A 126803-nucleotide genomic window follows, 5' to 3' on the forward strand; every position below is an offset into this window, starting at 1 on the left:
AGCATAGCTAAATAGTCATGCCGTTTATTCCCCACAATGGCCGAATAATCCAACATAGGGTTATAAATACGGCTTATGCATGGTTTTCCCACAGAAGCCTGATATGTTGTCATGCACTTCTGGAAGAAAGGGGAGCTTTCTGCAGTGTGAGGGATTTACTTTCCCTGGGGAGAAAAAAACTCATCCAGCCTTAGTAATCACTTCAGGCAGCTCTTTATATGCTACTCTCAGTTTATAGTACAACATTCTAGCTCCTCGGAGAGGAATTATTACTATTATTTTTGTGTGCGTTTTTTCTCTTTTTTTCTTTTTTGGCTTCCCATAGAGGAAGGAGGAGTCACAATGCGAACTGAATGCGAGCCGGACCCGGAAGACAGAGCAAGAGATAGAGCAGGGCTCGTCTTCGGCTCCTCTTCTGGATCCATAAGAGATCCCCCAGACCTGAGACGGCTAGCTGCTTCGGCAGCGGCCGGCCCAGATCCGCAAGCCTATGCAACCCAACTCGCTTCAGCTTCCGAGAAGAGAGCGAGTTGCGAGCAGAGTTACCAAATGTAAGCATTACAATGTGCAGCCTCTCGAGGCTGCCATCACATGCTCCATCCTAGACACTTCACATAGAAAGTGTGCACTACTTCCCGTGCAGAAATGGGAGCAAGCCATAACGCAGTTCCTGAATTCTCTCACTCATATTTTTCTCTCTTGTTCATTCTTTTTTTTTCTTCTCTGTTTTTAAAGGGATAGAAAAGTTCTGAGATTTTGAGAAGTTCTCATGCTACGTTTCACCTACATGTATGAAATTCAGAAAACATGTGTAAGATGCCAATACGTACAAAAACTTCTCTTTAACCCATACCCTAAACTCAACAGGAAGTCAGCCATTTTGATTTTACTCTTAACTTTTTGCTCCGTTTTTTGCCATTTCCAGGCCTCGTACTTTAACGTACTCCTCCTAGAGCTTTCATCAGATCGGCATCATATTTGGTCAGTCTCATCTAAAGGCACTGACAATGCTTAACACTTAGCTTAGTGATCAAATGTGCTATTACTTCTATTAAACAGGATGTTTTCATAACTCAAACATACAATGTTCACTTTGCACCAAACTTCATACATTTTACACTAATTCTGGCCTGAAGACATCTACATGCCAAAATTCAGTTATAGTCATAGCGCCACCTGCTGGCAACAGTAAATTACATGTTTTACTTCATGATACACTCCTAACAACATATGAATGCTAAAAAGTGCTAAAAAAATTAAGAGTGCCCCTGGCAGAGCAGACCCAAAGTGCAGCCGTGCGAGGGCCCTACATCCCTCTGTGGGAGGGGGACAGACGTCTCGTTATTATTATTATTATTATTGTTATTATTTTATTTGATTAATTGTTTTCATGCATTCGTGTGATTTTAAGGGCCTAAACATAGCCGAAAACTCACAAAACTTGGCAGATACGTCAGAACCGTGGCCTGGCGCTCTCAAAGAGGGAGTTGTTATAACTCAAACACAGAATGTCCAATCTTCTCTAAACTTCGGTTTAGAGGTGTTTGATAAAGGTCCCGGCCTGAAGACATCTGCATGCCAATATTCAGTTATAGTCATAGTGCCACCTGTTGGCAATAGGAAATGATACATTTTACATCATGACACACTCCTAACAACATGTAAGTTTTATACTAATTCTGGCCTGAAGATATCCATCCATCTGCTACCGCTTACTCCTTTCAGGGTCACAGGGAACCTGCAGCCTATCCCAGGCAGTATCGGGCACAAGGCGGGGTACACCCTGGACAGGGTGCCAGTCCATTGCGGGGCTCAATCACATATACACTCACATTCATACACTATGGACACCTTTAGACATGCCAATCAGCCTACCATGCATGTCTTTGGACTGGGGGAGGAAACCGGAGTACCCGGAAGAAACCCCCACAGCACAGGGAGAACATGCAAACTCCGCACACACACGGCCCTACCAGGACTTGAACCCTGGACCCTGGAGATGTGAGGTTAACCACTTAGTGCTAACCACTAAGCCACCGTGCGGGGTGCCTTAAGACATCTACATGCCAATATGCCACCTGCTGGGAACAGGAAATTTATATTTTTTACTTCATGATACACTCCTAACAACATATAAATGCTAAAAAGTGCTTAAAAAAAGGAACAGAGTGCCCCTGGCAGAGCAGACCCAACGTGCATCCGGGTGCGAGGGCCCTTTCATCGCTGCTTGCAGCTTTTTTATTATTATTATTATTATTATTATTATTATTATTTATTTATTTATTTATTTATTTATTTATTTTTCTTTCTGAAATTAATCACATTTTAGGGGGCCTAAACATACCCGAAAACTCACGAAAGTTTGCAGACACATCAGAAACGGTGAACATTTACATCTGATAGGGGTTCCAGAATTGACTCTGGCAAAATGAATTGATAGCGCCACATACAAAATTTCAATGATGTGCGCCTCGCGCTAGGTTTCTACTACATGTACGAAATTCGGGAAACCTATGTAATCTGCCAATACATACAAAAATGTCTCTTGAATCCATGCCTTAACCTCTACAGGAAGTCAGCCATTTTGATTTTTCTCTGAAATTTTTGCCCCCTTTTCTGCCCAGTATAGGCCTCATACTTTAACAAATTCCTCCTAGAGATTTCACCAGATCGGTGTCATATTTGGTCAGTCTCATCTAAAGGCATAGACAATGCTAAATTGTGAAGCTTTTGAGTTTTTGCTGCATGGCATGGGGGTCTCACAAATTTCGATGAAAAAGTAAGTTGTTATAACTCAAACATAGAATGTCCAATCTGCTCCAAACTTCACATGTTTGATAAAAGTCCTGTCCTGAAGACATCTACATGCCAAGATTCAGTAATAGTCATAGGGCCAACTGCTGGCAACAGGAAATGATACATTTTACATCCTGATACACTCCTAACGACATGTAAGTTTAAAAAAAAAATAAAAAATGGAATGGCATTCCCCTGGTAGGGCAACCCAAACGTGCAATTGGGTTAGATGGCCTGTTCATCGCTGCTTGCAGCTTTAATTATTGTTTTTGCTATTGCTGCTGCAATTGTGATATTGTAGAGTTGTTGTAATATTGAAATTTTCAAACTGCAATACTGAACATTAAAAATAATACTAAATGCTATTTGATCTCATTTATTATTGACAGGTTTGCCTTTTATAAAAATAATGGCACCAGTAACACTACTGCCTTCACAATATGTAAGTAAACCTTATTTTTCACTGTAAAATTGTATGTTTATCCCATATCCATAGCTTATTATAAAGATGTTCACAACGGTCATTATCATCATCATTATTATTATTATTATTATTATTATTATTATTATTATTATGTACATATTTGAAAGTAACATTGCACAAATTTTGTCTATTATTCTTTGACATTAGATAAATTAATGCTCATTAGTGAACATTCAGTTTATGAATCATTTAAATTATTATGGTGTAATATTTAATTGTGGGTTATGAGGTCTATGATCTAATGTAAATGATGGCTAATATAACAGGATCATTTGTAACATATGCTGCACAATGTAATGACTGTAATAGGTGCTTAGATAATCAATAGTTTGAATTAAATGAAAAACATAAAAAATAAAAAAGGAAATTATCTATGCTTACAGTATGTCTATGGGGGCTGCTTAGTGGGAATGGAGTCCAAAGTACAACATCATTTACAACAGAAACCACAGAAAGGACAACTGAGACCAAATTACCAACAAGAGAACTGACCACTAGCACCATATCCACAACAGAGGCTGCAACAAGCACGCAGCCAACAACAGAAGAAACAACTGCATCTACAACTAAGGAACAAACAACAACAGTGGAAACAACTACAGCTACAAGTCTACCAACAACTACAACACCTATAACAGATCTGGCCAGTACTTTAGTGTCCACAACACAGGCTGCAACAACAGAACTAACCACTACCACAGAATCAACTACACAGGCTACAACAAGCACAGAACCAACAACAGTAGAAACAACTGTATCTACAACTACTCCAGCTCCAAAAACTACAACTGAGGAAGAAACAACTACAGAAGAAACAACCACAGATACAACTGTACTGACAACAGTACCAACAACAGCATCTACAACAACTGTAGCCCCAACCACTACAACTCAGGAACCCACTACTACAAGTACAACTGTACTGACAACAATACCAACTACAGAACAATCAACTACACAGGCTACAACAAGCACAGAACCAACAACAGAAGGAATAACTGCATCTACAACTACTCCAGCTCCAACTGAGGAAGCAACAACTACAGAGGAAACAACCACAGCTCCAAGTACAACATTAACTACAGCAGCAACAACAGAACTAACCACTACCACAGAATCAACTACACAGGCTACAACAAGCGTAGAACCAACAACAGTAGAAACAACTGCATCTACAACTACTCCAGCTCCAACTACTCCAACTGAGGAAGCAACAACTACAGAGGAAACTACTACAAGTACAACTGTACTGACAACAATACCAACTACAGAACTATCAACTACAAAGGTTACAAGTGCAGAACCAACAACAGTAGGAACAACTGCATCGACAACTACTCCAGCTCCAACTGAGGAAGCAACAACTACAGAGGAAACAACTACAGCTCCAAGTACAACCTTAACTACAGCAGCAACAACAGAACTAACCACTACCACAGAATCAACTACACAGGTTACAACAAGTGCAGAACCAACAACAGAAGGAACAACTGCATCTACAACTACTCCAGCTCCAACTACTCCAACTGTGGAAGCAACAACTAGAGGGGAAACAACTACAGCTCCAAGTACAACATTAACCACAGCAGCAACAACAGAACTAACCACTACCACAGAATCAACTACACAGGCTACAACAAGCACAGAACCAACAACAGTAGAAACAACAGCATATACAACTACACGAACTCTAACTACTCCAACTGTGGAAGCAACAACTACAGAGGAAACAACCACAGCTCCAAGTACAACATTAACTACAGCAGCAACAACAGAACTAACCACTACCACAGAATCAACTACACAGGCTACAACAAGCACAGAACCAACAACAGTAGAAACAACAGCATCTACAACTACTCCAACTCCAACTACTCCAACTGTGGAAGCAACAACTACAGAGGAAACAACCACAGCTCCAAGTACAACATTAACTACAGCAGCAACAACAGAACTAACCACTACCACAGAATCAACTACACAGGCTACAACAAGCACAGAAACAACTGCATCTACAACTACTCCAGCTCCAACTACTCCAACTGAGGAAGCAACAACTACAGAGGAAACAACTACAGCTCCAAGTACAACATTAACTACAGCAGCAACAACAGAACTAACCACTACCACAGAATCAACTACACAGGCTACAACAAGCACAGAACCAACAACAGTAGAAACAACTGCATCTACAACTACTCCAGCTCCAACTACTCCAACTGTGGAAGCAACAACTACAGAGGAAACAACTACAGCTCCAAGTACAACATTAACCACAGCAGCAACAACAGAACTAACCACTACCACAGAATCAACTACACAGGCTACAACAAGCACAGAACCAACAACAGTAGAAACAACAGCATATACAACTACACGAACTCTAACTACTCCAACTGTGGAAGCAACAACTACAGAGGAAACAACCACAGCTCCAAGTACAACATTAACTACAGCAGCAACAACAGAACTAACCACTACCACAGAATCAACTACACAGGCTACAACAAGCACAGAACCAACAACAGTAGAAACAACAGCATCTACAACTACTCCAACTCCAACTACTCCAACTGTGGAAGCAACAACTACAGAGGAAACAACCACAGCTCCAAGTACAACATTAACTACAGCAGCAACAACAGAACTAACCACTACCACAGAATCAACTACAAAGGCTACAACAAGCACAGAAACAACTGCATCTACAACTACTCCAGCTCCAACTACTCCAACTGTGGAAGCAACAACTACAGAGGAAACAACCACAGCTCCAAGTACAACATTAACTACAGCAGCAACAACAGAACTAACCACTACCACAGAATCAACTACACAGGCTACAACAAGCACAGAAGCAACAACAGTAGAAACAACAGCATCTACAACTACTCCAACTCCAACTACTCCAACTGTGGAAGCAACAACTACAGAGGAAACAACTACAGCTCCAAGTACAACATTAACTACAGCAGCAACAACAGAACTAACCACTACCACAGAATCAACTACACAGGCTACAACAAGCGTAGAACCAACAACAGTAGAAACAACTGCATCTACAACTACTCCAGCTCCAACTACTCCAACTGAGGAAGCAACAACTACAGAGGAAACAACTACAGCTCCAAGTACAACATTAACTACAGCAGCAACAACAGAACTAACCACTACCACAGAATCAACTACACAGGTTACAACAAGTGCAGAACCAACAACAGAAGGAACAACTGCATCTACAACTACTCCAGCTCCAACTACTCCAACTGTGGAAGCAACAACTACAGAGGAAACAACTACAGCTCCAAGTACAACATTAACCACAGCAGCAACAACAGAACTAACCACTACCACAGAATCAACTACACAGGCTACAACAAGCACAGAACCAACAACAGTAGAAACAACAGCATATACAACTACACGAACTCTAACTACTCCAACTGTGGAAGCAACAACTACAGAGGAAACAACCACAGCTCCAAGTACAACATTAACTACAGCAGCAACAACAGAACTAACCACTACCACAGAATCAACTACACAGGCTACAACAAGCACAGAACCAACAACAGTAGAAACAACAGCATCTACAACTACTCCAACTCCAACTACTCCAACTGTGGAAACAACAACTACAGAGGAAACAACCACAGCTCCAAGTACAACATTAACTACAGCAGCAACAACAGAACTAACCACTACCACAGAATCAACTACACAGGCTACAACAAGCACAGAACCAACAACAGTAGAAACAACTGCATCTACAACTACTCCAGCTCCAACTACTCCAACTGTGGAAGCAACAACTACAGAGGAAACAACTACAGCTCCAAGTACAACATTAACCACAGCAGCAACAACAGAACTAACCACTACCACAGAATCAACTACACAGGCTACAACAAGCACAGAACCAACAACAGTAGAAACAACAGCATATACAACTACACGAACTCTAACTACTCCAACTGTGGAAGCAACAACTACAGAGGAAACAACCACAGCTCCAAGTACAACATTAACTACAGCAGCAACAACAGAACTAACCACTACCACAGAATCAACTACACAGGCTACAACAAGCACAGAACCAACAACAGTAGAAACAACAGCATCTACAACTACTCCAACTCCAACTACTCCAACTGTGGAAGCAACAACTACAGAGGAAACAACCACAGCTCCAAGTACAACATTAACTACAGCAGCAACAACAGAACTAACCACTACCACAGAATCAACTACAAAGGCTACAACAAGCACAGAAACAACTGCATCTACAACTACTCCAGCTCCAACTACTCCAACTGTGGAAGCAACAACTACAGAGGAAACAACCACAGCTCCAAGTACAACATTAACTACAGCAGCAACAACAGAACTAACCACTACCACAGAATCAACTACACAGGCTACAACAAGCACAGAAGCAACAACAGTAGAAACAACAGCATCTACAACTACTCCAACTCCAACTACTCCAACTGTGGAAGCAACAACTACAGAGGAAACAACTACAGCTCCAAGTACAACATTAACTACAGCAGCAACAACAGAACTAACCACTACCACAGAATCAACTACACAGGCTACAACAAGCGTAGAACCAACAACAGTAGAAACAACTGCATCTACAACTACTCCAGCTCCAACTACTCCAACTGAGGAAGCAACAACTACAGAGGAAACAACTACAGCTCCAAGTACAACATTAACTACAGCAGCAACAACAGAACTAACCACTACCACAGAATCAACTACACAGGTTACAACAAGTGCAGAACCAACAACAGAAGGAACAACTGCATCTACAACTACTCCAGCTCCAACTACTCCAACTGTGGAAGCAACAACTACAGAGGAAACAACTACAGCTCCAAGTACAACATTAACCACAGCAGCAACAACAGAACTAACCACTACCACAGAATCAACTACACAGGCTACAACAAGCACAGAACCAACAACAGTAGAAACAACAGCATATACAACTACACGAACTCTAACTACTCCAACTGTGGAAGCAACAACTACAGAGGAAACAACCACAGCTCCAAGTACAACATTAACTACAGCAGCAACAACAGAACTAACCACTACCACAGAATCAACTACACAGGCTACAACAAGCACAGAACCAACAACAGTAGAAACAACAGCATCTACAACTACTCCAACTCCAACTACTCCAACTGTGGAAGCAACAACTACAGAGGAAACAACCACAGCTCCAAGTACAACATTAACTACAGCAGCAACAACAGAACTAACCACTACCACAGAATCAACTACAAAGGCTACAACAAGCACAGAAACAACTGCATCTACAACTACTCCAGCTCCAACTACTCCAACTGTGGAAGCAACAACTACAGAGGAAACAACCACAGCTCCAAGTACAACATTAACTACAGCAGCAACAACAGAACTAACCACTACCACAGAATCAACTACACAGGCTACAACAAGCACAGAAGCAACAACAGTAGAAACAACAGCATCTACAACTACTCCAACTCCAACTACTCCAACTGTGGAAGCAACAACTACAGAGGAAACAACTACAGCTCCAAGTACAACATTAACTACAGCAGCAACAACAGAACTAACCACTACCACAGAATCAACTACACAGGTTACAACAAGTGCAGAACCAACAACAGAAGGAACAACTGCATCTACAACTACTCCAGCTCCAACTACTCCAACTGTGGAAGCAACAACTACAGAGGAAACAACTACAGCTCCAAGTACAACATTAACCACAGCAGCAACAACAGAACTAACCACTACCACAGAATCAACTACACAGGCTACAACAAGCACAGAAACAACTGCATCTACAACTACTCCAGCTCCAACTACTCCAACTGAGGAAGCAACAACTACAGAGGAAACAACTACAGCTCCAAGTACAACATTAACTACAGCAGCAACAACAGAACTAACCACTACCACAGAATCAACTACACAGGCTACAACAAGCACAGAACCAACAACAGTAGAAACAACTGCATCTACAACTACTCCAGCTCCAACTACTCCAACTGTGGAAGCAACAACTACAGAGGAAACAACTACAGCTCCAAGTACAACATTAACCACAGCAGCAACAACAGAACTAACCACTACCACAGAATCAACTACACAGGCTACAACAAGCACAGAACCAACAACAGTAGAAACAACAGCATATACAACTACACGAACTCTAACTACTCCAACTGTGGAAGCAACAACTACAGAGGAAACAACCACAGCTCCAAGTACAACATTAACTACAGCAGCAACAACAGAACTAACCACTACCACAGAATCAACTACACAGGCTACAACAAGCACAGAACCAACAACAGTAGAAACAACAGCATCTACAACTACTCCAACTCCAACTACTCCAACTGTGGAAGCAACAACTACAGAGGAAACAACCACAGCTCCAAGTACAACATTAACTACAGCAGCAACAACAGAACTAACCACTACCACAGAATCAACTACAAAGGCTACAACAAGCACAGAAACAACTGCATCTACAACTACTCCAGCTCCAACTACTCCAACTGTGGAAGCAACAACTACAGAGGAAACAACCACAGCTCCAAGTACAACATTAACTACAGCAGCAACAACAGAACTAACCACTACCACAGAATCAACTACACAGGCTACAACAAGCACAGAAGCAACAACAGTAGAAACAACAGCATCTACAACTACTCCAACTCCAACTACTCCAACTGTGGAAGCAACAACTACAGAGGAAACAACTACAGCTCCAAGTACAACATTAACTACAGCAGCAACAACAGAACTAACCACTACCACAGAATCAACTACACAGGTTACAACAAGTGCAGAACCAACAACAGAAGGAACAACTGCATCTACAACTACTCCAGCTCCAACTACTCCAACTGTGGAAGCAACAACTACAGAGGAAACAACTACAGCTCCAAGTACAACATTAACCACAGCAGCAACAACAGAACTAACCACTACCACAGAATCAACTACACAGGCTACAACAAGCACAGAAACAACTGCATCTACAACTACTCCAGCTCCAACTACTCCAACTGAGGAAGCAACAACTACAGAGGAAACAACTACAGCTCCAAGTACAACATTAACTACAGCAGCAACAACAGAACTAACCACTACCACAGAATCAACTACACAGGCTACAACAAGCACAGAACCAACAACAGTAGAAACAACTGCATCTACAACTACTCCAGCTCCAACTACTCCAACTGTGGAAGCAACAACTACAGAGGAAACAACTACAGCTCCAAGTACAACATTAACCACAGCAGCAACAACAGAACTAACCACTACCACAGAATCAACTACACAGGCTACAACAAGCACAGAACCAACAACAGTAGAAACAACAGCATATACAACTACACGAACTCTAACTACTCCAACTGTGGAAGCAACAACTACAGAGGAAACAACCACAGCTCCAAGTACAACATTAACTACAGCAGCAACAACAGAACTAACCACTACCACAGAATCAACTACACAGGCTACAACAAGCACAGAACCAACAACAGTAGAAACAACAGCATCTACAACTACTCCAACTCCAACTACTCCAACTGTGGAAGCAACAACTACAGAGGAAACAACCACAGCTCCAAGTACAACATTAACTACAGCAGCAACAACAGAACTAACCACTACCACAGAATCAACTACAAAGGCTACAACAAGCACAGAAACAACTGCATCTACAACTACTCCAGCTCCAACTACTCCAACTGTGGAAGCAACAACTACAGAGGAAACAACCACAGCTCCAAGTACAACATTAACTACAGCAGCAACAACAGAACTAACCACTACCACAGAATCAACTACACAGGCTACAACAAGCACAGAAGCAACAACAGTAGAAACAACAGCATCTACAACTACTCCAACTACTCCAACTGTGGAAGCAACAACTACAGAGGAAACAACTACAGCTCCAAGTACAACATTAACTACAGCAGCAACAACAGAACTAACCACTACCACAGAATCAACTACACAGGCTACAACAAGCGTAGAACCAACAACAGTAGAAACAACTGCATCTACAACTACTCCAGCTCCAACTACTCCAACTGAGGAAGCAACAACTACAGAGGAAACAACTACAGCTCCAAGTACAACATTAACTACAGCAGCAACAACAGAACTAACCACTACCACAGAATCAACTACACAGGTTACAACAAGTGCAGAACCAACAACAGAAGGAACAACTGCATCTACAACTACTCCAGCTCCAACTACTCCAACTGTGGAAGCAACAACTACAGAGGAAACAACTACAGCTCCAAGTACAACATTAACCACAGCAGCAACAACAGAACTAACCACTACCACAGAATCAACTACACAGGCTACAACAAGCACAGAACCAACAACAGTAGAAACAACAGCATATACAACTACACGAACTCTAACTACTCCAACTGTGGAAGCAACAACTACAGAGGAAACAACCACAGCTCCAAGTACAACATTAACTACAGCAGCAACAACAGAACTAACCACTACCACAGAATCAACTACACAGGCTACAACAAGCACAGAACCAACAACAGTAGAAACAACAGCATCTACAACTACTCCAACTCCAACTACTCCAACTGTGGAAACAACAACTACAGAGGAAACAACCACAGCTCCAAGTACAACATTAACTACAGCAGCAACAACAGAACTAACCACTACCACAGAATCAACTACACAGGCTACAACAAGCACAGAACCAACAACAGTAGAAACAACTGCATCTACAACTACTCCAGCTCCAACTACTCCAACTGTGGAAGCAACAACTACAGAGGAAACAACTACAGCTCCAAGTACAACATTAACCACAGCAGCAACAACAGAACTAACCACTACCACAGAATCAACTACACAGGCTACAACAAGCACAGAACCAACAACAGTAGAAACAACAGCATATACAACTACACGAACTCTAACTACTCCAACTGTGGAAGCAACAACTACAGAGGAAACAACCACAGCTCCAAGTACAACATTAACTACAGCAGCAACAACAGAACTAACCACTACCACAGAATCAACTACACAGGCTACAACAAGCACAGAACCAACAACAGTAGAAACAACAGCATCTACAACTACTCCAACTCCAACTACTCCAACTGTGGAAGCAACAACTACAGAGGAAACAACCACAGCTCCAAGTACAACATTAACTACAGCAGCAACAACAGAACTAACCACTACCACAGAATCAACTACAAAGGCTACAACAAGCACAGAAACAACTGCATCTACAACTACTCCAGCTCCAACTACTCCAACTGTGGAAGCAACAACTACAGAGGAAACAACCACAGCTCCAAGTACAACATTAACTACAGCAGCAACAACAGAACTAACCACTACCACAGAATCAACTACACAGGCTACAACAAGCACAGAAGCAACAACAGTAGAAACAACAGCATCTACAACTACTCCAACTCCAACTACTCCAACTGTGGAAGCAACAACTACAGAGGAAACAACTACAGCTCCAAGTACAACATTAACTACAGCAGCAACAACAGAACTAACCACTACCACAGAATCAACTACACAGGCTACAACAAGCGTAGAACCAACAACAGTAGAAACAACTGCATCTACAACTACTCCAGCTCCAACTACTCCAACTGAGGAAGCAACAACTACAGAGGAAACAACTACAGCTCCAAGTACAACATTAACTACAGCAGCAACAACAGAACTAACCACTACCACAGAATCAACTACACAGGTTACAACAAGTGCAGAACCAACAACAGAAGGAACAACTGCATCTACAACTACTCCAGCTCCAACTACTCCAACTGTGGAAGCAACAACTACAGAGGAAACAACTACAGCTCCAAGTACAACATTAACCACAGCAGCAACAACAGAACTAACCACTACCACAGAATCAACTACACAGGCTACAACAAGCACAGAACCAACAACAGTAGAAACAACAGCATATACAACTACACGAACTCTAACTACTCCAACTGTGGAAGCAACAACTACAGAGGAAACAACCACAGCTCCAAGTACAACATTAACTACAGCAGCAACAACAGAACTAACCACTACCACAGAATCAACTACACAGGCTACAACAAGCACAGAACCAACAACAGTAGAAACAACAGCATCTACAACTACTCCAACTCCAACTACTCCAACTGTGGAAGCAACAACTACAGAGGAAACAACCACAGCTCCAAGTACAACATTAACTACAGCAGCAACAACAGAACTAACCACTACCACAGAATCAACTACAAAGGCTACAACAAGCACAGAAACAACTGCATCTACAACTACTCCAGCTCCAACTACTCCAACTGTGGAAGCAACAACTACAGAGGAAACAACCACAGCTCCAAGTACAACATTAACTACAGCAGCAACAACAGAACTAACCACTACCACAGAATCAACTACACAGGCTACAACAAGCACAGAAGCAACAACAGTAGAAACAACAGCATCTACAACTACTCCAACTCCAACTACTCCAACTGTGGAAGCAACAACTACAGAGGAAACAACTACAGCTCCAAGTACAACATTAACTACAGCAGCAACAACAGAACTAACCACTACCACAGAATCAACTACACAGGCTACAACAAGCGTAGAACCAACAACAGTAGAAACAACTGCATCTACAACTACTCCAGCTCCAACTACTCCAACTGAGGAAGCAACAACTACAGAGGAAACAACTACAGCTCCAAGTACAACATTAACTACAGCAGCAACAACAGAACTAACCACTACCACAGAATCAACTACACAGGCTACAACAAGCACAGAACCAACAACAGTAGAAACAACAGTATCTACAACTACTCCAACTCCAACTACTCCAACTGTGGAAGCAACAACTACAGAGGAAACAACTACAGCTCCAAGTACAACATTAACTACAGCAGCAACAACAGAACTAACCACTACCACAGAATCAACTACACAGGCTACAACAAGCACAGAACCAACAACAGTAGAAACAACAGCATCTACAACTACTCCAACTCCAACTACTCCAACTGTGGAAGCAAAAACTACAGAGGAAACAACTACAGCTCCAAGTACAACATTAACTACAGCAGCAACAACAGAACTAACCACTACCACAGAATCAACTACACAGGCTACAACAAGCACAGAACCAACAACAGTAGAAACAACTGCATCTACAACTACTCCAGCTCCAACTACTCCAACTGTGGAAGCAAAAACTACAGAGGAAACAACTACAGCTCCAAGTACAACATTAACTACAGCAGCAACAACAGAACTAACCACTACCACAGAATCAACTACACAGGCTACAACAAGCACAGAACCAACAACAGTAGAAACAACAGCATCTACAACTACTCCAACTCCAACTACTCCAACTGTGGAAGCAACAACTACAGAGGAAACAACTACAGCTCCAAGTACAACATTAACTACAGCAGCAACAACAGAACTAACCACTACCACAGAATCAACTACACAGGCTACAACAAGCACAGAACCAACAACAGTAGAAACAACAGCATCTACAACTACTCCAACTACTCCAACTGTGGAAGCAACAACTACAGAGGAAACAACTACAGCTCCAAGTACAACCTTAACTACAGCAGCAACAATAGAACTAACCACTACCACAGAATCAACTACACAGGTTACAACAAGTGCAGAACCAACAACAGAAGGAACAACTGCATCTACAACTACTCCAGTTCCAACTACTCCAACTGTGGAAGCAACAACTACAGAGGAAACAACTACAGCTCCAAGTACAACATTAACTACAGCAGCAACAACAGAACTAACAACTACCACAGAATCAACTACACACGTTACAACAAGTGCAGAACCAACAACAGAAGGAACAACTGCATCTACAACTACTCCAGCTCCAACTACTCCAACTGTGGAAGCAACAACTACAGAGGAAACAACCACAGCTCCAAGTACAACATTAACTACAGCAGCAACAACAGAACTAACCACTACCACAGAATCAACTACACAGGCTACAACAAGCGTAGAACCAACAACAGTAGAAACAACTGCATCTACAACTACTCCAGCTCCAACTACTCCAACTGAGGAAGCAACAACTACAGAGGAAACAACTACAGCTCCAAGTACAACATTAACTACAGCAGCAACAACAGAACTAACCACTACCACAGAATCAACTACACAGGCTACAACAAGCACAGAACCAACAACAGTAGAAACAACAGCATCTACAACTACTCCAACTACTCCAACGGTGGAAGCAACAACTACAGAGGAAACAACTACAGCTCCAAGTACAACCTTAACTACAGCAGCAACAACAGAACTAACCACTACCACAGAATCAACTACACAGGCTACAACAAGCACAGAACCAACAACAGTAGAAACAACAGCATCTACAACTACTCCAACTCCAACTACTCCAACTGTGGAAGCAACAACTACAGAGGAAACAACTACAGCTCCAAGTACAACCTTAACTACAGCAGCAACAACAGAACTAACCACTACCACAGAATCAACTACACAGGCTACAACAAGCACAGAACCAACAACAGTACCAACAACAGCATCTAGAACAACTGTAGCCCCAACCACTACAACTCAGGAACCAAGTACTACAGAGGAAACTACAAGTACAACTGTACTGACAACAATAACAACTACAGAACTATCAACTACACAGGTTACAACAAGTGGAGAACCAACAACAGAAGGAACAACCGCATCTACAACTACTCCAGGTCCAACTACTCCAACTGAGGAAGCAACAACTAGAGGGGAAACAAATACAGCTCCAAGTACATCATCTACAGCAGCAACAACAGAACTAACCACTACCACAGAATCAACTTCACAGTCTACAACAAGCACAGAACCAACAACAGTAGCAACAACTGCATCTACAACTACTCCAGCTCCAACTGAGGAAGCAACAACTACAGCTCCAAGTACAACATTAACTACAGCAGCAACAACAGAACTAACCACTACCACAGAATCAACTACACAGGCTACAACAAGCACAGAACCAACAACAGTAGAAACAACTGCATCTACAACTACTCGAGCTCCAACAACTCCAACTGAGGAAGCAACAACAACAGAGGAAACAACCACAGCTACAACTGTACTGACAACAATACCAACTACAGAACTATCAACTACAAAGGTTACAAGTGCAGAACCAACAACAGTAGGAACAACTGCATCGACAACTACTCCAGCTCCAACTGAGGAAGCAACAACTACAGAGGAAACAACTACAGCTTCAAGTACATCATCATCTACAGCAGCAACAACAGAACTAACTACTACCACAGAATCAACTACACAGGCTACAACAAGCACAGAACCAACAACAGTAGGAACAACTGCATCTACAACTACTCCAGCTCCAACTGAGGAAGCAACAACTACAGAGGAAACAACTACAGCTCCAAGTACAACATCATCTACAGCAGCAACAACAGAACTAACTACTACCACAGAATCAACTACACAGGCTACAACAAGCACAGAACCAACAACAGTAGGAACAACTGCATCTACAACTACTCCAGCTCCAACTACTCCAACTGAGGAAGCAACAACTACAGAGGAAACAACTACAGCTCCAAGTACAACATCATCTACAGCAGCAACAACAGAACTAACCACTACCACAGAATCAACTACACAGGCTACAACAAGCACAGAACCAACAACAGTACCAACAACAGCATCTACAACAACTGTAGCCCCAACCACTACAACTGAGGAAGCAACAACAACAGAGGAAACTACAAGTACAACTGTACTGACAACAATAACAACTACAGAACTATCAACTACACAGGTTACAACAAGTGGAGAACCAACAACAGAAGGAACAACCGCATCTACAACTACTCCAGGTCCAACTACTCCAACTGAGGAAGCAACAACTAGAGGGGAAACAACTACAGCTCCAAGTACAACATCATCTACAGCAGCAACAACAGAACTAACCACTACCACAGAATCAACTTCACAGTCTACAACAAGCACAGAACCAACAACAGTAGCAACAACTGCATCTACAACTACTCCAGCTCCAACTGAGGAAGCAACAACTACAGCTCCAAGTACAACATTAACTACAGCAGCAACAACAGAACTAACCACTACCACAGAATCAACTACACAGGCTACAACAAGCACAGAACCAACAACAGTAGGAACAACTGCATCTACAACTACTCCAGCTCCAACTGCTCCAACTGAGGAAGCAACAACTACAGAGGAAACAACTACAGCTCCAAGTACATCATCATCTACAGCAGCAACAACAGAACTAACCACTACCACAGAATCAACTACACAGGCTACAACAAGCACAGAACCAACAACAGTACCAACAACAGCATCTACAACAACTGTAGCCCCAACCACTACAACTCAGGAACCAAGTACTACAGAGGAAACTACAAGTACAACTGTACTGACAACAATAACAACTACAGAACTATCAACTACACAGGTTACAACAAGTGGAGAACCAACAACAGAAGGAACAACCGCATCTACAACTACTCCAGGTCCAACTACTCCAACTGAGGAAGCAACAACTAGAGGGGAAACAACTACAGCTCCAAGTACAACATCATCTACAGCAGCAACAACAGAACTAACCACTACCATAGAATCAACTTCACAGGCTACAACAAGCACAGAACCAACAACAGTACCAACAACAGCATCTACAACAACTGTAGCCCCAACCACTACAACTCAGGAACCAAGTACTCCAGAGGAAACTACTACAAGTACAACTGTACTGACAACAATACCAACTACAGAACTATCAACTACAAAGGTTACAAGTGCAGAACCAACAACAGTAGGAACAACTGCATCGACAACTACTCCAGCTCCAACTACTCCAACTGAGGAAGCAACAACTAGAGGGGAAACAACTACAGCTCCAAGTACAACATCATCTACAGCAGCAACAACAGAACTAACCACTACCACAGAATCAACTTCACAGGCTACAACAAGCACAGAACCAACAACAGTAGCAACAACTGCATCTACAACTACTCCAGCTCCAACTGAGGAAGCAACAACTACAGCTCCAAGTACAACATTAACTACAGCAGCAACAACAGAACTAACCACTACCACAGAATCAACTACACAGTCTACAACAAGCACAGAACCAACAACAGTAGAAACAACTGCATCTCCATCTACTCCAGCTCCAACAACTACAACTGAGGAAGCAACAACAACAGAGGAAACAACCACAGCTACAACTGTACTGACAACAATACCAACTACAGAACTATTAACTACAAAGGTTACAAGTGCAGAACCAACAACAGTAGGAACAACTGCATCGACAACTACTCCAGCTCCAACTGAGGAAGCAACAACTACAGAGGAAACAACTACAGCTTCAAGTACAACATCATCTACAGCAGCAACAACAGAACTAACTACTACCACAGAATCAACTACACAGGCTACAACAAGCACAGAACCAACAACAGTAGTAACAACTGCATCTACATCTACTCCAGCTCCAACTACTCCAACTGAGGAAGCAACAACTACAGAGGAAACAACTACAGCTCCAAGTACAACATTAACTACAGCAGCAACAACAGAACTAACCACTACCACAGAATCAACTACACAGGCTACAACAAGCACAGAACTAACAACAGTACCAACAACAGCATCTACAACTACTCCAGCTCCAACTACTCCAACTGAGGAAGCAACAACTACAGAGGAAACAACTACAGCTCCAAGTACAACATCATCTACAGCAGCAACAACAGAACTAACCACTACCACAGAATCAACTACACAGGCTACAACAAGCACAGAACCAACAACAGTACCAACAACTGCATCTACAACTACTCCAGCTCCAACTGAGGAAGCAACAACTACAGCTCCAAGTACAACATCATCTACAGCAGCAACAACAGAACTAACCACTACCACAGAATCAACTACACAGGCTACAACAAGCACAGAACCAACAACAGTAGCAACAACTGCATCTACAACTACTCCAGCTCCAACTGAGGAAGCAACAACTACAGCTCCAAGTACAACATTAACTACAGCAGCAACAACAGAACTAACCACTACCACAGAATCAACTACACAGGCTACAACAAGCACAGAACCAACAACAGTACCAACAACAGCATCTACAACAACTGTAGCCCCAACCACTACAACTCAGGAACCAAGTACTACAGAGGAAACTACTACAAGTACAACTGTACTGACAACAATACCAACTACAGAACTATCAACTACAAAGGTTACAAGTGCAGAACCAACAACAGTAGGAACAACTGCATCGACAACTACTCCAGCTCCAACTGAGGAAGCAACAACGACAGAGGAAACAACTACAGCTTCAAGTACAACCTTATCTACAGCAGCAACAACAGAACTAACTACTACCACAGAATCAACTACACAGGCTACAACAAGAACAGAACCAACAACAATAGAAATAACTGCATCTACAACTACTCCAGCTCCAAGTACTCCAACTGAGGAAGCAACAACTACAGAGGAAACAACTACAGCTCCAAGTACAACATTAACTACAGCAGCAACAACAGAACTAACCACTACCACAGAATCAACTACACAGGCTACAACAAGCACAGAACCAACAACAGTACCAACAACAGCATCTACAACTACTCCAGCTCCAACTACTCCAACTGAGGAAGCAACAACTACAGAGGAAACAACTACAGCTCCAAGTACAACATCATCTACAGCAGCAACAACAGAACTAACTACTACCACAGAATCAACTACACAGGCTACAACAAGAACAGAACCAACAACAATAGAAATAACTGCATCTACAACTACTCCAGCTCCAACTGAGGAAGCAACAACTACAGCTCCAAGTACAACATCATCTACAGCAGCAACAACAGAACTAACTACTACCACAGAATCAACTACACAGGCTACAACAAGAACAGAACCAACAACAATAGAAATAACTGCATCTACAACTACTCCAGCTCCAACTACTCCAACTGAGGAAGCAACAACTACAGAGGAAACAACTACAGCTCCAAGTACAACATCTACAGCAGCAACAACAGAACTAACTACTACCACAGAATCAACTAAACAGGCTACAACAAGCACAGAACCAACAACAGTAGAAACAACTGCATCTACAACTACTCCAGCTCCAACAACTACAACTGAGGAAGCAACAACAACAGAGGAAACAACCACAGCTACAACTGTACTGACAACAGTACCAACAACAGCATCTACAACAACTGTAGCCCCAACCACTACAACTCAGGAACCCAGTACTACAGAGGAAACTACTACAAGTACAACTGTACTGACAACAATACCAACTACAGAACTATCAACTACAAAGGTTACAAGTGCAGAACCAACAACAGTAGGAACAACTGCATCTACAACTACTCCAGCTCCAACTGAGGAAGCAACAACTACAGCTCCAAGTACAACATCATCTACAGCAGCAACAACAGAACTAACTACTACCACAGAATCAACTACACAGGCTACAACAAGAACAGAACCAACAACAATAGAAATAACTGCATCTACAACTACTCCAGCTCCAACTACTCCAACTGAGGAAGCAACAACTACAGAGGAAACAACTACAGCTCCAAGTACAACATCTACAGCAGCAACAACAGAACTAACTACTACCACAGAATCAACTACACAGGCTACAACAAGCACAGAACCAACAACAGTAGAAACAACTGCATCTACAACTACTCCAGCTCCAACAACTACAACTGAGGAAGCAACAACAACAGAGGAAACAACCACAGCTACAACTGTACTGACAACAGTACCAACAACACCATCTACAACAACTGTAGCCCCAACCACTACAACTCAGGAACCCAGTACTACAGAGGAAACTACTACAAGTACAACTGTACTGACAACAATACCAACTACAGAACTATCAATTACACAGGTTACAACAAGTGGAGAACCAACAACAGAAGGAACAACTGCATCTCCAACTACTCCAGGTCCAACTACTTCAACTGAGGAAGCAACAACTACAGAGGAAACAACTACAGCTCCAAGTACAACATCATCTACAGCAGCAACAACAGAACTAACCACTACCACAGAATCAACTACACAGGCTACAACAAGCACAGAACCAACAACAGTACCAACAACAGCATCTACAACAACTGTAGCCCCAACCACTACAACTCAGGAACCAAGTACTACAGAGGAAACTGCTACAAGTACAACTGTACTGACAACAATACCAACTACAGAACTATCAACTACACAATTTACAACGAGTGCAGAACCAACAACAGTAGGAACAACTGCATCTACAACTACTCCAGCTCCAACTGAGGAAGCAACAACTACAGCTTCAAGTACAACATTAACAACAGCAGCAACAACAGAAATAACCACTACCACAGAATCAACTACACAGGCTACAAGAAGCACAGAACCAACAGTAGAAACAACTGCATCTGCAACTACTCCAGCTCCAACTGAGGAAGCAACTTCTACTGATTTCACAACACAGTCTCCAACTTCTCCAGCAACACCTTCATTAATGTATGTTACTTTCTGACACATAAATGAGTAAAAAAAAAAAAAAAAAAAAAAAATATATATATATATATATATATATATATATATATATATATATATATATATATATATATATATATTATATATATATATATATAATATATATATATATATATATATATATATATATATATATATATATATATATATATATATTCATACTTAAATCTGATACTAAATTAATGTATAATGCTTTAATTTTTTAGAACTGGTTCAGCTGTGGTCGAGACCAGGATGCTCTTCAATTCCTCCTGTCCTGTTCCCAGTGAGAGTTTGGTCCTCAGAGCAATTCAGACTCTTCACAGTGCTCGACTCACAAACCTGTCTGACTCTGTAAAAGTGCTGAACTTCACCTATGAGAGTATGTTTTCTTTACTAATACATATTACTGCTACAACCCTTCGCATCATTGTCCTATCCATTTGAGAGCTAAAACATTCTTATGGACATTTGATTTGTTCCACAGAAATTTCAGACACCTCCTATGCAGTCAACTTCACATTTAGCATGAGTAACATCAGCATGTCTAAGAACCCTGACGTCAGGAACGACACCTACACCCAAGTGGAGAATATCATCAATAACACTGTGAGTGTACATCACCATGTGCTTATCTACATTCTAACAAATAGCTATAGATAGGGTTGGATTCAATTGGAGAGTTATGAATTAGTCCAAAAGTTCACAGTGAACACAGGGCTATTTGAGACACAACACTCTCATACCAGGGACTCAGGTAAAGATCCAAAACCCCAGAAGGCAGATGCAGACATAACAGCAGGGCAGAATCATGAATCAGTAATAAAATATCGGACTATAATGGGGGACTTAAAGGGTCAGGAATATCCATCCTACATATAAAACATGATGTCTAAATTTTTCAATTGAAAATCTATGAAACGGTTTTCATTTGTAAATGAAAAAATGAGTACACAAACAGTACAATGGGATGTTCTTATATCTCACAGAAAAACTGATTATTTATCTTTCCTTCTCCAGCTAAACACACTTCTAAATGACGCTGCTGCAGAACCATTCAAGCCCCAGAGCACTTTCTTCACGTAAGTTCACAGCAGTATTCTTTCCCCTCTCAAAATACCTTTTGGTAATTCTTATTGTAAAGTGAATTATGTTGTAATGTTTGTGATTTCTTCTACTGGTAACAGGAGTTCAGGAAACCAGGTTAATGGTGATATGGAGTATTACTTCCAAGATGGAGACACCAAAACACCAGCAGCCTTCCTGAATGAGCTTACACCTGTGTAAGTGTCCTGTTATTAAACTCACAAGTCTGCATTTTTAATCTGTGTTTTCACACTGTGTGATGAATGTCATGTAGTTAAAATTCATGATAGATTTTGCTATTTTGATTTTTACTCAATGTTCCTTATCCCTTATTTACTTTATTTATTTAATGAGTGGGAAACTATTCTTCTTTATCTCCTTCTTATTCTTGATTTCTTTTACTAATTATTTTGTATTTTTTCCTCCTACTTCAGATTGGGGAATGTCCTGATACGTATTCGTCTAGTTTTTAAGAACTTGACCAGTGTACCTAGTGAGGCTGATGTTCTCAATGCTGCTAATGCTCTGCTGGACTCAAAGATCAGAAGAGCACAATGTCTTATCACAGCAAACCAGCAACTCCATTTCCAGGAATGCACCGCCAACTAGAAACATGGTCGAAGATGACTACACTTCCCACGCATGCATTGTTTGGACTGTTTGCATGATCGCCAGACCTCTGTCTGTCTATGGTTGTTGACTTCTGTTTTACCATTTGGACTTGTTTTTGGATTAAACTACCGATCCTGCACTGTCTACATCTCCATTTCATGACACATGAGTTCTTGTAACACAAACACTGAGTGATCCTGTGCGCATACAGAATATCACTTATGAAAGTGAGTCTTTAAATTGTAATTAAAATTATTTTAAATATAATGTATTTTCTCTGAAGGTCTCATTTAAAGACATATATATTCCTTTTATAAATTGGCAACAACTCCTACATTATAAGCTTTGCATTTCAAATCAGCAATATGACGATCTCCAACTACCTTCAGCTGAGTCATTGATTTGTCAGTAGATATTGCAAAGATTTGTGTGTCAATATTACCTTGCTCTTAAAGAGAAATCTACTGCATGCAACACAGATCTGGAATGATGCTTTTCAAATATTCAATTAAAATCCTGCAGCTCTCTGAAACAATGCAATAGACTCTATGAACGATAGCTTCCACGTTTTGTATCGGCCAGCTCAGTTACGTCTGGTGCCGTGCCGGAAGACGTTTTCACTATTGCGATTGCTGTATGAAGATGGCGCAGGAGAGCATGACGTTACATTCGCTGTTTACAAGAGCTTCCCCAGATTACCGTGAATGGCTTTATCATATTGTTAGGTAGTCAGCTGTTACACCCAACAGTAAGAAGAAGGGCTTCAAATGATATATTTAGAGTTACATGACATCTTTCAGAGTGAGTATTCTCATGTTATATTCGACTTCCGAACCTAGGCAAGTCTCTGTTTGACAGTTCACACCCGTTTTGCGTTATTTGTATTTATTTATCTAATTAAAGTTTTTTTTACTTATATCGTTTTGCTCTTATGCCTAATGTGCTTGTTTATGTAATGTATACAAATGTTGGAATATAAAAGGTTACTGACTATGAGTAATTTCTGTTTATAGTAAGTGTAGCAAGCCACCCTCAGAAAACAGGTAAAACAACTCAAACAAAGGCACACAAATACAATTCACTTGGAACGGGCAAGAGGCATGGGTTTCCATACAGAAATACATTTTATTTGAAGTTAAAAAGACTGACCAAGAACTTAAAAACAACAACAACAAAAAAAAACAACGCAATCAGGCATTAGTCAAATAAAACAGTTACAAGAAGAAATTAACAATCATAGGAGGACTGAGGCTTCCTGTATGAAGGGCAGGCTAGTACAACAACCAGCTATACAAAAGGGAGAAGAACCCCACTAATCAGAATCGTACCCACAAATTCACAGCAAATAATACAGCAATAATACCGACCCTTAGTTAAGTAAAGCCTACGGTGTAGTAAAGGACTCCCCCCTGCCTCAGGAAGCACTCAGATCCTACAAGGAGAAAAGAAAAAACACAGGAAAACTCAACTCAATTACAAAATGCTCAAAGCAGGTAAACAAAAATAAAAACCAAAAGACAAGACTTACTGTCACAAAGACACAGATAACCCCGAGCTCAAATTGATTACAGGTAGCAAGTTTACCAAGACTGACCAAAACCACTACTACCACATAGCAGTATCAGCATCATTGATAAAGACTGTTACAACACAGTTGAATTCTAAAAAAAAAAAAAAACTGATCTTAATTCTTATTATTTTTGTTTTAATGGCGGTTGGCAAACCACTAAAGGAGCATTACCACCACCTACTGGACTTGAGTGTGGGCAGTAGATTGGCAGAAAAAATAAAATTAAATGGAAATAATACCAAAACAATACTACATAAATAAATAGAATAATAACTATATACTAGATATTCCTACTAGATTACTAAAGTCTCTCACTTATCCCAGTATTTTTTAGATAGTTTATTAGGGGTGGTGCATTTTCCCAGATGTTTTCCCCAGCAAGTTCTCTAGTGTCATTTTTTTGTTTCCCAATCTGCGTATCTAGCTCAGTTCCGTCCTCCTCATACCTTTTGCAGTCTAACAGAATGTGTTTTACCATCTCTTGTATACTGCAGTGTGTGCAGAGTGGGGTGTTTTAATGTTAGATTTAAGTCAGCATGACCTATTCTAAGACACGTAATTATCATTTCTTCCTTTGGGTTTCTGCCCTGCCTCACACTCATGCCTACTTGTTTTTGTATGGTATATAGGTGTCGTCTGATGTCAGCTGTGTCCGAGTATTCCTGCCATATTTTATGTGCGTGTCCCTTTATAATGTTTTTGATCTCTGCTCTACTTAATGGTACTTGTATATTAACTGTTTCATGTTTTATCGATCTTTTTGCCAGTACATCCACAGTTTCATTTCCTTCTACCCCTACATGTGTAGGAACCTAGAAGAAGGAAACATTTAGCCCCTTAGCATGAAGTATGAGAAGCAGATAAAGTATTTGGTAGACAACGTCTTGTCTGCATGATGTTTTCCCAGACTGTATGCTTGATAGTGCTGATAGACTGTCAGAAGATATAGCGACATCTTGGCGCTGATGATTTTTTTCCAACCACTGCAGTGCCAATAGGACTCCTAATAACTCTACTGTGTACACTGATAAATGATCCGTCGCCCTTTTTTTGAGTGCTACATCATACCGAGGAATGAAAAAGGCCTCTCAGGTTGTTTCGACCCATCTGTATATATGAATGAATGAATGAATGAATGCCTTTTATTGTCACTATACACATGTACAATGAAATTAAGAGCCACTCCTTTTTTTGTTCCGTGCCAACATGTACATAGAATAAACAAGAAGAATAAACAGATAAATAAGATAAATAAACAAGATATTTGGGCGGATGGGGGAGGTACTATGAAATGCACAGTTTTGAGACACTATATACATATGCTGTGAACTCAGTACAGTACATGTATGTGTTTAGAATGGTAATAGCTTTTGGGAAAAAACTATTCTTAAATCTATTAGTCCTTGTTTTGATGCACCTGTAATGTCTCCCTGAGGGCAACAGATTGAACAGATTAAAGCCAGGGTGATAGCTGTCCTTAATGATGGTTTTTCCTCTGCTGAGGCAACGGGAGGTGTAAATATCCATCAGGGAGGGGAGAGGGCAGCCAGTAATCTTCTGTGCTGCTCTTACTACTCTCTGAAGCCTCTCCCTGTCTGCTGCGGTGCAGCTACCGTACCACACCGTGATACAGTATGTCAGCAGGCTCTCGACGGACGAGCAGTAGAAGATCAGCAGCAGATTGGAGTCCAGATTGTACTTCCTGAGAACCCTCAGGAAGTGTAGCCGCGTTTGAGCCTTCTTGATAACCGCTGTGATGTTGTCCGTCCAGGAGATGTCTGCAGAGATAACTTTTCATTAATGAAAAGGGGGGCTAGCTCAGTGTTGTGCTTCCTGAAGTCTACAATGAGTTCCTTGTTTTTCTTGGTGTTTGGAGTCAGATTGTTCTTTGAACACCAGGCTGCCAAGTTTAGGACCTCCTCTCTGTAGGCTACCTCATCTCCTTTTGAGATGAGTCCGACCACTGTGGTGTCGTCAGCAAACTTGATGATAAGATTATTGTTGTGGACTGGACTACAGTCGTAGGTGTAGAGACAGTACAGGAGGGGGCTCAACACACAGCCCTGTGGAGAACCTGTGCTCAACGTGCGAGTGGAGGAGAGGTGGGGTCCGAGTCTCACTGTCTGAGACCGGTTGGTGAGAAAGTCCTTTATCCAGGCACATGTGAGGCGGGGGAGGCCAAGGGTGACCAATTTGGTGATGAGAATGTCCAGAATTATTGTATTAAAAGCCGAACCGTAATCCACAAAAAGCATCCGGACGTAGCTCTGTCGCTGCTCCTAGATGTCTCAACACGTAGTGGACAGCTACGGCGATAGCATCCTCTGTGGATCTGTTTGTGCAATAAGCAAACTGATAAGGATCGAAGTCTGGGGGCAGGTAGTCCTTGATGTGCTGAAGAACCAATCTCTCAAAGCACTTCATGATAACTGGAGTGAGGGCCACAGGACGATAATCATTCAGGCTAGTGGTGGGCGACTTCTTTGGCACTGGGATGATTATGGCTGATTTTAGGCAGGCAGGGATGACTGCTTGGGCCAGGGAGAGATTGAAGATTCTGGTAAAGATGTGGGCAAGCAGGTGGGCACATGATCTGAGCACCTTACCAGGTACACCGTCTGGGCCAGCAGCTTTCCTGGGGTTCACTGCCAGAAACATCCGTCTAACATCGTGTTCCCTCATAGTAAGTAGAGTGGTGCAGGAACCAGGAGGGGATGGAGGCAGGGCTGGACTGGTACGGGAGCCAGATGAGGGTGGAGGTGAGGTTGGAGCAGATGATTGCTGTTGTTGTGATGTTTCAAAGCGAGCAAAGAAGCAATTTAGCTCTTCTGCCAGCATTGCACTCAGGTCTCCCGTTGTCGCATCACGGCCTCTGTAGTTCGTGATGTTCTGTATGCCCTGCCACACCTCCCGTTTATTTTTGCTGGACAGGTGGGACTCTATGCTCCTCTTATAGACCGCCTTAGCTTCCTTAATACCACCTTTCAGGTTGGCACGAGCGGCTCTGTACAAAGCTCTATTACCAGACCTGAAGGCAGCGTCGCGGGCTTTGAGTAGTGTGCGGACCTGTTTGGTCATCCATGGTTTCTGGTTTTGGAAAACCCGAATGTTTTTGTCCACAGTCACATTTCCAATACAGAACTTGATATAGTCCAGTACCGTTCCTGTTAATGTTTCTAGCTCTTGATGTTCAAATAAATCCCAGTCTGTCTGTTCGAAGCAGTCCTGTAGTTTGCAGAATGCATCATCAGGCCAGGTGGTAACAGTCTTTATAGTGGTCTTGACACTGCGTCTGAGGGGGGTGTAGGCAGGGGAGAGCAGGAGGGAGAGATGGTCTGATTAGCCGAGGTGGGGGAGAGGTATGGCTCTATACGCATGCTAAATGTTGGAGTAAACATGATCCAGAGTGTTTGCCCCTCTAGTAAAAGACTTAACATGTTGATAGAATTTCGGGTGTACAGTCTTCAAGTTCGCCTTATTAAAGTCTCCTGCAATTATGTGAACACCGTCGGGGTAAGTCCGCTGCTGTTCGTTTATGGTGTTCAACAGGAGAGAGAGCGCCGTGTTCACATTGGCGTCAGGTGGAATATACACAGCCGTGATAATCACTACTGTTAGCTCTCTCGGTAGAAAAAAAGGCCGACATCTTACAGACATGTACTCGAGGTCAGGGGAACAATGTTTATCTATCATTGTTCTGTTATTACACCAATTCTAATGCACATACATACAGAGCCCCCCCCCCCCCCCCCCCCCCCGCTCTTACCGGAGTCCTCAGTCCTGTCCCAGCGAAGCATAGTACGACCTTCTAGCTGCATGCTAGCATCGGGTATCCTCGGATGAAGCCAGGTTTCAGTAATAATCAAAACACAGCAATCAGGAACGTAGCGATTTCCAGCTAGTTGTAATTCCAAATTGTCGATTTTATTCACTAGGGAACTGGCATTGGAGAGAAACAGGCTCGGTAAAGGTGGCTTGTGTGGTTGTTTTCTTAGCCTTAACATAACACCGGACCTGCATCCCCACTTTTGCTTCCTCTCCCTCCTCTGTCTGCGCCACCTTCTGGACCCGACAACAATCCACGGAGAGCCCGGCAATCTCGCTATGTCGTCTGGGATGTTGTGCGTGTGATGAAACATTCTCGAAATAGGTATTCGGTGTTGGTCCCCACTATCCATAAGGTTCTGACTTGTATAGCGAATGTTCGTAGAACCAATAATGCACAAGCAAGTAATAAAGAAATAATACAAAAACAACAAAAAAAAGCACTGAAAAGGAGAGGCGTGAGCCGCAGCAACTGTGTGCGCCACCATCTTGTCACGTGGCTCAAATCGAGTAATATTTGTATGTATAGCTTGAGCGATTGTCTAACCTCCTGTTGTCTCTCAGTATTGGATTCTCACAGTGTTTAATATTGTTTTTGCTTAACTAAGATGGATTACATCACTGATATGTGCTATATGTTAATGTGTTTTGATTATTCTGGGCTCCATTGTTATTTTTTTTTGAGTATGAGTATTTTTTTATATGAGTAATTTATCCTGATATTGGTCCATATAGTTTTGAATTATTATCCCTTGTGGTGCTATTTTAGAATTCTCTTTTAATATTTAGTGTAATCTTGTATCTACAGATGGATTTATGAATCTCCAGGGTGGTGCAGTTGGTATTGCCACAATGGGGCTTACTTGTAGCTGACTGAGACCTGCATTTTGTGCCTTTGCATTTCCTAAACATCCAAAGCTATTAAAGTTAGTCATATAAAACTCTGAGCATTTTTGTAAGATGGCTTTCGTGGTGTGCACCCTGCTATGCCCTTGTAGATTTACCCAATATGCCAACATCATCTTAACCCTCCTGATACACAACGGCATCTCTCTTGTCTCAACCTGTAATGCAGTCACTGGTGATGATTTAAATGCTCTAGTAGATATCTGGAGTGCTTGTGCCTGTTCCACATCGAGCTTTTTAAGATTTGATTGTGATGCCGACATATATGCTAGGCAGCCATAATCAAAGGCGGCCCTCGTAAGAGCCTGATAGAGATTTATGAGTGATAAATCTCTCATGAGTGATAAATAAAGCAGAAGCGATTATTGACCCAGGTGAACAGTAACTGGTAAGTGTTTCTTTCTGGATTTTTTAGTTGAAACTAGTTTTAGCAACGATCGTTAGATATAAGCTGTAACTGTGCTTCCTTGTTGCTACGAGCTGTACTCTTGTTGCTCGATTAAAACAAATTCCGGTATTCAGTTTCGGTTTCGGTCGGGAGTCGCTCGTTCACGCGACTACTCTTTGTTTTGCTAATTAAAGAGGCGTGCTCAGCTGAAACACATCGGTATTTATTAATTAAGAAACGCTGAGGCGGAAGCGTCAGCCCTTGTCTTGTGAAGACCGAGCTCGTGTAAAGACCTGCGAGTCTACCTGCGCGAGTCCACCGAGCAAGAACACCAACAAGACACCACATGTGCTGCTAAGTATACTTTTCTCCCTTTATTCCTCTTGCTGTTACCTGTTTCCACAAACTAACGTGTCATCAGTTCATCCCTGTTATTTGCCACAGGCGCAGACTGTGGCATTCTCCCAGAAACGTACGCAACTTGGACAACCTGCGCTCTCTGAATGCGGCCTCTGCAGGTTCCATCTCATTCTCGGTCGGACTTTGGAACTGCCAATCTGCTGTCAACAAGGCAGGTTTCATTTCTGCATTCGCAATCCACTCCAATCTCAGCGTGCTGGCTCTGACTGAGACCTGGATCCATGCTGAGAACACTGCCACACCTGCTGCCCTGGCCTCCGACTTCAACTTCTCCCATACCTCACGCCCCAACAGACGAGGGGGTGGTACAGGTTTGCTTCTCTCCAAAACATGGAAATTTACCTGCCTTTCTCCCTCTTGCTCATACACGTCCTTTGAATTTCATGCTGTTACAGTCACTGACCCTGCCAAAATGCACTTTCTTGTTGTTTACCGTCCTCCAGGTCAACTGGGGAAGTTCATCGATGAATTTGACACGCTGCTGTCCACCATCCCAGATGGTGGAACTCCTCTTCTGCTCCTTGGTGATTTCAACATTCATCTAGACAAGCCACATGCAGCTGACTTTCTTGCTCTCCTTCCCACATTCGAGCTCAAGTAGTTCATCACACCAGCAACCCACAAAGCCGGTAAACAGCTTGACCTCATCCTCACACGTAATTGCACCACACATAATCTTCTCATTACTCCTCTCCACACCTCTGACCATTTCTTTATCCAGTTCTCTATTTCTCTCCCCTCACCACCATCAATGTCTCCTCCCTCTATCTCTTTTCGTCACAAACTTCACTCCCTTTCCCCCTCACATTTCTCCTCCGTTGTCACAACCTTACTTCCCTCCGAAAGCCACCTTTCCTCACTTGACCTAAACACCGCAACCGACATGCTATGTTCCACTCTAACATCTTCTCTTGACAGCATATGCCCCCTAACCTCCAGACCTGCTCGCACATCACCCTCTAGTCCTTGGCTCTCAGAAGCTCTGCGTAGCAACCGGGCCAAACTAAGAGCATCTGAAAGGAAATGGCGCAAATCAAACAACCCAATTGACCTAACCAATTACCAGACACTTCTCTCTTCTTTTTCCAATAGCATCTCCATTGCTAAAGCCACATTCTGCCAAGAGAAGATTCTTAGTTCTCCCAACACCCGCATTCTTTTCAAAACCTTTTCCTCTCTATGTCCCCCTCCTCCCCCTTCCCCTACTTTTCTCACTGCAGATGACTTTGCGACTTTCTTTACCAACAAGGTTACATCAATCAGAAACCTGTTCTCAGCACCAGACATGCATAGACTGACTCCTCCTCCGGGTAACTCCCAACTGACTTCCTTCTCTCTCCTCTCAGAGATTGATGTCTCTAAACTCCTCTCTAGCCATCCCACAACCTGTCCTCTTGACCCTATCCCTTCTCACCTTCTTCAGTCCATCTCTCCCACACTATTACCTGCACTCACACACATCTTTAACACATCGCTCTCTACTGGCACATACCCTACCTCATTTAAGCAAGCCCGGGTTACCCCACTGCTTAAAAAACAATCACTCAACCCTGCTATAGTTGACAACTACAGACCTGTTTCCCTACTACCTTTTCTTTCGAAAACTCTTGAAAGAGCCGTTTTTAATCAACTCTCAAATTTTCTCACACAGAACAACCTCCTGGACACCAAGCAGTCTGGCTTCAAGAGCAACCACTCCACGGAGACTGCTCTGCTTTCCGTCACTGAAGCCTTACGACTAGCAAGAGCAACCTCTAGATCATCTGTCCTCATCCTACTAAACCTCTCTGCTGCTTTCAACACTGTGAAACATCAGATCCTCCTGTCATCTCTCTCCAGCCTGGGCATCACTGGAGCGGTTCTGCGCTGGGTGGAATCCTATCTCTCTGACAGATCCTTCAAGGTATCATGGAGCGGAGGTATTTCTGAAACTCAGCAACTCACAACTGGCATTCCACAGGGGTCAGTTCTGGGTCCACTCCTCTTTTCTATCTACACCACATCTCCAGGGCAGGTGATTGAGTCTCATGGCTTCTCATATCATTGCTATGCTGATGACACCCAGCTCCATTTGTCCTTCCAGCCTGACGATCCATCCGTCTCTGCACGCATCTCTGCTTGCCTTTCGGACATCTCAGTCTGGATGAAGGAAAACCATCTTAAACTTAACCTGGCAAAATCTGAGCTTCTCGTCATCCCAGACTGTCCCTCAATCAACCACAACCTCACTGTACAGCTCGGCTCACTCACACTCATGCCAACCAGGAGGGCCAGGAACCTTGGGGTGATTCTTGATGATGGCTTGACCTTTGCAGACCATATCTCAGCAACTGCAAGGTCCTGTAGGTTCATCCTTTACAACATCAAGAAAATCCGACCCTACATCACCAAACAGGCTACACAGATTCTAGTCCAGGCTCTTGTTATCTCTAAACTGGACTACTGCAACTCACTGCTTTCAGGCCTCCCAGCCAACTCCATCAAACCCCTTGAGATGATTCAGAATGCTGCAGCGCGCCTCGTCTTCAACCAGTCCAAGAGAACCCATGTCACACCCCTCTTCATCTCCCTCCACTGGCTTCCTGTAGCTGCCCGCATCAAGTTCAAGGCCTTGATGCTCACCTACAAGACCTTGTCAGGAATAGCACCCTCCTACCTCAACTCTCTCCTGAAGGCCTACGTTCCCTCTCCCAATCTGCGATCGATTAGCGACCGACGTTTAGCAGTTCCAACTCAGCGTGGCGCAAATTCCCTTTCCAAAACCTTCACACTAACTGTTCCTCAGTGGTGGAATGCACTTCCAATCTCAATCCGGACCGCAGAATCTCTCACCATCTTCAAAAAACAACTAAAGACCCACCTCTTCTATGAACACCTAACAAACTCATAAAAAATTTTTTTTTAAAAATGCACTTACACCTCTACTCTGCACTTTGCTTCTTCTGGAATTCAATTAATAGATCTCGTATGGTAGCACTTCTTGTATTGTTCTCTGCTTGATATCGCTTTGCTTGTATCGTTCTCATTTGTAAGTCGCTTTGGATAAAAGCGTCTGCTAAGTGAATAAATGTAAATGTAAATGATGCCCTACTTGCTCCCCAGTCTCACCCTGACAGACATCTCAGAACATTATTAATCTTTTTACATTTGTTCTTAATTTTATCAATATGCGGACCCCAGGTCAGCTTCTCATCAAAAAGCATTCCTAAAAATCTCACAGCCTTGACCTGTTCAAGATCTAACTCATATAATTTAAGTGGTACTGTTTTATGACGTTTATAAAACCATATACCTTGTAATTTTGAAATTGATAGTTTAAATTCCCATTCATTTGCCCACTGTTCTACTTTCCCTATTGCATGTTGCATTTTCTTTCGTAAGTATTCTATAATTCGGCCCCTAACCCGGAGTGCCCCATCATCTGCATAATGTGACTTACCTATATTTTCTCCGACCTGATCAAATATGCAATTAATCATAATATTAAACAGTATTAGGCTACATACACTGCCTTGTGGGGTACCATTTTCCACGGCATACCTATTTCAGTACTCTGTACCTACTTTAACTTCTATTGATCTTCTGTTCAAGAAGTCTAATATCCAATTATATATCTTACCATTTATTCCTAATTCTTCAAGTTTGATTAGAAGTCCATCCTTCCAAAGCATATCATATGCCTTTTCAACATCAAAAAATACAGCAATTACACTTTCTTTGTTAGTCTGAGCTTTCCTAACTTCTGACTCTAGGCATAATACAAAATCCATTGTCCCCCTTCCTTTACAAAATCCTGACTGATACGGTGAAAGAAGACCTTTACTTTCTATATAGTGATCTAATCTATCTGTTACCATCCTGTCCATAGTTTCGTCTAGCTGTGACGTTAATGCTATGGGTCTATAGCTTGCTGGACCTGACTGGTCTTTGCCAGGTTTGAGTATTGGAACTATAACTGCCTGTTTCCATGTTAGTGGGATTTTTCCTGTATTCCTGTATTTCCATGGTGCCATTTGCCGTGCATTTGCTATGGCCCTTTTTAATTCAAATAGAGTAAATGGCAAGTCCAACTCTCCACCTGATGTAGTCCTTCTTTCTACTATCCCTGGATTTTGGGTAAGTGTCTGATCTCTACACTGTTTAGCTGTTGAGGATAGGTTTTCAGTACTGTGGATCTTCACAAAAGTTTTTACCAAAAGTTCTGCTTTTTCTGCATTGCTAATCGCATTTATATTATTGCTACTTAAAACTGGTATTTCTACACTGTGCCTTATTCCGCTCATTTTTACTAATTGTTCTCTATATGTCTGATAGCTGGGATTCTCTTCCAATTTTATTGCAGAATTGTCTCCAATATATACGTTTGGCTGATCTAATCGTTTCCCTAACTACTGCTTGTGCCCTTTTATACTTAATCAAAGTTACCAGTGTATGTTGAGCTTTGAGTTGCCTAAAAGCTTTATTTCTCTTTTTAATTACTATACTACAGCTTTCATTCCACCATGGCATGCTCTTTCTTTGTTTACTTCTTGTTTTTTTAGGAATTGTTTCTTCAGCTGTTTGTATAATTGCCATAGTCACTTTTCCGTTCATTTCTTCTACATCTGTAATATCCTTATTCACTAATTCCACACATTTTATTTCAGTCAGCATTTGGAACATCTGCCAATCAGCTTTATCTAACCTCCCCCATGGTGTTCTCACTTCGCTATCCTGGTGTATCTCTATTCCAATCCTGGTTATTATTGGATAGTGATCACTACCTACTGTCGACTGGTCTAAAATCTCCCATGTGCTGATTCCTGCTATTTCAGTCATTATTGTCAGATCAATAGCACTTTCTGTGTTATGTGAACTACTATACCGTGTGCCCTTCCCATCATTAACACATACCAGGTTCTTATCATCTATAAATTCCTCTATTACTGATCCATTTATATCTGTGTTCTTACTCCCCCATATTGTGCTGTGTGCATTTAAATCCCCACGCCATACTATTTTCCCTTGTCAACCCACATACTGCATTCAGTGTATCAGTGCTCAGTCTGTTACAGGGATTATAATATAGTATAATCCAACTATAATATAGTTGACTATCATTATACTGTCTTTTCCTGTCCATATTTTGATGACCACAGATTCATGTTCTTTCCCTTTATTGATTAGGTTATATTTCACATCATTTCTTACAAAAGTTGCTACCCCTACACATGTACCCGTTTCCCTATCGTTTCTGATTGTAGTATATCCATAGATTACAAAGTCTAACTGTGGTTTTCACCATGTCTCTTGTACACATATTACATGAGGTTTATCTAACAGATCAGTCACAAACTTTTTGAATTCTTGTCCATTAGCTATAAGACTCATGGCATTCCACTGCAATAGTACTAGGATCATGAAGAGCTGCCAGCCCATGACTGAGAGTTAGAGATTCCTGCAGTTAACATTTCTTACACTCCTTCACTGCTGAGTCCTTTAATACCAAGGGAATTTTCAGCTGATTTAACTGTTATTTTGATCTTTTCATTCTTTCTCTCGGTCTGTGCTGAGCAATTTATAACCTCAACCATAAACAACACAAATTCATTCTTGCTCATAATTAGCATATCTTACTTTACTGCAGTCTTTTCACAGCCCCTGCAAGGTCTATCTCTGTTTTCTGGTTTATAGTCCTTCCTTTCACCAGACATTTTCCTTACCTCTTCCGCATACGTTATTCCTTGCAATGTCTTCACTCATTGCACCTCCACTGCCTTCTTGATGGCTTCATTGCCACGGTAAGCTGTGCTGTGCTCTCCTCCGCAATTGCAGCATTTGAGCTTTACTCCTTCTCCACACTTCCCGTACTCATGTTCGCCTGCACACCTACCACATCTCTGTTTGCCCTTACATATTGCTGCTACATAGCCATATTTTTGGCATTTAAAGCATCTCAGTGGTGGAGGAATATATGGCCTGACCTCATAGCTCATATATCCTATGTACACCTTACTTGGCAGCCTAGAGTCATCAAACTTAATCATCACAGCCAAGCTGTCGCATTTCTCCCCATTTCTACTTGATTTAAGATGTTTTTCTTCTAGTACTTTTGTCCCTGAGATATTGTCTTTTATGTGTTCCTCTGTAACACCTGTAGGTATCCCTGAGATGACTCCTCAAACCCATTTTTTATATCCAATCAACGAACAGTGAACTCTTTTATCATCTATTTTATTCAGTTGCATGGCTTTCCCTTTCTACAACTAATCAGTAGATATCCACTTCTCAATATTTTAGCACTTTTGACCTCACCCAGTAGTTTGTCTATCGATTTGGTTAGCTGAACTGGATTCCACTCACCAAACATTCTCCCTTCTTGAGATAATTTTATGATTACTTTGTGCTCCTCTTCCTGTTTTGTTGCTAAGCTAACATTTTGCTCGCTATCTGTTTCCTCTGTGACGTTTTCTTTTCCTTTTTTTCCATTCTCTCGATCGTATTATGTTCCATACACTCCTATCTCTCCCGCCATCTTCTTCAAACCCCATCATACTTCCTTCTGCCATCTCCTGCCCACCTGGTTACCAACACCAATAAAGCAAAATAACAAAACAAAGCCAAGCAAAATAAAACAGAGTAAAAACAAAGCAAAACAAGGAAACACAAAACAGCCTAAAGCAAAGCAAAATAAAACAGAACAAAACCAAGCAGCCCAAGGCAGCCCAAAGCAGAACAAGCAGAATAAAACAAAATAAAAGCAGCCCAAAGCAAGCAGAACCAAACAGCAACGTGGCTCCGCGAGTGAGGGGGAGGAGCTATACCGAAACGACCACATCTCACTCAGCCTGCCTTAAGGCATGCAAAATCAAGGACCCGTGATCCGATGATATAATACTCACGATGGCACATAAGAAAATCATATGCTGGCTTCTTTAATAGTTATGACAACAACAGCTGGCGCTCTGTCCCAGGCTAAGTTAAACTGTCCTGCTACACAGATGGGAGCCTTGATGGCACACCACCCATGCACACAGTCTCGGTAGCCCAACGTCACACTCTGTAGTCCGTAGCAATGAAAGGAAGTGGGAGGTTTTCGACCATGACGCCTTCCGTGACACAAAAAACAACAGCTTAAATACTGTGGTAGGGAGATAGCCCATTGGCCATGTAGTTAATAAGGGTGACGTTTTAATCACAGCACACACCACACTAAATAAGGATCAGGCGATGGAAGAGATCAGCGTGAGGGCAACATGTTTCAGGTCGATGAGGAAGTCAGAGAAGCCCCATAGGTGAGAGTAGGAGGACAGAAAAAAACCCAGCTGAAATCTGAATAAAATGCATGTTTTAAACAGATTTTTTTTTGTGGGTGCCACATCTGTACAAAGACAGGCATAGTCAGTAAAAGGGCTTTTAGTGATAGTTCTAATTACAGTGTATGGGTATGTTTAAATTCTTCATCCACAGGAAAAGTGTGGAAACTCAGTATAGCGTTGAACTTTGAGGAGGTCTCACATAACGGGACACAGCAATTTTCAGGTGAACTACTCTCTTCCTGCCACTGATACTTTAACTTTCTGGAAGCCATTATTAATATATATTACAAATAATACTATAATAATAATAATAATAATAATAATAATAATAATAATAATAATAATAATATGGTTTAATAGTTGTAAAATGAACTACATTGTCCTATTTTGATGAGCCACTGATATTGGACATTCTGTAGATTGCGATGAAAGTGTAAATAAATCACATAATTATATCATTAATGTTTCTCATATTTAATAGATAGCTAGACAGCTGGCTAGTCTATAGCTTGTGTGTATGTGTGTGTGTGTGTGTGTGTATATATATATATATATATATATATATATATATATATATATATATATATATATATATATATATATAGAAAGAGAGAGAGAGAGAGAGAGAGAGAGAGAGATAGATAGATAGATAGATAGATAGATAGATAGATAGATAGAGTAAATGATCAAAAATATGTGGAGACCTGACCACAGTATATGAACTTGTTGGCATCCCTTTCCAAAACCATGTACATTAATATATGGAGTCGTCCCCCGAACTTTGCAGCTATAACAGCTTCCATTCTTCTGGGAAGGGGTTTTTTTTGGCTTTGTTTGTTTTGTTTTGTTTTTTAAATAAAGATTTTGGAGTGCGTTTATAGGAATTTGTGAGATCAGGCAGTTATGTTGGATGAATTCATCCCCTAAGGTGCTCAGTTGGGTTGAGGTCATGGTTCTGTGGATTTCTTCCACACTAAACTCACCAAACCATGTCTTTTATGGCTCTCACTTTCTGCACAGGGACATAATCATACTGGAGAACAGGAAAGGGCATTCCCCAAACTGTTGTCATAAAGTTGGAAGTATACACTTGTCTAAAATGTCTTTGTATGCTGTAGTACGAACATTATACTTCATTGGAACTTAGGGGCCTGAACCCTGAAAAAACAGCTCTAAACTAGCACTTACTCGTGACCAGGGAAGATTTAGCAGGGCATCTCACAAACTGACTTGTGGCAAAGGTGGCATTCTATGACAGCGCCATGTTTAACGTCACATCTGATGAGAATTTGTACAAGAGAGCATGGTAAGAGACGAGATAGGCTGACATTTTAGTCTAAGGTGTTCCAAACTTATATGCTATTATGTTCAAGGAGTGCTTTATAGAATTCCTATTTAGTCAGTGATAATATTAAAATGATATCTATGCTCATATAAACTGAGAACATACCACTGCTTCGATTCAATTTGATTCAAAACAATTACATTTTAATTCTATTGTGCTTTTTTACAATGGTCATTGTCACACATCAGCTTTATAGATATCTGGATATAGGTGAGGATTTAGATTTATCCCTCATGAGCAGTAATATGGTGGTAAGGAGAAAATGTGGAACCAGCCTCAAAAGGGAACCCATCTTCTTTTGGGTGACAGTGAATAGTGAGAGTATTCATTATATAGAATATAGAAAGTCATTATACTGCTACAATTGTAGACTATAGTGTCAAGCAGTGCAGCATGTTCTAAAGATCGTCAGTATAAAAGCAGGGTCATTGTTGAACTCAGTAGAGTTTTAGCTTTTGGTCTATAATATGAAATTATCCAGGTGAAATTATCCACTGTGTAATAAAAGAGACTTGAGCAATGGTTGTTAACAAAAGCGATCATTAGGCTGCTCAAAAGAAAACAGCCAGAATCATCTTTAGGGTATCCATGAGGGGCGAACCTCAGCAGATGTAAGTGCTTCTTAGGTCAAGGTGGCTCCAAAATGAAGTAGAGTATAAATATTTACATTTACAGCATTTGGCAGATGCCTCTTCCAGAGTGACTTCCAATTATCTAATGTTTTTATACATCTGAGCAGTTGAGGGTGAAGCACCCAGCAGTGGTAGTTTGGAAGTGCTGAGATTTGAACTCACAACCAGTCCAATGTCTTATCCACTGATAAGGGTTAGCATTGCCCCTTGATGGTCCCAGCTGCTGCTGAGGATGGATAGATTACAGATCACCGTGGGTTTACCATGGGATGATACCAGGCAGGTACCTTAAAGGATAACATTGTGGTAGTGGGGGTGTGGTCGTGCATCAGCTGTGGATAAATAGGAGGTGGGTTGAACCAGCAGGTAATATGAAAAGGTGGGTAGTAATGGACTACATTTACTTGAGTTACTTTTGAAATAAAATGGACTTGTAAGACTAGAAATGTAGTTTTACTTCAGTACAACCGGTGGCGTTTCTCTGTTACTGTTAAATATTAATGAATATATGTAGTTCAGATAATTAGCTTATCACATATAATGGTAAATGGTCTGCACTTACATAGCGCTTTATAACCTTAGCGGTTCTTCAAAGCACTTTACACTGTTTCTCATTCACCCATTCACATGGGTGACTTACAGTTCTGCATGTAGTCTGAGATTTAAATAGTTTAAGTAATAGAAGTAGTTTTACTTGTACTTGAGTAAAATTATGACTACCCACCTCTCTTAATGTGATAATTCTCACCTGTGTCCACCTATTACCGCCAGTCTTAATATAGTTTCTTTGTGCTTTCAGTAACTGTGATAACTAGAGGGAAAGAGAGAGGTGCAGAGCTGGTAGTTCATGAAACACGTACTCATGCCCACAGAGCATGAACTAGAACCTTGAACTTGAACCAGGCAAAAGCTGGTGAAGGCGGAGCTAGATTGGTTTGCCCTTTTTAGTTGAGTTTTTTTGAAAGTGCACTGAAAAGCACATTAAAAATAAATGAGAGTAGAGCTCTTCTGAAATTCTGCCCAATTCTTCAGCTGCACCCAGAGAATAGTTCAGAGAATAGTTGACAATTTCAGTTAAAAGAGATACAAGAGAACATCCTATACAAGACACTTAAAGTTCAAACTATAATGATGATCATACTGAAGTTCCTTTTAAAATACTTAGTTAACACAAAGCTTCTTGGTGAACATGACACAGGACCTCTCCTGGACTCTCAACACCACCTGCCTGGCCAAGAAGCTCAAGCAGTGCCTCCACTTCCTGAGGGAGCTGAAGGGAACCCTCCCATCCTCACCTCCTACTACAGAGGGTTAAAAGAGAGCATCCTGACCAGCCGTCTCACCGTGTGGTACGGAAGCAGACCAGTCTCTGACCGCAAGACCCTACAGTGAATTGGGAGGACAGCTGGAAAGATCATCGGGGTCTGTCTACCCACCATCAACACTTCCTACAACAACCACTGCATTTGCAAAGCCACTAGTATTGTAGAGGAACCTTCTCACCCTTTAATTGGACTATTCACCCTCCTGCCATCTGGCAGAAGGTACAGGAGCATCCGTGCCACCACCGGCAGACTCTGCAACAGTTTCTTCACTGAGGCAGTGAGATTACTCAACACTCACCTGGACTATTCAAACACCTAACCCAGTAAGACTCAGTACCACTGTATACCTGCACTTTACACAGCTGTATCAGACGATTTTAATTTATTGACTTGATGTGTGGTACTCCTGTACAGGCGCAAGTGTGCTAATTTATTTTAGATAGCTTTGCTGTGTTGTTAATGCTTGTGAAACAGACTGCAAAGAATTTTGTGTTATATTCTAAATGCCCGGTCAGGAAAAAAAAATTAAAACTATTATATAATTATTATTAATTAGAATTGGATTACATTTATTTCCAAGACATTCATTTAAAGAATAAATTAAAATTTAAATTGAAAGTATTATTCACTAGTGCATTCAATATTTCATTCACTTCAACCTAGAAAAGTTTCATATGATATCTGCTAATGAAGACTTTAGAAATGTATTGATTTTGTGGCATAGAAATAATCAATTAAAATGGAAAGTATGAATCAGTTAAATATATAAATTATATTATTTTCTTTAAATCAAACTAGATATTTTTTTTCAGTTTTTTTTAACATCTTTTGGGAGGAACTGTCTGCTTTCAGTCTGTTTTTAAAAGAGTCCATTTCGTGTTGTGTATTGGACATTGTAGGACCGCCTTCGACTGTAACGTCTCCTTAAACCAGCACAGCAGCCACACAGCAGACACTGAGAGAAACATAAAAAAGAGAAAAAGAAAAGAAGGTGAGATGCCAACTGTCATAAATCTGATGTTTGTTACCTCTTTTAAGTGAAACTAAAAATCTTTATTTGTAAAAGTATACTAAAGATACTAAAATTTAACATTTTGTTGCCACTTACGCAGAGTAGAATCCAGCATGGTATGAGAATAATAGCTATAATGCAGGGGATAATGATGGCCAGTGCCCATCCTGGAAGCTCTTTCTCAGTGAGGGTTGATAACAAACCAAACTCAGAAGTGAGATTAGAAGTGGGAACTGTGGTGTTAGGGGATGGGGAACTCAGACCACTAACTACGAGTATCTGAGAAAGAAATCCACTTGGTTTGAAATTGATATCACCTTCCGAAAAGACATATTCTGAATCAGCCACAATCATGGTAGAGTTACTCCTAAAAGGAATGAGACAAACTTAAATAAACTGTGTTTATATTTTAAAGTTCAGTTTTTTCACATATAAATTTGTTTTAGGAGACATTCGAGTCAGTACTCACATATAGTTTGCTCTTGGGAAGGTAAATGGTGTAGAATTTGGGGCATTCAGAATTCTGTTAAGCTAAATATAAATATAAATGTAAAGATTATATATATATATATATATATATATATATATTCATAATGTTTCAAATAAATTAGAAATGTTACATTTGATTTGATTTTATTATAAGACCTAGGAGAAAACCACAAGATTGTCCATACTTACCAGATGGTTGATGGTGCTTTGGATTACATCATATGTTTCATTCCGTAGTCCCGTGTTTACAGTAAAGCTTATATTGCTAATTTCAAATCCAAAGCTAATAATGTACGAGTTGATGCCGAATTCTAGAAAGAAAATATGAGGGTTATAAACTTTATATTTATAAATATTTTTTACAGAACTGCATAATCAGGAAAGAGACTCACTCTGGTAGGTGACATTCTGTATGCTGACAGGATTATACACTCTTACTGTTTCAGTATCTCGTGCCAACCTGACACTTGAGTCTAGCAGAGCATTGGCAGCTTTGAGAACATCAGCCTCACTTGGTACATTGGTCAAGTTCTTAAACACTAGACGGATATAAATCAACACAGTCCCCAGTCTGAAACAGGAGAGGAAGTAAGATATGATTACTCCACTCTATGTGCAGATGAATGAGGAATAAATGTATACTAATAATAATTAAAAAGTCAACTAATTAGAATTTATGTCCAGATAAATTTGAATATATGGTCCATATCCATCAAACTTGCATATGGTCAGATCTGACTGTAAATCTGTGCATATGCAAATTCCACCAGCAGTCTCCTAATTCACCCATTCTTCTATCTTATCTAATCTTGTACGATTAAACTCACATCTGCTTGTAGTGTGTGTAAATTTGCACTTAAATGATCAAAATCATAGTCAATAACTATAGTTTACTAGAATAGTGTAAATAACAACAATACAACTCTAAGCATAAAAAAAACTATAGCACAAGCAGGTACCTTGTATTAATATATATATAGGTAATGGAGTATAGTATTGATGTAAAGTGTACACATGTGAACCAGAGGTGAAGACGAATCACACACCTGGAATTTTCAAAAGACATCTGAAGATCATTGCATGTTTTTTCAAATGATTATATTTATTTCACATCAGCACTCGGACATACCATATTTGATTTAGTTTTCTTTATTCAATTATGTATTCGTTTATATATTTGTGCTCAATTTATATAGTTCATTTCACCTTTAACCTTTACAAGTACAGTATCATAACACAAAGTAACATAATTTTAGAAAAAAGGCTTGGGTACTTTTTTTAGTACAATTCAAAATGGATTTGTTTGCTGGAAATCTGTGTGATGTAAATAAGTGCCTAGGGTTAGTTTCTGAAAGTGTACATCATTCAGTGTGTTAAAATCTGCACTCGTTTCTGCACAACGTTGATGAATAAGGGCCAGTACTTGCTTTAATGGAAGATACTATTAATGACACAAGGACACATTCATTAATAGCTCACAGTGAAATTATTTTATGAACGAAAGCACTTACATAGATGGAGGTGAAGTGCTCTGCACAGTGGTGGTTGGTGACAAACCTGCAAAAAACAATATCTAACTAATATATATATATATATATATATATATATATATATATATATATATATATATATATATATATATATAGCAAGTAAAATATATATATATTTACTGCAATTAAAGGTCATATGTAAGATACACAGTTAGTTCAATGATATAGTTACAATGTTGTACCGTTTAAAATATTGAGCAAGTTGATTAGTTGTGTAATGTTTTCCTTTTGGAAATTGTACAGCATTTCCCCGACAATCTGATTAAATATGTTCCTGTAAATCAGACAATATAGCATTAGATGTGTGTAATTCAGTGTAATATTAGCAACACTGAGTTTATAAAAGTTACTGGTACATACGTGAAGTTGGAGTTTTGAGGATGGAAAGTAGAATTCACTGGGCCAGCCAGGATTATGGTAAGCTAAAAAAAACCAAATGTATATGATGAAAAACATTGTGGAATTGAGTAGATTATTATTGCGCTGTTAATGGAGATGCAGACAGAATATTTATATTTGTTTGTTTGTGTTAGGTTAAACTACAACTTCAACTCCATTTACCAGCATGCAGAGCGGCCTACAAACATGGCCGCCCAGTCGCCACTTCCCACAACACACCTACACTCCACGCTCACAGTCACCGGACTTTTAACGACGCACACCCGTTTTCAATCACACATACGTCACTGTGCACCTTTATAAGCCTTTTTTTGGTTTGTTTGTTTCAGCCTCACTGTGAATTAATAGCTCAGTTTCCTGTGTGTTCTGTCAGTACCAAGTGGTTTACACTGCTCTTGTTCTGCTCTTTGCCTTTCCCCATGTTTTATATTACTGTTTAGCTTCTGATTCCCTGTTTGCTGATTGCTCGACTTTGGGCTGTTATTCATACTGATTTTGCCTTACATTTGAATTTGTCTACCATCTTAATAAACTTTGTGCTCACCTGCACTTACATCCTGTTTTGAGTCTGTGTTGTAACAGTTTGTTTTAATGATCAGTAGTTGATTATTTTGTGTGTTCAACATTTACACAACACAATTGTTGATTTGGCCACTTCTACAGTTTCAGTTATCTCTCTGATAGGTCTGGTTTGTTTTTTCAATGTAATGCTACTAAATGCAAATATAATGCTTGGTATCAACTCCAGACCATTTATCTCCTTAATTTGCCATGAAATAACAAGGAAACAGGCCACATTACCAAGGAAACTGCTTATCAGTCCAATTACTTTTGAGCCTGTGACAATGGTCTGTACTTTCTAAATGGTTAATGCAATATTTCTGTTAAACCCAATTAAAGATGAAATTCTACACTCATTCTAGATTCATTACACATAAAGTGAAATATTTTAAGCCTTTTTTTTTTGTTTGTTTTAATCTGAATGATTAAGGCTTACAGCTAATAGAAATCAAAAATCCAGAATCTCAAAACATTAGAATAAAGAATTTATGATACAGAAATGTCGACCTGAGATGACTCTAATCAGATAATTAACTCAAAACACCTGCAAAGGTTTCCTGAGCCTTTAATCTCTCAGTCTGATTCAGTACACACAACCACCTGTAAGCCATAATCATCAAGATTAAAACAAAAAAATTTGAAATGCTTGAAATGTTTCACTTAATGTGTAATGAATCTAGAATATATGAAAGTTCCACTATATATATCCAGGCTTGGGGAGTAAAGGCATAACAATCAGGGTACAAAAAAATGGTAACTAGTCATTGTAATCTGTTAAAGTTATGTCAGAAGAAAAAGTCATCAGAGTACAAGTACATTTTGTCAGGATTACAATTTTTTTTTTCATTTAAAACCAAAGAAATTAATCTTTTGACATAACACAATATGGACAGCTGCTTGATTATAGTTCTGGTTCTCTCTTGCCAGTCGTGGGTCACCTGAGCAACCTCCTGGTGCATGCACAAATAAATTTTGTGCAAAGTTAATTTGGTAGAAATTAACACAAATTTTCCTCTGAAATGCTTTTGTTAGGGTAACCATACGTCCTCTTTTTTGGACCTTAAGATAAGCGTCCAGACGAGTTTTCTAATTTTGTTAAAATGTCTGTGATTCAACTTTAGTTTTATTATGATGTGCTTATGGTCTAATACATCATAAATGCATCATGTGTGCGCATGTTTGCATTGCTTTAACCCCTCTCTGTAAGTCCCGCCTTCTCGCACACCAATTGGTTGATTATAAAAGGCTCGCAGCAACTACTGGCCAAATTCCTGCCTCTCAGTTGTTGCCTACTCTCAGCGAATGCGTGAAGGTGAAACACTGTTCTGTACAGTGTCAAACAGTTGCCTGACAATATCAGCGAATGCCAACTGTCCTGAGTCGAAATGATGCCCATGACCAAATAAGGTCATTTTTAACTTCATGTTATCACACTGCTTCGTATTACATTCGTATTACACATTCAAATGTGTAAATGAAGGTTCATAAGTGGCATCTGATATTTTATTTTATTCTTGGATATTCAGAAGAAGGTAGGAAAAAATGTAAAACGTGGGCGGAGTGAAACCAATTTATTTATATATATTTATGATGCTAATAGTGTGTCTTTTTCAGAGTATTAAAGACTGCATTCATAGTAACGTTGTTTTGAATGCTATTAAGACCCCCTCACACACACACACCTCCACCCCACCGCTCTCCAAAAAAAAGTATCCTCTTTTTGGAAAACGAATATGGGCACCCTAACTTTTGTGATGTAATGTTATGCTGAGTTTACTACACAATTTAAGGCCCGATTTTCACTTGCCGAGAGTTTTGTCTTGATCGCTGACAAAAGCCTGAAATCACAGGCAAATCAGAACTCGCTCCTGTGAGTGACAAGCATGAATTATCAAAGACGCGATCTGAGAGAATTGCCAATGAGTCGCCAATGTCAGCGAGATATCTAGCATGTTAAATATCTGGACCTGTGTAATGTGTTTTGACTGAATATAACTGCAGCATTGACCTACAGCCAATGAGAGTGCAAGAAACGGGGCACGGTCGAGGAAGTTTCAGTGGGAGGAGTCCTGATGTATCTCCAAGTCTCTCCGCAGAACAGAAAATCCTTGCTGCCTGCGTCTCCACAACCATTCTCTCCTCCATAGCCTTTTTTTCTTCTTTTTTGAGTTTTTGCTGCAAATCAGCGCACAAACTAAATGTATCGCAAGCTTTTTGCTATCCGCCATTTTCAGAACCTCGACCGGACAAGCACAAGAATTCGTGATCTTGTGTAATTCTCATATAACTTCTCGCGTGTACTCTGTTGTGAAACATAATTTGGAGTCCAGGCAGGGTCATCGGGGATTCATCAATAGTGAAATGTTTTGTAATGTGTTCAACCCTGTCACCGATTGCGGTAATTTGAAAACCCTACGACTTCCGTGACAAGACAGAGAGTTGAGTAATATGAACGGTACCACAACCCGACGTCTTTTAAAGTCATCTAGTGTGTAGTAGCCATTACCCACATCAGAGACAGTGATCTTTTATTTATTTATTTATTTATTTATTTTATACAAACAAATCCAAACATTGAACATGTTTTTAAGCTCTAAATAACAACCTCCTGGACATCAAGCAGTCTGGCTTCAAGAGCAATCACTCCACGGAGACTGCTCTGCTTTCCGTCACTGAAGCCTTACGACTAAAAAGAGCAACCTCTAGATCATCTGTCCTCATCCTACTTGACCTCTCTGCTGCTTTCGACACCATGAACCGTCAGATCCTGTCAACCCTCTCCAGCCTGGGCATCACCAGAACGGTTTTGCGCTGGATGGAATCCTATCTCTCTGTCCGATCGTTCAAGGTATCATTGAGGGGAGGTATTTCTGAAACTCAGCAACTCACAACTGGTGTTCCACAGGGGTCAGTTCTGGGTCCACTCTTCTTTTCTATCTACACTACATCTCTAGGGCAGGTGATTGAGTCTCATAGCTTCTCATATCATTGCTATGCTGATGACACCCGGCTCTATTTGTCCTTCCAGCCTGACGACCCATCCGTCTCTGCACGAATCTCTGCTTGCCTGTCGGACATCTCGGTCTGGATGAGGGAACACCATCTTAAGCTCAACCTGGCAAAATCTAAGCCTCTCGTCATCCCAGCCTGTCCCTCAATCAGCCACAACCTCACTGTACAGCTCAGCTCCAGCACACTCAAGCCAACCAGGACGGCCAGGAACCTTGGGGTGATTCTTGATAACAGCTTGACCTTTACAGACCACTGCATGGTCCTGTAAGTTCATCCTGTATAACATCAAGAAAATCCGACCCTACCTCACCGAACAGGCTACACAGATACTAGTCCAGGCTCTTGTTATCTCAAAACTGGACTACTGCAACTCACTACTTTCGGGCCTCCCAGCCAGCTCCATCAAACCCCTTCAGACGATTCAGAAGTCTTCAACCAGCCCAAGAGAACCCATGTCACACCCTTCTTCATCCCCCTCCACTGGCTTCCTGTAGCTGCCCACATCAAATTCAAGGCAATGATGCTCACCTACAAGACCTTGTCTGGAACAGCACCCTCCTACCTCAACTCTCTCCTGAAGGCTTACGTTCATTCACGCAATCTGCGATCGATTAGCGACTGACGTTTAGTAGTTCCCACTCAGCGTGGCGCAAGGTCCCTTTCCAGAACCTTCACACTAACTCTTCCTCAGTGGTGGAATGAACTTCCAACCTCAATCCAGACCGCAGAATCTCTCACCATCTTCAAAAAACAGCTAAAGACCTACCTCTTCCGTGAACACCTAACCAACTCAAATAAATAAATAAATAAATAAATAAATAAATAAATAAAAATTTGCACTTACACCTCTACTCTGTGCACTTTGCTTCTTCAGGAACTCAATTAATGGATCTTGTATGGTAGCACTACTTGTACTGTTCTCTGCTTGATATATCGCTTTGCTTGTATTTTTCTCATTTGTCAGTTGCTTTGGATAAAAGCATCTGATAAGTGAATAAATGTAATATAAATGTAAATAAAAGTACTTTAGATCATTTTGTTTTACTCTTGACTTTATTTACATATGTTTATTTACATAGAAGAGAGGTTCCATCAGATTGGGAACGCTAATAATCAATATGGATTCTGGATGTACTAAGCTGACCCTGATACAGGAGAGCAGTGTTAAAAAACAGATGATACCCCACCACCAGCCATGACAACTGGAGCCACTGAACTGAGGATGAAAATTATAGCCAGACTAAGCAAAGTCAAGCCCGGGATGCAACTGACAAAATGCCATCACAAGAGATACTTGCAGATGGAAAAAGATCAGACATGATCGTGGCTTCATTTTCTACATCAAAAACACTCCAATTTGATCAGGGGTGTGTGCAATTTCATAGCCTCTCTATATCTGTGCTTTCGCTAGGTTTATATTTTTGCCAGCTATATAGTCAGACTATATCAGTCTCTGATTCTACCCCATATCAGTCATTAATTCTGTGATAAAGATTTGTCAACATCACACTGATAGCGACTCTGTCAGTCTGTGATTATGCCCTTTAAGAAAGATCTAGAATAACTCTGACAGAAATAATTGTTTTTTTTTTATTACCAGGAGAGTCCATGTCTCACAAATTGAGGTCTGGCATAACTGCAATAAAACAGGTGTCATGAACACTCACAGCATTACTGATAATGTTCTCCACTTGGGTGTAGGTGCCATTCCTTAGGTCGGGGTTCTCTGGAATGCTCATGTTACTGATGCTGAATGTGAAGATGACTGCATAGGATGTCTCTGAAACATCTGTGGAATCAAGAAAGTTGTCCATTAGAATATTTTAGATCTCATACGGATGGAACAATAACGTGAACAGTTGTTGCTGTAATTTGTGATATTTAAAGGAAACATACTCTCGTAGGTGAAGTTCAGCACAGTTAGTGAATCACTGAGGTCTTTGAATCGAGAACTCAACAGAGATGTGATGGCACTGAGGACCAAACTCTCACTGGGAATGGGAGTGAAGGAGTTGAAGGCCAGTCTGGCCTGAACCACAGCTGAACCAGATCTGAAGACAAAAATGTTAGAACTTTTTGTTTCAAACACGATTCATAACAATGAATGGATTCTCCATTTCTTTAACACATGTCTGAAATGACCATACTTTATTATTGGAGTTGCTGCTGAAGACAACAGTGGAACTGTTGTACTTGATCGAGGAACTGATGTATAATTACCTGCAAGAAAACAAGTTTTATTCAAAGGTAACGAAATAAAACATGTATTTATATGCTCAGTCAACAAAAACAGCAAACATTAAGCAAGGTTGTGTAGCACCGCTTACCGCTTTGTTTTTGGAGCTCACTGAGAAAGCTGATTGGTATATTACTATCTCCATATTGGAGAATGTACTCTATTACACCTTCAATCTGTTTTCCTGAACTTCTATTTGGAAAAGCAGAAAAGTAGATGTTCTTCGTATCAAGAACTCTGTAGTAAGCATTACAGGATGTCTTCTCAAAACAGAAATCAATGCTGCTTTCAACTTACGTGAAGTTGGAGATTTTGGGTGCGAATGGTTCTGCGCCAGGTGCATTGAGAAGTGTGTTTAGCTGGAGAATGTAAACATTTTTAGGTTTGAATTACAAATGATGTGACAATTCAAGTTCTACATATTTAGATGTTCCAAATTTAGCGATTTTTGTACACTAAGTTTTCTGTGTTGACCAAAAGTGAAGAATTTCCCGAATTATTCCTGATGAAAATGCCTTCAAAATTTGATAAACTGACTTTAATGATGGACTCTATTTTTAGTGAGATGTCATGGGAGTGTGTTGATCCAGTCTACAAGTGTTTCGTGTATTTAGAGAAGGCCTATGAGCATGCGCATCTTTCATGTAATTGAATTTAATATAAATGTAAATTGTTTTAATGAAATGTTTCTCTGTGAAGTGCTCTTCTTCTTACAGTCTGCACTGGGAGTTGAATTAGTTGCGTCACTTATACGTCACTTTGCTCACAGCTGATTGGTCCAAGCTGGGTTTGAGTTCTCTTATCCAGAACAGAACCCGTCCCGGAGCAGGTTAGCCATGGAGCGCAAGTTACTATGGCGATGAACACCGGTAAAAGCCGAGCCACTTTCATGGTACCTAAAACCCAGGATTGGCACAAACTAAACTGAAACTTACTTACCTGGCTAGTCACTTGAACCAGCTTCATGGTACAGCCCCAACTTAATTGTCTTTTGTAAATATAAACAAAATGTAGAATTTGATGCAATCAACACACCCTTCCTTTTTTTAAATTTTTTTTTTATTATTTACACTTTTTAATCGTTTGGGAACTGAGGAAGTGGAATTTTTGCCCATTCTTGCTTGATACAAGACTTCAGCAGCTTAACACTCCTTGGTAGACGTTGTCCGATTCTCCTCTTCATGACGTGCCATAGCAGACAGATCTGGACTGCTGGCAGGCCGGTCAAGCACATGCACGCTGTGTGTCCGAAGCCTCGCTGTTGTGGCATGTGCAGAATGAGGCCTGGCATTGTCCTGCTGATATAAACATGGACTTCCTGGGAAAAGACGTTGCCTTGATGGCACGTGTCTCTCTAAAATCCTAATATACGTCTCCATGTCAATGGTACCGTCACACATATGCAAGTCACCCATGCCTTGGGCACTGATGCACCCCCGTACCATCACAGAGTCTGGCTTGATCGCCTTTCGCTTAGAACAGTCTGGTTGGTCTTTTTCATCTTTGGCACGGAGAACTCGAGGTCCGTTTTTCCCGAAAACAAGCTGAAAGGTGGACTCATCTGACCACAGGACACGTTTCCACCGCCCTTCAGTCCATCCGAGATGAGCTTGGCCCAGAGAACTCCATGGAATTTCTGCATAGAGTTGTTCTGTGGCTTCCTCTTACGTAATATAGTTTCGGATCGCATTTCTGGATGCGGCGGCGGACCGTGTTAAGTGACAACGGCTTTCTGCAGTACTCCCGAGCCCATGTGGTTATATTAACTCACAGCAGCATGAGGATTTCTCAGGCAACGCCGCCTGAGGGCTCAGTGAGATTTCTCCAGATTAGTGTTTATATAAATAAATATATAAATAAATAGTGTTACTTGAATATTCTGTAAACGTTTCAGTCTTATTCTGCCTCTGTTTCCCCTCTGTTTTTTGAGTGTGTTGAAGTCATCAAATTCTGAATTTGTTTATATTTACAAAATACAATTAAGTTGGCCAGTGAAAACATTTCATCTTTGCTTTGTACTGTTGTCAGTTCATTCAACTTTCAAGAGACTTGACAAATCACAGATTTTTCTTTTTATTGCATTTTAGAATTTTCCCCCCAACTTTTATGGAAATGGGGTTGTGTAGAGTAATATATCTAATCTGCTTATGACCAACAACATCGAGGAAAGTCCAATTTCTTCCAAACTTACATGGAATCCAACCAACGGAGAGCCGCATCCATTGGGCGGTGGATTGTACCCAGGTCGGGGAAAGGGCTTTTCTCCTTTAAAGACAAACCCCAACATGAAATTAACCACATTGCAGATTAACAGAAGAAATCTCCTGAATGATCACGTCACGGCTAAATGTAAAGAATTTCTCTCATTTCTAACTGGTGTCAATATAGCAGTTTATTTACTTTGCTGCAGTTTAGTATAATTATCTTTAGTGACTTTACTTCTAAGAGTTTTGTCAAAAAACACCACACTCAAGCACATCTATTTTTGAATCATGGATACTTTACTCCCAAAAGTGTTTTCTTTTCTTTTTTATATTAAAAAAAAAAAAAAAAAAAAGTGTGTAAACAGGTCAACCATGTTACTGGAAAAGGTTTCAAACCCCTCTGACCGTTCTGGGCCTGGGAGTCTGTGCACCTCTGCCTAATATTTGTTAAAAATTTTATTTGGAAATATTTTGGTTGCAGATAAGTGACCACCTGACAGTCACACGCTCCAAACAGGGAGGACTTCCTGCAACAACCACAGATGAAAACACTTCATGTACACTATATGGCCAAGAGTATGTGCCCCGCCCCCCCACCCCCCACCCCCGGACCATCACACTCATATGTATTTGTTGAACGTCCCACTGCAGATTTATTCCCCCTTTCGCTGTTTATAATGCGCTCCACTCTTTTGGGAAGGCTTTGCACTAGATTTTGGGGCGTGGCTGTGGGGATTTGTGTTCATTCAGCTACAAGAGCATTAGTGAGGTTGAGGTCGGGCGCTGATGTTGATGTGAGGAGGCTTCAGTTCCAGTTCATCCCAGAGGAGTTCAGTGGGGTTGAGACAGGGCTCTGTGCAGAACACTCAGGTTCTTTCACCTTCTTCCAACCTTCACACACCACGTCTCCATGGAGATCGCTTTGTGCACAGGTGCATCGTCATGCTAGAACAGGTTTGGCCCTCTTAGTTGCCGTGAAGGAAATTTGTAATGCCACAGCACACGAAGACATTCTATACAACTGTGGTAAGAGTTTGGGGGAAGAACCACATAAGGGTGTGATATACATATATATGGCCATATAATGTATCTTCCACTACAGCCGACTTGACCTAAACGTTGTGACACCAGTCCTCCAATTTTGAGGCTTACAGTTATTCAGGAATTTCACTTTCCCTTAAAGGACAATGGAACCTCTGGATTTCAGAGGGAATCGTATGGAATACCCCATCCCACATACCAACACTGCAGGACGCAAGATTAGTTGAGTACCCAATGATTCAGGAAGATCTGCTGTCCGCTGCAGTCTCATGTGCAGGCTTCATCCTCCTGAGTGAGAGGATCTACTGGCAAATTCCACCTACTGGGACCTCCGGGGTGGACTGATCCTGGCGATTTATCATCACTAACGCGTCCCAGACCTGCGTGAAGCAATCCCCCCCCCACCCCCGCCACCAACGCAAAACGTCAGCAAAATATTCTCAATTGTTTGTGCTTCGTTTGTGCCGTAAAAATTTTCGGTTGTGCTGCTTCGGTTCAAGAGATATTAAAAGATTATTCAAAGGTCATTCTGGGGTCACTCAGCCACCCACATGCTCCAAATGAACCTGAAATAGTCTCAATCGTTTGTGCTGCTTCCGTTTATAAAATATTAGACATCGACTTATAGGCACAGATCTCCTCGGGGTGAGCACACTTTTAGAGTCGAACTTCCGAAGACTTTTTCAAGAGAAATCATATCATCATTTGTTCAATAAACAGTTCTCTTTACTTCATTCGCTGGCCTCTCATGAATAAACTTTTCATTTATTTACCAGGAGAATCACCTGTTACACTTCACTCCCGCCACTAGGTGTCAGTGACACTTCTGTTCACGATGCTCTAGTGGAAATTAGTGTTAGTATAGGAAAAGTCCACACAGTTACTAAATCAAAACTCTGGCCAGTGTAAATACAGTGTTTTAACACTGTCAGTTACAGTATTATTAGTTAACTTTAATCATAATGGTACAACATTCAAGAGAGCGAACACTGTCAATGTTTCTTGAACAGAAAACTCATGGCTAATACTAGTATGGCTAATGGAGCTATGAAATGCTAATTACAGCTGCACATGGTATCCATGTTAGTTTTTTGAATACGTTGTGCGTCTAAGGGTCCACATTACCATATTGGTCCTAATATAAGATATAATATCCTTATATATTATTACTAGATTTTCCTTGTATTCAGGCAAATACGGTAATACATGAAAACAAGTTTACAGTGTATGACATTTTTTGCGTCAGGATTATTTCAGTGGGTAATTATGTTTTGCTTATGCCAGATGCCCAAGAAAGCAACGGTCGACAGGGATTCCGTTTTCACAGTCCTCTGTTCATGAAGAGAGACCATAGTCCAAAATGGCAACATAGCTACTCTTAATCAGAGCATCTGGACAGAGCTTAGTGAGCAGCTAGAAAACAAGATCACTGCAAAGGCTCTATATACTTCTGTTAAACTGAACAGACACAACATCTGGACTGCTTCAGGGTTTATTTATGAAAGTGATCATGAAACAAGTGGCAGTAGTGAGGACACTGATTTTGAGCCAGGGTCCCTTTCCCCAAGACCAAAAGATTGCTGGACTTTTGATCTTCAGGTTCATTTCAGAAATGGATTGATTGAATGGAATTCATGATGACATTATGTGGCCTACTGCGGGAGGTCTCCGTGTGTCTGGGAGATGTATGATGACCTGAGAAGTGGAGTGACAGGAATGTCAGAAAAAAAACTAAATATGCCCACATGCTGTGTTACACACAAAAGGCTGATTGCATTGTTTACATTTAAATACTTTCACAGATTCAAGTATTTTTGTCCTGAGTGTTTTTAAGTTGAAGTTTTAAAAAGGTCCATTATTTGCGTCAAAGGATGTTTGATAGTTCACAGTAATTCAATTTCACAAGTAAAATCATTTTGGCTTAAATCTTAATTTATTGAGTCATTTAAGTCATTAAATCCCCCCCACGTGTGTGTGTGATATATATATATATATATACACACACACACACACACACACACACACCCACACACACACCCTATGTAAGTATAAACAGAGCTACAGCAAACAGATTATGGGGTGTGTGTGTGTGTATTTATTTATGACAGTGTTACTATCACGACTGTTATTCTCATAACAACACACACAGTAACAAGTAAAAACACTTATCACAAACGATTGAGACTATTTCGGGTTAATTTGGAGCGTGTGGGGGCTGGTGACGTCATCTCATAGAACTTAATGCCTAAAATTGTATAACCGGAAGCAGCACAAACGAAATATTTGTCGGCACAAACGGTGGAGACTAATCTGAATGACCTGGGGGGGTGGTGGGGGGGGGGGGGTGACCCCAGAATGACCTATGAATATTCTTTTAATATCTCCAAATCACAAACAAACGAGCCTCTTTGGAGTGAACTTGGAGCGTGTGGGGGGCTGGTGACGTCACCGCACCATAATTAAATGCCTAATATTTTAAAAACGAAAGCAGCACAAATGAAACTTGGGGAGGGGGGTTCAAGTTCACGCAGGTGCCTCACCTACCTCTTCTAGTGGTCAGTACACCTAGTCTATGAATCCCTGGAACCCTGGATCTCATCAGGACCCTTCTGGTGAACTGCATGTTCTCTCCATGTTGTTGCTTCAGGTAAATTAACCATCTAACTAGGAAGTTGGCTAATCATCTAGTTTGCTAGCTGACCCTGACAATTGCAAATCAGATATTAATATTTTTTTTCTTGCTTATACGACCTATTGATTTAGCTAGATCTTTCTAGACCACTTGATATGTGGTAGAATGTGGTGAGTTGATGTTACATGCCATCAGAGCTGCATCCTGACTACAGCTCCAGTATGACTAACTGCGTTGTATTGCTTTATCTGAAAGGCTGGTTATAGAAGCCTGCAGCAGGTGTGACAACACGCCTGTAAAGAAAAAACAAAACCAAAACTTACAAGCACTGAAGCACCGTTGCCTGTCTTTCTGCTAACTATCAATCATTTCTCATGAACATGTCCAGTAGCTGGGATTTTCAGTAAGTGACGAGAGTTCAGTGAGTCTGACGACTCTGTTCAGTGAGTCGGACAGTTTGAATCAGAAATGGCTCATTTACAGTTTTTCAGTGATATTTTGAGCAGTGGTTGAAATCTTACATTTTGATGGGTGTACTTAGCGTTGTTCATTTATCGGACGGTTCCAATACCAGTCTAGAATGAACTCTAATACAAATACAGAAATGTTTCAGCTAACTCATGGGCATGTATATAGTTATTGGAGGTTTTGGGCTTGTTTTTGTCCGAAATAAGAAGGTATGAACCTGTGCTGGTGGTTGTGGTGACGTGGTACTGGGAATATGATCTTTCAGCAGGAATCCTGAACATGAATGTAGTGTACTGCAGTGTAAACAAATAATTTTTTTTTACATACCTGGACCTTAAGGAGCACTGGTGTACCTTTTAAAGCACTTTACACATTTAAAGCAGTTCAGAAACACACCACATGCACCTTCCACATAAACATGAATGTATGTGACATTATTATAATAATCCACACATTACTTACCTCCATCAGTGCATTTAAATTCACACAGTCCATCAGACCCTCGAATGAAATCCAGAGCGTTTTTGATGTATTTGAAATACATGTAGTAAGTGTGTATCTTCTGGATTCCATCCTTGATGTTTTCTAAAGCTTTTGTCCAGTCAGAAGTTTTGTGTTCAGACTCCTCCAGTCCTGCACTGGAAGGAAATGTTCCACACAACAGGAGCAGGAGAGCCGAGACACTGAGCTGCTTCATTTCCACTCACTTTACACTTCCTACATCACCTCTCACCTGTACAGCGTTTCAACACGCCCACCAGCCAATCACAGCTCAGCACAGCACACCAGCCAATCACAGCTCAGCACAGCACACCAGCCAATCACAGCTCAGCGCACGCCCTGGAATTTTAATTCCTTTCATCTTTAGCTAGTAGGAGTTTTAAAATCATTTGAAACCATTCAAATCTTATTGAACTATCGAGACGTAATCTTCACAAATTACAACAGATCTTACCTAACGCACCTTTAACTTCATGTTTGTGGCAAAAAAACCTGAGCAACTTGCCGTATCATGTCATGTCATGAATGAGAGTAAAACAGAACACAAATAGGATTGAAATGATTTTATTTGAGGTAAAAATAATTCCCCATACACCACAACTGCATGATAGAGAATCCTCTACCTCATTAGTAATTAATAAATAAAGTGCAGTTCGTCTCTCAAATCAAGCAGGCCGTTTTCTTCATTCAAACACTGTTACCGTTTACACCATTCCATATAAAACCTGGGAGTCTCTTTACAGAAAGGAAAATAAATGACTAAAACATGTATTTGACTGCACAGACTGCTTCAGTGAGAATTCACATTAAAACGAACAGTGTGTGTAAACACAGCGCTACTCAGGGGCACCAGCGGGAATTCTGGGAAATTATTTTGATCCTCAGGATTCATTTGTGTTCCCGAGTCCCTCTGTGTGTTCAGAGCTCTTCATCATCATCATCATCATCATCATCATCATCACCACTTTCCCCCAGCGGTGCGGTTTACAACCATTCACTAACACTCGTATGCACTGTGGAGTTAATTAGTGTCAAAAGTAATGAAACATGAAATGTAAAGCCAAACAACCAACAATTCTAATTTAGGTTTTTACACTGTTTACTGTGAGATTCACATGCTCATGATGTTCTAAGAGCACAACATTAGAGGAAAGAGGGGGGGGGGGGACTAAGAGCCCAACAAGAGAGGGAGGGACTAAGAGCACAACATTAGAGGAAAAGAGGGGGAGGGACTAAGAGCACAACATTAGAGGAAAAGAGGGGGAGGGACTAAAAGCCCAACATTAGAGGAAAAGAAGGGGAGGGACTAAGAGCACAACATTAGAGGAAAAGAAGGGGAGGGACTAAGAGCACAACATTAGAGGAAAAGAGGAGGAGGGACTAAGAGCACAACATTAGAGGAAAAGAGGGGGAGGGACTAAGAGCACAACATTAGAGGAAAAGAAGGGGAGGGACTAAGAGCACAACATTAGAGGAAAAGAAGGGGAGGGACTAAGAGCACAACATTAGAGGAAAAGAGGAGGAGGGACTAAGAGCACAACATTAGAGGAAAAGAGGGGGAGGGACTAAGAGCACAACATTAGAGGAAAATAGGGGGAGGGACTAAAAGCCCAACATTAGAGGAAAATAGGGGGAGGGACTAAGAGCACAACATTAGAGGAAAAGAAGGGGAGGGACTAAAAGCACAACATTAGAGGAAAATAGGGGGAGGGACTAAAAGCCCAACATTAGAGGAAAAGAGGGGGAGGGACTAAGAGCACAACATTAGAGGAAAAGAGGGGGAGGGACTAAAAGCCCAACATTAGAGGAAAAGGGGAGGGACTAAAAGCCCAACATTAGAGGAAAAGAGGGGGAGGGACTAAAAGCACAACATTAGAGGAAAAGAGGGGGAGGGACTAAGAGCACAACATTAGAGGAAAAGAGGGGGAGGGACTAAGAGGACAACATTAGAGGAAAAGAGGGGGAGGGACTAAAAGCCCAACATTAGAGGAAAAGAGGGGGAGGGACTAAGAGCACAACATTAGAGGAAAAGGGGCAGGGCTGAAACAAAAAGTTAAAATAAGATGTAAAGTACAAAGGAAAACGTGTGTTCACATCTGATTATTTCTGACATCATATCAACTCCATAATGCACTGAACAAACACAAAACAAGTGCATAGTGAACTTTTCTCATTCCTGAGACACATTTAAGCCTGATTAAAAAAACAACAACTTTCTAACAGTCACAGTCAAGAAATTTAAAAATCTTGTCTAGTTTGGGATATGATATAATATCAGGTTTCCAAAAAAAAAAATTAAAAAAATGACACTTTAAAAAATAAACATTCTCCAGTGCCTAATATTTTCAGCAATGAAAACCACTGACAAACATTTCTCCTCTGTCTCTTCAGAGAAAAACCTCACGAATTACCATTTACAGAAAAGAGCCCCAGCTGAGCAGCTCTGATTTTGATTGGGGACAGAACTAATTTCAGGGCCAGAAAAAATGTAACCGTAAAGAGCAAGGTGCACTGCATAGCGATATTATAAACCACAGTTTTTCAAAGTATCTTTTATATTATTAGATTATTACAGGTTTTGAAACATCACACACAGCACCTTTAAAATGAGGGAAACATTAAACTGCGCAGTGTTGCAGACATCGAGGACGGAGTTTTGACTCTTCAGACGTTCCTTAAAGGCGTCAGGAGTTTCGGAGCCCAAGCACAGCTGTTCACAGGTCAATCTTCTCCTCATAGTGGCAGATACATGCAGCTCTCTGGCTGTCCAGGAAGGGTTTACAGCCCAGGTGCATGACGGCGTCGAAAAGCAGAGTCACTGCCGATTCACAGGCTGATGCAGAGAGAAACAACAGGGTGAAAAAGTCACAGTGATAAATAATAACTAATACGTACATTTTTGGCATAAAACACTTTGGAGCTGACTCGTTGGAACTGATTCTGTGGAAGGTCTCTCAATTCCAAAGTCTGAAATCAGAGATTTGACTCAACATTAGATAACTTTCATTAGAGATCTGCGCTGTATCTCAGTAGAGTAATGGAAGCTTTATGGCCACCAGTTCAGCATGATGCTCTAAATCTGCATGATACTCTGTAGAGTAGACTCCATGTGCATAGTACTGACTCCATGGAATGGACTCTTTGGAACTGACTCTCAAGTAGACTATTTGAAAGCGATTTGTTGGAACACTCTCCCTGGAACTGACTCCCTGGAACTGACTCCCTGGAACTGACTCCCTGGAACTGACTCCCTGGAACTGACTCTTTACAATAGACTCTTTGAAGTAGACTCTATAGAACAGACTCCTTGGAACAGACTCCTTGGAACAGACTCCTTGGAACAGACTCCTTGGAACAGACTCCTTGGAACAGAGTCTTAAGTAGAGTCTTTGAAACAGATTTGTTGGAACTGACTCCCTGGAACTGACTCTTTAGAGTAGACTCTTTGGAACTGACTCCATGGAATAGACTCTTTTTTAGAACAAACTCGTTTTGGAACAGACTCTTTACAGTACACTCCCTGGAACAGACTCCCTGGAACAGACTCCTTGGAACCGACTCCTTGGAACAGAGTCTTAAGTGGAGTCTTTGAAAAAGATTTGTTGGAACTGACTCCCTGGAACTGACTCCCTGGAACTGACTCTTTAGAGTAGGCTCTTTGGAACTGATTCCTTGGATTAGACTCTTTTTGGAACAGAATCTTTACAATAGACTCTTTGAAGTAGACTCTATAGAACACACTCCTTGGAACAGAGTCTTAAGTAGAGTCTTTGAAACAGATTTGTTGGAACTGACTCCATGGAACTGACTCCCTGGAACTGACTCTTTAGAGTAGACTCTTTGGAACTGACTCCATGGAATAGACTCCATGGAATAGACTCGTTTTGGAACAGACTCTTTACAATAGACTCTTTACAATAGACTCTTTACAATACTCTTTACAATAGACTCTTTACAATAGACTCTTTACAATAGACTCTTTACAATAGACTCTTTACAATAGACTCCTTGGAACAGAGTCTTAAGTGGAGTCTCTGAAACAGATTTGTTGGAACTGACTCCCTGGAACTGACTCCCTGGAACTGACTCCCTGGAACTGACTCTTTAGAGTAGACTCTTTGGAACTGACTCCATGGAATAGACTCCATGGAATAGACTCGTTTTGGAACAGACTCTTTACAATAGACTCTTTGGAACAGACTCCTTGGAACAGAGTCTTAAGTGGAGTCTTTGAAACAGATTTGTTGGAACTGACTCCCTGGAACTGACTCTTTAGAGTAGGCTCTTTGGAACTGATTCTTTGGAACTGACTCTTTTTGGAACTGACTCTTTAGAAGGTCTCTGATTTAGAAAGCCTGAAATCACAGATTCGATGCAACATTAGATACTCGTCATTAGAGATCTGCGCTGTATCTCAGTAGAGTAATGGAAGCTTTAAGGCCACCAGTTCAGCATGATGCTCTAAATCTGCACGGGTAATTAATTTGTCTCATTAATCGGCTTCATGGAGGTGTTCAGTCTGTCAAACAGCTGATGTAGTGTCTGACTCTATATGACCTGACACAGAACTCAGTCCAAATCGTCATCGTCTTAATCTGAGAAGTTGTTTCGTGTGTCTCTTCACCAAAAAATACACAAGATCGTACCCACTGGGAAGAGTCCGGAAACACACAGGAAGTTTACCTTGTACACTCTGGTCCAGTCCCAGTGTGACCTGTACATGCCTGCATATGGTCTCCAGGCAAACCTGGAACTCATCATCACAGTCGTGTTTCTCTCGTCCACACGTGTCATAGCAGCGGTCGTGCTGATTACAGCATTTAGTCATAGACGGAATCCCGATATCAAACTGAAGACGAGAGGAGAGAGGAAAAACGTATTGCCTCTGTGTGAAGACAGAGTACAGCCACTGAATCTACACACTGTTCTGTAAGGAATAAAACACTTGCTGTTACGGGAAAAGAATTAACAACAGGGTGATGTGGAGTGGAGTTCCCAGGTGTTTTATTCCTCCACAGCACAGCAATTTGCCAATGATTAAAAGATTTTAATGTATTGAATGACCTGTTATATACTTTTATCCAGTTATAGTTACATTGAAAGTTGTGGAACATCAGCAAAACAATACAGTCCCTGCTCTCACTTACATTATAGCCGCTAGAAACAATCGTTCCCTCACCAGCCTCTCTTTATTCTCTCTCTTAAAGTTACTGTACAAAGCGCAAAGCGTAAACCCCTCTGTCCTGACGATCCAGAAAACTTAAAGTTACAGCTTTACCTCTTACTGTTAAAAACCGCCGACACTGGAGACTCCTTACTTTAAGGAAACTTCAGCATGTCAGTGATTTTTTAAATCTGTTTATTATCAGTGGAGCGTCTGCTGCACAAGGCCCTGTGAACGAGCCGTTACTATAGAACCGATCACGTATTAGAAGGAGCGCATTAATATAAACCTGCGCTACTGTCAGAGCTGCTGTGAGAGAAAACTAATCACCTTCTGACCAATCACCATCCAGAACTCAGCAGCGCTGCGGTATGAAAATGAATAACACCAGCAAGCACATCATTCGAAATATTTCAGAGACACTGTAATCATGTAATCGTGGGTTAATCGGGTTTATTATTATTATCATTATTATTATTATTATTATTATTATTATTATTTTAGAACGCATACACTCACTTGCTGAAAAAGCAAAACACTATGATGTAGCAACATTATCAAAATCTTATCCAAACTCACATGAAATCCAAACAGCGGAGAGCCGCATCCGTTGGGCGGCGAGTGTTTGTAATGAGGTCTGGGAATGGGTTTGTATCCTGTGAAAGAACAATGCACATCACACACACACACACACACACACACACACACACCCCTGTATGTCAGGGTCACTGCTGCAGAAGCTGCGCCAATGTATGGGATAGAGAGGTGCCAATACTTTGTCAGTAATTATACACATACATACAAAGTGTCCTGAATGATAGATGATAAACTGTCCAGTGATTTAATACTTATAAACACACACACACACACACACACACACACACACACACACACACACACACACACACCCCTCACCCACCATCAGAGCATTTAAACTGACACAGTCCATCAGATCCTCCGATTAAATCCAGAGCGTAGTTCAGGTATGTGTCTATCTTGTGAATTCCGTTCCGGATGGTTTTTAAAGTCTTCCTCCAGTCTGGTGTCTCGGGTTCGAACTCCTCCAGTCCTGCACTGGACAGAAATGTCCCACACAGCAGGAGCAGGAGCAGGACAGCTGCTGGGACACTGAGCTGCTGCATTCTCCGCTCTCTCCCTCTCTTTATTATTACTTGTTAAAGATTTTGGTATTGGTGAGACGCATTAAAGACGCCAGATGAGCGCGGTGAGTCATCTTTCACTCCATCTGAGCGCACAAGCAGTCAAAGTCCGGCCGCCACCGATGACACACCGAGGCAGCCCATCCACTTCCGGGTCTCATTCGGTAAACAAGCCTGAGTGGTCGCGTTCCGGATGACGCAATCGCGTTCTACAACACAAGCGCGCGATCTTATGTGCACGTTTGAATGTAATCGGAAACGCAACGCTTAACCTACTGATACGCGGCTCGCAAGGGAATCATTTAAGTCAGTGTACCGACTCAAAGATTCGTTCATTCATCCAACTCTGCAGATAAGGATCCAGTCATTCGCGCCTTGTAGAATAAACCCGTGGGCGTCTCGAATGATACAGTTCCCTGAACAGCAAGGACAATTCTATTGTTTTCGCTATACACTGAAGACATTTGGGTTTAAGATGAAAAGGGCAGGGTGATTTAATGGGTAGCACGTTTGCCTAGGCTGACTGTCATTTCCAAATTGTCTGTAGTGTGTGAGATAGTGCTCCACCTTGTTCCCTGGGTAAGGCTCCAGGCTCCCTGTGACCCTGTGTATGATAAGCGCTACTGAAAATGGATGAATAGATGTCTACCTTTGGTTTGAGCCCCAGGTTTCAGCTGTGAAAGACTACGTTTGTTGTTAAAAAGGATAAACCGATATGGAAACCAGAGAGCTGTCTCTAGGAGAAAAGACTGAGTTTCTGTGTTTAACTGATGTCCCATTTTTTTTACATATGAAACAACACAATTCTTGCATTGCTGTTTTTTAGTGTTAGCACAGCTCTGGAACTCGTTACCACGCATTTCACTACAATAAATAAACTGCCAACAGATACTTGTGTGTGACAAATAAAACTTGAAACGTCTTCAGCAGTCTGAGTAACGGATCGTGTAGTTCCGGCCAATCGAGGACGAGTTCTGTCCATCGTGGGGCTGTTAGTCATCAGGACTGTATCTACACATCAGTATTAACTATGGAAACATTAAAAAAAGACAAAAAAAAAAAGTGCACTACGTAAAACTAATCCAGTCTGAATAGGACTTTACTTAAAAAAAATTAAAAATCAAACATTAAAATTTGTTAGGCGATTGTTCGCTCGCTAATTGAACCAGCAGGGTTTGGTAAGAAGCTATGTATGTTTTTCGTTTTAATATACAGTTTTATGATGAAGACAGAGACAGAGCTGGAGTTGAAACGCTCGACAGCTAGCGTCAGTTTCGTTCGTCATCTGTTTCGAGCCCCGCCCCGTCTTTTTACTGATTGGTGTGAACGCACTACAGAAATTCAGCTTCAGAGACAGTGAGTACTCATCACTATCCAGTCAGTCAGTAATAATTTAAACTTTATTCAAATGATTAGTCGAGCAATGAGGAAGAATTTCCACTTAAATAGCTTCAAACGTTCAGAAATAAAATGTACAACGACGACGTGGATTAAAATGGCTCAGGGGTCCATCCAGCAGAACCGTGACTTCAGGGGGAGACTCTCAGCTCAAACCGCTTCCTGTCGGTACCGTTCATGATCGTGGAGCTTCGGCGTGGACTAGAGAAGGAGCTAAAAGTGTTTTCTTCAAGTTTACAACACAGTATAGCTGCTGCTTGCTGCTAAGGATTGTGGGAGATGAGCTACGCCTCCCTGATGAGCTTCAGAAGATCTAACGTGAGGTCAGGAGCGTGAAGGAAGAGGCAGCAGACAGGAGGAATGTTAGGGATTCGGTCCGTCATCCTTCAGTGTTCAAATTCTTCGGAGGTAAAATGGCGTCAGGAAAATCAGCCATGTGCAGTGAAGAGTTATGATGATGATGATAAACAGTTTCAAAGTAAAAGAGCTCTCACAGTACATTAGACTTTAATATTTTAGTACTTTTTCTCTCCTAACGTCCTGATTTCTTTCCTTAAAAAACATTTACATCTGTGACATATACATATATATTCTGTGATATCTATGTGCCAAGAGTCCGTGCAGAGCGAGGCTCATCCACCGCGAAAGAGCTCATTTAGTCTGTCCAGCTCTTTACAGTTGTCCATGGTCATGAGCTCGGCCTTCCTGCGCAGACGCTCGTCTCTGTACACTTTAGCGGCGTACAGCAGGTCTGTTTCTGTGAGACACACACACACACACACACACACACACACACACACACACACAGCAGGAGAGAAGTTTATAAGCCAAGTCATAAACAACTGATCAGTGCTGTTGAATTCTGGACTGTGATTGGTCAGAAAGTGTTCATTCGTTTTCTATAAACAGCAGCTCTGACAGTAGTGCAGGATCATATTTAATACGTTAGCGTTTCTACAGCAACAGCTCATTCACGATGGACACCAAAACAGTGTAATCGTGGATGTGTGAGGAAACGTACTCGTCTGTCGTTCCTTCCAGCAGTTGTTGCGCACGTTAGACACGTAATCGTCCTCCACGTTCTTCTCAATCTTCTGCAGCGCCGAGCCCTTAAACTCCGATTTGAAGTCTCGGGTGACGTAGTAATCCACGTGCAGGTTCTCCGTCTGTCTCTTTAATGTCTGACCTGTCGATCTACACACACACACACACACACACACACACACACAATACGAAATATTATTTATTACATTACGGACGATTACATTTTTGCATCCTCTGACTGCAGTTCGGCGTTTTCCTCCGTGTTGAACTGCTCATGAAGTGCCATGACTAGAGAACACTTGGGGACGGGCTGTTATAAGGAAATCAACTTCAGGGTGTTAACAGCCCACTCCAGCACTGATTATTCTCCCTATAGCAGCACACAAGTGTATTATTCCTTTCATATAAATATACACCGATACTGGTAAATGTATATACACAGGTTATAATACGTCATTTATGCCGATCAGCCATAACATTAAAACCTCCCGCATGTACGTCCCCCTCTCCTTGTGCCACCAAAACAGCTCGGACCCGTCGAGGCATGGACTCCACAAGACCTCTGAAGGGGTGCTGTGGTATCTGGCACCGAGACGTTACTAGGAGATCCTTTAAATCCTATAAGTTGTGATGTGGGGTCTCCGTGGATCGGACTCGTTTGTCCGGAACCTCCCACAGACGCTGGATCGGAATGAGATCTGGGGAATTTGGAGGCCGAGTCAACACCTTGACCTCTCTGTCATGTTCCTCAAAGCGTTCCTGAACATTTTTGCAGTGTTTCAGGGAACATCATCCTGCTGAAACAGACTGCTGTCATTAGGGAACACCGCTACCATGGAGGGGTGAACTTGGTCTCCAATAATGTTTAGGTAGGTAAAAAGGCGTTCAGATCCTTACGCTTGCCCATTTTTCCTGCTTCCAACACATTAACTTCGGGAACTGACTGTTCACGTGCTGCCTAATAAATACATCCCACCCCTCAGCAGGTGCCGCTGTAACCAGATAATCAGCGTTATCCACGTCACCTGTCGGTGGTTTTAATGGTATGGCTGATCGGTGTGTGTGTCATTCAGCGTCTTAAGGAAAGAAAGACGGAATAAAAGAAGAGCAAACGGACGTACGGTCTGGAGTAGAGGCTGTATGGGGGAGTGGAAACCATCAGCTGACTGAGAATAGACACCAGGATCAACACCACGATCGGCATCAGCTGAATAAACATGGAGAAGCCTCCCTAAGTGTGAGAGAGAGAGAGAGAGAGAAAATCTGATGAATTCAGCATCATGCCGACGATGTGTTGAGCGAAATGTTTTTATCACAACATTTATTCATTCACATGGATTAAATAATTAAATAATAAAAACCGACATGGATGAACATAAACAAAAGCTCCACGTACATCTCCTCTCTCTTCCCTCTCCCTCCTCACGTGCTCCGTCTGCTGAGTGTATCGATCCCGGCTGTTAGCAAACGTACTCGCTGAGACACACACACACACACACACACACACACACACACACACACACACACACACACACACACACACAGGGCTTATAATACATACAGTATATTTCCATTTTATTACTGACGTCCTGTTTATAAACATCAAATGATAATCTGAATAAACTGGGATTAATATCACACCAGTGTTCTGATTAAACGTGTAGAAGAAGCGGAAAAAAAAAGACAGAAACGTGTTAACCAGGTCAGCGCGGTCCTTATTCTTTAAATACCCGGCTTTCCCCTCGTGTGTGAAGCTTTGTATCAGCACCTCCCTCTCGCACTCCAGAATCTTCCATCATGTAAATTAAGCACTATTTCTATAATCTGTCTTAATCCCAGGCGCGCTTCATTACTGCGGGTGTTAAACAGCGCGCTCTGATTGGCTGAAAGCGGTGCGTGAACATGATCTACGGACACATTTCTGCTTGATACGGGGATGTGTGTGTGAACTTTTGAATCATTATTTTATAGATAGCCGTGTTATTCCTTCCAGCTAAGGTGGATTTAGTTTAGACAGTTTTAGTCTTTGGGAAGAAGTAAAGGAGAGACGTACAGGAGGGGAAACCGCCTCCGAAGAACATGTTGAAGAGATCCTCGGGCGTGATGTCGGCCTCGAAGCCTCGGTGGAAGTCGAATCCCCCGTGTCCGCCCTGTCCCGGGCTGCTGGGCTCTTCTCCTCCGCTCACGTCGTACTGCCTCCTCTTCTCCGCGTTACTCAGCACCGCGTACGCGTTCCCGATCTCTACACGACAACGAGGCAGGGGGTAAAAACTTTTACACAACAATAACAGCAGCACCTTGCTTCATTCCTTCCTTCACTGCTTTCATCATTCCTTCTCTCCCTTCATTCCTACAGTAGCTTGAGTACTAAACGCACATCAGTGCCCTCCTACAGTTCTTCCTTTCTTCCATCTACCCTTCATTCCTTCCCTTATCCATCTATTCCCTCCCTCATAAACTCCTTTCATCCATCTGCTCTTCGTTCTCCACTTCCTCTTTCCTTTCTTCATTTCTTTTTCTCCATTCTTACTCCCTTTCCTTTTTGCCCTTCTTCCTTCCTTCCTTCACTGCCTCTTCTGGTCCCAAGTGTACATTCATACAGAAGCCCACGTCTCAAACACACACTATAAACATTCACACACACACACACACGTGGAAGAAATGTTTTGGGAACGTGACTGTGAGGGAATCAGGACCAGGAATTACTTTTAAAGGCCTCTGTAGCTCCGGGAGCGTGATTTTTATCCGGGTGAAACTTCAGCGCCAGCTTCCTGTAGGCTTTCTTCAGCTCCTCCTCGTTAGCGTCCTTACTGACGCCCAGAACCTCGTAGTAGTCTTTACACCTCTTTATCCTGCACGCGCACACACACACACACACACACGGTAAATAAACAAGACAAACTTGAAGAAACCCTGGCTGTGTTTACATGCAAAAACTTTCACCAACCCATATGAAATCATCCCGACTGAAGATTCGTTTAGTCCAAGCGTTACCATAACAACGAGCAGCAACCGAGTCTGCTTTTTATGTTTTTTTTTTGATGAGGGACAGAGCGCGCCACATTAAAACCTCCGGAGAGTAAATTAGAGAGATCAGATGCAATATACACGGCATGTTGCGTGAACAGGAGTTTCTCAGAGACCGCACACCAGGGGAGGAGGGCGGGGAAGGGGGTCCTGAGAATGTAAATACGCCTGCTAATTACCGGCTAAACCAACACCCCTGACTCACCAAACCATTCAGATATACTAATGCTCGGAATTTCCAATCTACGTCTGGAATATAAACAAAGAAATCTCCACTTCATTTTGGAATTCCTACTTGGAAAGTTGGGATTCCGGGACAGATTTGGTTAGATTTGTTCCACTGACCGGACAGTTTTAAATGCTTCAGGAACATTAAAAGATAACTCGTAGTGATAACAGTCCCTGGCTGACGTCTTGTTAACAAAACACAAGGCTTCAGTGAGCGTACATGTTTTCCACAACTTTCTAGCTCGAACACACCAAGGCTGAAAAAAAAAACAATTCCGAGCTCCGACTACAGAATTCCCAGTCAAGTCAAACGCAACATAGGCCACCTGATGAGAGGTTTAGATTAGACGTTTGCTGCAGATCTGTTCAATAGAGATTCATTGTTGAATCATTACAGATTAGGTAAAGATTCCTTAGAGATTCGTTAATAGATTCAGTACAGACACAGAGATTCATTATTGACTCATTATAGATTAGGTAAAGATTCCGGTAGAGATCTGCTGGAGATTAAAGTTTTAATAGAGATTCGTTAACGATTTAAAACAGATTTGATTTAGATTTGTTACAGAGTCATTAGAGACTCATTACCGATTAGGTGAAGATTCATTAGAGATTCAGTACAGATTTATTAGAGATTCGTGAAGGATTTGTTAGAGATTTGGTACAGATTCCTCAGAGACTCATTAGTGAATCGTTATAGATTAGGTGAAGATTGTTTTGTTAAAGATTCTTTAGAGAATTGATAAAGATTTGGTAGAAATTGGTACAAGATTCAAAAGAGATTTGAATCCGATTCATTACTGTTTCATTTTAGATTAGGTAAAGATTCATTAAAGAGTCGATACAGTTTTGCTACAGATTCATTAAAGACTCATTATAGATTAGAGGTTTGCTCCAGATTTGTTCAATACACATTCATTATTGAATCGTTACAGATTAGGTAAGGATTCATTAGAGAGTCATTGGAGATTCAGTAAAGTTTAATTAGAGAGTCGTTAAGGAGTTGTTAGAGATTTGGTGCAGATTCATTAGAGACTCATTTCCGAATCGTTACAGATTAGGTTACAGATTCGATAAGGTTTTGTTAGAGATTCATTAGAGATTTGATGGAGGTTTGCAAGGAAATCGTTACAGATTAGGTTTTTGTTAGAAACTCGTTAGAATTATGATGGACTTGTTACAGCTTCATCAAGGATTCATTTGAGATTTGACTCAGAGTCATGAGATATTAGTTAGATTACAATTTTGTCAGAGATTGATTAGAGATATGGCATTGATTTGGTCCCGAGTCATTAAAGATTCGATCAACATATGCTAGAGAATCATTAACAGTTATGTCCCTAGATTATTTAGAGAAATTACAGAAAAACTGCAGATTATTTAGATTAGATTTGTTAGAGATTCATTATGGATAAGCTACAGATTCACTTTTCTGACTCGCTCAGACCGGTTTAATAAAATATAACCCTAGATTTAGATTTGCTCACATCATACAGAGTCGTTAAAGCTGTAACGTACGTTTATCCTTTTGCATAAAAATAATAAATCTGAGTAACATGTTTATAATTATATACGATTGTGTGAGTTCTGTTCAGGTCCTATAACGAATCCAACACCTCCTCCGTGACTAATACACTGATGATTAAGTGTGTTAGTGTTAGAGAGAGGAATAAACTGGTCAAGTGTGTGTTGGTCTGATTCCTGTAGGTTTTTAATAAACGATTCACTCGAGCGAACAGCAGGAATAAAGCGGAGTACTACGTTTTTTATTTTTTCAGACTTCTGCATAAATCTTTTGCAAAGCTGTTTTATTTTTGCTTATAAAATGGACTAAATGATGGTGTGTTGGTACAACACACACACACACACACACACACACACACACACACACACACACACACACACACACACACACACACACACACCATGCTTAGTAAAAACATGTCAGGCGAAACAAGGGGAAGTCATGGTCCCGTGAATCCGAGTCTCGGCTCTCACCACAATAGCTCAATATCTCCACAGGGACGTCGAGCTCACACACACACAGGTCAAAGAGTGTGTGATGCAACACGGTGTAACAGCAAAACTCCAGGATGAATCATTGGGAAGCCGTGATCTACAAAGTTAAGCGTCTCAAACGAACGTGTGCCGTCACTATAGTGCACTACATAGGGTATATAAGTAAAGCAATAGTGTTACACCCTATAAAGTGCATATAAATAGTGAAGGGGACTCGGCAGGGCTTTTAAAGAATAATAATAATGATGGCACGGATGATGGGTCATGGTAGATCGTACTGATATTCGGGGGGCCATTGTTCGTCATCATCATGCATGCCTACTTCTTAATCAAGCACACCCGAGTCACCTGGTTTCTCTCTTCTCCTGTGTGTATCAGGTGTCCCGTGTCGTGTAGTGTGAACGTTACATCACAAGAGCTTTCCATAATTTATATCCGAGCGTAGCATGAGACACGGCTACAGCGTGGAGAGAAGGCAATTATTCACCGAGTTAGCCGTTCCTCACCTCCGAGCTACAGTTACTGCTCAAATTCGAGGTCACTGTGGGCATCATGGTAGAAATATATATAAATAACCCAGACTGTGGAATATACCTTAATGTCTACTGTAAAAGGCTTGAAATTCAGAGATAACACACACACACACACACACACACACACACACACACACACACACACACACACACAGGACTGATTGGGTGAACTCTGACCTCTGCACTCCTTCCACTTGCTCCTTGTTGAAGTTCTTGGGCAGGTCGCTGTTTGCCGATTCCTTGTTGTGTTGTGGCGGAGGCGTCGCCGTCGACTCAGTGCCGTTCGCGGACTTCCTGTGGTACGCTCCTCCATTACCCGCCGAACTGCCGTTCTTCAACAACGCCTCCAACAACACTGCGTTAAGAGGAAACGGATTACAGCTGAGAAAAAAATATCAGGAGAAAGTGTTCCTGTTCAGTCTTAAGATCAAATCTGTTCAGATGATGTGACTCTTCGGATCTCATGGCTTTTCCATTAATGATATTTTATTCAAATCGCTAGAATTTGTTTGGAGGAAGCCTGGCGCCTCAAACGAACAATTTCCTTACAAAAAAAAACTAAACAAAAGTGCTTTTTCTGGGCATTTTCACATCTCTTATTCTAAATTTGAGTCGAATTGATTCTTGAATCAGTGTCAAATCGATTCTTCTGATTCGTTTGCTGTTTGGTGTCATGCTACACATAATTTCTGAACGAAAAAGCAAAAATGATGTTGTCTGACAGGCATATAGGGCTGAAAACATCCTAATCACGGAAGGAATAAATGATTAGATAATCATACGCTTTGTACGTCGCACCAGCGTTTATTTCCTCTTTCGCCTCGTCCAAATCTCAAGATTTGCTCTGGTTCAACTCCTCTGACCTGAAGATGTCGGAAAAGTAACAAAGGGACGTGGTTGGCGTGTTTACATAGATGACGCTCAGCAGGTCGGCACATTTACTCACGTGAATGAGGCGTTGTATAATTAAATACGCACGCGTTCGCATACTTCGTGAAAATAATGTTTACGGGTTTAAAGACTTATCGTAAAATCTAATATAAACGCAAGCATTATAAACATTATATACATATTCAGGAATGCAGATGCGAGATTTAAATATTTTTTTTCCTTTTGACCACAAATCACTAATGCCCTCCTGCTAACACATGGGGTCAGAGCGGTCCATTTATAAGGCACTGAATGAAATTAATCAACGCAACAATCAAATATCGATTGCTACCGAAACAGGACAGACAACTGGTGAGTAAAAACTAACTCAGACTTCTAAACCGGTGTGCAAATTATTTAACAGGCTAGCAAGGGGACTAGAACTCTAATACTTTTAAAACAGTGCTTCTCTACATCGTCATCGTTCAAGAATTAACGGTAAGTCAAACCCAGATTCTGAACAGTCACATATCGATCCCAGGAAATTAACAGGACCGGATCGGAGCATATTCAGTGAGATCATCAAATATCGAATCATTGCCTTAGAAATCGGGGCGGTGGTAGCTCAGTGGTTAAGACGTTAGACTACGGATCAAATCCCAGCACCCGCTGGACCCTTCAGCAAGGCCCTCGACCCTCAACCGCCCAGCTGTATTAATGAGATAAATATAAGACACTCTGGATAAGGGCATCTGCCCAATGCCATAAATGAATCACATTTGAATCACTGCCTTATGAAACAAAACTGTATTGCATGAGATTGAGGGAATCATCTAATATCAAACCACTGCCTTATGAATCAAAACTGAATCGTATCATATGAGATTCAGGGAATCATCTAATATCCACCTTATGAATCCAAATTGAATTGTATCGTAGGAGATTTAAGGGTATCGACAAATATGAATCGAAACGAAGTGTATCGTATCGTTATGGATAGAAACTGATTGGCACTGTACGACATCAGAATCAGTCGAACTGTCAAATACTGACTTGTTGCTTTAGGAATTAAAGTTGTATGGTGTGAAAGCCTGAGGGCTACATGCCTATAGACCATACTCGAGTGCATTTAGTCCACTGTATGAGGTTTGGAAACCCTTCAGATCTCCAGCTCGGTGCTGTAAACAGTGTCTACACTACAGCAGGTGAGAGGTAATCGACGCAGGAAGTTCATGACGACATTTCCTCCTTAACCAGCATCACACAGCAGAATGTGAGGTATAAACAGAGCTGCTCGGGCTGTGTGTGTCTCTGTGCGCGGCTCCGTGTGTGTTAGAGAGAGAGAGAGAGAGAGAGAGAGCGCTGTGGAGAGTGTAGATTAGCTAAAGCACCGTCTGTTCATCCTCCATTACAGGATTGTGGTCAAACCTGCTGCTGAAATCTCTCTCTTCTCACCCTCCTGCCCTTTTCATTTACTCGAGTATTTTAGGGGGAAAACGAAAAGTCAAATTAGAAAAGAAACCAGCGATAAAACGAACGAACGAAATAAATAAATAAATAAATGTAAAAATGGTTGCTGCTGAAGCTCAGAGCTGTAGTGCTGTGGAAACGTCACGTGTTCTGGAGATCTGGATGAACAAAAAGAGAAAATAAACACCGGATGAGACAAACTAGTTATTTACATCATAACCTAATCCAGGGATTCCCAGTCTAGGGGTCACGACCCCGTGTAGGGTCACTTGATTTACAAATTGGGTCACGAGAGAAACTCCTTTTTAAATTTATTTTACAGATTAATATTAGAAATATCAAACATCGATTCTGTGTGTTCGTATTGTTAAAAACATTTCCGCGAGTCACATTCAGACAAGCGGTGTTTAAATGAACAGTGCGCGGGATGTTTTAGTCTTTTCACTCTCCTGACACAGATCCGGACAAATCTCCCCGTCCATCATCTTCCTTCGTTAATCAAACCAGCGCAGCGTCTCAAACCTCACACTCCGGCACTATTCCAGAGCGTCATTCAGCGCCAACACTCCCCGGGTTTCCTGTTACACTCAGTGTTTGAGCTTCAAAGACCTCATAGATCGCGGTTTTCCATTTGAGACGCGGATCATGACCAGGGTCGTCACAGTGCCGAAATTTCAGTAGTCGGTACCAATACCGGTAAAATTCCACGGTACTTGGTACCAAAGCAAAACACAAAAACATGCTAATTAAACAACACGTTATATTATTAACAAAGTTAAACATCAATATAAAACGTTTTTTTTTTTTTTTTTTTAAATCCCATTCTGTATTCTTCAAGCATATCGTTATTAAAGCTACTAGAGTTATCCAGGCAAGAGCAGAAACGTGTGTCTGGCTGATATTAAAGACAAACCGTGCGAACCACACATCTATTATTTTCCAACACATACATTTCAGACATATCGCTCGTCACAAAGCCTCGGATGTGTAAAATTAGTAAACTCCCATTTTATTTTACCCCAATAAAAGTTAAAGCATTAAAAGGTCGATAAGGACTCCTGACGGTATTAGCGTTAAACGCGCGTATGCTAACATTAAGTAGGCAAAAGCGAGGATGTTTTCTTGCAGTGATGCACTCCAATTAAACTGCTACAACATTCATGATGCACCCGCTTCCGTCACTTTAAACTCAGCTGCTTGAATAAACACCGCGGGTAAGCAGCCGCTCTTCCTGAGAGCACGGTTAATCTATCCGCACGTAAATTTTAGGGGCGTGGCTTTTACACGCTTGGCGGTAACAGCGCCGAAAGCAGAAAACGAGCGTCCGAGATAGTATAGTAGGTGAGGATGCGGTTTCAGACGCAGCCATGGTAACCGGCAGAGCTCTTCTTGCTGCATGGTGCACCCATGAAAATTTCCTGACTGACCACCTGTCAGGCAGCACGTCAGTACCGGGTTGACCCGGTACTAAAGAAAATCTGGTACCGCCAACTTTTTTCTTTTTAGTACCGACTTGGTACCGAAGTACCGGTACTTTTGACAACCCTAATCATGACAGCAATCACGACGACAGCGTAAAGTTTTAAGCGAGACACGGCGCTCGTCGGTGTGTCTAACGTCGCTGTGCTGAACATTTCACAGTTTGATCAGGAAACCTGATGGACAGGGATGTTTCGCTCTGTTCTACTGAACGTCGCTTGTAACTCTTCAGGAATAGAAACAGCGAGTGTGTGAATAATAACTTCCACTAGACTGCTAAATCAGTGTGAGGGGAAACAATGCCTTTAGTTTTCAGTCACTCACGCTACACCTACGTACGTTACTGACATCGTAACGTCTCCAGATGTTACAGTCGTCTGGGATTAACCAATTGTAGCGCAGTCACGGCTCGGGGTCACGGAAATTCATAAGGTTCGTTTGGGGCTGCTCTGACCGCGTTTCCTGTTCTCCAGTCATTTTTGTGATGTAATAGTTTTGTTTAACGTCTCCATTGCTGTATTTCTGATCAATGAACAATGTTTTCAGTCCTACACAACCCCCGGACGATGTTTTACTGCTTTTCAGATTCTTTCATTAACCTAAATAAATAAATAAATAAATAAATAAATAAATAAATAAATATCGCTCCAGTCGTGACTTGAGTGTGTGAAAGCGTATGAGGTTCATCAGATTTTATACAGTCGCACTATATTCATACTGGATTTCTGTCAAATATATATATTAAAAACATGACTGTTGAAATCTCTAGTTTGGTGTATTATTATTATTATTATTATTTAAGTTGATTTTAAAGTGTATCAGTAGCAGTAAAACTTACTCCAGACTGTCAGGTCGGCTTATCATCACCATCACCATCATATACATTTACATTAATCTACATCTACACTGCACTTCCACTCAGTCTGCGAAAACATTTACTCATTTACGTTTCTCTTTTGGATCGTCGAGATCGCTGAACCCGAAGCGACTCACAGCAGGGTTCAGGGCGCACGGGTTCAGAGCGCACGGGTTCAGAGCGCACAGGTGACATAATGTCGACTCCGTGATAAATCATCAAGTTAGTCACTTTAAATTTTCCGCCATCTTCAGGACAGAGGAGTTTACGCTTCTTGGTGGTGTCTCTAACACGACTGTTTTGTCTTTTTTCTTTATTGACATCTAGACAGAGAACTAAAGACAGGGCTGGTGAGGGAACGACTGTTTATAGCTGCGATAAAAAGTGCTGTCAATAAATAAAAGTGTTAAGAGTTAATAAGTTGCAGTAGTGGAAGGGCAATAAAACACTCCGGAACGTGCGTTTACAGAAAAATAATCAGCGCGAGTGTGGGAACATCACACCGTCCTGCTGTTGATGATTTTCCTGTAACTGCACGCCACGGACTGGTTCATTCCCTCCGTATCACCGTACCGATTACACAAACAACCTACAGCCGAGCAAGTTTAAAGCTTTTGCTCAGCAAGATTTAATAATAATAATAATAATAATAAAAATAACAATAACAACAACGACGATCTAATTTCGTATCATGATGTAATATCACAGAAATTACATTTATTTAATTTAATGATATGTTTATCTTGACAAAGAGGTTAAACAGAAAAAGCTGGACAAAAATAACTGATCAATATTTTATATTGTTAAAATAATATTTATTTAGATAATTACTTATATTGTTATTATTTTAATAACGTATTAGTTTATGTTATCAGCACATTATTATTCTATTTATTTTTTTATGATTTTTAAATAAGCATTTTCAGTTTATATTATTTTTTTATTCATTACGCGATGTTACCAGCATTATTTATCATTAAATTGGGCTATTTATCCTATTTACATGTTTGTTATATTGAAATTAAATCCATCATATCCAGGTGTTAATGTTAGCATTATCCTCAACAATGCTGACTAGCTAACTCTCATTTCCGTTTCCGTTTGTTAGCAATGTTTTTTAAAAAAAAGACTTCTCATATTAAACTATACATTTGTCAGCATTTCAGGCTTGCTAGTTTAGCTTGCTAACGGAGCTAATGGAGCTAACATAGCTAAGCTAGCGCAACCGCAGCGAAGGATAACCAGAATATTTTTCGACATGTCTACGTTTATAAACGTTTCTCACCTATTTAAAAATAAATAAATTAATTGACAATACATACACACATATATTTTACACACATTTGTGTGATGTGATGATTAAAGGTATCTCCACTCTACGGCTGAATCCCAAACGACTCCGTGTTAACAATCTAGAGCACTAGATCCTGCGTTTAAAAGCATTAACCACATTCCCTAGGTAGTGCCCTTGTATAGGGATCAAGGTGTCAATTGGGACACAGACCAAACCTGCCGTCTTCCGTTTAGCGCAGTTCAGCTCCTCACTTAAACAAACGTCGGTAAAGATCAACCAAGCCTCTATTTCACGTTACCTTTCGCTTTGTCAGTCGGGAATAATTTCTCCGCTTTGTTCAGGAATTTTATGGCCTTTTCCTTGTCTCCTGCTTCGAGGGCCTTCGTCGCTATATTGATACATTTTTCCGCTTCGTCTCTGTTGCCTTCCATGGTTTGTTCCCCCCCCTCTCTCTACGGTTCGCGTGAATTTTTTTCCATACCTCTCTTCCATCCAACCCCGCCTCCGGCACAATAATTAATGAGTAATTCGTGCTCACAAGCAGGGCTTCTATTGGATAGTTCCGCCATGACTCAATTGTTGACCAATCGTAATCCAGGAGGCGGGCTTTCTTCAAAACGGGTGCGGAAGAAAAAAGAAACCCCGTCGGCTCAGCTGATACTTGCGTTGCATAATCTAAGCATCAGTGTCAGCACTTTCGTCTTGTAGGATCGACATAGCAACTTTGACAAGCCGTTATTAATTAATACGCGTGTGTGGGTTCAAAATAAATCCGTTTCAATACAAATTACAGTTGATCTGTGTTTTAACGACAATACGGAGATTTTAGTTTAAGACTCAAAAGTGGTCTTAGTTTAAGATTCGAAAAAGCAGATTATTCACTAAGCAATGGATATACAGTATATTAGCAAATACTGTGTAATACCACCAATATGTTCCCTTTTCCTAATACTTTATTATTTTATTTAATAACGCGTAATAGTGCTACTGTTAGTACACAATGATTTTGCACTACAGTATTCTGGATTCTCGCTTATCTACGTTTTATTTTATATGTCATAAAAATCCGTACCTATATGACATTTTTTTATATGCTACGTCAATATATGTAAAATAAATGTATATTGTTCCATTATACACTAAAGCAGAGAACGAAGATTAGCGTTATGGGTTAAATTAAAAAAAAAAAGAAAAGAAATAAAAAACAATATTTAAAGTTTAAATGAGTGTTTTTAAATCTTAAACATTTGACGTGGCTGCTTTATACGCTAAATTAGGCAATGTGTGACATTAAAGTATAAATTGTTAATCATTATTACCTAAAACACCAGCCATGACTCAATGATCAGTCGATCAGTGATCTGATGATGTATGTGATGTAAAATACTTCAGATTTAAGGTTTTAAATGAGTTTTTTTTTTTTTTTTTTTTTTAAATATTTATACAGTAATTTAGGCAATGTGTAACATTAAAGTATAAATGATTAAGGATAAACCAATTTGGTTACTGGAAAACCTGAAGGTTGAGCTAGAGCATTTTAAAATATTAAAGGAAGTAGAAGAAGTGTAGATATAAGCAGTGAATATTATAAATACAAGCATTATAAGTATAAAGACAGCATTGTGAAAGGATTTACAGACAGATGCCACAGGATCTGCGGTATGCGTCACTAGGTATGAAATGGGAGTCAACAAAAGAACAGCTTAAATGTATACACAGTTGAATTATATGCTATATTAACAGCATTAGAATGGATTGAACAGACCAGGGATAACAACATTTTAATATGAGACTCTGTATCAGCCCTTATGAGTATTAAGTATGAAATACCTCGAAATCGTCAGGAATTATTGTATGAAATTTTGTTTACAAACTCAAGAATATGCAGACTAGTGAGAAGTGTTACATTCATGTGGGTCCCAGCACAGGTGGGAATACAGGGTAATAAGAAAGACGATAGACTGGCAAAAGAGTCAACAAATAAAGGGATATGTTGACGTCAAAATTAAGTTAAAATGAAGTCAGAAGGGAAGAGAATCTAATATGGAAAAATGGCAACATCAGTGGGATCATGAAAATAAAGGGAGATGTGTGTTTCAAAATAAAGTAGGTATGGTAAGAGAGAGAAGGGAAAGAAAAGGAAAGAACAGGTTAGCACGTTTACCCTCACACTTCCAGGGTTGGGGGTTCGATTCCCCTCGCAGCCCTGTGTGTGTGGAGTTTGCATGTTCTTCCCGTGCTGCAGTGGTTTGGCTCCAGGGATTGGCTCCAGGGTCCCTGCAACCCTGTAGGATAAGCGCTGTAGAAAATGGATGGATGTATATAACAGGAAAACATCCCACAGGTTTATGCGATGAATGTCAGGAGGAGGAGACAGTTACACATCTTTATGTCATGCAAGAGATATTCACAACAAAGGGAAGAGATGAAGGAGCAGCTAAGGAGAATGGATATAAGAGAGTATAATATTAACAGTAAAACAGAATGTGGAAATATTCGATTCACTTCCTAACTAGGACTGAACTGGAAGGACGAATCGAATTAACAAGGACTAAGTAAAAGGAAAACAGTAGGTGGCAGTAATGCAACGATTTGGATGCCAACAGCCGTAAAACACCAAGGAAGAATAAGAAGGCGAACACCAGCGATGACGCAGTGGCCGGTCGCTATTTGATGACGTTGCTTGACGCGCCAGGAGGCGGAAGTAAACATGGCGGAAGGCGGCGATACGAACGCAGTGAACGAAAACGTACCGGTTTATGAACACGTCGGAGTCAACTCCAAACCTTTTCACCTCGGTAGCTTTAGAGATTTGTGGCTAAGCGTGCTAAAACCGGAAGACTACTCTTTTAACGAGACTTCCGGTGAAATAGAGGACGCGCAGTTTATAGAGGAGCTGGGAATCACACCGCAAACGCTGGAGGAGCTTAAAACTATCTGCAGGTAAACTTCCACTTTAGATTTATTACCCGTGGACCAACTCACTAACTCCTAAATACCTCTCTGTAGTGTAGCACACTAGTAATAGTGCACTACTGTAGGTACCCTGTGTAGTGCACTGCAATACAGTGCTCCTCTGCTGTATAATACTGATTACAGCTGTGAAGTCTAAACTGTGAAGTAGAGCTGAATGACGATGACAGTCTGGAACATCTAGTACGATATCTATTGTGAAAATCCTAGACTGGGTGTAGAAGTAATAATTGCACTCTGTGTAGTGGACTTGTTTAGAGTAGGGTGCTGGATCAATCCTACATGGGTCTGTAGGGGACAAATAGTGCACTACTTAGGCACTAAACACGTTTTATAACCGGAATAAATGGCTGTTGAAAAAAAAAAAAAAAAAAAAAACAACAACAGGAAAATAAAACGCATTAGACCCAAAAGTGAAATTATTAAAAAATAGCCACTTGATATTCACCCTATCTAGTGTAAAGACTAAATAGAGCCATTTATAATCCAGCTTCCTGTACAATATAAGGTATGAAATATAATAGTTTTCCTAATCTATATCGTGCACCTCATCATAATTTAGGGCATACAAAATTCTCACTCACACCCTTAGTGCTTTTAAAAATAACATAATGTCTTAAGTGCCCTAGCTGCCTAGTGCTGGGGCTGGGCGATATGACACACATATCATATCGCAATACTTGAGGCTAGTTCTACGATGCACGACGTGTAGCATTATCGATAATTTAGCTCGTAAACTGTCCGCAAAACAGTAGTAAAATGAACAAAAAAAAAACGTTAAACCGTTTAATGCCTACAAAAACAAACGATTACATTTAATTTGTAATTATTAAAAACAAAAAAAAAACATACAAAGATATCTCAGAAAAGTGTATCGCGTAATCATTTATATCGATATTATATTGATATATCGCCCAGCCCAGGGTAGTGCACTGTTTGTACGGTAGGGAAAGATTTAGGATTGATTCACCACCATTTGGTATGTAACAGTTATTTCAGAATCCAGAATTATTTAAAGTAAAGCAAGTTAGGATGCAGTGCTCTACGAAATGTGAAAGAAGTCAATATTCAATGCAAAAAGGTTTGTCCAATAGGAAGGCATTTAATGTTCCAGCCTATCTAGTGTGAATCTTAAAGAGAAGCATTTATAATGTGTTTCTTACTCCCTATACAAGTGCACTAGATCCTAATTTGGGATTCGGTTTACTTTAATAACTACACTAGTTAGGGAGTAGTGATGCGCTCACTCTCTCTAGTGCCCTATTCACTCAATAGAGACTTAGTCTCGTTTGCATTAGTGCCCTAAGTAGTGCACTTTTTGTCCACATTTGATTCAGTTCCCTACTCTCTAGAAGTGCACTACTCAGAGTATGATCATTGGCCTCTTTAACCGATGTAGTGCACTTCAGGCTAGTTTGGGATTCTGTCTATTTAAGTAAATAATTCTGTGTCCTCTAAGGTAAAAAGCACTAGATAGGGTGTTACACTCTAAATAGTGCACTTGTAGAGCGTTGATGACTGAATCAGTCCTAAAGTATTCCCTTTTTTGGACAAAATAGTGCACTACGTAGGTTACAGAAGCCAATATTGACGACTGTATAGTGCACGTGTATGTAGGGAGCAGGAAGCTGGATTACAAATGGCTCCAGATGACTCTCTCCCTAACATGTAGTGCACTAAATGAGATGTAGAAGCCCTAGTTAGTGTGTCACAGTGGTGTGTGTGTGTGTGTGTGTGTGTGTGTGTTTCAGTCCTGATTCTCTTCGCTGTCATGCTGAAGATGAAACTCCTGATCCTGACCTGGTTCCTGCAAACCCTCAGCTCGCCACCTTAAAGTAAAACAACACCAGCAGAGTAACACAGTATTTAACCCTGGGATTACTGTAGAGTTTCGCTCCTGTGCGGCTCACAGAGATTTACTGTAGAGGTGTTACGGTGTGATGTTCCTAATAATACGACAGGAGTCTAAAAAGGTCATGATATTAATGCATCATTTTAAATACACGCACACCGGTGAAAAGTAAAGGAAATGGAGATGATAAAATCCTTGTACAAAAGCAAGAGTCTTTTCACTTCTGTGTGTGTGTGTGTGTGTGTGTGTGTGTGTGTGTGTGTGTAACATACACAATAAAGCACAGATGTGAATTGATTAACTCTGAACTACACCGACTAGCCTCGGTGGTTCACGCGTGTCGTGTCTGTGCCAAATGATTCGTTTTGGCTTAAACTAAAGAAAACTGTCACGATTATGATGATGATGATGGTGATGATGATGAGTTGAAGCAGAACGAACTGAAAAATCAGTTTAGATTTGATTCAGATGAGCAGATGTCACATTTTTGTTTGAACGTGATCCACGATCGGATGTGAAAAAGTTCCGGAGCCGTTTACACGTACACTACGATATCCGATCTGCCTCAGACTTCAGGGATGAAATAAAGTCCGAATAGATCAAAATAGAAAGGATGTTATTGCACTTATTAGATAAAGAAAATATTGTATTTGTGACATTTACTGAGATTGAAATATTTAAAGGTACGTTAGGTACGATTAGGTCTCGAACAGTTCAGTAGCTGGATCGGACATTTTAATGATTCATTTTTGACTGGCAGGAGGCTCATCCGAACACAAACAAGCCTCCGGACCAGAAGACAGCTTTCCGAACAGGTTTTCTCAGCCACTTAATAACACTCTTGTGCTGAGGCCACGACTTAAACCTTTATTTTTGATGGTGTTTTACATATCCTCCATGTTATTCATACACGCAAGAATTTTTTAAAAATGGAGTATTGCACCTTTAAGTGGTGGATATTCAATAATGCACTCGAAAATGCTTAAACATCGCTTATAAAATATTAAAACATGCTGACATGTGAAATAAAAAACAAAATAAAATGTTTTGTTTAAATAAGTTTAAATAACAACCCCCCCATTTCCTTACTCACAGTGGTACAGGAAAGCATTTTTCAACCACCAGCCTTCATTCTAATGAACTATTCCTGTGAAATATTTAATCATTGCACTTTTTAATTTAATGTGACGTGCCTGAGACCGGATTCAGACGGTTTTATTTCCGTTCTGTCCTCAGACTGAGGAAGAGGAGGCTGGACTATAAGAAGACTCTCATACGGGACATTGTAGGACGACACGACATGTTCTCTAATGAGCTGGTGAGTGAGCGATTAAAATCCTCCCCCTAAAAATGATTAAAAACTCCAACACAAAGCAAATTAAACACCAAACCGACCAAGCGTAAGAAGAAATGTCCACCATGGTGCAGGTCTGCAGGCTGAGAGTTACTTTACTGAGAGTTAATTTCACTAGTTTGTCGTCCTCTAGTGGAAGAAACACGTATAGCACAACACATCTACACTACATGAGCTGTAAAATGTTTTTCGTGCGTGGAATGGCACTTTGTAAATATTTTTTAACAGTTTAAATGTCAATTTAAAACTTAGAAATACGAATCTAAAACATTTTACACGTTTACGTGATGGCGCAGACGGACTTCTTACTTTTGTGATTGTGACTGAGCTTTAATTTCACTAGTTTGTCGCCCTCTGGTGGACAAACCACAGTGTAGCATCACATTTACATGAGCTGTAAAATGAGCTTCCAGGCGTCACATGGGTTACATTTGTTAATATTGACGGAAATATAGTTATGTTTAAAATATTAATTGTTGTAAATATTATTATTATTAAGGCCTATCATGTATTTGAGATATTTTTGGTCTATATTGTCAAGCCATTATTGTCTATTGTTTATAAATTGTAATTAAATTTGAATTGCCCTTCTTTTATTAATTTGATCTGGTTTCTTTTAACTCCGTGCACATTACGGGTATTTTCTGCGAAAAAGTTTAAGCAATACCCACCAAAACTTATTATTCTGACATTTTCACACTGTAGGTCAGTTTCAAATAGCCATCGACTGAAAACCTTTAAAAACATATTTTTTTTTTAAAGGAAATGAAAATAGTTGAAATGATTAACCTGCATTCTTCTTCTTCTTCTTCTTCTTCTTCTTCTTCTTCTTCTTCTTCTTCTTGCTTATAACTATTTACAGCTTCCTGGTGGAACAAACAAGCTACAACTTTTGCATATTTCAGCAGCATGCACTAGAAATCAAGATCATATTAAAGCAGTTATAGCGTCACTCCACCGGTTTTCCTTCAGAATTAACTATAAAATCTTATTAGTCATTCTCTTAATGATTTAGCACATTCATACCATTCGTTTTATTTTTAGGCTCTATCTATCTCTGAAATTAAAAAGAAAATTAAACTAGCTTTTATTGTTTACCTTTTATTATACTTTTACATTTGTACTTTACATTTATATTATTCTAATTAGTACACTTATTTTATTTGTATGGACTCATTATTTAAGTAAGTACATTTATATTGTATTTATTATTATTATTATTATTATTATTATTATTATTATTATTATTATTATTATTATATGGCGCACTTTAGTGACTCCTGGTGGTCAAACGCGGAACTGCAGACATGAACTTTCTGTGCTGTTCAGGTTTTAAGCCACATCTAATACACACTTTACCACCTCCACCTAACACACACACATCACCTTATAGATGTAGACCTGCACTAACTGGAATCCATCGGTCATGCTGCATAAAGTTTTGGCACCCACTGCCCTGTCAATTAATATAAATTTGCGCACCGCCGGTTTATTCCTAGCGTATGTGTGTGTGGTGTTTGTAGGCGTGTACGAGGGCTTAAACATTCTGTACTGTGTTGTAGGAAATGCTGTCTCTGGGCAGGAGAGCTGAAGATGCCTCAGACACCGTTCCCGAGGGGGAAATCATCCTCACCTTTAATATCATGTATCCTGTCCTGTTTGTCCGAGTAAGACACGAGACGTGACGTTATAACAGAATCATAAAGCAAGCAGTATGTAACAGTCATGTAGTGCTTTACAAAAAAACCCCTCAAAAAGCATCATGGACAATAAGAAGAAATAGAGAGACAGTTCAGAGGGTTTTAACCCGGACAAAACATAGGAGCGATCAGTAATATCACAACTGGGCTTTTTAGAAAGTAGAAGAAATTAAAATGAAAACGTCTGCAGTTGTTTAGGGGCTTACGTTTTTTGCATAAAAAAAAGATAGAAAACTCGAGGGATCCAAATGAAGCATGTGTGTTATAAATATCATTTTTTAATGTTATAAAAACAAACGATGAACACCGAAAACCTTGTTTTTTCTCCTGTGTGTGTGTGTGTGTGTGTGTGTGTGTGTGTGTGTGTTAGTTTAGACACGTGAGGGCGTACCAGACGCTGCATGTTCTGGGCTCGCAGAAGCTCACTGAGCTCCGAGACGCCATCTGCTGCGTGAGCGACCTGCAAGTGTTCGGAGAGTTCAGTAACACACCCGATATGGTGCCTCAGTTCATCAGCAAGGTCTCTCACACACACACACACACACACACACACACACACACACACACACTGTTGAGGTTTTGGCGCGTGTAGTTTATTAAGTCGTTAAATGAGCGTCGTTCTGTGTGTTTTCAGGATCATTACAAATCTGCGTTCTTCTTCTTCGAGGGGATTTTCTACAACGACATGCGCTTCCCCGAGTGTCGTGATATCAGCACGTGAGACCTGTTCAATGTTCTTTAGAAATGTAAATGTCTAATACAACGCTTTAAACGTCATTCCTTTGACTTCATGGGTTTGTATATTAATTATAGATTAAAGTCTAACTTTGCTGCGTGGAGATTTTTACACACACACATCTTTAATGTCATTAATCACGTCACTGACTGATGTCCGTGTGTGTGTGTGTGTGTGTGTCGGTGTACAGTGTGACACGTGATTGGGCCAAAACCCGAGGTTTCCCCGAGTTTAATACGGCTAAGATGGAGGAGGCGACGTTCAGTGATCTGAGGATGAAGGTGGGATACCCGTACCTGTACTGCCATCAGGGAGACTGTGAACACGTCCTCATCCTCACAGACGTCAGGTCTCTCTCTCTCTCTCTCTCTCTCTCTCTCTCTCTCTCTCTCTCTCTCTCTCTCACACACACTCTCAGAGCACGCTAAAGACACTCAGCTGCTGCTTAAGCACTGTAGAGCCGGGCTCTCTCTCTCATACATGTACACACACAGGACCGGACCGGACCGATAAAGGATCCAATTCGGCCCTCTGAATGAATCTGTGCTTTAACATAAAATAGATTTGTGGACTTTAATGGAATTTTAAAAAAGATTATATATATATAAATAAAAATAATATAAAAAGATCCATCTGTCATTCCACCAGGGGGCGAAATTCCTGAACAACAACTGCTGTTTTATTTTGACTTAAGTAACTCCTCATTTCAAGATAATCTCTCATTATTTTGACTCAGTATCTTGAAATAACATGTTAATATCTCATTGTTTTTATTTTGATATCATCTGTGGGGGGATTTGTTACGTAATGCTTTATTAGCACACCAGAAGAACATTTCAAGGTTACACTGCAACCATACACTGTCATTTGGAAAATGATTCTTTTTAGTAAAGAGGTGTGTGGGTGTGTGTGTGTAGCTTACAGATGAACGCAGATAAAACACACACACGTAGGAGGTGTTGAAGTGTTCCTGCTCATTAAACTGAGGGGTTTTTTGGTCAGGTAGGAATAGAGAGTTTGTGAGATCTAAACCATAATATTCATTTATTTGTGCATTTTGTGTGATTCAGGCTGGTCCATAAGGACGACTGCTTGGACAGGAAGTTGTATCCACTGCTGTCACACAAGCACAGAGTCATGACCCGGAAGTGCTGCGCGTGTCACCTGTACATCAGCAGGTGAGACGTCTGGCCGCGATCTCGCGTCTCACACACACACACACACACACACACACACACACACACGCGCACACACACGCACGCACGCCATGGTTCAGCTCACAGTAAACCTTCCTCGATGAGCACGGAGAACCGCCGCTGTTAATCCAGCGTGAATAAAGATGTCGAGGTTCTCGCCGTTCACTCGTCGCTCAACACCACACCCTGACGTCCTGCCGGCTTCGGGTTCAGCCGCTTTCTTAGTTTACACGTCATCTTTTCCAGCTTTGACACGGTGTTGAACTGTTCCCTCAGGTGGATCACGACGAACGACACGCTCGCGCCGATGGATCCGTGTCTGTACTGCGATCAGTGTTTCCGTCTCCTGCACTACGACCAACACGGCAACAAACGGGGCGACTTCCAGGCGTACGCTTACGTCGACCCCGGAGCCTTTAACTGAGCGCGCTCCGAGCGACGCGCTCCGGACTCCTCCTGTTATCCTTGTATAAATATTTATTCTCCTCAGCGTTTACTTGTAGCTGGGAATCATTTTGTTTTCGACTAAATGATCACGGCATGAGATGACTTGTTGATGTTCAACATGTAGAGATTTCTGTTCAGTTGAAAGCCGAAGCATTGTCGTGTTCACCTCCTGTGTTTCGGTTTGTAAATGTCACGCTCCAGCAGGTGTCGGAACACGAGGCGGGAATTTCAGCTCGAGACGTGCGGTGAGGGGAAGAACAGCAGCGCGTGCGGTTAACCATGTTGTTTCCTGTGTGTTTTACCCACAATGCACTACTGTGGAACAAACCTGGCCAAAAATGATGTCATTCAACACCGTGTCCTCCATTAACCTCAGTCGTGTTTCATTCCCTGCTCCAGCTTTCTGAAAATTTCCCCACCGACGGCGACCTACACGGAACGAACGAGCGCCGCGTCCGTACACTCGACTGTTCAACAGTTAACTTTATTTTTAATAAGAAAGCAGAACACTTTACAACGGGCGTGTTCATATAAACCTGCGATTACAAACCAAACCTTCTGACCAATCGGAATCCAGCAGCAGCTGAACCGCACGCAGCGCCGCTTCCGATTTCCACTGATGTATTATTTGTATCGTTGTTTGTTTTTTTTATGTATCTGGTGGAAAATAAACGAGACGGTGAAGGTGGAGTGCGCACTACTTTATTAAAAGGCCTTAAAGTTTTTAGAACAAACAGAAAAATACAGTCCTCTTATTTACACAAACGCCACGAGAGGCTTCAAAACACGCAGACGGACAAGAGAAGGAAAACAAAGAAGTTCTGTATAAAAAATAAACCTCTATGTTCGTACAGAAAGGACACACACACACACACAGTGTAAAACTGCTCTAACGGCCCGCTCGTTAATACACCGAGCTTCAGACAGGTTAAAACAAGAAGAGGCAGAAGAATGCTGTAAACCACAGGGAATCTCCGTGTGTGTGTGTGTGTGTGGGAGAGAGAAGAGTTTAGCGTTTCTATAGCAGCTAAGGGAAATTCCGGAGATGCTCCTTTAAAACAAAACCAAAAAACCCTGTCGTATCAGTGTGAGGATATTTAAATGTGAATTCACTCAGACAGTAAAGCAGGAGGCGGAGCTAAGACCATCTAAAAGATTAGCAAAAACCCGGAATTCTGATGGGAATCACTAAAACAAGGGAAGAGTAACGAGTCCCGAGGAGGATGAAACCGTAAAAGTGTAAAGACCACTCCTTTCCTTCAGGGCCGACGAGACACACACACACACACACACACACACACACAAATCAGTGGGACATCATCATGCTGATTCTTCTGCTGGATTCGTCACACTGTCAACACACACACACACACACCAAAAATCAGAACATTTTGAGAGCTGATGAAGGTTAAGAGTAAGTATAAAGTAATGACGGTGTGTGTGGTGCTGTTACAGGAAAATAACGCAGGACAGGATGGTGTGATGAAGCGGAGTTACTCTCACACGCACCCCGAGGCGTTTTACTCCTCTTTCACCACAGCACACTGCTCACCGTTACATCAGTCACCTGTTCTGCTCCGCTGCTGCAGTTTCATCCGTCCTGTCCCTCTCGGTCTCCGTGGCTTTATCTTCAGGGCTTGAGTCTCCATTCACCGCTCTGTTCTCTACACACACACACACACACGATGTTAAAAAGATTAATGCGAAAGAGTGTGTAAAATATTCCAGTGTCTACAACTGAACTAAAAGATGAGCCACAGCGCCGTGTCAGTCATTCACATGCCACTTGGTTCACCTGCCGGGGTTCTCCTCACCTGCTCCGGGTTCTCTGCTCTGCTCGGCTCTCTTTAGCGCCCCCTTCTTGGCGTCCTCGAACTGCCGCTGCTCAGCCAGAGATTTATTGATCACCTGACTGATCAGCGTCTCTCCTTCACCCACCAGGAACATGGTCTTAAATTTATTATACAGCATGGTGGCTTTGTCCATCACGTCCTGACTCGCCTTGAACCTGCGGATCTGCACATACGTTCCCATGACAACCGTGTTAAACACGAGCCGGACACGGGGTCTCCGCGTTGCCATGTTAACACCGAACGGCAGTTGATAGTAGCTCAATGAGACCTGGAGACTGTTAATGACAGGAGGCGGAGCGACTGTTGGCAAACAGTGGGCGTGGCAACCCATTTTCGGTAACTGCACGCAAACGAGAAGTGAAGTTTTCCTTATTTTCAGTGTTTCATTACGATTTTATTTTATACGACGATTATCTAGCTGCATTCGCACGTCCTGTCTTGTGTATCGCACCGCCCTGGTGTTGCCGCTGAAACCATGGCAACCTGCAGTAAACCAAAAACAGGACACGCCCACTAGAGACCAGGGTGAATGATCTCTCCTGTGTGAACGCGCGGCGAGTCGTTTCCTTTCCCGCCCCCGTAAATAAACGCGGTCGAGTTCAGTTCAGTCGCAGAAACGTTTCCTCCTTTTCAGTTTACAAACAGCCGGTTACGACGAGACAAACCGAGATAAACACGGAGCGCTGAGGCGCTACCGAACACAAACAACCCCAAAAGCTGCTCTGCAAAGACAGTTTACAGACCAAACATGGCTACTGCCTGGAATCCGCTCATTACGCTGCCGTGGATGCTCGCTGCACGGGATGGAGCCGATTCTTAAGTGCTTTGGTTTGTGCTACACCCTTGTGCGATACGGATACGTCTTTACTTTCGAGTCACCATTTAAAAAAAAAAAAAACCTGCTGTAAACCAATTGTTTTAAATCCTCTATGAGCCGAAAACTTAAAAGCGCCGTTCCTGACCATTTTCAACCAGGATGTTTGTTGTATTCGTAATAAATACAGGAAACCGATGTTAGCCGTACGTGTGTGTGATGGAATCCGAGTCAAACACACACCGATGGATTTTATTTCACGTTAATGAACTCGAAACACTCACGCCACTCTCCGTAAGCATGAGATGCGGAGGGAAAGGGGGCGGGGCTTCCAGTTGATATGGGGGGAACGGGGCGTGGTGTGTTTATGAGTGATAAACCCGTACTACAGCACTCCGATGTTAAATCGTGGAGCTCTACGCAAAACGTGTGAAAGGTCAAGTGCAGTGATCTACAGCAGATCAGTGTAACGTGGACGGAGGATTTCCAGATCCTTTACACCTTCGCGCTCAACGTTTTTTTTTTTCTTCTTTTTCCGAAAAAAAAATTCCTTGATATGAATTTTGAGGGTCTACATATCAAATGTTAAAAAGTCAACGGATTTCAAAAGAAAATAAATCGTCCAGTGTCCAAAAATCGGAACGTCCGAGTCTAAAATACGTAACGAGGACAACATTTTTAGAAAATATAAAGAGCGAACATATAAAACGCACACGGTTCGAGACTGTTGCGTGACGCAATGACGTAAAAAAAAAACAAACAAACCCAAAAGCTCCTCCCGACACGGGTTTAAAACAAACAGACTAGTTTTTATAAGTCTAAGGTGTTCGGTCGGGTCTGGCACAAACAACTGTACTGGAGTTTTAAAAAGTTATTTATTTATTTAATACATAGAAAGTCTGTAAAGTTTAAGAATGAAGAGAGCCAAAGAGGTTTACGTTACTTTACGGCGAGGATCTCGGGATCCAGAGCTTCTCCTGAAATGTAAACGGGTCTGGAGTGGACCGTACAGGAGCGTGGGCACGGCGTGAGAGAGTTAAAGCACACGAGTCTGTCCCGTGGCGTGTACGGAAACCGTGACGTCGAACCCGTTACACATCCCGGTGAAATCCCAGGAGAGGAGGGATGGGGTTTATCTGGAGAAAGGTGACGTGTGTGTTCCCTCACCTTCTTGAGCGTGGCGATGAGCTCACAGTGTTTCTGAAGGTGCTGCGTGGTGAGCTGCAGTGAGCTCAGTTCATCCAGAGCCACCAGACACTTCTTCACATCCTGAAACACACCCGGACGTTATTCTGGGTAACATACTGTGTGTGTGTGTGTGTGTGTGTGTGTGTGTGTGTGTGGAGTTCACGCCCCTGGACTCACCGGGTTGTTGATCTTCAGGGAGATTTTAATCTCGCCGTGTAACCTCTGCAGCCGCGACTCCGTCGACACGTCTGTACAGAGAAACGCCACAAACACGTAACAAATAAATACAAACCACGGATTATATCTAATAAAGAAAATCACCTTCATTAGGCATCACGAGCTCCCGGGAATGAGGAAGGGTGTGTGTGTGTGTGTGTGTGTGTGTGTGTGTGTGTGAGAAGGCACAATATGAAGGTTAGAAATAATGTAGATGATTACTGTTTTAAACTCCTCTTGTGTACATGATGACGATATTTCAATCAGTTCAGCGCACATATTAAGACATCAGGTCATTTCAGTGGATTTTCATGTGTGTGAAGTTTTATTACCTGCTGCTTACACGATCACGAAAGTAAAAACCACCCCAATCCCGAAAAAGTTGGGACAGCATGGAAAATGCAAAAAAAAAACACAAAGAGAGTGGTTTGAAAATGCAGTTCACGCTGTACTATACCGAGAACACATTATTAACTCATTATTTGATGTTTTACTTTGTGAATTTAATTGATTTAATCTTATTACAAATTTGATGACTGAAACACACTCTTAAAAAGTTGGGATAGTCGACTGATTAGCGCTGTGTAACATCAGCTTTTCTTTCAATAACACTTATTAAGCGTTTGGACGCTGAGTGAAGACTCCAGTTGGTAAAGTTTAGCGAGAGGAATTTTCCCCATTCAACCATCATGCATTTCTTCAGCTGAGCGACTGTGCTGGGCCTTCGTCAACTTATCATAACGTGCGCTTCATAACGTGCCACACGTTCTCAATGGGAGACAGGTCAGGACTGCAGCAGGCCATGCTCGCACCCGCTCTCTCTGCTTACGCAACCATGCGCTTGTAATCCGGATAGAATGTGGTTTGGCGTTGTCCTGCTCTGAATGGAAGCACATGTTTCTCCAAAACGTACACATATCTTTCTGCATTAATGCTGCACTCACAGATGTGCAAATTACCCATACCATGGGCACTGACACGCCCCCATTCCATGGGCACTGACACGCCCCCATACCATGTGCACTGACACACCCCCATACCATGTGCACTGACACGCCCCCATACCATGTGCACTGACACGCCCCCATACCATGTGCACTGACACGCCCCCATACCATGTGCACTGACACGCCCCCATACCATGTGCACTGACACGCCCCCATACCATGTGCACTGACACGCCCCCATACCATGGGCACTGACACACCCCCATACCATGGGCACTGACACACCCCCATACCATGGGCACTGACACACCCCCATTCCATGACAGACACTGGCTTTTGGACCTGACGCTGATAACAGCTCGGACAGTCCTTTTCCTCTTTGGCCCGGAGAACACGGCGGCTGTTTTGTCCGGAAACTATTTGAAATGTCGACTCGTCGGACCACAAAACACGATTCCACTGTGCTACTGTCCATCTCAGATGAGACCGAGCCCAGAGAAGTGGGCGGAGCTTCTGGACAGTGTTGATGTACGGCTTCTGCTTTGCATAGTAAAGCCTTAACCTGCATCTGTGGATGCAGCGGCGAATGGTGTCGAGTGACAAAGGTTTCCCAAAGTATTCCCGAGCCCATGTCAGGATCTCATTACAGACTCATGACGGTGTTTAAGACGGTGACGTCTGAGGGATCGGAGATCACGCGCATTCAGAAGTGGTTTTCGGCCTCGTCCTTTACGCACAGAGATTTGACCGGATTCCTCGAATCTTTAGTTATATTGTGCACTGTAGAAGGTTCTTCTTCTCCCTAATGAATTAACACGTGTATCAGCGCTGAAATCCGATATTAATTAATAGACCCTTCCTGTAAGCCCCGCCCCCGTCCTCATATGTTCCTAGCTCATTAAGGTGAAAAATAATCCATCTGTGTGTGTGTGTCCGAATTAGTAAACATTAGACACGTGTATACAGTATAGTTAACATCACTTTACTACGTTTATTATCCATGCACTGAAAGAGAAGAACAGGACAGAGATTTTGAATCAAAATCAATCCATACAGGAATCTTTTTGTGATTGTTTCGGCCAAAACTACTCGAATCGGCGAAATCACAATCGCACAAAATAGTTCTGCACGCTCTCTCTGTGATGTTTGTTGGTAAACGAGACGTTTAGGCTGTACTCGTGTTCGTCTGTACAGTCCTCAGTGCTTAGAGTTCAGCTCACCCTTTTTTCTCTCTCCTTTCCTTTCATCTTTCTTCCCCTCCTCTTTCCCCAACCTGCAGGCAAGTAAAGAAAAAACCGAGAGGAACATAAACATATCAATTAAAATAATCTATAATCACGCAGTGACATCACAGAGCGTGGATTAACAAGTTTAATTTATTTAGCATTTAAGTAATTATAGTAAATAACTAGAAATTTATTCATTATATTTTTAATATTATTTTTTTTAGAAAATAATAAAAACTCAGAGCTGAACCACAATTTCAAATAAAATGAAACGAATAAATTAAAACCTAAAAACAAATACAATTTTAATAATAATAAATACGAAATAATATAATTGAAATGAATAATTTAATAATAATAAATAAGAAAAATGTGTGTAAAACTGTCTGGACACTTTTTACACACGTTTCCACGGTTAATCACGTGAAGACAGATCTGAGAAACGTGTGTGACTATCTCCAAAAAGGTTGTGTGTGTGTGTGTGTGTGTGTGTGTGTGTGTGTGTGTGTGTGTCTGTACACAAATATCTTACTCGTTTATTTCCTCCGGTTTACGTCGTCCGTCTTTTTCTGCGTCAGTTGTTTGCTTTGCCCGCTTACGGTTTCGCTTCTGCTCGAGCACAAGACAGAGAAAATACACCGTAACTACGAGGGTGTGTGATGAAGCGGAGGCACTGATACCACACTCAAGTGTGTGTGTGTGTGTGTGTGTGTGTGTGTGTGTGTGTGATGAAGCGGAGGCACTGATACCACACTCAAGTGTGTGTGTGTGTGTGTGTGTGTGTGATGAAGCGGAGGCACTGATACCACACTCAAGTAAGTGTGTGTGTGTGTGTGTGTGATGAAGCCGGGGCACTGATACCACACTCAAGTGTGTGTGTGTGTGTGTGATGAAGCGGAGGCACTGATACCACACTCAAGTGTGTGTGTGTGTGTGTGTGTGTGTGATGAAGCGGAGGCACTGATACCACACTCAAGTGTGTGTGTGTGTGTGTGTGTGTGTGTGATGAAGCGGAGGCACTGATACCACACTCAAGTAAGTGTGTGTGTGTGTGTGTGTGTGTGTGTGTGATGAAGCCGGGGCACTGATACCACACTCAAGTGTGTGTGTGTGTGTGTGTGTGTGTGTGTGTGTGTGATGAAGCGGAGGCACTGATACCACACTCAAGTGTGTGTGTGTGTGTGTGTGTGTGTGTGTGTGTGTGTGTGTGTTTACCCCGTCCTCGTCAGACTCAGATGAGCTCTCCTCTTTGGCACTGCGCTTCTTCTTGGCCTCTGGCTCTTTCTTCCCTCCTTTACTCTCATCTTTTTCTTTTTTCTTCTTCCCCTCTGCCCTGCGCTCCTCCTCTCCATCTGAGGACCTGCTCTTATCCTCCGCTGCTCTCTTACGCTTTTTCTCTGCATCTCCACCAACATCTCTGTGTGTGTGAGAGAGAGAGAGAGAGAGAAAATGCCACTATCTGTACTCATAATGAACATTATGAATGTTTTTGTCTTAGTAATTAAATAATTTGTTTTGAAGAGTCCAGTGCATAGAGGTTACATTGCTCACAGACACACACACACACACACACACACACACACACACACACACACACACACACACACACACACACACACACCCATGTGAGGTCTGCTGCTGCAGTAGAAGCAGTTTTTCCGCGTTGGGTTTCCTGCCTCTCCGTTTTGGAGTTGGTGTTTCTGTGGCTGAGAGAGAGAGAGAAACACACACACACACACACACACACACACACACACACACACACACACACACACACACACACACTTAAACACTTACAAACCACCACAATTCATTCCTTTCATAAAACCCTATTTAGTATTAAAATCTGTTTTGAAATAAGTCAGGTCGTACCCATGGGGCTGGATGTGTGGCTCGCAGCTCCGCCCTCTTCCTCCGAGTCCTGCTCGGCTTCAGCCTGCACCATCACAGATTTAAAAAAAAACAAAACAAAGGAGAGAGAGAAAAAAACTTTTCATTTTAAATGATGTTTTACATTTTTATTTTAGTTTCAGCTCACAAAGACCACGCCTCCTTGACAGAAACACAAAGGCCACGCCTCCTTCACAGGGACAGACCGGTATAGCGGTTACGCCGAAGTGGAGACGCAGTGGCCACGTCCTCTACGCTGAGACTGGTACAGAGGCCACACCTCTTCATTTCAGACTGTAGGTAAATAAGCCAAACTTAGAGATACTGAGGAAAAAAGGCCACGCCTACTTCACTGACACTGAGGCCACACCTCCTTCACTGAGATTGACATTTACAGGTCACACCTCCTTCAGTAAGATTTGAAGGCCACACCTCCTTCAGTAAGATCTGAGAGACAGATGTCATGCCGCCTTCTCTGCGACGTAAAGGCCACACCTCCTTCATTTAGAGAGAGAGAGATAGAGGCCACACCTCCTTCAGTGAACAACGCAGAGACCACACCTCCTTCACTGAGACTGACATTTACAGGTCACGCCTCCTTCACTAAGATTTGAAGGTCAAGCATCCTTCAGTAAGATCTGAAGGCCACACCTCCTTCACTGAGAGACAGATGCCATGCTGCCTTCACTGAGATGTAAAGGCCACACCTCATTCATTTAGAGAGAGACAGAGGCCACACCTCCTTCACCGAGACACAGAGGCCACACCTCCCTCACTGAGACACAGATGCCACGACTCCTTCAGTGAACAACGCAGAGGCCACACCTCCTTCACTGAAAGAGACAGAGACCACACCTTCATTAATACTTAAAGGCCACACCTCCTCCACTGAGATTTAAAGGTCATGCCTCCTTCACTGAGACTTAAAGGCCACACCTCCTTCACTGAAAGAGACAGAGACCACACCTTCATTAATACTTAAAGGCCACACCACCTTCAGTGAGACTTAAAGGCCACACCTCCTTCACTGAAAGAGACACAGAGGCCACGCCTCCTTAAAAAAAAAAAACCCAAACAAAAACACTGCGCATCCTTCCTTGAGATTAAGACACTGAGGCCACACCTCCTTTACAGTACCTGACAGGTACAAGGCCACACCTTTGGCTCTTACCTTTTTCTTCCAGACTCTTTTAGCTTTCGCAGCGTCTGCGGAGTCTTTTGGTGGTGAGGCCTGAAGGAAGAAAAAAAAGTTAAAACTATTTCACATATAAACAGATCTCACAGGGCAGGGCTTATAACCGACTCGACCAATACACCACACTACTCATCACATCTGATACAAACATGGACATTTAAAATCAAAATAATATTCACCACCTTTATTTTACTACTCATCTCTTATTTCTCATTAGATGACAAAGCTAAACTGGTAGCCATTAACTTCCTATACTTGTTAGCTTCCTATATAAAAAGTATTTGCCCCCATCCTGATTTCTTGTTTGTGTATATGTCACACTAAATTTCAAAATCTAAGATAAAACAAAAGCGACCTGAGTAGACACTAAGCAGTTTTTAAATGATAATGTTATTTACTGAAGCAAAAAAGTTATCCAATACCAACCAGGTTTGTGTGAAAATGTATTTGCCCCCGTAGTTACTAATTCCCCAAATCTATGAAAGTGCATTGATAACGGGGTTCAGCTGGACGAGACACAACCAGACCTGATTACTGCAAACCCTGTTCAATCACATCTACACTTAAATAGAACTTTTTCAACAGCATGACGTTGATTAACAGGTCTTACCCAGTAACACTACACCAAAATTAGAAGAAATTCCAGAAATGATGAGGAAGAAGCTGAAGAAGGTTACAAAGCTATTTCAGAGGCTCTGGGACTCCAGAGAACCACAGCGAGAGCAGTCATCTGCAAATGGAAAAACTCGGCACAGTAGTGAACCTTCCCAGAAGAAGCCACGACTCATCCAGGAAGTCCAAAAAAACCCAAGGACAACATCGAAGGACCTACAGGCCTCTTTTGCATCAATAAAGGTCAGTGTTCATGACTCCACTATCAGAAAGACACTCGGCTTAAACGGCTCCATGGAAGAGTGGTGAGGTGAAAACCACTGCTATCCCAGAGGAACATTAAGACTCGTCTGAATTTTGCCAAAACACATCTTGATGATACTCAAACCTTTCGGGAGAATGTTCTGTGGACTGAAGAGTCGAAAGTGGAACTGTTTGGAAAACAGGAGTCCCGTTACATCTGGCGTAAACCAAACCCTGAATTCCACAAAAAGAACATCACAGTCCAGCATGGTGGAGGCAGTGTGATGGTGTGGGGATGCTTTACTGATTCAGGGCCTGGACAACTTGCAGTAATTGAGGGGAAACATGAATTCTGCTCTCTACCAGAAAATCCTAAAGGAGAATGTCCCGTCTTCAGTCCGTAAGATGAAACTCAGTCGTAACTGGATTATGCAGCAAGACAACGATCCAAAGCGTAGGAGTAAGTCCTAGTCCTAGAAGTAAGTGAAAGACTGAACTCCAGTTATCAGAAGCGTCTAGTTATTGCTGCTAAAGGTAGCGCAACCAGATTTTAAATTTAAGTGGGCAATTAGTTTTTCCACATGGATGATTCTGGTTTTGGATCGCTTGTTTTGCTTCAATAAAATAAAGAAATAAAAAAAAAACTTTATTGTGTTTAGTCGGGTTGCCTTTGTTTTATGTTGTATTTCGTTTGAAGATCTAAAACTATTTAGTATGAGATACACACAAAATCAGAAGAAATCAGAATGGGGCAAATACTTTTTCACAGCACTGTACATTAGCATCGTTGTATTGGCCAACTGTTGGAGCAGAAAATACACGCCACTGTACCTCGACTTTTCAAACTTACCCGTGCAGAAGAGACACAAAATTACAAGCATTCTGTGTAAGGAATCTGACATGCACATGTGGAATAATATAAAATCGAAAGTTAAAAACCACCACCGAAGATTAAAAAGCCTCTATGACCAATAAGAGCAAGGAAGAAGAGTAAGAGTAAAAACAAAAACAACCCAAAACAATGATCTTGTTGCTTCAAATTATAGTTTTGTCTTGAGGGGGTGTATAAACTTTTGCACTGGAGTATAAAAATGGAAGGGGAAAAAAAAATGACCATTGAAGACATTACTTTGGCTTCAATAAACATATTCAATATTAAAAACAGGAAGTTGTCCTTCATTCACGCACCGAATTCAAATTAGAACAAATTTTTTTATTATTTTTTTTATGTAGAATTTTTGGGATGTTTATTAATTTCATGTTTCCAACCAAAAAACTTGATTAATCTGAAGCATCAAATGTTTCCTGAGCAACTTATTATTTCAAAAATGAACTAAATTAAATTTTGAAAAATGTAGTAAATTTTCCATTCAAAGAAACAAAACCCCAAACAAACTCAGATCATTTTATTCATAAAAAGCAAATAAATAAATAAATAAATAAATGCACGCGCGCGCGTATGTGTGTGTGGCCGATCCCCACCCCATCACCGAGTGCCCACTACACACCCACGTCTCCCCATGCAGAGGTTAAAAATACATACTTCCTCCACTAGAGACACCTCCATGCCATCACCTTCCTCCTCCTCCACCTCCTCCTCCTCCTCATCTCCAGCCACCTGCACGAGTCCAAACACACCTGAGCCAGGTAATCAAGCCCCGCCCACCCAACTGCGCCTTTGCGTCCGAGTCGGAGCGTTTCTGCTGGCTCAGATTTTGACCCGTTGCTGGTTTTGACCATGCTGTTCGGCGGGTCGACCCGATAATCGGCGCCGGGTAATCCGGTATGATTTTGGGTTTTGTGAAGGAGCTATGTTAATGAGGGTAATTTACATTCAGTCCAATCCAATCCGAGCTCGGAGCAGTTACGGGTGAAATCTTGGGATTTGAACTCAACCTTCTGATCACTACGGAAGGATCGGAACTGCTGAGCTAACACACCTAACCATTACTATTAATATCGTTTAATATATTTGAGACACAGACGGCGGCTTGCGAGACGAGCCCCGTGCCGTTATTCTCGGAAAAACACACGGAATGAGAGAGAGAGAGAGAGAGAGAGATACGAACTTTACTGGACTTCTTCTTCTTCTTCTCATTTCCCTCGTCTAACTCCTCGGGGCTGCCGTCCGACTCTTTATCCGAAACCGCTTCCATCGCCATCACCTGGACAGAAAGCAGAGTTAAATCACCTGATTCCGGCCATCTGCTGTACTCACACTCAACACCTTCATCCTCACTACAGTTTCCGTTATTTTCACTTTACAGCTGTCTAAAGTTCAATTCTGTTTTCCTATCCGGAATAGTTATTGACAAAATTCTGACAACTTTTGATAAAATTCTCATGATTTTTTTGAACAGAAACCAAACCTGTGACAATATATTATTCCCATAACGGCAATTCCGAGCTAGCTTAGCACGTTCTGTAGCTCCAGGTTTCCGGATTCTACTTATTCTGTGATATCACACACTGACCTCACAACGCTTTTATCGCCTCTTAAATCTGTTTTATGCCGAAAGTACTAAGACAGTCTCAGGAAAATATTAAATTTGTACTGTGATACGCTACGAATCCAAATATAATCAAAATTAGCCATGTTTAATTATTTAAATGCTACAATGCTTGAGAGTGGCACACTGTTGCTAGGTAACTGGGGATTAAAGGCAATAAGGATAAGCTAGTTAATAACTAAGGCTGACTAGCGAGCTAGCACAAAGCTTTTAGGTCATTTATACAGAATGTAAACCCACAGTGAGGGTGTAAATGACACAGAATTATCCGGAACATCAACATTTACCTCAGTTGTGTTGGAAATATACAACGAAAAAAAAAAAAAGAAGGAAAAAACCCAAAAAAACACAAACGTGTGTGTGTGTGTGTGTGCGTATATTATTTACAATGTATTTATTTATTTAAATGCTAACAAAACGAACAGGCTCTACCTCATGGGCTCGGTATTAAGGTAATATCAATATTGTGCCACACAATATCGATTAAAATGGCTGTTCATGTGGAAGTAAAAACCTCTGAGATAAATCATTTGGTTTTTTTTTTTTTTTAGTTTTACAGTAAGAAGGTGTACCTTCTGTCCATTCAGCTCCACTGTAGGATTGTTCTCGATTTCCCATAATCCCTCATTGAAGCCCTTCCTCTTGTTGGGTTTTCCGTATTTTTCTTTGTTGAGTAAATACGGGAAAATATCTTTAGGACCCAGGAACGCGCTGAAACCACAACAAAGTCACAACAGTTAACAACGACTCTGCCTTTTCAGTCTCAGCTTCACTGTTATGAAGGTGATGGCGAAAGAAAGAAGAGACGGACAAGGAAGCCGGAAAAGAAAGAGGAAAAAGAAAGAAAAGCTAATAAATAAGGCAGAAAACAATGAAAGAAAAAGACAGAGAACAAGGAGAGACAGACAGAAAAATCAAACACTAAAACAAATAAACTGAAAATAAATAAATAAATAAAGACAGAAGGATAAAAAATGTAAAAAATAAAAAGGCATGATGAAGAAACGAATACAGAAAGAGAAAAACGGGCCAAAAAAAAAAAAAAAAGAAATACAGAATTAATCAAATGAATGAACAGGACACAAAAATAGAGGAAGAAAGAAACACGAACAGTTGGAAAAAGACAAAAGACAGGAAATAAAAAAAAAAAGGAGGAAGTAAGACAAGAAAGGAAGGAAGACAGACGGAATCAAGTAAAAAGAAAAAGAAAGAATGAACACTAGGTTATGTTACAGCTTTAAACAGTAACAGAGCAGCAGGTGTTGTGTAAATAATGACTGAAGGAGATTAGTGAGTCCAGCACACCACAAACTGAGTTTTAAGGACATCTCTCCATCATCATCATCATCATCATCATTATTATTATTATTATTATTATTATTAAAGTAAGTACACAATTTTAAGGTGATTTTTTTTCACAGTTCCTAGTGCACTGGTTCCCAAACGAACCTTATGAATTTCCGTGACCCCGAACCGTGACTGCGCTACAATTGGTTAATCCCAGACGACTGTAACATCTGGAGACGTTACGATGTCAGTAACGTACGTAGGTGTAGCGTGAGTGACTGAAAACTAAAGGCATTGTTTCCCCTCACACTGATTTAGCAGTCTAGTGGAAGTTATTATTCACACACTCGCTGTTTCTATTCCTGAAGAGTTACAAGCGACGTTCAGTAGAACAGAGCGAAACATCCCTGTCCATCAGGTTTCCTGATCAAACTGTGAAATGTTCAGCACAGCGACGTTAGACACACCGACGAGCGCCGTGTCTCCCTTAAAACTTTACGCTGTCGTCGTGATTGCTGTCATGATCTGCGTCTCAAATGGAAAACTCCGATCTTTCGTCCAAAAGTATTTACTAATCTAGAAATTCCAGAACCACCGAGCTTTCAGTAGGTGTGACGGCGACGTGAGAGGTTTTTAAAGCTCAAACACTGAGTGTAACAGGAAACCCGGGGAGTGTTGGCGCTGAATGACGCTCTAGAATAGTGCAGGAGTGTGAGGTTTGAGACGCTGCGCTGGTTTGATTAATAAAGGAAGATGACTGATAGACGAATGAAACAAAAGAGGAGATTGCGAGTTTTTCCTCACGACCCCATTTGTAAATCAAGTGACACCATGTGGAGTCGCGACCCCTATTTTGGGAATCCCTGGCCGAGAGTAGCGTGAAGTGATATTCCTGACCGTGTGACGCAACTGCTTACGTTTCATGAGTTCCGAAGAAGAAGATGGGGAATTTGGCGTTGGGCGGCTTCACCGCTCCGTCCGGCACTTCATCAATCTGAAACCAGGTAAAGAATTCAGTTAGAGAGACGTGTTACCGTACAAGTCACGTGTATAAACTCCATCAGCTGTCTCAGCTCTCACCCGGGCAGGCCAGTGAGGATAACCCTTCATCTTAGCGAAGATCAGGTCTCCAGCTTTATAATCTCGAGCCATGGTGAAAGACGCTGGAACAAAAACAAAACCTCTGAAACGGCGTGGAAAACATCACGTCGTGTGACGTCACTGTTGCGTCATCAGAGAAGCCATGTTAACCACAATACAGCCTGGGTTTATGCGCAGTGCATGCTGGGTACTAGGGCTGCACAATTAATCGAATAATCGATCTCGATCAGGATTTTGACGGCCCACGATTACGCGAACGTGATCGACTGCGATACTGACGTTTAAAGTTCGTCCTCAGCTCATGGAAAACTCCGCTGCAGATCAAATCAAGTGCTTCTTACACTTACAGCCAATCAGCATAGAGCAGCGCAGGGATGACGTCATTTTGTACGCCAACATCTGGAAACAGATTTAGCATTTTAGCGCTCGAGCTGCCAGTTACTCTGCGAGCTCCAGCGCTTGCGCAAGGGGAAATCATGACGTTAACATGATGCTAAATGGCACTACAGAGGTTGTCAGGGACATTAAACCTCATCACGCCGAATGGGAAAAAACTTTGCAGATAAACTCAGGGCTCTACAGTGCGACCATTTCACTCGCGTTTGCGACTGAAAAGTACTTTGTGCGACTGTGAATAAATATTTATTCGCACCGGTGCGAGAGACCTGTTCGGAGTTGTATAATAGAATTTGAATATAAACTACAGGAAGTCCAAAATGCATCTACACCGAGCAACAGTTACTTTCACACTGCTTTTGATCTCCTCAGACAACCGAATAAGTGTGGAAATACTGCAAAGAAGCCATTATGATGACGAGTGACACTGCACATCATCTGCTTCTCCCAACTTCCCGATCTCACAACCGCCATCTTTTACTGATCCCGCAAAATGACCTGAACCTGCACCTGCTCACGTAGACACGGCGGCGTCGGGCGGAGTAAATTAATAACCTACAAGGTGGGTTTAATTCAAACTTCTTTATTAAATAATTCCTCGCCAAACATAATCAAGAGTAGCAACTGTTCAGTCTGTAAACATACAGTACACTGCCGCTCTGCTTCACTAACACGCCCCGGCTCACACGCACAGCGCATTCACTTCACTTAAACTCACGGTTGCCAGATATCACTAGAAAAGTCAACTCTAGAAAGGTATCTGGATCGGTATCGGCTGTAAAATTCCTGATCGGAGCGTCCCTAACGAACACCATTAAACTAAATCGCTGTGCATCTGACGAGTAAATGAACTCACCCAATCACGTCCTATATGAGATTGTTCAGATATCTACACAATACACACAGAGCGGTTCGAGAACTGACTCCAGCCCAGAACCATGACCGTGGAAATGTCTAACAGTGCAGCTTTAAATATATTTAAGAGGAGCAGACTTCAAACACTGAACATTGAGGTTTATTGTATTTGTTTACGAGGTGAACAGGTTAACGGTTGTTTTTCGCATACAGTCTGTAAAATGAACTGAAAATTTGAAAGTTAGTTTATCAGAAGGTAAATTAATGTCATGGCTCACACCATGTTCCTGAATTCTGTCATAACTGACCAGCTCAAGTTCTCTCATGCCTACTCGTGTGTTATATTATGGCACATTAATGTGACCATCTCTAAATAAATAAATAAATAAATAAATAAACCAAATAAACCCACACTAATCTTCAACCGTGCTCCTAAACGGTCTGCGTCTCTCCTCTGTAAACACCGTTATTGACTTTTCTGCACTCGCCGGAATCGTTTTCATTCAGTTGCAGATTGTTCTATTTGATGCAGATTTTTATTTACTTGATGGTATTATTATTTTTACTCGTCCTATATTCTGGGTACAGTTTTATTTATATTTGGCTTCTACGAGATGATGCACTTGAAGGACCGGTCTAATCTGATGTAAAGATTTGTACATGATCAGGAGCGTAGCACAACATGGAGGTGAGAGCAGCGGTCTGTTTACTTAAACGTGAAAGTGAAATAAAAATATGCTGTCCCTAAAATCAATCCATAATCAATAACCATAATCAATCCTGATAAATAATCGAGATGATCATTTTGGCCGTAATCGTGCAGCCCTGACCAGCAGTGAGGTTGACCTCCCCATCAGGTAGTCCATTTCTAATAAAACACACGTTCACACTTGGACTGCCTGTCAGAGTACACCACCGAGGTCTATTCTGTCCTAAGTTTTTAAGTTTAGTTTATTAAGCTATTTTGACAAACCCTGAGGCACTGTTTTCAACTAGGATGCTAACACGACGGTGGTTAAAACGTTGAGATGGCGGTGGCTGAGCAGATTTCTCCTGTCCGTGCAGCTGACTGTAGTAACAGAAATCTGACGAAAGCCAGCAGTGACGGGAGAAACCCAATAATTTCACTTCACTCGATGACTTCACACCGTTGTTCTTGGAAATCAGCTGATCCCGAGACCCACTCAGCGGTGTTAGCCGTGATTAGACCATGGAGACAGCAATGTCAAAATATTTTAAGCCATTTAGACAGCTTGAAAAAAATAAATAAATAACTGACTGAGGCCTCTTGGGGCTGAGCCCCTCGTATCTAAAACGGGGTAGAAGAAACATAAACGTATGCTTCTATATAATTGGTGTAAAACGTTTACTGTAGGGTGGGTCATGAGCATCCCTGATGGACCAGTGTGGTAGAATTCTAGAATGTTTCATCACAGAGTGGGGGGAACTCCGGATTCCGTTTCCTTCACACACCTTCAGAGACCAGCAAGAGCAAGCAAGCGACTCCAGCTACAACTTGCCTTTATCTCACGTTTAACCTTTCACTCTTTACCTCCTACTTTTCACAACATCCTCTTTGGAAAATGATGGGCTGTAAATAGACACCCTTCTGAACATGGCTACGTGGATTAGCAAATCTGAACGTCGGGATTCATATCACGGATCCGCTGGTATTTTATACTTTAACGTTCAGTAGGACAAGTAGCCTATTGCGTGCTCGGGAGCGCTAAAGCCCGGATTTAACACAGAAGCAGAAGAGACAGTATCTATAAGTAATGTATCCAGACCTGTTTATTCAGAGAAATGGAATTATTTCATCGGTAGGCCTCGGCGTGCAGCTGTTCATTTCTTTTTGTACTTCTTTCTCGCTGAAATCATTTGTTTCTCTAAAAACCAACTCGGTTTCTTTCTTCACTCCAGTTTAAGACAATTCCTCGCTTCGTGTCTGCGGCAAACCCGCTCCACCACGTGCTGCTACTTCAGATCTACCCCCAGTCCCACCCCATCCAGCCACCTCACTTCTACCACTCATCCCACGCTGTCCTGCCACCCAAATTCTACCCCCCACCCTCAACGATGGAGATAAAACGACACCACTCCTCCATGCCATCTGTCCAGGTATGACGCTCTCTATTCCAGTCGAAGAGCCATTCAAGTCGAAATATAACATTTGGTTGTTTGTGTTTTATTTAAAGAAAATCTTAACTTCTGCGGTGATTAAGACTGAAGACTACAGTGTAAAGTGTTGTCTATGTTTGTCATCTCTTCCCATGACTCTCCATCTGTTCAGCAGCAGTATCCAAGAGCCACACCTGCTGGATTTGATACTCATCGTGGCCACATGCGCAGTAAGGGGCATTTAAACGTTCCTTTTCTCCATATTATTTTGGCTGAAGGCGGCACAGTGGTGCAGCTCTAAATTGCCTCTAGGTGAGTCTGGGTGTGTGATGACCTACGATGATGCAATCAGGAAAAAACCCCATGTTTTTAATTGGTGGCAAAGAGAAATAAAGTCTAGTAAACATTTACACTGGGCTGTAATATTTCAGATTTGGGACAGGCCTGACATCCACTGCCCCGGCTTCTACACCTCTTACAGGGGGTGAGATTATGGAGGCAGAAGAGGCCGAGTCATCCACTGCCCCGGCTTCTACACGTCTTACAGGGGGTGAGATTATGGAGGCAGAAGAGGCCGAGTCATCCACTGCCCCGGCTTCTACACGTCTTACAGGGGGTGAGATTATGGAGGCAGAAGAGGCCGAGTCATCCACTGCCCCGGCTTCTACACCTCTCAAATGGGGCTGAGATTATGGAGGCAGAAGAGGCCGAGCCATCCACTGTACTAGCTCCTACACCGCTCACTGGGGCTGAGATTATACAGGCAGAGATTTCCACACCCCCAACTCCTACACCGCTCACTGGGGGTGAGGTTATACAGGCAGAGATTTCCACACCCCCAACTCCTACACCGCTCACTGGGGGTGAGGTTATAAAACAGAATAAGAACGGCTCAAGCTCCAGATAAAGACACAACTCCACTAGACACAACATGCCACCACCAGAAGGTGACGAATTACCAGTAGAGGCCCACAGGGACCATCAAAACTGTCCATTAATACCAATAAAACTCCCATCATAAGCATTAACGTAGGGACTACATACATACACTGAACGAAGATAAAACAAACTCACCAGCGTCTGAAGCAAAATACTCTGAGAAAGATCTCTCTTCTCACAACTCCTCTGAAAATAAACACTTTACACACGCCTCTCATGCGTTTTACACTTCAAATGACTTCCTTCGGTTGATAAATCAGCAGGTTAATGCACGGCTCTTTACTCGAGGCGAGGGGAAAATCTGCCGAACGTGATCGGACCACGTGTTCTCATAAAAAAAGAGGTGAACCCCATCAGCAGTTACTGCGTGTCATTGCCTCACCGATCAGAGCGTGCTCGTTTTAAATGGGTCACGTTTATACGCAAGGAACTTTTGCATTAAATACCAAAAACGTCACAAGTACATTACAAATATTTTCACGGACGGTCTTCATGCAAGTCGGCTCGGACGTCACCAAATCTCCGAGACGGACGAGTTCCACGCGATATTAGATTTTTATTAGACTTCCAATTTCCCCAAAAACGAAAGAAGCCCATTTAAAAACACTTTAAAATGATTCTGGTAAGTTCAGAGCATCTCGACTCCTAACTTCAAGTAAGAATGCCGTTACACTAACAGAACTGCTGAACGATTCGGATGACTGGAATACATCGGAATAGCGTCTTACCCCCGATATTACGGATTAAAATGAAGCGATGTTCATCCAAGGTTTGTTAATGTTTTGCTACAATTTGATGCACATTTACCTGTTTGTACCTGTTCAATATATCGCATTCAGTTTAATTAATGCTCCAGGGCTGCACGATTAATGGAATATCGATCTCGATCAGGATTCTGACGGCCCGCGGTTACAGGAACGTGATCGACTGCGATACTGACGTTTAAAGTTCGTCCTCCGCTCATGGAAAACTCCGCTGCAGATCAAATCAAGCGCTTCATAAACTTACAGCCAATCACATCGAGCGACACAGGGATGACGTCATTTTGTACGCCAACGTGTGGAAATGAGTCAGCGCTTCGGTTCCATCGTCCCAAAGTTAATGGGTTTTTTGGTTAAAAGCCTGAAATAAGGTCTGTGCTGAACATAAGCTCAAAATATTTTTATGTTTTTTTTCTAGGACATGAAATACACCAATCATACCCCACTCGTGAGGTTTTTTAAAAAGCTTTTACGTGTATTGAAAAGGGCGACCGCTAAAATGTTGCTAATCGGGACTACGGACGCTGTCAGGGACATTAAACGTCATCACGCCGAACAGGAAAAAAACTTTGCAGATAAACTGGTTCAAAAAAATTCCCCAAAAAACGTGGATTCATCCACAGAGTAAAACTGCGTTCTGGAGAATGTTTTAAATAAAGTTTGGAGAAGTTTGTGGGAAGCTCGGTGAAGGTGACGTTGAAGTCGAGCGACCGTGGTGTAGTTCGTTTATAGCGTACGGTTAGATGTTTAATTCTGGAGATTGTATTTAGGTTTCAGACTTCATAAACGGTGTGTTGATTGGTGTAGATGATCTTGATGGACAGAACGTGTTAGTGTTGTAAACTTTTGTTGATCACAGATTTTTTTTTGCGATAATCTAAAAGTCCACGTGAAAATCCTATTGGGTTTTTACTCATCCTATATTCTGGGTACAGTTTTATTTATATTTGGCTTCTACGAGATGATGCACTTTAAGGACCGGTCTAATTTGATGTAAAGATTTGTACATGATCAGGAACGTAGCACAACATGGAGGTGAGAGCAGCGGTCTGTTTATTTAAACGTGAAAGTGCAATAAAAATATGCTGTCCCTAAAATCAATCCTTAATCCTGATAAATAATCGTGATCTCAATATCAATCAAATTTATCGTGATGATCATTTTGGCCGTAATCGTGCAGCCCTACTGGGTACTCCACATCGAGTTATATTTATTCCAGACTTTAATGTTCACATCACTTTTTTTTTTTTTTTTTTTTTTTTATGATTTAATTATTAATATTTTGAACTCAGCTCTGCAGCGCCACACAGTGGACCATCATGAAACTGAACGCACTGCATGCACTGCATGCACAAACTGTGCACAAATGCATGTCTAATTTTGGACACGATTTATTTAAAAACAAATATACCCTAAAGAAAACACGTGACATCAAAACAACGAAGTTTATACAAAAGCTAGAGATGGCATGGAAAAAAAAATAACGCGTCACGTGCGCAGTGAATTGCACATTTTCTGCTCAGTGCAATGATTTCGAAATGAATGCATTTAAAAACAGCACGGATTTTAAAATCCATAATGTTTTATAAAATCAAATGAAACATAATGTTAATATTCATAATACAGATCTCTTCCACAGCCCAGATTTCCAGATGCTACATACCACTATTAGGTTTTAGAACTGGGTTACCCTTTAAAACACACACACAATCAACATTGCTGTAACTGCAATAAGTTTAAAGCATATAATTTTGTAAAAACATGTTAAATAAACAATTTTACCTGCGTTTGATTTCAGCCGCGCAGACTCGGGAAGCAGCACGCGCCTTCTCTCGTCCCGCGCAGCCCAGCATCGGACTGTACCAAAACGGGTTTCACTCGGGAGAGAGGGGGCGGATGACCTCATAATAATTATTTAAAACACGTTTTAAGGTTCATTCACAGTAACGCTTTATAGAAAAGTCTTAAACCCGTCTTTTATATGAAATCAGACAATCAAAGCTATCTTTACCTACAAGGAAATATGTGATTATTTGTAATTTATTCGACGGGCACCCCTGTGGAAATATTTCTGTTGAGTACGCGGAAATAAACCCGGAAGTTATTGCGTTGTTAAATAATATATTTTTCTACGTTATATATATATATATATATATATATATATATATATATATATATATATATATATATATATATATATATATATATATATATATATATATATGTGTGTGTGTGTGTGTGTGTGTGTGTGTGTATATATATATATATATATATATATATATGTATTTTTTCATAATAAATATTCAGATTATTGACATAAATGTCAATGTCGTTAAAGTACTTAGTGTTTCAATAAAGAAATAAACTAATTATTAGTGACGTTTAAACTTTCGAGAACTATGGCTCAATCATAAATAACTTCAAACTCCCTATAAAAGTGCATTACACAAGGTAAAAAAAAAATAAAATAAAATAAAATAATAATAATAATAATAATAATAATAATAATAATTACTTCTACAGCCTATCAAGTGCACTTTATATCCACTCTTGAGCAGTTTTTTTTTAATTCTGCCATGATAACAAACTCATCATGCTTCTTAGTGTGCAGTTTAGTATGGTCTGTTGGCGCCATCTGGTGGCCAATTTTACTCATTACACCCAATCGGTTAAAATATACACTTAATAATTAAAAACAATTCCTAGATAATATTTAATAATCATTAATAAATAATGTAAACTATAAAAGGTCTATAAATAAATATATCTAAAAAAAAATTACTCGGATCTCTCTATGATCTCTGCACAGATACATCTTATGACATATTTAAATATAATTCACATTGGGCAAATATATTTCATTAGCTATATTTATTTCAAGACATTCGAGACTATTATTTCTGTTTTGAAACATTTGGTATATAAACAGTACTTTTCCTAGTTTCATTACAGTTACAGCTGACCTGTTGTTGAGGTCTGGATTGAACACATTCAGATCAAGTGAATAGCCTTACAATAATAAAATAATAAATATAATATTTAGAATGTTTTGATGGTAGTTGATTGTGATGTCCATCACCATAACGTCCTGAACAAACCCCTGGCTGTGCTCAGTGACTGTATCTGTAAGTGGACGCAAGAAGCCCTCTGAGGCCCTCTAGCGGCTGGTTGATGTACAGATTTTAGCCCCGCCCATTCCCATGTTAGTGAAAGGAAAACAAGACAAACTTGTATTTTAAGTTTCATCTCCACTCGCTTTTACAGGTTCACATGACCTTGAAACCTCCCCTAGCGGTTTCACCTTAGGAGGTGATTGACAGTTTCGGACATGACAGTGCTTCTCACGAACGCACACACACTTTCCAACACACACCTGCAGACAGCTCTGCAGAAAACCCATGTTTAAATTTGACCAATTTCAGGCTTCAAAACTGCACTATGGGGGTCAATGACGTCTCATCCACTGATACATACAGCCACTGTCTGAGCTTCAGCGACCGCTGGGTTAGGGTTTTATATATACATATATATTATTAAAAACATACTGAAATGAAACACAAGAGAGACAGACAGATAGGTAGACAGACAGATGAACAGATAGGCAGGCAGACAGATAAGCAGAGAGACAAACGAACAGATAGGCAGACGGACAGAGGAACAGATAGACAGACAGACAGACAGACAGATAGGCAGACAGACAGATGGACAGAAAGGCAGAGAGACAGATGGACAGGTAGGCAGTGAGACAGATGGACAGACAGGCAGACAGACAGATAGGAAGACAGGCAGACAGACAGATAGGCAGACAGACAGATAGGTAGTGTGGCTACTCCAGGTGAATAGAAGTGATGTTTTATTTGAACGCGTGAGGGAGGGGGAATGGCGAGGGCGTGGTGGCTCGGAGTGGCGGTGAAGTGAGCGGTGATCTGGCTGGAGCTGGTTCCCAGGAAGCATGGCACTGGCAGCGAGTATCGGCTGAAGGTGCAGCTGGGCCAGGGAGCGTCTTCTTTGGCACGGGCATCTTCTACATCGGCGTCTGGCACACAAACGGCCATAACCATCACTACAACCATGAGCGGAGACCTGTCTCACCTCACTGTCTGTTCTTCTTCTTTTGGGATTTTATTGGTGGTTGACAAACAGTGAAATGGTGTATTACTGCCACCTACTGGTATGGAGTGTGGATCAACATGACATGTATTCCCTCCCTTTTTTATATCCTCTCCCATAGATTAGTTATTTTAAGATACTGACAAATAAATCTAGAACATTCATCTCCGGAGTTATTTTGTAGAATATCTCCTAGTATAAATTGCATTTTTATTTTTGCTGTATTTTGTATTAGACTCCTTCTTCCAGTCTCGTATTTCTGACGGTACAGAATAACACGTTCCACTGTTTCTTACCCAAAGAACTCACACCTTTCCGTTTGACCCGTTTTATAAAGTGTTCTGTTTATCTCACCTCTGTGTGCTGCCGCGGCTCTTTTATATCCTCCCACTTCTGCTGGATGCTGAGGACCTGCCATGCCGCTCACTGACCGCCACCCGCCTGTGTTTCTGCCGCCCCGCCCTGCAGCCACCTTCTTCCAGACTGTCCAAGACACTCCAGGTGCTGAAGCGGAGCTGTCCGTTCAGCACCCAGCGCAGTCCTGCAGGGAGCGCGTCGGCTTTTGTGTGCGGGGGCTGCAGACAGACAGGTGGACAGATAGGCAGACAGACAGACAGATAGGTAGGCAGACAGATGAACAGATAGGCAGTCAGACAGACAGATGGACAGATAGGCAGACAGACATACAAATAAGCAGACAGACAGACAGACAGACACCAGACAGACAGTTGAACAGATAGGCAGACAGACAGATGAGCAGATAGACAGACGGACAGACAGACACCAGACAGACAGTTGAACAGATAGGCAGACAGACAGATGAGCAGATAGACAGATGGACAGACAGACATAATAGACAGACAGACGGACAGACAGACAAATGGACAGATAGGCAGACACACATAATAAATTTCCTTGTAGAGTCTATATGTGTAATAACATCAACAGGAAATTCACACTCACACACACACACACACACACACACTCACTCACACACACACACACTCACTCACTCACACACACACAATTCTAAGTTTCAGAAGTATCTCAAACTCCATAACCGCTATTTTAATGCAGACAAAAGCTCACTGAAGGTGACCCGTGTGTGTGTGTGTGTGTGTGTGTGTGTACAGCTGGTCAGTGCTGTCGGCTGATGCGGATGAAGGACGGCGCGTGTCAGCGGCACGCAGTCCCTCGTGAGGGGAATACAGTAGCCGCGCGCGCGCGCCGATGAGCCGGTGTAGCAGTAGCCGCGTGCAGGAACAGCAGCGGAGCGCGCGAGGACTTGAGGCGCGACCCCAAATCGTTGGCCCGGGGCCAGCACGGCGGGGGTTCACGCGCTGACCGAACACCGGGGGCTCGCGCTCACGCTGCTACCCTTCACCTCGCGCGCGGTCGTTTGTTGTTCGGTCGCTGCTCCTTCTGCGCGCGCTCACTCACTTCCTCACGCGTTTACATGCGCGAGCTTTCGTTTCTCCTGCCACAATCTGAGGGACAGTGAGTAACCCCAACACACACACACACACACACACACACACAGAACCCTGTTTGTGTTCTCTCTGTTATTGTATTTGACTCCTTTACAGTCAGCGCCGTTACTGCCACTATTACAGTTATTATTATAATGAATGTTCGTGTTCTCTAATCTCTCCAACAGAGAGAGAGAGAGAGAGAGAGAGAGAGAGAGAGAGAGACAGAGAGAGGGGGAGACAGATCGACATATACATAAACAGATGGGTAGACAGACAGACAGATATATTCAGTCCTCTCCGAAACTATTGGAACAGCAAGGCCGAATGATTTGTTTTCGCTGTAGAGTGAAGATATCTGGGTTTGAGATCCAGTGAATATGAGAAGGGAGTTTTATCATTTCAGCTTTTATTTCCTGGTATTTATATGTAGACGCGTTATACGACACAGAACACAGCGCATTTTGTATCAGACCACCCAATTTGTAGGCAGGCAAAAATATTGGAACATGTGACTGATAGGTGTGTCCTGTTACCCAGGTGTGTCCTGTTAGATTGATCGTTTAAACAGTAAATAGCCCCGAACATCTACTCTTGGTTTAAGGCTTCGGTTTCACCCGTGCAGACTTCTTTTGTTGTTAAAAAGGATAAACCAGCATGAAGATCAGAGAGCTGTGTCTGGGAGAAAAGTGGGCCGTTTTGAAGAAAAGAGGGAAAATCTATTAGAGGCATTGCAGAAACACTGTGCATAGCCAATACAACAATCTGGAATGTCCTGAAAAAGAAAGAAACCGCTGGTGGACTGAGGAACAGACACCGAACGGGTCGACCAAGGAAAACAACAACAGCTGGTGACAGAAACATTGTGAGAACTGTGAAGAAAAACCCAAAAACACCAGTCAGTGACATCACCGACATCCTCCACAGGGCAGGGTGAAGGTGTCATCAATCCACCGTTCAAAGAAGAGTTCGAGAGCAGAAATATAGAGGCCACACAGCAAGATGGGAACCGCTCATCAGCAGCGAGAATCAGAAAACCAGACTGGAATTCACAGAGAAAAACAGAGATGATCCACAAAAGTTCTGGAACCGAGATGAACCTCTACCAAAGTGATGGAAAGACCAAAGTGTGGAGAAGGAAAGGATCTGCTCATGATCCAGAACATACACACTCATCTGTGGAACATGGTGGAGGAAGTGTCATGGCTTGGACTTGCATGGCTGCTTCTGGAACGTTCTCACTGATCTTTATTGATGATGAACTCATGATGGAGCAGCAGAATGAATTCAGAAGTTTACAGGAACATTTTATCTGCAGATTTACAGAGAGACGCATCCGAATGAATCAGGAGGAACTTCATCATGCAGCGAGACAGCGATCCTAAACACACTTCCACCTCCACACAGGACTTCATCAGGGGGAAAGTGGAAGGTTTTAGACTGGACAAGTCCATCACCAGACCTTCACCCAACTGATCAGCACCTCACCTCCTGAAGAGGAGACTGAAGGGAGAAACCCCCCGAAACACACAACTACTGAAAGGGGCTGGGGTAAACACCTGGAAAAGCAACACAAAAGAAGAAACCAGCAGTTTGGTGTCAGTGAGTCGCAGGAGTGATGCAGTTATTACAAACAAGTATTAAGTGTTATTTACTTTCATTTACATCAAGACTGATCAGTTCCTATACTTTTGCTCACCTAAGCATTATGTGGTCTGATACAAAAGGTTCGATGTTTGATGTCGTTTAACACGTCTAGATGTAAACACCAAGGAATAAAAGTTGAAATCCTAAACTCTCGTCTCATCTACAACTTTTGACCTCGAACCCAAATGTCTTTGGTGTAGAGCACACAGTATTGAATTGGCCTCGTCGTTCCAATAGTTTCAGAGGGGACTCAGACAGACAGACAGGTTTTATTTATAAACACAAAGCGGCCATTTTCTGCTGCTGTTCCTGAGAGGACACCGAGCAAGAGCTGTTACATCTCTCTCCGCTCTCCCTCTTCTCACATCCATCTCTCTCCTGTCCTCCATTTTTCTCCTCTGTCCCTCTCTCTGTCCCTCTCCCTGTCCCTCTGCTCCTCTCCTCTATCTCTCTCCCCTGTCCCTCACTTCCATCCCTCTCCCCTGTCCCTCTGAAGGACACTCTCTCTTTCTTTCTCTCTGTTCTCTGAGCGATGGTGTCCTTGAGCGAGTGTTGGCATTGGCATGTTGGCGATTGGCATGTTTCCCCTCGTCTTTGGCACGGTGTCAGTGTGTCGGGAGTTTCAGTGCCACTGGAGGATGATGGAGTAGTTCCTCCTCACACTGCTCAGGTCAGCAGCTCCGCCGGGTTCCACGCCCCGTCTTTAGAGGAACCGTGGAGCTCTGGCTAACGCTGAAGCGGACAGATGGATGGAGACGTGCGGAAAGGTCATGTTCAGGTGGACGCGTTACATCAGAGTCATGACATTAATGAAAGCTTGTTTGCAAACTCTCTTCCCTCGGAAAATATAAAGAGGCAGGAAATCAGGAATTGTAATCAGAATAAGTCCTATAATACCAAAAATTATTTTCCTAAAGCACATTTAGCTGGACATTTAAAATCCCCTAAAATACTTAACTAAGTGCCCGAGATCCTGTCTGAAAGAACGGTTTCAATAATTCTACACGCGATGTACTGCACTATAAGCTAAACAGGGAACCATTTAGGATTCAGGTTCGTTCTTCCTTCCTTCTCACAAATTTATATTAACAAGGATTTTTTGGATTTGCAGATTAATTATGAGATTGAGAAACATTTTTATTTTTTCCATTAAAACCCCATGGGTGTGCAAACTTTTGCACACGTGAAAAATAGTTGTGTGCATTTATAGCTTCTGCACTTCCAGCAGGAATAGACACAGGGTAAATAATTGTAAGGCCATAGCAAAGGCACGTGTACAATATGACATTTAAGAGTTAGTATAGCTGTGAATGTGTGTGTGTGTGTGTGTGTGTGTGTGTGTGTTGTGAGATGACAGATGTTTCTGTCGTTGTTCCAGGAGTCACCACTGTACAGAAACCCTGCAGCTGCTCCTCCTCCATGGCTCCTCTCCTGCTCTCAGCAGGACGACATGGCACCCGACGTGGGGAATGACCGGCCGTGATGGAGACGCGAGGGCGAGGGAAGGTCTCTCTCTCTCTCTCTTTGTCTCTCTCTCTGTGTATATCTCTCGCTCTCTCCCCGGCCGCGACGCAGATGTTTTCTCCTGCGGTTGGAGCCAAATTTCTTCAGCAACCTTCAGCTGCTTGGAGGTCAGGCCTTCAATAAGACGAGGGACACTTTCAGGATGCGAGCCCTTCAACTTTCATACGACGACGTATTAATTACGGCGGGCAGACGCCGAGGCCGAGGGGTTGTACAGGAACATCGTGCCCCGCTGCTCCCAGTCTCACATTAGCCAAGGTGGTTGGCACGTCTCTCTCGCTCATCTATAATTTACTTCTTTTTTTTGGGGGGGGGGGGGGGGTTTTGGTGGGGGGGGGGGGGGGGGGGGTGGTTCAGGGAACGGCGTCCTGTGCCATGTGCAGATAGAGTGGACCGAAAATGTACATTATCTACTGAGATTATCTGCAGAGTCTGCACTGATTAGCCCCAGCTTTATTAGAGAAGATAGTCGAGATAATATCTTTATTCATCACAAAGGAAATTTTTGTACCAAACTGTGCAAAACAATAGACATTTTAATGAGTAAATTTGGCCAAAATAAAAAATACACATATTACATATACTACAACCTATAATGTGTAATAAATAGAAACATTCTTATAACTGTTCACATGCGAAAACAAAACAACAAAAACAACACTACCGAGTAAAGAGTAAAGCAGCGTCTTTATTGAATTCCTTCATCTGCAGAAAGGGGATTGATAAAAAGTATATAATTATTGGGGGAAAAAAAATAAAACCTAGTTACAAAAATTCATATAATCCCAGAAAAATCCATATAACTCCAGAATAATTTATGTAATTCTGGAATAATTCCTATAATCCCAGAATAATTCCTACAATCCCAGAATAAATCATTTACTCCAGGAATAATTCATTCTCATAGTTCCTTCATAATTTCTACAATCCTAGAATGATTTCTATAATCCCAGAATAATTCATTCTTATAGTTCCATAATCATTCCTAAAATCCCAGAAGAATTCCTATAGAACATTTAGGACACTTCTGTGAAATAAATAAATAAATAAATAAATAAATGGAAATAAATGTGTTTTGTGATGTTTTTTTGGGGGAGCTTCCTCACAGCTCGTTAAAACCTTATAAATTACACATCAGCTGCTTTTACATGTACATTTATCTTAAGTACCAACACTGGATCACGTCAGAAAGAAACAATACAGGATGAATCACAGGGCCATGTCATTAAATAAATGTTTAAAAGACGGAACATCCCCGATTTAAGTCTTTTTTTTTTTTTTTTTTTTTAGGAGAAAGCTGTCTCACACTTCAGCACGTTCACATTGATCATTATTTCCGGAGGGAAGCTCAGAGGATTAGCGTAGTGCTAACGTTAGAGCAGAAGCTTAGTGGCCTTTCCTCAGATTTGGCATGAGGACTGACGGAGACGAAAGCGAGCTGAAAGCAGGGGGCTTACGGCCAGTAAGAGAACTTGAAAGTGGAGTTTGCTCTGTGAAGAAGGGATGAAGATTCCGCTCTCACAGCACCGAGGGAGCGCCGGAAACAGAACGTGGCCGGGAATTGAGACGTTAGCGCAGGGAAAAGGGACCAGACGATCAAAGGAGCTGCTGTGGTTCACTTTCGGGTTTGAGCTCCTCGCTGGAAGAAGCAAAGGGGACTCATTAGGGCGGATCACTGCAAGTGGAAAAGCCAAATCAGCACATTAGACTCTGGGAAAGTGTGTGTGTGTGTGTGTGTGTGTGTGTGTGTGTGTGTGTGTGTGAGAGAGAGAGAGAGAGAGAGAGAGAGAGAGAGAGAGTCACTGTGTGGCCACTTTTAGCCTTTTTATTCTATTTGGGTCAAAATCATCCATTTAAAACGAACAGTAAATGTGAAACGATGATAATAACGTATCTCCCCTGCACATTTGCAAATAAAAGTGGTGCTTGAAAGTTTGTGAACCCTTTTGAATTTTCTATATTTCTGCATAAATATGACCCAAAACTTCATCAGATTTTCACACAAGTCCTTGAAGTAGATAAAGAGAATCCGATTAAACAAATATATTATACTTGGTCATTTATTTATTGAGGAAAACGATGCAACATTACATAGCTGTGCTTTCGGTACCTGGTGTGAGCTCCTTGTGCAGCAATAACTGCAGATAAACGTTTGTGGTGACTGTTTTCCTTTCCATTTTCCTCCAGTTCACTGTTTCACCGTGATGGCGAGTCGTCCTGGTCCAGATGCAGCAGAACAGTCCCAAACCCTGACACTACCACCAGCATGTTTCACAGATGGGAGAAGGTTCTTATGCTGGAATGCAGCGTTTTCATTTCTCCAAACATAACGCTTCTCATTTAAACCAATGATTCTATTATGTCTCATCCATCCACAAAACATTTTTCCAGTAGCCTTCTGGCTGCTCCATGTGATCTTTGAACTGAAGAGGGGCAGCACTGTTCTTTTTGGAGAGCAGTGCAATCTTTGCAACTCTGACATGTACACTGTTGTTGTTCAGTGTTCTCCTGATGGTGGACTCATGAACATTAACATTAGCCAATGTGAGAGAGGCCCGCTCAACACTGTGTAACATCAGCTTTTCTTTTAATAACACTTATTAAGCGTTTGGACGCTGAGTGAAGACTCCAGTTGGTAAAGTTTAGCGAGAGGAATTTTCCCCATTCAACCATCATGCATTTCTTCAGCTGAGCGACTGTACTGGGCCTTCGTCAACTTATCATAACGTGCGCTTCATAACGTGCCACACGTTCTCAATGGGAGACAGGTCAGGACTGCAGCAGGCCATGCTCGCACCCGCTCTCTCTGCTTACGCAACCATGCGCTTGTAATCCGGATAGAATGTGGTTTGGCGTTGTCCTGCTCTGAATGGAAGCACATGTTTCTCCAAAACGTACACATATCTTTCTGCATTAATGCTGCCCTCACAGATGTGCAAATTACCCATACCATGTGCACTGACACGCCCCCATACCATGGGTACTGACACACCCTCATTCCATGGGCACTGACACACCTCCATACCATGTGCACTGACACACCCTCATACCATGTGCACTGACACGCCCCCATACCATGGGCACTGACCATTGTCCAAAAACTATTTGAAATGTCGACTCGTCGGACCACAAAACATGATTCCACTGTGCTACTGTCCATCCCAGATGAGACTGAGCCCAGAGAAGTGGGCGGAGCTTCTGGACAGTGTTGATGTACGGCTTCTGCTTTGCATAGTAAAGCCTTAACTTGCATCTGTGGATGCAGCGGCGAATGGTGTCGACTGACAAAGGGTTACCGCAGTATTCCCGAGCCCATGTCAGGATCTCATTACAGACTCATGACGGTTTTTAAGACAGTGACGTCTGAGGGATCGGAGATCACGCGCATTCAGAAGTGGTTTTCGGCCTCGCCCTTTACGCACCGAGATTTGACCACATTCCTCGAATATTTTAATTATATTGTGCGCTGTAGAAGGTGAAACGCCCAAAATCCTACCGGTTTGTCTTTGGGGAACGTTCTTCTCAAAGTGTTGGATTATTCACTGACGCATCTGTTGGCCTCGGCCTGAACCTCGACCCGTCCTTGCTCTTGAAAGACTCTTTTTTTTGGAGGCTCCTTATATACTCTGATTAGACGATTTCCTCACCTGTTGCACATCACCTTCTTATTTCAACTTCTCACATCGCTATTAGTCCTATATTGCCCCTGTCCCAACTTTTTTGAACGTGTTGCATGCATGAGGTTTGGAAATAGAATTAGAAATAATTCTGTATTGTACCACAAATGATCTGATTCTTGATTCAGCAAGTCACAATTGATATGAATCACTGATTTGAATTCAACACTAATGTTATGGCGTCATGTATCTATTAAATCTAATATTAAATGTCTTTCTCTCTCTCCGTTTTTTTTTTTTTTAACCCTAGGGACTTTTTAAGTACTTCTTAACGAATAAAAAGGCTATTTTCCAGCATGCTTACAGATTGATTCATTTAGAAGAATAATGAATCATTTGCGAAGCACCACTCGCTTGTTTTGATGGATCATCGTACAGTAGCACGCTTAGCAAGTTTAGAAAAGTTTATGAGGATGAAATAAGTCATTGCTAGCTTTTACACTAACCTTCTCTTCACAGTGTGACGCTGCTCTCTCTCTCTCTCTCTCTCTCTCTCGCAGGTTGAAATCAGATTCTCTTTTCGTTTTTCTCTCCCAGAAATCAGTGCTGAATAATATATCAAAGTGCGTTTCACACAGAGATGTGGCTAATTACACCTTCTGCAGCTCCATCTCTCCCTCCATGTCATGTTTATCTCCTGAGAGGAGTGTGTGGGGTAATTGGGACGTTCAAAAAATGTTTTTTTTCACAATTTTCCCCCCAGACTAACCGGCAGAGTCCTTATGACTTATTCTGAAGTCCTCTTTTTTCCTCTTTCCTGTCCACTGAAGCTAAAGTCGGGGTGTTTTAGGCTGCTGTCCTTGATGTATGACCAGTCATAAGCTACTAACCCAGAAACTGTTAGTCTGGAAACTAACACACACACACACACACACACACACACACATTGTACCTGTTAGGTATTTTTATCTAATCCAGCTGCACTTTATTTGTGACTTTTTTCCCCGCTGTGTCCTCTGTGTGCTGCGTTTCGGGGCACCACGTGCCCGAGCCATTCATCACGGAGACGGCCAGAACCCGGGCCGCGCTGACCGCCTACAAACGCTTCAGCTCTAATGAAACAGGCCACACACTCCACACTCTCCACACACTCGTTCTCTTGCAGCTCAGGGACGTATTTTTACCCCGGAGGGAGGAAGAGTCGAGCGAGAACTCCTGCGACGGTCCAAATCAGGCTCTCGTTAACCTTTTACTTTCTGAAAAGTTTACACCATCATTACACCATATTGCTGTTGAGTTCTGGGTTCTGATTGGTCAGAAGGTGTTGATTAACTTTGTATAACTGCATGACTATAACGTAGTGTTGACTCACAGGTTTATATTAGCGCGCTCGCTATCATTTCTACAGTAACGGCTCATTCACAGACCGCTAATAATAAACGGATTAAAAAAAAAAAAACGTGTGTATGCATTGACATGGTGACGTTTTTATTATTATTATTATTTTTTAAATAACGAGATGTTTATGTAACGTTTATGGAAGGAGCCTCCAGTGTCAGTGCTTTGTAACAGCAGAGGAAACTCTAAGGTTTCCGACATCCGCATCTTCAGGACAGACGAGTTTATGTTTATTTACGTTTATTTAAATATTATGCTAATGAGCGTGTTTAGGACTTAGACGCTACAATGACACTAATCCTGATTGTCGTTGTAAAATAAGAGGAGAGAAGATCAGGAATTTGAGACGATGTGTGTTTCAGTGACGTATAGAATCCGTTTTTTTTGTCGATTTCTGAGGGAAAGCGTAACGTGTGCGGTTTCTCTGAAATGATGAAATATTCTTATGATAATTTGGAGGATAATACTCCAACATCTGTGTTACAGTGTGTGTGTGTGTGTGTGTGTGTGGACACGGCAGGGTGGACTGAGAGAGAGAGAGAGAGAGAGAGAGAGAGGTCGTGTGCCAGGTTGTGACGGAGGGAGCGAGGGATGGAGGGAATAGGAGGAGAAAGAGAGCAGACAGGAAGAAGAATGGGCTGTCAGGGCGAGATGAGTAACGAGCAGCATCCACGGCCGCAGACGACCCGCCGCGGGCCGGCCTGGTAACCGCGTCAACCGGCCAACCTCAGGTCAAAGGTCACAGAGACACCGGAGAGGGACCGCGCGAGGAAACGGCGGGATCTGCCACTTCGCTGATGCTACATGAGTACCGGAGGCGCTAACACGGGTCAGGAGTCGATGTGGCCGTTTCTGAGCGCGATGGTTGTGTAAACATTTAATAATAACCTTCTCATAATCCTGTACAGGATAAAATATTTAACGTTAACCCGAACCTCGTCTTATTCTGCCTGCTGATGATCTACAAACTCCAAAAGGTAGCTATGGGCAGTACTGTGAGTCGCTGACTCACAGGAAACCAGGAAAGTTCCTGGTGTTCAGAGTCGAGTTGCGCAGCTGCTTAAGTGGATTTTCTGTGGATTCAGATGATTCAAATCACCCGTGTGGAAGACTGACGTTCTTGAGTTTCTGAAAAATACAACATGTAAAATGCATCTAAACAATCCTGGGTTCCTGACAAAGTTCCTCTGGTGGAAATGTACACAAAAGTCTTGAGTTACTGTACAAGGTTCTGGGTTCCTGACAAAGTTCCTCTGGTGAAAACATGCATAAAGTTTCTGAGTTCCTGAAAATGTTCCTGTGTTCTTAGTTCTTCTGGTGGAAACGTACAAAGCTCCGGACAAAATGATTTAGATATAAATGTTTTTAAAACTTCATGACTTCCTGAAAAAGTTCTTGTGTTCCTTTCTGGTGGAAATTTGCTAGAAAGTCTTGAGTTACTGAAACAGTTCCTGAATGTCCTCTAATCAGTTCCTGACAAAGTTCCTCTGGTGGAGATGAACCTAAAAGTATTGAGTTCCTAGGTTCTTGACATAGTGCCTCTGGTGAAAACGTGCTTTAAGCTTTATGGGTTCCTGACAAAGTTCCTGTGGACGGAAATGTGCTTAAGTACTAAAACGTTCCTGGGTTCCTCTCACAAAGTTCTTGAATCATTGAAAAAAAAAAAGGTTCTGGTCAAAACATGGAGAACATACACTTCTTCTTGAGTGATTGAAAACGTTCTTGGGTTCCTGAAAGTGTTCCTGTGGTGTAAATGCATCTGTTATCTATATTTTAACCTTTTTTACTTTTCTGTACGAAATCACGACAACTTAAATGGCATTAGATTAAAAACAAACAAACAAACGAGCAAATCAAATGATAACATTAATGACTTGTTTAGAGATTTACAAGATTTTTGTAAAGATTAAAAATAAATATTGTGACTGTTGGGATTTAATCAGATTTGTGAATTTGCTGTGTTGTCTTCATATGTTTACATGTTTACATGACTTTATTATTCATAAAAAAAAGATTTTCTAGTTCATTGAAAAGCTCCAGCATCGTCCACAGCCACAGTGTCTCCGTCTCCACGCTGCTGCGGAACTCAGGTTAACGTTTTTGTGCTACTTACACGTTCGTGCTTTAAAGCACAGGAAATGAAACGCGGGCACGGACACGTGTTAATAATTCACGCTGCCGCGTTAGAGAGAATGAGATTAAGAGCAATTAAGACGTCTCGAGACGTTATTTATTTGAGATATATGAAAGGACAGGAGAATGGCATTCGTCAGCAAATGAAGCGTAATGCGTGTTAACAAGGCGTGTTTACTCGCAGCGTGCCTCATATGTGTGCATGCATAATTCATTCAGCGCTAATTCGTCTCGCCGCAGCGCAGGAACGAACGTCATGTAGTTTTGTGGCTTTGTGCAGCGTGTGTTTTGTCAGCGGTCTTTAATATTCATTTAGAATCTGATCTTCACCTCCCTCCGCTGTCGTTTTTATCGCTCGTCTCTACAGCACCAGACGTACGTTCTTTTTGCATAAGGAAACGTGCTTCATTAGCGAACGTGCATTAGCAACACGCTGAGTAGCATGAAATCTAGCGCTCATGACTTTACATTTCAGATGTGCTTTAATTTCACCTTCACAAATACAGACCCTTACTCACACAGAGGCCACGCCCACTCCAATGAGACTGAGACAGCGACCACGCCCACTCTAATGAGACTGAGACAGAGGCCACGCCTACTTTTTGAGACTGAGACAGAGGCCACACATACTTTAATGAGACTGATTGAGACAGAGGCCATGCCCACTTCAATGAGATTGAGACAGAGGCCACGCCCACTTCAATGAGACAAGACAGAGGCCACGCCTACTGTAATGAGACTGAGACAGAAGCCACCCCTACTTTTATGAGACTGGGACAGAGACCACACCCACCTTAATGAGATTAAGACAGAGTCCACGCCTACTTTAATGAGACTGAGACAGAGGCCAAGTCTATTTTTTGAGACTGAGACAGAGGCTACACATACTTTAATGAGACTGATTGAGACAGAGGCCACGCCCACTCCAATGAGACTGAGACAGAGGCCACGCCCACTCCAATGAGACTGAGACAGAGGCCACGCCTACTTTAATGAGACTGATTGAGACAGAGGCCACACCTACTTTAATGAGACTGATTGAGACAGAGGCCACGCCTACTTTAATGAGACTGATTGAGACAGAGGCCTAACCTACTTTAGTGAGACAGACTGACACAGAGGCCATGTCTTCTTCACGATTATGCACACACACACACACACACACACACACACACACACACACACCACACACACACACACACCCTGACATTTCACACATATAAAACATGTTGTTTTAATGCATTATTAAAATGTTTGCAGAAAAATTGTGTGTGTGTGTGTGAGAGAGAGAGAGAGAGAGACTCTCTGAGGACATACAGTCTCACAGTCTTTCTCCACGACTTGTAGCCGCTGCTGGCAGAAGACAGTGTTTTAATAACACAACCCAGGGGCATGATACGCCATCTCCCACGGTAACCATGCTGTGCTGTGACCTTTGACCCCCTGCCCCACCGCCACACACACATACACACTAATGAGCAGGTAGTAGCCCAGTGGCTCAGTGCATCTGCTCTCGGCCGATGACATTCGTCCTCATCAGCATCTGAGTGTGCAGAACATCTCTCTCTCTCTCACACACACACACACACACACACACACACACACACACCAAAATCCCACACACCTCTGAATGTCTCCAGGTTCACACACACACATTGATAAATGCACGCACTCTCATGAACACACACTCAACATGCCCTCAGAATAAAGTCTCTTATTTACACACACACACACACACACACACACACACACACGCACACGCACACGCACTCACACTACACAGAGATATATGCAATAAACACACACTCAGCATGGCCTTACTAAACCACACTAAAATTACAGACACACAGTGTAACTCACACAGTCAGTTCCAAAAGTATTGGCACCCCTATAAATATAATTAATACACATGAATATATAAAATATACACAGTTATTGCAATAAGTGATATTTTGAGCTTAATATATAGTGAATCTGTACAGTTTTATTTTAACACAACATTCATTCAGATAATTTTTTTCAAGGAGCTTTACCACCTGTTTCAAAATTATTGGCACCCACATTATCAATATTTCCTGAAACCCCCTGTACCCCGGACAGAATAAAAGCACTGAGTCACTTCCTGTCCAGTCTAAAAATGTTGGAGACTCACGTAAACGACCATGATGCACCCCTTTATTCAAACAACAAAAAAACAACACATTTTCATATGTGTGTAAACACGGACGCTCTCTTCACTATACACCAGAGATGTGAATTTGTTGTCTTGTTGAAAAATGAATCTACAGGAAAACCTTCTCACAGAGGCAACCGAAGACGGTGAAACTGTATGCGAGGGCGTGTCAGGTACTTGATATAATTTTCTTGTTTATTGAACTGTTGTATAAAAGTGATATCACACTCGCACTCATGCTGTTGTACTGAACTCCACGTGCCAGCTTGTGACTA

General features: G+C 41.6%; 5 protein-coding genes and 1 long non-coding RNA gene across 11 annotated transcripts; 2 read left to right on the forward strand and 4 right to left on the reverse strand.

Moving 5' to 3' along the window:
• Positions 1-40605: 40605 nt before the first annotated feature.
• Positions 40606-57723, reverse strand: LOC108263796 (uncharacterized). 3 transcript variants are annotated; one of them, XM_053679919.1, is made up of 15 exons: positions 57468-57723; positions 52852-52925; positions 50958-51019; positions 50752-50849; positions 50572-50644; positions 50321-50475; positions 50092-50213; positions 44813-44874; positions 44635-44726; positions 44414-44459; positions 43295-43473; positions 43092-43213; positions 42883-42944; positions 42510-42780; positions 40606-42356 (listed from the first exon to the last, which is right to left on the reverse strand). In XM_053679919.1, the coding sequence occupies exons 1-15, from the start codon at positions 57700-57702 to the stop codon at positions 42261-42263; spliced, it is 1749 nt and encodes a 582-aa protein (XP_053535894.1). In that variant the 5' UTR covers positions 57703-57723; the 3' UTR covers positions 40606-42260. The 3 variants fall into 3 exon arrangements, with proteins under 3 accessions (XP_053535894.1, XP_053535893.1, XP_053535895.1); XM_053679918.1 differs by having other exon boundaries at positions 50752-50852; positions 57468-57722; XM_053679920.1 differs by lacking the exons at positions 50572-50644; positions 50752-50849; positions 50958-51019 and having other exon boundaries at positions 57468-57488.
• Positions 57724-58054: 331 nt separating this feature from the next.
• On the reverse strand, positions 58055-63987 carry pla2g12a (phospholipase A2, group XIIA). The gene is made up of 4 exons (XM_017464965.3): positions 63590-63987; positions 63250-63326; positions 62190-62355; positions 58055-60339 (listed from the first exon to the last, which is right to left on the reverse strand). The coding sequence occupies exons 1-4, from the start codon at positions 63810-63812 to the stop codon at positions 60221-60223; spliced, it is 585 nt and encodes a 194-aa protein (XP_017320454.1). The 5' UTR covers positions 63813-63987; the 3' UTR covers positions 58055-60220.
• Positions 63988-65208: 1221 nt separating this feature from the next.
• On the reverse strand, positions 65209-78541 carry dnajb14 (DnaJ heat shock protein family (Hsp40) member B14). The gene is made up of 8 exons (XM_017464942.3): positions 78347-78541; positions 72257-72434; positions 68979-69124; positions 68326-68514; positions 67669-67748; positions 67394-67503; positions 66250-66422; positions 65209-65985 (listed from the first exon to the last, which is right to left on the reverse strand). Exons 1-8 carry the CDS (start codon positions 78477-78479, stop codon positions 65861-65863), a joined length of 1134 nt encoding a protein of 377 aa, XP_017320431.1. The 5' UTR covers positions 78480-78541; the 3' UTR covers positions 65209-65860.
• A 2170-nt stretch (positions 78542-80711) lies between these two features.
• Positions 80712-88996, forward strand: snapc3 (small nuclear RNA activating complex, polypeptide 3). Its single transcript, XM_017464941.3, has 9 exons — positions 80712-80991; positions 82773-82856; positions 84110-84191; positions 85790-85894; positions 86298-86447; positions 86562-86644; positions 86854-87012; positions 87734-87841; positions 88136-88996. The coding sequence occupies exons 1-9, from the start codon at positions 80759-80761 to the stop codon at positions 88281-88283; spliced, it is 1152 nt and encodes a 383-aa protein (XP_017320430.1). The 5' UTR covers positions 80712-80758; the 3' UTR covers positions 88284-88996.
• Positions 88993-110373, reverse strand: psip1a (PC4 and SFRS1 interacting protein 1a). Of its 4 annotated transcripts, none has more exons than XM_053679922.1 (17): positions 110240-110373; positions 103368-103450; positions 103205-103281; positions 101573-101711; positions 100560-100655; positions 100034-100108; positions 97612-97671; positions 96423-96486; positions 96172-96256; positions 95766-95967; positions 95083-95159; positions 94545-94597; positions 92339-92409; positions 92141-92242; positions 90121-90322; positions 89874-89970; positions 88993-89657 (listed from the first exon to the last, which is right to left on the reverse strand). In XM_053679922.1, exons 1-17 carry the CDS (start codon positions 110361-110363, stop codon positions 89627-89629), a joined length of 1638 nt encoding a protein of 545 aa, XP_053535897.1. In that variant the 5' UTR covers positions 110364-110373; the 3' UTR covers positions 88993-89626. The 4 variants fall into 4 exon arrangements, with proteins under 4 accessions (XP_053535897.1, XP_053535896.1, XP_053535898.1 ...); XM_053679921.1 differs by having other exon boundaries at positions 92339-92412; XM_053679923.1 differs by having other exon boundaries at positions 89859-89970; positions 92339-92412.
• A 3022-nt stretch (positions 110374-113395) lies between these two features.
• Positions 113396-119226, forward strand: LOC108263815 (uncharacterized). Its single transcript, XR_008396360.1, has 4 exons — positions 113396-114064; positions 116180-116461; positions 117062-117465; positions 118498-119226. It is a non-coding gene; the product is annotated as an uncharacterized LOC108263815 (long non-coding RNA).
• The last annotated feature ends 7577 nt before the right edge of the window (positions 119227-126803 follow it).

Source organism: Ictalurus punctatus, chromosome 3 (assembly GCF_001660625.3).
Source record: "Ictalurus punctatus breed USDA103 chromosome 3, Coco_2.0, whole genome shotgun sequence".
Lineage (NCBI taxonomy): Eukaryota > Metazoa > Chordata > Actinopteri > Siluriformes > Ictaluridae > Ictalurus > Ictalurus punctatus.

What these genes read in the sequence shown, in the direction of transcription:
- LOC108263796 (XM_053679918.1), bottom strand. Translation starts at nt 57,702, where the DNA reads ATGAAGCAGCTCAGTGTCTCGGCTCTCCTGCTCCTGTTGTGTGGAACA. An exon ending in GCTGAACTTCACCTACGAGA is followed by an intron (nt 50,214 to 50,320) that starts GTATGTTTCCTT and finishes TTGATTCCACAG; the next exon opens with ATGTTTCAGAGACATCCTAT. An exon ending in AAAGCACCATCAACCATCTG is followed by an intron (nt 42,945 to 43,091) that starts GTAAGTATGGAC and finishes ATTTATATTTAG; the next exon opens with CTTAACAGAATTCTGAATGC.
- pla2g12a (XM_017464965.3), bottom strand. Translation starts at nt 63,812, where the DNA reads ATGCAGCAGCTCAGTGTCCCAGCAGCTGTCCTGCTCCTGCTCCTGCTG. An exon ending in TCAGTTTAAATGCTCTGATG is followed by an intron (nt 63,327 to 63,589) that starts GTGGGTGAGGGG and finishes GTTCTTTCACAG; the next exon opens with GATACAAACCCATTCCCAGA. An exon ending in ACTGGACCAGAGTGTACAAG is followed by an intron (nt 60,340 to 62,189) that starts GTAAACTTCCTG and finishes TCTCTGCATCAG; the next exon opens with CCTGTGAATCGGCAGTGACT.
- dnajb14 (XM_017464942.3), bottom strand. Translation starts at nt 78,479, where the DNA reads ATGGAAGGCAACAGAGACGAAGCGGAAAAATGTATCAATATAGCGACG. An exon ending in CCCGACTGACAAAGCGAAAG is followed by an intron (nt 72,435 to 78,346) that starts GTAACGTGAAAT and finishes CTCTTAACGCAG; the next exon opens with TGTTGTTGGAGGCGTTGTTG. An exon ending in AGCTACAGAGGCCTTTAAAA is followed by an intron (nt 68,515 to 68,978) that starts GTAATTCCTGGT and finishes GTTGTCGTGTAG; the next exon opens with AGATCGGGAACGCGTACGCG.
- snapc3 (XM_017464941.3), top strand. Translation starts at nt 80,759, where the DNA reads ATGGCGGAAGGCGGCGATACGAACGCAGTGAACGAAAACGTACCGGTT. An exon ending in TGCCTCAGTTCATCAGCAAG is followed by an intron (nt 86,448 to 86,561) that starts GTCTCTCACACA and finishes GTGTGTTTTCAG; the next exon opens with GATCATTACAAATCTGCGTT. An exon ending in TGTCACCTGTACATCAGCAG is followed by an intron (nt 87,842 to 88,135) that starts GTGAGACGTCTG and finishes CTGTTCCCTCAG; the next exon opens with GTGGATCACGACGAACGACA.
- psip1a (XM_053679921.1), bottom strand. Translation starts at nt 110,363, where the DNA reads ATGAGGTCATCCGCCCCCTCTCTCCCGAGTGAAACCCGTTTTGGTACA. An exon ending in ATCCTCACTGGCCTGCCCGG is followed by an intron (nt 103,282 to 103,367) that starts GTGAGAGCTGAG and finishes ACCTGGTTTCAG; the next exon opens with ATTGATGAAGTGCCGGACGG. An exon ending in TTCTTCGGAACTCATGAAAC is followed by an intron (nt 101,712 to 103,204) that starts GTAAGCAGTTGC and finishes TTGTGGTTTCAG; the next exon opens with CGCGTTCCTGGGTCCTAAAG.